This window comes from Leopardus geoffroyi, chromosome C1 (genome assembly GCF_018350155.1).
Source record: "Leopardus geoffroyi isolate Oge1 chromosome C1, O.geoffroyi_Oge1_pat1.0, whole genome shotgun sequence".
NCBI classification, from domain to species: Eukaryota; Metazoa; Chordata; class Mammalia; order Carnivora; family Felidae; genus Leopardus; species Leopardus geoffroyi.
In genome coordinates this window covers 29,148,010-29,269,916 of record NC_059328.1, presented here as the reverse complement: position 1 = coordinate 29,269,916, position 121,907 = coordinate 29,148,010, and the positions used below count along the sequence as shown (strand labels likewise).

General features: G+C 48.8%; 5 protein-coding genes and 1 long non-coding RNA gene across 14 annotated transcripts; 4 read left to right on the top strand and 2 right to left on the bottom strand.

Moving 5' to 3' along the window:
• The first annotated feature begins 670 nt into the window (after window positions 1–670).
• MTF1 (metal regulatory transcription factor 1) lies at window positions 671–46,834 on the top strand. Of its 3 annotated transcripts, none has more exons than XM_045476792.1 (11): window positions 671–780; window positions 2,427–2,885; window positions 21,119–21,357; window positions 22,120–22,251; window positions 24,721–24,794; window positions 25,262–25,398; window positions 29,030–29,107; window positions 35,977–36,073; window positions 36,796–37,379; window positions 39,734–39,794; window positions 41,064–46,834. In XM_045476792.1, the coding sequence occupies exons 2-11, from the start codon at window positions 2,478–2,480 to the stop codon at window positions 41,489–41,491; spliced, it is 2,238 nt and encodes a 745-aa protein (XP_045332748.1). In that variant the 5' UTR covers window positions 671–780; window positions 2,427–2,477; the 3' UTR covers window positions 41,492–46,834. The 3 variants fall into 3 exon arrangements, with proteins under 3 accessions (XP_045332748.1, XP_045332746.1, XP_045332747.1); XM_045476790.1 differs by having other exon boundaries at window positions 39,731–39,794; XM_045476791.1 differs by lacking the exon at window positions 671–780 and adding an exon at window positions 868–1,588 and having other exon boundaries at window positions 39,731–39,794.
• A 107-nt stretch (window positions 46,835–46,941) lies between these two features.
• Window positions 46,942–48,197, bottom strand: CC1H1orf122 (chromosome C1 C1orf122 homolog). 2 transcript variants are annotated; one of them, XM_045476799.1, is made up of 3 exons: window positions 48,087–48,197; window positions 47,660–47,861; window positions 46,942–47,416 (listed from the first exon to the last, which is right to left on the bottom strand). In XM_045476799.1, exons 2-3 carry the CDS (start codon window positions 47,705–47,707, stop codon window positions 47,321–47,323), a joined length of 144 nt encoding a protein of 47 aa, XP_045332755.1. In that variant the 5' UTR covers window positions 47,708–47,861; window positions 48,087–48,197; the 3' UTR covers window positions 46,942–47,320. The 2 variants fall into 2 exon arrangements, with proteins under 2 accessions (XP_045332755.1, XP_045332752.1); XM_045476796.1 differs by lacking the exon at window positions 48,087–48,197 and adding an exon at window positions 47,954–48,068.
• Window positions 48,198–48,212: 15 nt separating this feature from the next.
• YRDC (yrdC N6-threonylcarbamoyltransferase domain containing) lies at window positions 48,213–52,540 on the top strand. The gene is made up of 5 exons (XM_045476795.1): window positions 48,213–48,604; window positions 49,183–49,297; window positions 49,422–49,541; window positions 51,186–51,328; window positions 51,618–52,540. The coding sequence occupies exons 1-5, from the start codon at window positions 48,213–48,215 to the stop codon at window positions 51,688–51,690; spliced, it is 843 nt and encodes a 280-aa protein (XP_045332751.1). The 3' UTR covers window positions 51,691–52,540.
• On the bottom strand, window positions 52,339–58,911 carry MANEAL (mannosidase endo-alpha like). Of its 2 annotated transcripts, XM_045476793.1 has the most exons (4): window positions 58,245–58,911; window positions 56,885–56,994; window positions 55,935–56,011; window positions 52,339–54,787 (listed from the first exon to the last, which is right to left on the bottom strand). In XM_045476793.1, exons 1-4 carry the CDS (start codon window positions 58,792–58,794, stop codon window positions 54,151–54,153), a joined length of 1,374 nt encoding a protein of 457 aa, XP_045332749.1. In that variant the 5' UTR covers window positions 58,795–58,911; the 3' UTR covers window positions 52,339–54,150. The 2 variants fall into 2 exon arrangements, with proteins under 2 accessions (XP_045332749.1, XP_045332750.1); XM_045476794.1 differs by lacking the exons at window positions 55,935–56,011; window positions 58,245–58,911 and having other exon boundaries at window positions 56,885–56,955.
• On the top strand, window positions 54,705–57,585 carry LOC123597644. Its single transcript, XR_006712189.1, has 2 exons — window positions 54,705–56,040; window positions 56,800–57,585. It is a non-coding gene; the product is annotated as an uncharacterized LOC123597644 (long non-coding RNA).
• A 19,161-nt stretch (window positions 58,912–78,072) lies between the features above and the next one.
• Window positions 78,073–119,486, top strand: EPHA10 (EPH receptor A10). 5 transcript variants are annotated; one of them, XM_045476785.1, is made up of 17 exons: window positions 79,429–79,631; window positions 81,535–81,599; window positions 82,317–82,995; window positions 88,981–89,136; window positions 89,679–90,029; window positions 102,804–102,937; window positions 105,816–105,894; window positions 109,481–109,589; window positions 112,705–112,766; window positions 112,884–113,009; window positions 114,073–114,258; window positions 114,698–114,759; window positions 114,987–115,190; window positions 115,491–115,640; window positions 115,833–116,026; window positions 116,694–116,849; window positions 117,015–119,486. In XM_045476785.1, exons 1-17 carry the CDS (start codon window positions 79,526–79,528, stop codon window positions 117,127–117,129), a joined length of 2,934 nt encoding a protein of 977 aa, XP_045332741.1. In that variant the 5' UTR covers window positions 79,429–79,525; the 3' UTR covers window positions 117,130–119,486. The 5 variants fall into 5 exon arrangements, with proteins under 5 accessions (XP_045332744.1, XP_045332743.1, XP_045332741.1 ...); XM_045476783.1 differs by having other exon boundaries at window positions 79,430–79,631; window positions 105,723–105,894; XM_045476786.1 differs by lacking the exon at window positions 89,679–90,029 and having other exon boundaries at window positions 79,432–79,631; window positions 105,723–105,894.
• The last annotated feature ends 2,421 nt before the right edge of the window (window positions 119,487–121,907 follow it).

Here is a 121,907-nt window from a genome sequence, read left to right as displayed (position 1 = left end):
TGACCAAGATGCAGGCCAACAGGATGCCTGTGAACGGTCAAAGAGAGGGAATGGCCAGTAGGTGGCGCTGACTGGCCCGGGCGGGAGTCCAGTAGAAGCCGGCAGTCTGCAGGGCGAAAAGTTGGGACCGACGGCCTGGGCTGTCGTGAGGAAGGGAGTGGAGCGTCTTGTGCGCGCGCGAGGGGAAGAGGCGGCGCCGTCCTTTGGCTGCGCTTGGAGTACTCCCTGGTTCTGCCATTTGGATCCGATCTTCCTTTCCCGATCCCAGCTACTATACTAACTGGTGATGAGGGTAAGCTGGGAATGTCACAGCCTTGCAGGCTCCCCTTGCGGGTCCCAGCTAGAACTCGGATGGCCGACTGTGGTCCTTCCCGTAGTTGTGGCTGCGAGGGTGAGGGCGGTCAGCGTAAGCCGGGCTGAGGCTGCTTTCGAGTAGTAGTTGAGGGGTTCGACCCCTTTTCCTTGCGTGTGGTGCCACAGAACAGACGCCCCGACTCCCGGCCGGCTGTGGACACGGCCGACGCTTCTCAGCGCGGGGCAAACTTACTGTCCCGCGGCGCCTCCACCGCGCCCCGCCCCTCCTGCTCGCCAATTGGAGGCCCGAGCTCAGCCCCCACACTGCCTAAACCAACCAGAAGCGCCAGAGAGAGGCGGGGCCGGTATCTCCTCCTTCCTCCGGAAAGCGGAAGCGGAAGTGACGTTTGGGGAAGGTGGGGGCAATCATGGTGCCGCTGGGGAGGGGAGAAGCTGCCGCTGCCGCCGTTGCCGGGAGCCGCGGAGGTAAAAGGCGAAACTAGACGCGGCCTGGGCTCGGGGCTCCCCGGGGGGCGCGGGACTTAGGCTCCCTCCTGAAGCATTTCCCAGTAGAGACCCCACTCTGGTCACCATAGGGACCCCACCCCTCCTCCGTTTCCATGGGGATGGGTATCCAGCCCCCCTTGCCTGTTTCCATGGAGACCCGGACCCTGCCTCTCTTCGCCCGGCTTGGAGCCCCCCAGCCTGTCTTCGGATTTTTCCGTGTAGCCCTGGCTAGGGGCTGTCCCAGTCAGGTTCCTTTTCCCAGCCTTCTCTCAAGGGTGCTCCGTTTGTACTACTCGTGTGCCACCCTCAAGCCTCCTGGTCTTGTTTGTTCCGGACAGTTGGGTCTCCGCTTAGCTGCTGATGGTGCCGGGGAAGCCCTGAGGGGCCGCCGGTGCTCTTATCTCTCCTCCGATGCAGCGAAATGTGCATCTACCCGGGTTGCGTAAGCCAGAGCAAGGGGTCGGGCCGGTTCCTCCCGGATCCAATCCCTTGGCCTGTCTCTGGTAACTACCTCTCTGTCTAGCCGCCCCACTCCGTAAAGGTTCACTTTCTAACCCAGGACAGAGGAGAGAGATAAAGTGTAAAGCCAGACTGAAAACGAAAAGTGATGTGCTGATTATTTTTAAATTTCGTTCTGCCTGCCAAACCCAGATTTGTAGAACCGGTGTGTTTGCAGCTAAAGGAAGAAGAACTAATCCAGAACAGAAAAGATTTCAAATTTGGTATCCTTCCTGTGAGAACATATCTTTCGAAGAGAGGATGTCTTCCCAAGAGAGTATATCTGCAGGTCTTTCATTCATTTAACTGACATCTCCTGAACTCCTAGTGTCATCGTATTGTGCTAGGGAGAGTAGAAACAAAAATAAGACTCACCATTCTCTCGCCGCAGAGAGCACACTATACAAGCATGGGTCTAGTGGACACCACATTGTTTTAGGAGATAAATAGATATAATAGTCTTCTTTGGATATGCCTGACTAGGGATCAGACCGTCTACCCAGAAGCTGAAACATCTGTTCTAGGAAGGAGGGAATGAGTTCACACTTGCTTTCCCTACTATTACCAGACATTGTGCTTTAATGAACATTATCTCTTTTACTCTGTGTAACAACTCTGAGAGAACGGGGATTACCAGTCCCACCTTATCCATAAGAAAGATGGAGCACAGAAAAGTTACCCAGGTACTAAGTGGCAAAGCTGGAATTTGTGGGTAGGTGACCCTGCCTCCAAAGTTCCACTTCCACAATGGACTACACTGCCTCGTGGTCTAATCTGGGGCATATCTGAATGGGGTTTTCTTACTTTAGGATGTGTAATAACTCAGCCTTGAAGCAGTTTGTCCTCTTCTCCCCTTTAAGTTTGGCAGTAAGGCATGTTTGGAAGGTCTTAAGAACTACTTATTTCTTCAGTTGGGTGTGTGTGTGTGTGTGTGTGTGTGTGTAAGGCATTGCTTTTCCTTTAAAATGACTTGATGGTTTCAAAGTTAAACTTTAAAAAATATGATTCCCAAGGAAGATGATTTTCATTTACTTTGGCCTCTTCTTCAAGTGAGAGGAAAAATGTGCCCTGTGGTTGCCAAGGAGGTCCCAGGGTATGGCTCTAACTCTGGCTTTGTCCTCTTGCAGATAGGTCATTACCTTTCCATTTCTCACAATTGGGCTGAGCACGATTGAACCATGGGGGAACACAGTCCGGACGACAACATCATCTACTTTGAGGCAGAGGAAGATGAGCTGACCCCCGATGACAAGATGCTCAGGTTTGTGGATAAAAACGGACTGGTGCCTTCCTCATCTGGAACTGTTTATGATAGGACAACTGTTCTTATTGAGCAGGACCCTGGCACTTTGGAGGATGAAGATGATGATGGACAGTGTGGAGAACACTTGCCTTTTCTAGTAGGGGGTGAAGAGGGCTTTCACCTAATAGATCATGAAGCAATGTCCCAGGGTTATGTGCAACACATTATCTCACCAGATCAGATTCATTTAACAATAAACCCTGGTTCCACGCCCATGCCAAGAAATATCGAAGGTGCAACTCTCACTCTGCAGTCGGAATGTCCAGAAACGAAACGTAAAGAAGTAAGTAAAGCAGTGGGTGAGGGCCCAGGTTTGCTTTGGAGAAAAATCCTTACACAACTCGCATTGGCCGTTTTAGCTGGGGAATAAAGGAGTCCCTGGAATGAGGACCTACAATGGCTTTGCTTGTCCGCAACACATAAGGCTTCATATTTTGTTGTGACTGCTTTCTGGAACTTTTGGTTTGTATAGCCATATTGAAATTTGAGAAAGCTAATTTATAATTTTTCACCTTTTCTTGCCCACATCGTAAAATCAAATAGAAATTTCATTGAGGTAAGTCCATGTTTCTGAGGCTGAAATAACTAAATTTGGCTTATCTCTGGGGTGTGTATAAATGATTTGTTTGGGAGATGAGTATCTGCTGAAATATGCTTTATTTTTGGAGTGAATATTTGATGATTAACAAAGCCTCGCTTTCTCTTGTAAGAAATTCAGGCAAGAGACAGTAAACGAGAGCAGGTGATCTAAAATAAGTTTTCGTGCTCATACTTAGCTACTGTGAGTAAGGTAATGTATGTCACAATGGTTGGAAAACCGTAAAGCATTGTGCAAATTGTACTGGTAGTGATCATCAGCAGAATGATATGGGTTAAAGGTAACGATAGACATTATCTAGGAACTGATTACAGGTCAATTAGAAAAAAACAGATCACTGGTAATTGCAGCGTCAGGGACTAAATGTAAACTGTTACCAAACAGACATGGGATAAATCGCTTAGCAAAATATTTTTTCTCTTAGGCTGTAATTAAGGCCTTGAAATGGGAGAATTTTATTATTCATGCCATATGGCTTTCCCATGACTAGCCGTAGAATCTCAGAGCTGGAAGCAACCATAGAGAAACCAACTGTCTTGTCCTCCCTCCCACCTCACGCAGGCATTTCTCTACAGCATCTCTGACATTAGTTCATCTGGTGTCTGCTTGAACACTTGCAGAATGATGAGAGCTCAGTGTTTCCCTGCTCAGCCTAATCCATTTATTGGCCAGCTCTGATTGTTAGAAAGCTTCTACTTGTATAGAGCCAAAAAACCTGCCTTCCTGGAGCTGCCGCTCACTGGTTCTAATTCCGCCTTCCTGCGCAACAGCAGGTTCAACCTTCCTCTCCCAGGACAGATCATGGATTTCTTTGAACATCATGGATGTCTCTTTATCTTCTCTTGTACAGGCTAAACACCTCGATTTACTTAAATAGTCCTCTTTGACATTTTCCCCTGATTTCTCATCGGTCCGGTCACCTTGGATTGTGTGAATTCCAGTTATCCGACGTCTTCTTAAAAATTCATAACTGAGCACAATCTCACAAGTGTGAGGCAGCCAGCACTGAATTGTGTGTGACCCTTATCTTTTAATCTGGACACTGTACTGTAATTGCTGTATAGGCTGTATTTTATTAGCAATGACAAGCTGTCGGCTTGTACTTGGAAACCTCTAGAATAGTGATTCTTAACTGGGGGCAGTTTTGCTCCTCGGAAGACATTTAGCAATGTCTGGAGACATTTTGGTTGTTATACTGGGGAAGTGCTGCTGCAGTCCAGTGGGTAGAGGCCAAAGATCCTGTTAAGACATTCTGTAATATACAGGACAGCCCCCTGCAACAAAGAATTATATGGGCCAAAATGTTGATTGGCTGTTTTCCAATAAAACTTTCTTTGCAAAACAGCCAGTCGGCTAGATTTTACCCGCTGGCTGGAGTTTGCCAACCCCTGGATGAGAACATAGGGAGCTTAGGGAATAGTTGAAAAGAACGATGGACAGGTAGCAGAGATCCAGACATGGAAGGTGGTGATAACATGCTGAGGGCTTTGGACTGTATTGGGGAAATAGTGGGGAACCATTGAAGGTGTCTGAGCCAAGGATTCATATGGTTAGAGTAGCATTTTAGAAATATTGCTCTGGTAGCAGTGGTAGCTTGATTTCCCAGTTAGGAGGGGTTGTAATTTAGATTTGGGGTTTTGTTTGAGTCTGGTGAAGAAGGGTAATGGTCTTGTGTTTGAAGAATGAATTGCGTATGATTCAAAATTTTTTTTTTTTTCCAACGTTTATTTTATTTTTGGGACAGAGAGAGACAGAGCATGAACGGGGGAGGGGCAGAGAGAGAGGGAGACACAGAATCGGAAACAGGCTCCAGGCTCTGAGCCATCAGCCCAGAGCCTGACGCGGGGCTCGAACTCACGGACCGCGAGATCGTGACCTGGCTGAAGTCGGACGCTTAACCGACTGCGCCACCCAGGCGCCCCGAATTGCGTATGATTCAAAGGATTCATCCATTTTTCTAAGTATGTTGGGTTCTTCTCTGTCTTAGTTCAGGGACCCCACGGATGATTGATGGAGCTTCAGGACTAGGAAGCAAGTAGTTAGAGTGCACCATGATAGGTGCTTTAACAGAGGCCTGTTCAGCATGCTATGTCAGGCTGAGGAGAAAGCGTCAGACTCTGCTGCTCCCCTCACCTTCCGGGAATGGTGAGTCCCATCAGAGGAATCAAGAAGTCCGGAAGAGGAGAAAGTTTGGTGGGGAAACTGATGAGTTTGTTTGGAGTATAGTGAATGTTTAGTCTTTGAGGAAAAGTGAATCAAACAAGTTGAGAAGCCCTTTGGAAATGTAGATCTGAAGTCAAGGAAATGGCTCAGGATTCACAAATGGGCAGTAGGTCAAAGCATGGGCAGTTTACTCAAGACAGGAGTTTAAGAGTTGGCCAGAGAATGTGAAGGTTAAAAAGAGAAAGAGGAACCAGAGATCACATAGTCAAAGAGATGGGTGGAAAACGGTGTTGTGGAAGGCGAGGGAAGAGTGTCAAGAAACAGAACTATTCTGTGTGACCCTGCAGAGGGGTTGGGGGACCCAAGAGAAGCCACTGGTTCTGTATCTGTGCCATTGATCACACCACAAGAAGTTTTTCGGTAGAGCACTGGGGGCCGAGGCCAGCTTCCAGTGATGGAGAAGTGAGTGGGTGGTGAGGAAACCGGAGGAAGGAAGTGTCAAGTTGGTTTAGGGTTTTTTTACTATGGTAGTTGGAGGAAGAAGAGTGATGAAGTAGTAGCAGCTCAAGGGGTGGGGGTGGGGGGGGTGAATCATTTCTTTAGCACAGAAAACTTGAACATGGCTTAGAGCCTAAACTGCAGGCCATCCCCAGTTAATGATTACTATGTGAAAGCGCTTCGAGCACAAATGTTTGGGAAACATTAAGTTGAATCAAGACAGAGGTTTGTTTATTATGGAATTTCTCTGAATTGTTGATGTGCTCATAACTACGGAGGAAGGAAATGCAGAATTCTCCAAATGTTGTAAACTTGGGAAACCATTTTCAGGTCTTATTTCCAAGGTCAGTATTTTGTGGAACCCATTTTTGGAAATGCTGATCTAGACAGAAAAGGAGGAGATTGTAGGGCGGGAATGATTATGCAATCACTTATGTGAGCTGTCACTTTCCCACTACAGGTCTTCCTTGACTTGCGGTGCGGTTTTGTCCCGGTAAACCCATTCTAAGTTGAAAATAGTGCATCGAAAACACCTAACCTACGATCTCATAGCTTAGTCTAGCGTGTCTTAAACGTGTTCAGAGCCCTTACATTAACCTACAGTTGGGCAGAATCATCTCAAAGCCAATTTTATCATGACGTGTTGACCAGCTCATGTAATTGATTGAATACTGTACTGAAAGTGACAAACAGAATGGTTGTATGGGCACAGAATGGCTGGAAGTATATCGGTTGTTTACCCTTGTAATCTCAGGGCTGACTGGGAGCTGTGGCTCCCTGCTGCTGCCCAGAGTCACATGAAAGTACCCTACCTCATATCACTAGCCCGGGAAAAGATCCAAATTCACAATTTGAAGTACAGTTTCTCCTGGATGCATGTGGTTTTCTCACCATTGGAAAGTGGAACCATTATAAGGTGGGGACTATACTGGCAACCTGGTTGACTATTCATGTCTTCAGGTCTTGTTGAGTAGATAAGGTCAAGAGTACTGTGAGCACCTTGTTCAGTCTACTGTGGATTTAGCTCACTGTACTTTTATCCCACCATATCTTTCCATTCTGTCCATGAAGCCTACATGGAAGATTCTAGAAATTTTAAAAAAATCAGTTGATGTGAGGGAGAAGCATCAATGGCTTTTAGTCTTTGAAAATGTTGCTTATTGAGCAGGCCTTCAGGGGACTTGACTTCCTGAAACACCATTTTACTTTAGCTTTTTCTTTAACAATAATTGGGGTGGGGAGGACACTGAAATTCATTTAAATGGTCTGAGAGGCCAATGTTTATGACTATTTGATAACACTTTTCATGATTTCTGTATTCCCTCTTTTCCCTTTTTTTTTTTTTTTTTTTTTTTTTTTTTTTACACTTGGGCTTCTTTTTCCTTCATCTCCATGTACAGGTATTACTCTTGAGAAATCACATCATTTGATAACTAGTTAGTCTTCCTGGCCTCGCAAGCAGCTTATTTTCTGAGTCAGATTTTAGCCTGATTTTCCTGTTCACCCCTGATTGTTCCATTGTTTCCTGTAGTGTATAGTTGGCTTACCTGTTACTTCACTTTTTTCCTAAGTGCTTGTCTTGCGTAAAAATAAACCAGCCAGAACCTGGCTACAGATGCTGTCTTCTTCCATGGGGCCACTGGCCATTCTGACTCTAATTTCATGTATCTTCTTTCATACTTGCTGTCTTACTGCCAGCAAGTATGGTAGCTTTGAGAAACCTCCAATCAAAATATGTCATTCTACACAAGATGAGCATTCTAAAGAGTTGTTCCTTTCGTGCCTTTCTCTTTTGGGTTTCTGAGCAGCTGGGTTCATGCAGTCCGTGGTTTCCCAAACTTTCTTGCATCTGTGTCTTCCTGAGAACCTGCCAGGACCGTCTTGTCACCTGTTCAGCTACCTCTGTACGAACCACACTGGTGAACGTTAATGTACCTCCTGGGGCTAACTGACCTTGCCACTTTGCTGCTGAGTAATTGGCTAAGAAGTCAAGAAAGCCAGGAAATCCTATACCATATGTGTCCTTCATGGCGCACCAAAATATTCCGGTACATCGATTGGAAAAGAGTATTATCTTTTTTTTTCTACCAAGAAGCACAGTTTCAGAGATGCTTTGTGAATTAGGCTGCTTGCTATATTAGTCAGTGACACTGCAAGAGGAGTTTTGGCTTTTTTCTTAGTGTGGCAAATTTTAAATATAAGAATAAAGGGAGGGGCACCTGGGTGCCTCAGTAAGTTAAGTGTCCAACTGTTGATTTCGGCTCAGGCTACGATCTCACGGTTCCTGAGACGGAGGCCCATGTCGGGCTCTGTGCTGACAGCATGGAGCCTGCTTGGGATTCTCTCCCTCTCCTTCTGCTTTTCCCCTGCTCACATGTGTGCACTTTCTCTCTTTCTCTCTCAAAATAAATAAATTTAAAAAAAAAAAAGGGGGGGCACCTGGGTGGCTCAGTCAGTTGAGCGTCCGACTCTTGGTTTCGGCTCAGGTCATGTGAGTTCAAGCCCCACATCGGGCTCTGTGCAGCTGGCAGCGCAGAGGCTGCGTGGGATTCTCTCTCTCTCTCCCTCTCCCTCTCTCTCTGTCCCTCCCCCACTTGTGCTCTCTCTATCTCAAAATAAATAAATAAACTTAAAAAAAAAAAAAGAATAAGGGGGAAAATTTGATTCTAGTGTTTTGCAATATGTCCGTTACTTTGGGAGACCTAGTTCCAATCTCATTCCTCGTTATGAACCCCTAAGGCAGTGGAATGATCCACTCTGACAAATGTGGATGTTGCTGACTCTCCCAGAGGGGAACTACTTGCTTTTTAGCCTTTGCATACTGTGATTACATGTCTTCCCAGGCTCCCTTCTGAACTCCCACAGAATTGCCATTCAGAACTAGGACTTGAAATTCTGGCGTTAAGGATCCACTCACTCTTTCCACAAGCTTTTACTTATTATCTACTTTTGTCAGGTATCAGGAAGGTCAAAGAAATAATCCCTGCCCTGGAGGGCTTGGACTCCAGCAGCGAGACTGCTGGAAGCTGTGTGTGCGGGATTTGTAGAAGCCAGGGCAAGAAGCATTTTCCATTTACCACCAGGAGAAGCCATTTATGCGTGCTTCCCTGCACGCCTGCGTGTGTGTTACACACCTCCTCGCGGCCATCGGCATTTCTGTCACTGAAGCCCGCTGGCCTGGAAAAGGGACGGAGGTGGTTTTGTGTACATACTGGTTTTACAGCATGGTGCTGCAGAAATAACAGGTCTCAGATTCACATTTTATATAAGCTGTACCTATTGGATATTGCTAACATTTTGCTATTGTAGGACATTGGAAAAAGAACCCACATTTTAATGTTTTTCTCTTATTTAAATCAAGCCTGTTTCTTAAAATTGTTTCTTCTGTGAAGTGCAAAGGGATAATTTAGACCCAGAGTTCCATCTTTGTTCTGCTTTATTCTGTGTGGCCTTGGGCGAGCTGCTCTGTTTCCTCTTTTGTAAAATTGAAATAAAAATATCTCATTGCATTTTGTGAAGATTAAATGAGATTTATTCATACATAAATATACAACAGTATGTGCATAAAACATCTAGCACAGTGTGGTCGTTCAGTGAACGCTCATTTACTTTCTGTCCCTTGTAGGCCCGCGCAGTTTTTGAAGGAGGTGCGGAGGTAATCTCCAGTTTATGAAGAGGTTGAAATGGCCTCTGTTAGGAACTCTTTGGTTCCTAAAAACAAGGTTATGAGGGGCGCCTGGGTGGCTCAGTCGGTTGAGCATCCGACTTCGGCTCGGGTCATGATCTCGCAGTTTGTGAGTTCGAGCCCCGCGTCGGGCTCTGTGCTGACAGCTCAGAGCCTGGAGCCTGCTTCGGATTCTGTGTTCCCCTCTCTCTCCACTCCACCCCTGCTTGTGCTCTGTCTCTCTCTGTCTTTCAAAAATGAATAAACATAAAAAAGAAAATTAAAAAAAAAACCAAGAACCAAGGTTATGAATTGTGGTTGGGTTCCAGGACAGCCTACAGAAGTCCCAGTAACCCCTAATTCACTCAACTGTTGTATTAATATCACTGTGGAACGTGAACCACTGTTTATGATCAGGAGAACATGTTTTTAGCCCTACTGCGGAACTCTGTGAACACCAGCCCTCATCACTGGTAGTCTGTTCCCTTTGACTTCCTTAGCCACCCGGCCACTGAAAGTTACTTCCATGGTGAGCATTTGGAGCACCAGGCAAAGCTGAGGGCTCATTAAAAAAAAAAAAAAAAAAAAAAGGGGGGGGGGGCGCCTGGGTGGCTCAGCCGGTTAAGCGTCCGACTTCGGCTCAGGTCACAATCTCGCGGTCCGCGAGTTCGAGCCCCGCGTCGGGCTCTGGGCTGATGGCTCAGAGCCTGGAGCCTGCTTCCGATTCTGTGTTTCCCTCTCTCTCTGCCCCTCCCCCGTTCATGCTGTGTCTCTCTCTGTCTCAAAAATAAATAAACGTTAAAAAAAAAAAATTAAAAAAAAAAAACACCCTTTTGGGGTGCCTGGGTGGCTCAGTCGGTTCAGCGTCCGACTTCAGCTCAGGTCATGATCTCGCGGTCTGTGAGTTCGAGCCCCACGTCAGGCTCTGTGCTGACAGCTCAGAGCCTGGAGCCTGTGTCGGATTCTGTGTCTCACTCTCTCTGCCCTCCCCTGCTCATGCTCTGTCTCTCTCTCTCTCTCTCTCTCTCTCTCTCCCAAAAATAAATGAACATTAAAAAAAAAAATTCAAACACCCTTTTTTGGGTGCCTGGGTGGCTCAGTCACTTAACTTTCCAACTTTTGATTTTGGCTCACGTCATGATTTCATGATTCGTGGGTTTGAATCCCGCGTTGGACTCTGTGCTGGCAGCACAGAGCCTGCTTGGGATTCTCTCTTTCCCTCTCTCTCTGCCCCTCCCCTGCTCATGCCCTCTTTTCTCTCTTTCTCAAAATAAAGTAACATTTAAAAAATAAAAACAATAAAAATACTTTAAAAATAAAATAAAAAACACCCCTTTTATTGAGCTATAATTGACATCTAACATTATATTAATTTCAGATGTACAACATAATGATTCAGTATTTGTATACATTGTGAAGTGATCATCACAATAAATCAAGTTAACATCGGTCACCACACATAGTTGCAGTTTCTTTTCTTTTTTAAAAAAATTTTTTTAATGTTTATTTATTTTTGAGACAGAGACAGAGCATGAACAGGGGAGGGTCAGAGAGAGGGAGACACAGAATCTGGAACAGGCTCCAGGCTCAGCTGTCAGCACAGAGCCCGACGCGGGGCTCGAACTCACAAACTGCGAAATCATGACCTGAGCCGAAGTCGGCTGCTTAACCGACTGAGCCACCCAGGTGCCCCTGCAGTTTCTTTTCTTATGAGAACTTTTAAGCTCCCTCTTGGCAGCTTTCAAATATACAATATGGTACCATTAACTTTAGTCACCATACTGTATCCTGCATCCCCGTGACTTAATGTACTTTATGAACCAAGGGGTCTTCTAGCCAAGGAATAAGGGCTCTGATTACGCTGGTGGTGTTGGGAGGGTAAGATGCCTAGCAACCGCTGAGTGCCTGCTGTGTACTAGTCACTGTGTTAGGGGCTTCCACATAGTTTTGTATTTGATCTTTATCACAGTTTATAAGCTAGGTACTTTTAGCCTTCATTTTACAGATGGAAAGAAAAACGGCTTAAAAACATACAACTGGCAGGTGGTAGGAATGAAGTTTGAACTAAGGGCTTTCTGGATGCCAAAGCCTGTGCTTTTCTAACAAACGCACCACCTTTGTAAAGACATGGGGGAGACTCGGCCACCGAGGCCCGTTAGCCGTGGAAAGGGCTGAGCACCGAGGAGCAGCAGGGCAGCATTAGTTCTGCAAGGGTAGTAGGCTGAGGTGTGGGAACCGCTGTGTGAATTCAGCTCTGGTTAGTGGGCAGTGGGAGGCCCGATGAAGAAATGGGGGCAGTCAGAGCTCTTGCATTTCTACGTTGAGCACTGTGGTTACGCATTGTGGGGTAGAAGAAATGAGATCGGTGCCGGTCTGGGAACAGAGCTGGTATTGGGGAGAAGGGTGGGAAGTCCCTCGTGTTGAGGAGGACTGGCCAGGCCAGTCGTTGGTTTGTGAGAATGTTTAGGCACTAGGTGCTCAGGGCCAGAGACTCCCTTTCCTCATTGAACATGGGGCTGGTAAAGAGTGTAGAATCTAGTTCCCTTGGTCCCTCATTTCTTTTTCCTCTGGCAGAAACCCAGTCTTTTTTCTTTGCTGAAAAAAAATTAAAAAAAATTTTTTTTTGTTAACGTTTATTTATTTTTGAGACAGGGAGAGACAGAGCATGAACGGGGGAGGGGCAGAGAGAGAGGGAGACACAGAATCTGAAACAGGCTCCAGGCTCTGAGCTGTCAGCACAGAGCCCGACGCGGGGCTCAAACTCACGGACCGCGAGATCATGACCTGAGTCGAAGTTGGATGCTTAACCGACTGAGCCACCCAGGCGCCCCTGCTGAAAAAAAATTTTAAATGTTTATTTATCTTGAGAGAGAGCAAGAGAGCGCATGCGCTAGCACACATTTGAGTTGGGGAGAGGCCGAGAGAGGGAGGGAGGGAGGGAGAGAGAGAAAGAGAGAGAGAGAGAATCCCAAGCAGGCTCCATGCTCAGCACAGAGCCCAACATGGGGCTCACTTCCACGAACTGTGAGATCACGACCTGAGCCGGAAGTCAGAGGCTCACTTAAGAGTCAGAGGCTTAACTGACTGAGTCATCCAGGCGCCCCCTTTTCTGAAATTTAGGCTTTTGTCTTCTGGAGTCCAGTGTTTAATTTTCTCGTTGTTTGCTTATCTCATTTTCCTTTCCTTCTCTGACTTCTGTTGACTTAACCAGGCAATCATCTTTGTTAAACATTTCTCTATTCCAGAACTATTCAAAACACCTTGTAAACCAACATCAGTTCTCTGAAAGCTCATGCTTCTTGCTTTTGATAGTATTGGACCCCATCCTCAGTGAGCCTACCGTGTGCCCGCTCTGTGCTCATTACCTTAGGAATGAACAAGTGTCAGAGGCCTCACAGGAAAGTTAAAATGAGTCAGTTCTTCAGCTCTTTTAGAGAAACGCATTCTTTATTATCAGTGGAATTGTTAGTGACTTTATGTTCGTATTATAGATAATGCCAGTTAATTTCAAGAGGCGAATGAATTATGTGTCACCTCTCCCTCAAGTTCTTTTTTTTTTTTTAATTTTTTTTTTTAGCGTTTATTTATTTTTGAGACAGAGAGAGACAAAGCATGAACGGGGGAGGGTCAGAGAGAGGGAGACACAGAATCTGAAACAGGCTCCAGGCTCCGAGCTGTCAGCACAGAGCCCGACGCGGGGCTCAAACTCACGGACCGCGAGATCATGACCTGGGCCGAAGTCGGCCGCTTAACCGACTGAGCCACCCAGGCGCCCCTCCCTCAAGTTCTTTAAATTCAGCTTGAGAAGCCTTTCTCAGTGGTCCCCAAGTCTAAGTTAGATGCTTTTTCTCTGTATTCCTATTCTCACATCCATTATCAGCACAACTTCTCATGTCATTCTGATCTATTTGTTTGATTCTCTCTCTCTCTTTTTTTAATGTTTGTTTATTTATTTTGAGAGAGAGCGCGAGCAGGGAGGGGGCACATGGTAGGCTCACCGAGAGAGGGAGAGACTCCCAAGCAGGCTATGCACTATCAGTGCAGAGCCTGATGTGAGACTTGATCTTACGAACCATGAGATCACTACGAGAGCTGAAATCAAGAGTCAGCCACTTAACCGACTGAGCCACCCAGGTGCCCCTGTTTGAGTCTCCTCTTGACGTTGAGCTCCTTGAGAGCAGGGACTATATTTTCTATATTCCTAGCACCTTGGACAATATAAGCCCTGCAACATAATTTTTTGAAAGCATGCAGGCGTGATAAACCTTACTTGTATTTAAATGTACCACATGTTGCAATACCTCTTCTCTGTAACCCTGAGAACTTACGTGTTTTTTGCAACTTCCTGTTCTGATCCAGTTTGAGGAGGTTTAGCTTTCCCTTTTGTGAAACTTGGTGCCATTTTAAAACGATTCTGAAAGACACAGGATAATGACTTCCATTTACTGCCTGCCTTCTGATGGAGTGAGAGAGGGCTCGTTTCTTCAGCGTATTATTAGGGAGCAGGCATTTGCCTTGGCAGTCCACCTGGCTGTCCCACCTTGAGACACAAATGTCTTCCCCAGTCCGCGCCCTCTCCCAGCTTTCTCTCCCGTCTCTGTCTTCGCAGTCAAGTTCCTTGAAAGAGTAGTTACATTCATTGTCTTCTGTTGCTTGCCTTTCCCAGACTTCTCAAGAGTGTAACATTTTGGTTTCTCTTCTACTCCTCCAGTGAAGCTAATCTTGCCGGGGCACTTATGACCTGGCAAGTTGGCCATATCCAAGGAAGTTTTTTTTAAGTTTATTTATTTGTTTTGAGAGAGCGAGAGAGAGAGAACACATGAGCAGGGGAGGGACAGGAGAGAGAGAATCCCAAGCAGGCTCTGTGCAGTTTTGTGCAGAGCCCAACGTGGGGCTCAATCTCATGACCTGTGAGATCGTGACCTGAGCCGAAATCAAGAGTCGCTTAACCACCGACTGAGCCACCCAGGCGCCCCTCCAAGAAAGGCTTTAATGAAAGTCATCTCTGCTGCATTTGACCCAGTTGACCATCCTTCCTTTGTTACTCGTCACCTTTGTCACTACTTTCCTCTACATTAAGTCCTGCTGGTTTTGTTTGTTTGTTTACTCCCTCCTTCCTTCCTTCCTTCAACAAATGTGAATGTAGTGCCGCTCATCCACAAGGCTAGCCACAGAGGCTGTGACCAGAGACAGACATGGGCCCTGCTCTCATGGATCCTACAGTCCACCAGGAGAGTAGCCACTCATTCACTGAACTCAACAAATACTTATTTAGTGCCTTGTGTTTTCCAGCTACTGCCATGCCTACCAACTAAAGAGGTATTGCTATAAAACCATTCCTTGAGGAAGAAACTTTTAATGGAAGCTTGCATTGGCCAAGTAAAAAACCTGGATGGGAATAGGGGTTGGCAGGGCAAGGAGACGCAGAGCGGTAGTTAATTATTGATGGTGCTGCTACTTATAAAGTTCTCAACTGCTGTCGCATCTTAAGAATGAGAGCCTGCCCTTATCGCTCACCATTGTTGAAGCGCCCTGGTTGAGACGCGCTGCTCCTTCATTGCGGCAGCCATAGTCCTGCTTCTCACTTCCTGGTCGGTGACTGTTTTGAAATCTCTACCTGGCAGAACCAAAGAGGTTTTCAGTCTTGATGGGAAGTCAGGATATATGTGTGAGAGGATCATTAACAGCATGGGCTCGGTACCGAATGAGTGGTATAGTTAAATATTATTGGATCAGAGAAGGGCACTGTCACTCACACGTGGGGTGATCATGGCAGGCCTTGGAAGTAGTGAGGCTTGAATGGAAGGAAGAGAGAGATTTAGAAAAGGAGAGAAGGAACCAGACGTTTCCAACAGAGAGGAAGGAGAGGCAGAGGCAGGCGAGTGGGAATTCAGTGTGGTGATTAAGGAAGGAGTCCTGTTGCTGTAGGCCTAGATGGAACCTACTGTTGGACCGGTTCTGGAGTAATGTGGTCAAAGGCAGAAGGGGACCTACGGGGGGGGGGGGGGGGGGGGGAACGGGGGGAGGGGGAGGGGGACTTTGACTATCAGGCAAAGGGACCTTAACATCTGAGCATAGAGATGGCATGTGGAGAACACTGCTTTAGAACAAATCTGGCAATGAGTGGCTTCAGACCTACTAGGCACTGAGACATGATAATGCCCAGCCCAGTAATTCAGTTCCGCGGATGTTTACAGAGCACCTCCTGCACGTCAGGGGGAAGGTGAGGAACAAATAATATGTGGGAGAGCACTTGCTAAAGACTTGTGCAAGACTGTTGGGCGTTGGGCAGATGAGAGAAGGAATGAGAAGGAGACTGGAGGAGTCAGGGCTCCTCCCACCCCTGCACCCACAGGCTTTAGGGTTTGGCAAACAGTGGCCCGTGGGCCAAATCCATCCAGATGCCTGTTTTTGTAGAATGGTTTTTATATTTTTATTTCTTTTATTATTTATTTATATTTTTTATTCTTTATTTTTTAAATTTACATCCAAGTTAGCATATAGTGCAGCAATGATTTTAGGAGTTTATTTCTTAATGCCCCTTACCCATTTAGCCCATCCCCCTCCCATGACCCCTCCAGTAACCTTTGTTCTCCATATTTAAGAGTCTCTTCTGTTTTGTCCCCCTCCCTGTTTTTATATTATTTTTGCTTCCCTTCCTTTAAGTTCATCTGTTTTGTATCTTAAAGTCTTCATATGAGTGAAGTCATATGATATTTGTCTTTCTCTGTCCTCATATGAGTGAGAAGTCCCATGATATTTGTCTTTCTCTGACTAATTTCGCTTAGCATAATACCCTCTAGTTCCATCCATGTAGTTGCAAATGACAAGATTTCATTCTTTTTGATTGCCGAGTGATACTGCATTGTATATATATACACCACATCTTCTTTATCCATTCATCCATCGATGGACATTTGGGCTCTTTCCATACTTTGGCTTTGTTGATAGTGCTGCTGTAAACATGGGGGTGCATGTGCCCCTTCGAAACAGCACACCTGTATCCCTTGGATTAATACCTAGTAGTGCAATTGGTGGGTGTAGGGTAGTTCTATTTTTAATTTTTGGGGGGAACCTCCATCCTGTTTTCCAGAGCGGCTGCACCAGTTTGCATTCCCACCAGCAGTGCAAAAGAGGTCCTCTCCACATCCTTGCCAACGTCTGTTGTTGCCTGAGTTGTTAATGTTAATCATTCTGACAGGTGTGAGGTGGTATCTCATTGTGGTTTTGGTTTGTATTTCCCTGATGATGAGTGATGTTGAGCATTTTTCATGTGTTGGTTGGCCATCTGGATGTCTTCTTTGGAGAAGTGTCTACTTATGTCTTTTGCCCATTTCTTCACTGGATTATTTGTTTTTTGGATGTTGAGTTTGATAAGTTCTTTATAGACTTTGGATACTAAACCTTTATCTGATATGCAGATATCTTCTCCCATTCTGTCTCTTGCCTTTTAGTTTTGCTGATTGTTTCCTTCACTGTGCAGAAGCTTTTTATTTTGATGAGGTCCCAACAGTTCATTTTTTGCTTTTGTTTCCTTTGCCTCTGGAGACATGTTGAGTAAAAAGTTGCTGCAGCCAAGGTCAAAGAGGTTTTTGCCTGCTTTCTCCTCGAGGATTTTGATGGCTTCCTGTCTTATGTTTGGGTCTTTCATCCATTTTGAGTTTATTTTTGTGTGTGGTGTAAGAAAGTGGTCCAGGTTCATTTTTCTGCATGTTGCTGTCCTGTTTTCCCAGCCCCACTTGCTGAAGAGACTGTCTTTATTCCACTGGATATTCTTTTCTGCTTTGTCAAAGATGAGTTGGCAATATGTTTGTGGGTCCATTTCTGGGTTCTCTATTCTGTTCCATTGATCTGAGTGTCTGTTTTTTGTGCCATGGTTTTTATATTTTTAAATGATTTTTTTTTAATCAAAAGAATAGTATTACATAGTGAAATGATACGAAATTCAAATTCCACTGTCCATAAAAAAAGTTTTTCTGGAGCACAAGCTGGCTTGTCCATTTAGATATTGTCTATGGTTACTTTCACCTAACAGCGGCAGAGGTGAGGGGTTGTAATAGAGTCCGCATGGCCCACAAAGCCTAAAAACGGCCCTTTGTGGAAACCTTGTCCATCCTTGAGTCACACCCGCCCTTACCTCAGTCCCTCCGCTCTGAAACTGCCTGTCCCTCTTCCCACCTGAGGCTTTTCCCTCCACCAGGCTTTTAACTATCCTGTTCTTTGTATTCCTCTTAGACTCTCAGCTTCTCTTTTTTCCAAGACCTTTCTCCTTCCAAATATGCTCAGGACCTGCCCTACTTTTAAGAAAAAATCTTCAACTCAGAAGTCCACTCTGGCTCCTGCTGTCCATCTCTCATCTCTGCCTCCACTTCGTCTTTGGTTCATTCACCTTGACCCAGGCTTTGGGCCCTAGCAGTTCATTAAAACTTAGCCTTGTTAAGTAACTAGTGATTCCTAGCTGCTGGATCTAGGAGTTTCCTCAGACCTATCTTGTTTTCTCAAGACATTTCAGGTTTTGATCATTGTTCCTTGAGATCCTTTTTCTTTTTCTTTGTTTTTTTTTTTTTTTAATTTTAAAGGTTTATTCATTTTTGAGAGAGAGATAGAGAGAGTGCAAGAAGGGGAGGGGCAGAGAGAGAGGGAAACACAGAATCCGAAGCAGGCTCCAGGCTTGAGCTGTCAGCACAGAGCCCGATGTGGGGCTCGAACTCAGAAACGATGAGATGGTGACCTGGGCTGAAGTCGGATGCTTAACCAACTGAGCTACCCTGGCGCCCTTCTTTTTTTTTCTTAATTTTTCTTTTTTAATTTTTTAGAGAGAGAGAGCATGAGCAGGGCAGAGAAGCAGAGAGAGAGGGAGAGCAAGAATCTCAAGCAGGTTCCACACTCAGTGCAGAGCCCCACGCAGGGTTTGATTCCATGACCCTGTGATCATGACCTGAGCCGAACTCAAGAGTCAGACACTCAACCATCTGAGCCACCCAGGCACCCCCTCAAGATCCTTTTTCTCTTACCTTCTGTGCCATCATTCTCCTTTGTGTCTTCCTGTTTCCCCAGCCCATTCCCCTACTCACCCAGCAGTGGCTTCACTTCTTTTACAAGCACCTTAAATATTGGTGACTTTCTGAGCTCTAGCCTTTGTCCTCTTACAAGAGCTACTACTGTATACTCACTCTATGCCATTCACTATATTTAAATGAATTATGCAGATTATTCCTGATCCTTACAACAATCCTAAAAAGATAGGTTTTATTTCCTCCGTATTGTAAATAAGGAAAGTGAGGCTTAGTGTACTTAAGTAATTTTCTCAAGGTTACACAGTAAGTGGCAGAGCTGTGCTTGAACCTGGCCTGCTTTGGTATGCAGGTAAAGTCAGCTACATGTACCAGGGACTCCTGCCATAGGCATTCCTTTCAGTTTCCAGCCTGTATGTCTGACTGTCCACTAGACGTTTCTACCTGGAAGTCCTGGTAACACCTCAAAGCCAACTCATCATCTCTCCTCCATCCCCATCCAGCCCCAGGTTGGTGGTATGCCCATCTGTTGAGTCACCCAGGCCACACTCTTGACCGAGGCTTTATCTCTCCCTAACCCCTTCTGCTCCCCAGTTGCCACTGCGGCCAGTCATTCCTCCTGCTTTAATTTCTCTGAAATTCATCTCTCACATTGTCCACTCTCGCTTGCCTGTTCAGGTTTTTCTCATCTCTCTCCTGGACTATTGTCCCTCTTCTCCTAGCCTCTACCCCTTCTTCTGTTCTCTTACCCTTCCAGCCCATCCTCCACTAGGCTACCAGAAGGATCTCTCCTAAACTGCAGATCTCATTTGTTGCTCCCTTGGTTGAAACCTGTTGGTGAGTCCCCTTTGTCCTGTTCCTCTACTCCACAGTTTGACTAAGGAGGCCTCACCTTATTTTTCTAGATCTTTCTCCTTCCAGCCTCATACGTACTGCGAGTGTGTTTGTGGTTCACTGTACCAGCACTCCTATTTCCCTGCAGTTCCCAAGGTGTCACCTCTTTCTGGAATGCCCTTCTCTTCCTGGTTTATCTGAGAAACACCTTTTCAGTGTATCCCTAAAACAAACAGGCAAATGACAAACACTTCAGTTCAGAGAGAGTACCTCAGCTTCTGAGCCTTGACTGTTTACAGTCTTTCCAAGAGGGGTTAGGTTTCCCCTTTTTGTATTCCCCAGGCACCTTGGGCACGTATCTGTTGTCAGACTCAGCACAGTGTATAAACATTTGTGCACGTCTACCTCCTTAAAATCGGCACTCCTTCAAAGCAGAGATCTTTGTCTTGTTCGCTTGTTTGTCTGTGGCATCTGGCTTGTTGCCTGGGACCTGGTAGTTCAGTAACTGTGGAATGAATTACTAGCATGTTGTTGGAGATGTGGACTGAGGCTTGGAAGAAGGATCGGAGTCAACGGATGAAGACGTTCATGAAAGCTGAAGAGCAGACAATGCTAGCACCTTGGTGTGTGTGGCATCCGATCATTTACAACGTATTTTCACAAACGTCCAATCTCATTTCGCTCCTTGCCAAAGCACTGTGAGACAGGCAAGGCAGGCATTAATACTCGCATTTGAGGAATGAAAAACTGAGGCTCAGAGTAACGAAATGACTTGAAAGGTCCCGAACATAAGTGCCAGAAATTACTCCTCCCCCAGCCACGTCTCATGCTGCTTCCCCTGAACTGGGGCAGGTATGGGAGGGTCTGGGAGATGGGAGATAAGTGCCAGAATAAACCTATTTATCAAAGGAGTGCCCCGGAGAAGAAGATAAAGAGAGCCCCAAGGAATTGCTGTGTTGTGGAGGATAAGTTTTTAGGAGGGGAGGGCATCACTGATGAGATAGTTTTGCAAGTAAATGAAGGAACATGGAAAAGGATGGAAGGGTTTGACCACCAGGAAGTGCAAGAGAATGTCCTGCAGTGAAACCAGCTTGCTGAGTTGCCAAGTTCTTAAAAGGAACATGTGGGCACCGAGGGAGAAGGAGGCTCACGTGTGCCACCCTTTCTAGAAGCTTGGTGGTGAAAGTGAAACCGAGAGGCTGGCATTTTGAGAAATGTCATACCAGCAAATACTCCAAGAACTTCATGGTACAGTATTTTCATTTCATAGACTGGAAATCACGCTGGGGAAATAATGCTGGATGACTGAGTATATCAATATTAGGATATTTCAGACTCACTTTAACGTTGGCCGGTTCCAGTCAGGGTGGGGTGCCATAGGGCAGGGTGTTTAATCAAGCCTTAAGACAGAGCCAACGTGGTGTTTCAGTATAGGTAACTGTAACAGTAGAGGCCCACCTTTAGAGGCCAGATGTGTACTAGAGTGTGGAAACCCCCTCCTTCTATTCATTGAGAGTATTCATGTACCTACAAGTTCATCTCGTGCCCGTGACTTGTTATTTGTTGTTCAGAAGTGATCTGATCAACGGGAAGATTTCCCCGCTTTGTTGTTAGAGGCCATTTTCTGTGTTGACGGTATAAACCTCTGTGTGTCGTCCACATCTCCTGGGGAGGCAGACTCTGGGGGAGAGCAGGGCCCTGGGCAGCTCTTTTGTCCTGTTGATGAGGTGTCCTTTGTGCGCTAGGTAAAGCGGTACCAGTGCACATTCGAGGGCTGTCCCCGCACCTACAGCACAGCGGGCAACCTGCGCACCCACCAGAAGACTCACCGGGGAGAGTACACCTTTGTCTGTAACCAGGAGGGCTGCGGCAAGGCCTTCCTCACCTCCTACAGCCTCAGGATCCACGTGCGAGTGCACACGAAGGAGAAGCCATTTGAGTGCGACGTACAGGGCTGTGAGAAGGCGTTCAACACTCTGTACAGGTCAGCCTCCTCTCCACCCTTTGACCCTGACTTTGTGATGGCAGAGCCCTCTCCTTGTCCTGCACAGATATGCACTTCCAGGGCTTGAAAGAGCATGGCTGGGCTCACCTGTCTAAAATTTGCTGGGGGATCTTATTACTTAAAGATCGGCATATATTGGGTTGGTGAAACAGGATAGTACGTTTGTGTTTAGATTTGTATTTCCTAGAGTGGCATAGTAGCATGGGGATTTTAATACTTGGCCTAATATGTCCCCTTGGCTCAGGATCTTGGTACTAAGGCTTCTGTCACCTTCTTTCCTTCCTCACCTTGAAGCTAACTTTTTTCTACCACTCATTGGCCAGTTCTCTTTCACACTGTTTGTGTCAGGAGACTTGTATTAGTCTTCAACCTTGGGTCTAAAATAACAGACGTAGCAATAGCTAACACTTGTGAAGCATTCGTTGCGCTCAGCACTGTTCTGTGTGCTAATCCTCACAGCAGTTATAAGTAAGTGGAAGCATAGAGAGGTTTTAGAACTGGTTCAAGGCCCCCCATCTAGTAGGAAGTAGGACCGGGATTTGAGTCCCAGGCAGTCTGGTGGCAGAGGCACACTCCTACTGCTCTGCTGTGGACTTCTCTGAATTTCCCTCTGAGCAAAAAAGTTTGGATCCCAAATTCTTCTGCACTGGATCCAGAAACACATTGAGCTGACATGGGTCAGAGGCTCTGTAGCATATGATGCCAGTGACAACGGGAAGTGTTCTCCGGCGTATCTTGCAGGCTGAAAGCACATCAGCGGCTTCACACAGGGAAAACGTTTAACTGTGAATCTGAAGGCTGCAGCAAGTACTTCACCACACTCAGCGATCTGAGGAAGCACATTCGAACCCATACAGGGGAAAAGCCATTTCGGTAAGTCTTACTGTTTTCTGTTTGTCACCGACCGTGTTTCAGCTGGGTGTCTCGATGTCCCCTCACGTTTTTCAAAGCCGAAGGAAAACTCCCCACGCTAGTTCTTTGGGGGTGTTGGCTCTCCCCGGCATGGCTACGACCAGCTGCATGCCGGAGGGGGAGCAGTGGCTTCTAAGAGCATCCTTACTCCAGACTCGGACAATGGCCTTTCTGCCTCCTGCTTTTCCTTTGTTTTCAAGAAGCGTTTGTTGAAACTTGCTTACATGGGAGGCACTTTTATCAGTGCTAGAGAAATACTGAGATCCACTCTCTTCTCTTGAGAACTTAGTCTGTTGGGAAAGAACCCCAGGTAACTGGAAAGCTTACAAGACTGAGGTGCTCAGAGGACTTTGAGCACAGGGGAAGGGATAGCTACCTAAAAATCGAGGTAGGGAGAGGAGGAGGAGATGAGGGGTAAGGGTGCTTAGGCTAGCGGTGCAGGTATTTTATTCTGTTACCTTAGTTGTTTTGTAATATGTGTGTGTATACACAAACATATAGGAGCATCCGTTTTTGTCTGTATATTTCTATCTCTCTATATTTGTGCACATATGTGTATTTAATACATCCACGTGTAAATGTATGAGCTTGCAGGAAGGACTTGTATCATCTACTTTCTTCTCTGCTCATAGCACATAGCATGGTTCTACAAATAAATAAAAAGCTAGAGTATTTCTTTTAAAGATCATTTATTTATTTTGAGAGAGAGCATGCGTGGAAACAGGGGAGGGGTAGAGAGAGAGAGAATCCCCGGCAGGCTCTGTGTTCAGAGCAGAGCCTGATGCGGGGCTTGATCTCATGACCGAGAGATCACCGCCTGAGCGGATGTCAAGAGTCGGATGCTTAATCGACTGAGCCACCCAGGTGCCCCAAAGCAAGAGAATTTTTTATTTAGGTGGTAGGTAAGCTGTATACCCAATGTGGAGCTTGAGCTCATAACTCCGAGGTCAAGAGTTGCATGCTCTACCTACTAGGCGCCTGTAAAAGCAGAAGTATTTAGATTCTAGTTGGTTACTCACCAGGTTCTGTGAAGCTTGGGTTACTTCTTTCCCCTGTGGTGGGAGACTCTGATTTCTATTCAATCACATGTATTTTTGTGATGATTAAAACTGCTAATTTTTCTTGAATATTAGATGGGACTTTAGGCACAATGATTATATAGAATTAAAAAGTAAAATGCTCCAGAGAAACTTTGTTTTTAAGGAAATTAAATACTTTGGATTACAAGAAAATGCATTCATTTATTCATATAAATAGTTATTGGGGTGCCTGGGTGGCTCAGTTGGTTAAGCATTTGACTCTTAGTTTCGGCTCGGGTCATGGTCTCACAGTTCGTGAGATAGAGCCCTGCATGGGATTCCACTCTGATGGCGGGGAGCCTGCTTGGGATTCTCTCTCTGTCCCTCTCTCTCTGCTCTTCCCTGCTTGTGCACGCTCTCTCTCTCAAAATAAATAAACTTAAAAAAAAAAAAAAGTTATTGAGGCACCTGGGTGGCTCAGTCGGTTGAGTGTCTGACTTCAGCTCAGGTCACGATCTCACAGTCGGTGGGTTCAAGTCCTGCTTCGGGCTCTGTGCTGACAGTTCCAAGCCTGGAGCCCGCTTCGGATTCTGTGTCTCCCTCTCTCTCTGCTGCTCCCCCACTCACTCTCTGTCTCTCTCTCCTTCAAAAACAAATAAAGATTTTTAAAATTTTTTTTAAAAAGTTATTATTGAATGCCTGCTGTGTGCAAGAACTATGGCGGATGTAAAGAACTACGTGGACCCCACCCTCAAAGAGTGTATAATCTAAGAGAACCGATAACAAATGGATACACGTAGAGATAAAATAAGAATGGAAACAACAGATGCCATAAAAGAAGCACCTAGATAAATGCCTCAGAAGTTCTCAGGAGGGGAAGATGACTTCTAGCTTTGGTTATCAAGAAAGTAGAAGAGAAAGAAGTGGATCTTGACACTGAAGATGATAAATTAGTCATTACAGCCACTACACCTTATATTATACAGTCAATGTAGTCGGGACTGATCTTGTCTTAGTGCTTTATTGTAGGCTTCATGCCTGTACGAGAGCCTCTGTACGTGCTATCGATATTCCTGGTATTCCACTGGCAGTAGACTTTTCGTATCAGCTCTGATCGTCAATAGAATTCTGTTCAGTAAGTCATCAAAAGGCTTTTAGTTTCAGAGCTCTCAACATGTGACTTGTAGGACAGGAAATGTTTATCCTGGGCCGTCAGTCCCCTCCGTTCCCAGATTTGTCCCCTTTTCCAGTGATTTGTCTTCATTCCCATCTCAGAAACCAATTTCCTGTATCGGATCGCAGTGTTCTGAACGTTTGTTTTAGGTTGAGCTTGTATTTATAAGAGATGTTGAAGATAGAGATCTGTTTACCCAATGACTGCTGTTTCTCTTTGCTTAAACAACGTACTTAGGTGTGATCATGATGGCTGTGGGAAAGCATTTGCAGCAAGCCACCACCTTAAAACCCACGTCCGCACACATACTGGTGAGTGTAGACTAATTTTTACTTTTTATTTGAATCTTCATCAGACCAGTAAATATCTGCGTTTCTGTCGAGACCTGTAGAGCTCTGTAGAAGAAGCAAGCCTAATCAGCGTAGCCTTTGCCTATAATGTTTGAGTTTCTTTCAGAGGTAAAGGACCTAAGATTGGACTCCGAAATCCAGCCTTAAGAAATGAAACCAGTACAGAGATTCTCAAAAAAAGAACCTTGGTGGGGGGGGGGGGGGGGGGGGGGTACTAATCTTCTCTTTAAGGTTGCCAGGAGAAGGCCATTTTTGCTCTACATTAAGTTTTAGGGCTGAGATGGTCAACATGTATTCTGTCCAACTCGTGACGACTATGACCTGAACCCTCATGAGAATATTTACTTCCCTCTATTAGGGAAAAGTAGATGTCTCAAACCAGTGCAATGACTTTATGGTAATATTAACACTACTTGTCATTCTTGCAGGTGAAAGACCCTTTTTCTGCCCCAGTAATGGCTGTGAGAAAACATTCAGCACTCAATACAGTCTCAAAAGTCACATGAAAGGTCACGATAACAAAGGACACTCATACAATGCACTTCCAAATCACAATGGATCAGAGGTGCGCAGTGTTTTGTCTCTTGTTTCCATCTAGGCAACACGGAACAGCAGTGATTGTTTGTGTATCAAAATAAAAGGTCAAAATGTCTTCTTATGTATCTGTCAGTGAGAGGGAAGAAATCGGGGTCAAGATCTGTGTCTTGTGTTGGGATGGTGTCAGCCAGAGATTTCCCCAGGGTGCCCTGTGCCTCAGCTTTTGATTCAGCTCTGCCTCCTTCCCATCAGGTTTGGTCCAAGAGGTGTCTTAAAACCAGAGGTCTCAGAATGGCTTCCAGAGGGTCAGCCGGATGCTCTAAAAGGGTGTTATTTTCTCATTCATGTCTGTGAAATGGCACGTCTCTACTTAAGCTGGAGACACAAGTTACGCTTTTGCTTCACACACCTATTTAATCTGTCATTGGAGAACCAGGCAGAGTCTGGATGGTGTTTTGCCCCTTTGAATCGTCCATGGGCCAGAAGGTTTGAAAGCCACTGACGGTGGGTGCTGAGCCACAGAACATGCCTCTGCAGAGTTTTAGACAGTCTGTCCATTCTTTGCCAGGCCTCCACCATATTTCCCTCTCCTCTGTAGCTCCATTGCAGAGAGGTGCCGGGAGAAATTTATCGTTTTTACTTCTAATGTGCTATTGGGCACTTACGATGTCTTTTAAACCTAGGAAGTGAGCGTTATTATTATCTTACTATTTCATAGATAAAGAAACTGAAGGACACTGACCCCCTTTTGAATAATGAGATTTTTTACTTAAAGTAGGTAATACAATTTTGATTTGGGGGAGAGACAGCATACTTTAATTCTGTGGTTTTCAATTTTTAAACAGCAAAGGATCCCTTCACATGGACTCTGCTCCTTTATTTTATTAGTAATAGTAACTAACATTTATTGAGTGTTTACCATGTGCCAAATACTGTGCCAAGTGTTTTTATATGTTTTTATATTATCTCACAAGAGCTCTGTGAGGTCAATACTGTTACTATCCCTACATTACTGATAAAGAAACTTGAGGCAAGGAGGAATGAAATAATGAAATGGTAATTATAGGTTTATAATTATAGTCTGATTCCAGAGCCTGGTTCTTGACCCCTCTCTTGTAAGAGGCAAAATGACTTTATTGTGAGGGCTGCAGCCTCTGGAGCTCAGCTGCCTGAATTCAGATCCTAGCTCCACTGCTGATCCATTAGGCAAATGGCATCTTTGTGCCTCAGTTTCTTCATCTGTGAAACCAGATAAAAATATTGAGATCTGAGAGTCTTTGTCTACTAAGCTGCATGCATTAAGTTGCGATCAGCATTTGTGTGATAATCCAGGGACGCTTTAATTGGTGACAGCCCCTAAGCACTGAGGCATCCCAGTGGATGGTGCTCAGGTCTCGTCTTCTCTGGATCACAGCTCACTCCCCAGTGAAGGGAAACTCCTCTCGTCTCAGGCTCTCAATGCCATCTAGATTGCCTTTGAGTCCTAAATATAGATCTCCAGCCTGGATCTCTTCTTCCTCGACTCTAGACTTGTACAGACAATTCTCACTTAGGATGGTTTGACTTTACATGTACAAAAAGCAATATGCATTCAGTAGAAACCATACTTTGAATTTTGATTTGGATCTTTTCCTGGTCTTATTGTGGGCCATATCATCCTCTCTTGTCATGCTGGGCAGTGGAACCAAGCCACACCCCCCACACCCCCATCAGCCCCGTGATCACAAAGGTAAATAACTGATAACACTTACAGCTATTCCAGACCCATACGACCGGTCTGTGTTTTTCCCTGTCACTACAGTATTCAATCAATTACATGAGCTACTCAGCACTTTATTACGAAATCAGCTTTGTGGTAGATCATTTTGCCCACTCTAGGCTAATGTAAGCGTTCTGAGTGCATTTCAGGTAGGCTCGGCTAAGCTGTGATGTTTGGAAGTTTAGGTGTTCAATGCATTTTTGACTATCAGGACATAGCTGCACCGTTAGTTGAGGGAGATCTATCTATTCAGCCTCCCTCTTCAACGCAGATCTCCTCTGTCTTCTCAAATCTGGTATGTCCAAACCTGCTCCTCCTGCGGTTTTCCCCACCTTGGTAAATGGCACCTCTGGTTTTTTTAGTGGCAAGGGCAAAAATCTTGGAGTCGTTCTTGATACCTCTCCCCCCGCCCCCCACCATACCCCACCTCTACCAGCAGAGTCTGTCAAGTCTACCATGAGAATATATGTAGAATCTGATCACTTCTGATGACTGCATTCAGGCCACTGTCATCTTTTGTCTGGATCACTGCAGTAACCGCTAAGCAGACTTCCTCACACCTTTCCTCCTCTCCCAACTCCCACTCTGCCCTGCCACAGACTCGTCTACATATTTCACCCAGAGCAATCTTTCTAAACCATAAGGCAAATAATGTCTGTCCTCTGCTCATGAGCCTCCAGTAGCTTCTTGTATCACTTACAGCAAAAGTCAAAATCTTTACAGTGACCCGCAGGGCCTTATACACTCCAGTCTGGTCCCTTCTCTGGCCTGATGTACTTCTCTTCCTCTCACTGTAGCCGTACTGTCCTCCTCGTGGTGCTTGAACAAGGGAAGCCCATTCCTGCCTCTGGGCCTTTGTACTTGGTATATGCTCTGCTTGGAACTCCACGGATATGTGCATGGCCCGCACGCTCTTTCCTTCTCAAATGCCAGGATCTCCTCATGCCAGTTTATCTGAGAGGCCTCCCCTGATCTAATAAAACAGCAACTCCTACCCCAGCATTCTCTATTCCCTTTACCCTCCACAGCACTCAGCAGCATCTTCTATTCTATACATTTCTTTGCATTTTTTGTCACTCTCCACCCCCCTGCCCCAACTAGACTATAAGCTGTATGGTGACAGGTATCTTGTTTTGTTCATTATTGTATCCCTGGGCCTGGGACAGTGCCTAATGCATAATAGGTGCTCAGTGAATATTTGTCAAATGCTTGCATGAATGGGAACATCTGATCCATGAGGTAAGCAGGGTTACTGCTTAAGGTGTGTGAGTTGCAGCTGGCGTTCTAGGAATCCAGAGTTGAGAGTTAGCCTAGGCTGTCGTATTTGAAAAGTAAATCCTCAGTACGTACTGCTCTGAGTAAGGATCCCTGAGATACTGGGGATGCAGTGGTACAGTGGAAGCTGGACTTCCCATCAGAAGAACTGGGTTTGTGTTCTTCTAATTAGCTGTGTGATTTTGGACTGTTCACTTCCAGACTTAGCATTAATTTTCTCACATTTAAAACGGGAATATAAAATAAAACTTCACGAGTGTATATGAATAGCAGATGAGGTCATGTGAAATTGCTTTGTAAATGATAAGATCAGTTCTACAAATAACTGATTTTGTATTATCACAGCTTTTGTTAACTCTGGAGCTTGAGTCATGAGATAATTCTTAAGCTCTTTATTAGCCATCTTTAAGAAATATAATAGGTTCTTCTAAGAATATCAGGATTTAAAAAACTGAAATAATTCACATAGCTCTTGCTTTGGATGGTTTATGCCTCTCCAGGTAACAAATCTAGACATTTGGGACCGTAGGGACATTAGAGTTGAGTGTTGTATTCCATGCTATGCTACTACAAATCCTGGGTTTTTTTGGCTTTTTACTCAGTTAGAATGTTTTCTCTTTCACAGGATACAAATCAGTCGCTTTGTCTGAGTGACTTGAGCCTTCTGTCCACAGATTCTGAACTTCGAGAAAATTCTACTACAGTAAGTGCACCTGTGATACGGGTGTGAGACAAATAAGTTCAAGAATTGAGCACTCCCTTTGGTGGGAACATCGAAGGAGGCCAGTCTTTGAAGTCTTCAGATGTAGTTGTGTTCAGTTACTGACCACTTCGGGCTCCTTTGTTTGGGGTTTTATTTCCTGATAGAGCCCCAGTGGGAGGGGTTTGCTGTCTCTGATGCCTAATGCCTTTTGACCCACATCGCTCCATTGATAACCTCTGGCCCCAGAAAATTTCTTCCTTTTATTCATTTAGCAAATAATTTATTGAGTGCCTATTCCATCAGGCAGTGTGCTGGTGCTGAGCTTGTAGTGGTAAGAGAGTAGGTGTGGTCTGTCCTTATGGAGCTTAAAATTAGTCTACTGGAAGGGGGAGCCGGAATTCCAGTTTCTAGACTTTCTCAAGCCCTGCCGGTCTGACCTGAGTCCGTCTTTTTCTCACCTTGAGCTCACCGCATTGGGTTCCTGCAGGGGACTCTGTCTAGAAGCCCTCCTCTGAAAGACAACCCTGCCGTCTCTTGACCTGATTGCTCCAGTTCCCTCTGTTCGGCATTTCCCTGCCATTCCCATGGCTCTGTGATGTCCCTTGCAGGCCACTGCATTAAGCCTGAGCTGATGCTCCTTTGGGAGGGTCTGTGCTTTACTCTGTCACCAACACTGGTTGTTACGTGTGCATTGTTTGTTGTTTTCCTGTGGTAAATAGACATTGCTCACGTTAGATTTTCTAGGAGTATATGCATAATAAGAAGGAATCAATGTGATAGGAAGTATCTGAACAGAGACTGGAAGGCTCAGCAATGCCATGAAATGTGTGCTGTTTCTCACAGTATGGTCAGTGGAGTCATTTGCAGTGCTTGTGACAATGTAGTTTCTTGGGCCTCACCCCAGGCCTACTTCATCAGTTCCTCTGGGAATGGTATCTGACTCTGCATTTTTATATAAACACCCCAAGGCTTGGGTTCTCCTGCTAATGGTAGAGCTGCTGTTAACAGACTAAGCCTCCCGTAGAAAACAAATATATATATATGCTGGGCAAATTATCAAAAACAACTATTTGAAGGCACCCAAGAGCATTCCAAACAGGCAGAGGTAACGCTTGGAAGAAGGAGCCACTTGGACAGCAGCAAAGGCACTGAGTAGGTTTTCAAGTTTTACACCTTATCAGCCTTGGGGCAAGACCCAGTTGACACCAAACAAGAGGGCTAAAACTCAGTAAACATTCAGTCTCACTGTCTTGAATAAGCAGAGGACAGAGTTCACAGCTCTCACAGCAGCACCTGGAAAGTGACTGGGGACGACCTAGAAAGGAAAGAGTCAGAAAGTGGGAGCCCCACGCACCATGTATAAACTCTGTTCGCATCTCTAGTTGACCCCTGAACCGTACATGCGTGAGACAGACCCTAAGCAGCCCAGCGAAGGCTGGGCTTAGATTGCAGGTGCAGTCGCCTGCAAGGAAGACAGCAGTTTGCAGTTAGAGCACAGCCAAATCAACAGAATATTCAAGAAAACAAACACACTCTTCCAGGAAGTGGAACAGAATCCAGAGTCTCTATAACATATCATTTGGATTGTCCAGGCTAATCCAAAATGGGTGAACATAAGAAGAAAAAGGAAAACATTACCCCTACTTAAGGGAGGAAGGTACTCTGTGGAGACCAATGCCAAAATGAGCCAGACGTTAGAATTAGTAGATAAAGATTTTTTTTTTAAGTTTATTTATTTAAGTGATCTCTACACCCGAGTGGGGCTTATGCTCACAACCCCAAGATCAGGAGCCTCATAGTCTACCAACTGAGCCAGCCAAGTGCCCCAGTATACAAGAATTTTTAAGTAGCTCAAATATGGTGAAGGACGTAAAGGAATATGCTTGTAATAATTGAATAAAGAGGAAATCTCAGCAGAGAAATAGAAACTTACAGAATGTACCAAGTGGAAATTCTGGAACTGAAAATGTATCTGGAATAAAAAATTTACTGGTTGGGCTTAATAGCAAATTGGAAATGACAGAAGAAAGACTCAGTTAAATTGGAGATGGATCAATAGAAATTAACCAATCTGAAGAACAAAGAAAAGCATTAAATAAGTACTTCATATGATTTTTATGCATATTCACATTTCAGGGCTGATACTCTAAATGCAATTTCTATACTGGATGGCCTCGATGCCCTCTGAGTTATGGAACCTACGATTTCTGGGTATAATCTCTCTTTAATCTCAGATTGTATTAAATGGTTTGGGAGTCCACTCCCTGGCCAGGGCCATGACAAATGACTAAAGAGCTTTCTGGAGCCCTGGGGTCACCGGGTGAGGTATTCTGGTGTGAGGGAACATAAGTACTTGTAAAAGAAAAAAAAAAAAAAGGCGGGGGGGTGGGGGGCAGCCTTTTCTACCACAGTTTACATCAGCAAGAGAGAGACTCTGTCCTTGGGGGGGTCAAGTTATATATGGTGCCCTCACCACCCACCATTTATCCAGAATTAGAAATATTCTCATGTTTAGTCTTTCATTCTAAGGCCACAATTCCTTGAAGTAATAGAATTGATTTTGCTTTAAAAAAAATTATGCACTGTTAATATCAAATATACATTTTAACGAAATCATCCTTTTATGGGTTTCTGGGCAGCCACATGCATATGTGCATCCTGGAAGTGAGCTGTGCTTTGCTCAGATCTTTTGGTACAGGAGGGGTGAAGCCGCTAGGCAGTGGCCCTCAGGGCCTCCTGGCACCTGAGCTTCAGGTTCCATCCTGATCCCATACAGCTCCCAGTGTCCTTTGTCTCTCTGTGCCAGACCCCAGAGGCTTAGCCTGTTCTGGTCTCCTCAACTTTGGGGAACTGCTCGAACTTACTCTGCCCCCAGGGTTTGTGCCCTGAAGACTAGCAGTGGCTCAGTCACAGGTCCTTTCAGCACTTTGCTTTTTCCCTTGTTTTTTTTTTTTTTTTCCCTTTTGTTTTGTTTTTGTTGGTTTTGTTTTGTTTTGTTTTAATTTAAAAGACTTGTTTTTGAAGTATAATGTACGTACAGAAAAGTGCATCTAATCACAAATGATTAGCTTAATGAATGATCACAATTCATCCCATCCACGTAACCAACACGCAAATCAAGAAACAGAACATTCCCAGTTCCCCCGGAAGCTCCCCACCCTCCATGCCGCTAACAACTATGACCTCTCCCTAAAGATAACCACTGTCCCAGGGTGCCTGGGTGGCTCAGTCAGTTAAGCCTCCGACTTCAGCTCAGGTTATGATCTCACAGTCCGTGAGTTCGATTCTGTGCTGACAGCTCAGAGCCTGGAGCCTGCTTCAGATTCTGTGTCTGCCCCTCCACTGCTCATGCTGTTTCCCTCTGTCTCAAAAATAAATAAAAACATTTAAAAAAATTAAAAGCTTTAAAAAAAAAAAAAAAAAAAAGATAACCACTGTCCCAACTAATAACCTGAGATGGATTTTTACCTGTTGTTGTGCTGTGTATACTTGGAATCATGCCAGTCATACTGGTTTGTGCTGGCTTCCTTCTTGCAACATTATGTTGAAGAAGCGAGTCTGCATTTGTTGCAGATCACTTGTTCTCACTGGTGAACAGTATTGCACTAAGTGAATGTACCACAATTGTTTTTTTCTACTTCCCTTGGGTATTTGGATAGTTTCTAGTTTGGAGCCATCATAATACTGCTGCTGTGAACATTCTTGTGCCTCATCTTTTGGAGCCATACGGGCTTATTCCTTTTTAACAATGTTACTGCTGATAATTTGAAAACAGGTAAAACCAAACAACCACCATGAGGAAGTTGCAAAGCTTATAGGAGTTGTCAGCCCACTACTTTTCAAACTGGGTTGCGCCTCTTTATTGGGTTATAAAATAGGGGTTTAGGATCAGCATTTTAAGGGCATCAACACAATAGACAGTATCAGAAGACATTGCACGTAGTAAGGATAAGCCTCGTTTCTTAGACTTTTGTTTCAGTTATATATATGGATAAGTATGGAACGTGAAGGATGTACTTGCGTATGTATAAGATGTATTTCTTACTTTGCCTCATGGCATCATGATAAAGAGTTCGAAGGCCGCTGTCTTGGCCTGTGAGTCTTTTGGTTGTTGTTGTTTCCGAATTTTTATTTTTATTTAACAAATAAATAAATTCTAGTTAACATGTATAGTGTAATAATTGGTTTCAGAAGTAGAATTTAATGATCTGTCACTTACATGTAACACCCAGTGCTCATCCCAACAAATGCCCTCCTTAATGTTCGTCATCCATTCAGCCCCTCCCCTGCCTACCTTCTTCCATCAACCCTCAGTTCTCTGTCTTTAAGAGTGTCTTATGGTTTGCTTCCCTGGCTGTCTTTTTTTCGCCTTCCCATTTGTTCATCTGTTTGTTTGTTTTTTTTTTTCCTTAAATTCTACACATGAGTGAAATCATATGGGATTTGTATTTGTCTTTCTCTAATTTCGCTTAGCATAATACACTCTAGCTCCATCCACGTTGTTGCAAATGGCAAGATTTCGTTCTTTTTGATGGCTGAGTAATATTCCATTGTAGATATACATATATACATACTACATCTTTTTTTTTTTTTTTTTTTTTTTTTAAGAGAGTGAGAAAGAGAAAATCCCAAGCAGACCCCATGCTCAGCATGGAGCCTGACATGGGGCTTGATCCCACAACCCTGGGATCATGACCTTAATTAAGCCAAAATCAAGAGTCGGGTGCTCAACTGACGGAGCCATCCAGGCGCCCCTATACCACATCTTCTTTATCCATTCATCAGTTGATGGACCTTTGGGCTCTTTTCAGTTTGGCTGTTGTTGATAGTGCTGCTATAAATATATATCAGGGTACATATACCCCTTCAAATCTGTATTTTTGTATCCTTTGGGTAAACACCTAGTAGTGCAATTGCTGGGTCATAGAGTAGTTCTATTTTTAACTTTTTGAGGAACCTCCATGCTATTTTCCAACTGGCCCATGATTCTTAACTCTCTCTGGACTGGAAGCAGGAGGCTTTGTGTGGGTTTTTGCCTTCAGCGTCTGTCATGCAGGCGTTCGGAATTACTCCTCTTCCAGTTGATGGAATCATGCTAGAATAATTGGCCCCTCTGAATCAAATGGGCAGTTTCATTTCTGAGGACCTCTAGACTGCTGGACAGTTCCACTCACGACACGTGCCGGGACCCAGAGTGATCCTTCCACCCACCCCCCCCCCCCGCCCCAGAAGCAGAGTTGTTGCCAAATGACCTTTAAACACAAGTTGGCACTGACACAGAATATGGCCCAAAGATGGGTTTTGTTTGGTCTATACAGTGTTTTGTTTTCAGTTACTTGCTTTTAGCTACAAATCAGTGGATTTCACATAAAAATCCGCATTTCAGACCATTTTTGAGCCCTGGAAATCCCCGGTCTGAATATCACAGGGCAGCATTCCTCTGAAGCCCTTTAGGTGACTGGCGTGCATACTCTCCAGTTCGCCAAAGTCCCCGCCACCCTTGGTTCACTTCTGTCACCTGCCCACACTCCTGGAGGCGGTTGCCTCTGTCACTTCTGCCCTCCAAAATGTGGGGTGGAGGTAGACTGGAGACGAAAGAATTGCTGCCCCTCTACCCTCCTTAACCAAAGAGAAGCCTGAGGGTGGCCATTTTTATTTGGTGCCTATCAGGAGTCAGACCCTCAGGGCATTATATGCCCCCCCACCCCAGTTTATCTTTCCTAAAATGCCTGACATTTTCTTAATTCTTAATTACAAAGAAACTTGCAGTGACAAACAGTAGTGAATATAAGGTGATCACTATTGCCTCTCATGAAAAGTTTCTTTATACTGTTTGATTCGTTACCGTGTGTACATACTAGAATATCATAGATGTTATGTAATGACCTTGAAGGATATTCACAATATATTATTATTACATGAGAAAAGCAGATTGCAGGTAATGGATAGAATACAATCCCATTTTTAGGAAAGATTTGGTCTTCTTTTAGAGCAGGGGGCCAGAAACCTTTTTTTGGCAGGGGCGGGGGGGGAGCCAGATAGTAAATATTTTTGGCTTTGCAGACCATAGAGTCTCTGACATAGCTCAACTCTGCCATCAGACCATGAAAGCAGCATAGACAATAAATGAACAAGCATGCATCTGTAAAACTTTATTCACAAAAACAGGCATTCAGCCTACAAGTCATAGTTTTCTGACTCCTGGTTTTTTTTTTTATTTAATTAAAAAAATTTTTATTAATGTTTATTTACTTTTCAGAGAGAGAGAGAGAGACAGCATGTGAGCAGGGGAGGGGCAGAGAGAGAGGGAGACACAGAATCCAAAGCAGGCTCCAGGCTCTAAGCTGTCAGCACAGAGCCCGGCATGGGACCCAAACTCACAAACCACATCATGATGTGAGCCAAAGTCAGACACTTAACCGACTGAGCCACCCAGGCGACCCTGTTTTTCTTTTTAAATTTGAGAGAGAGAGAGCATGAGCTGGGGAGAGGGGTAGGGAGTGGGGGTGTGAGAGGGAGAGACAGAGAGAGAGAGAGAATCCTAAGCAAGGCTTCATGTTCAGTGTGGAGCCCAATGCAGGGCTCGATCCTATGACCCAGGGATCATGACCTGAGCCTATATCAACAGTCAGATGTTCAACCAACTGAGCCACCCAGGCGCCCCACTGGCTTCTGTTTTTGGGTATTTGAGGACACAAATCTTTAGTGTCTGAGGTTTAGGGAAATCTTTGTCACCTTGGAAAGGAGAAGTTAGAAACAAGAAGCATATCAAAAAAGATCATTCTAGTTCTGTTGCTGTGTGTTCTCACAGTGAAGAGTTGCCTCAGGGTGACAAGTCTCCCATCTTTGTCTCTGTCCATCAATCACAGGGCCAGGACCTCAGCACAATTTCACCAGCAATCATCTTTGAATCAATGTTCCAGAATTCAGATGATCCGGCAATTCAGGAAGATCCTCAGCAGACAGGTTTGTTTCACAGACTCTCTTCCTGAGTAGCTCTCAGCACGGGGCAAGGGAGTCCCCACTCGTTGACACACCCATGCAGGCACGGGGAAGTTGTAGTTCAGTTTCTTTGAACAAAGTGTGCACTTGGCGAGGGGTCAGGGAAGCGTGGGCCTTTTGTTCAATCCATCTTTTCCTCTCCTTCCCTCAGCAAGAGTCCACTTGAGGGCCTACTGTCCCTAGACCTTCAGAAGAAGGGGTCTCCTTCTCTAAAAGCTCTTGTTGGCTTTCAAAACTGAGGAGAGCTCGGAGCTCTTTCTTTTTCTGATGCGGTACTGTGCTCGTGAGTGGGCAGGATCCACAAACAGCATCAGATGCATAGATCATTCTGTGTTTGAATGAAAATCTGTCCCTGAAGCTTTCACAGTAGTCAGAAAGTGTGTTCACTGGTTTTGCCAAAAAAGGATGTCCAGTCTCTTCCAGAAAAGCCTGAGGATACTTTTTTTTTTTTTTAAATGATAAAACCTATACTAGCTCTTCACATTTAGAAAGTGAGACTGATCACGAAGCCCGGTGCTTTGAGCAGAGTGGTCACTAAATGAAAACAGAAAGCCAGCCTTCTAGCAACGAAGGTACTGGCTCTGACGGACTTCAGCTGCCTTTGGTGTCGCCATAATGACTGTGTTTTTGTGGCTCATGTAAGGCTTGGGATATGTATATATCTTTCTATTTCTTTTTCTTGCCAGCTGCCTTGATTGAAAGTTTTAATGGTGATGCAGAGTCAGTCAGTGATGTTCCGCCACCCACAGGAAATTCAGCATCTTTATCTCTTCCGCTTGTACTGCAGCCCGGCATCTCCGAGCCACCCCAGCCTCTACTACCAGCCTCAGCACCGTCTGCTCCTCCGCCTGCTCCCTCCCTAGGAACTGGTTCCCAGCAAGCTGCATTTGGCAACCCCTCTGCTCTCTTACAACCTCCAGAAGTGCCTGTTCCCCACAGCACACAGTTTGCTGCTAATCATCAAGAGTTTCTTCCGCACCCCCAGGCCCCACAGCCCATCGTCCCAGGACTTTCTGTTGTTGCTGGGGCTTCGGCGGCGGCATCAGCCGTGGCAGCACCGCCCCAACCGCAAAGTACTACTGAGCCCCTGCCAGCCGTGGTCCAGACTCTGCCCCTGGGCGCCAACTCTGTCCTGACTAATAATCCCACTATAACCATCACCCCGACTCCCAGCACGGCCATCCTGCAGTCCAGCCTGGTCATGGGAGAACAGAACTTACAATGGATATTAAATGGTGCCACCAGTTCCCCGCAAAACCAAGAACAAATTGTAAGTATTCTGACTGAAAGCACCCCCGGGGGTGAAGCGTATTTACACGGGTGACGTGTTCAGAGCCTTTTACTTCGGGTGACGTGTTCAGAGCCTTTTACTTCAAAAGGAAGATGGTTATCGTATCTGCCCTGAAACATGTAATTCGGCCTCTTGTCACTTCCCCGTGATTGAGGGGTATAAATCCAGGGAGTGCTGTGATGGATACCTGCAGGAGGGAAGCAGAGAAACAGCCTTCGTGTACTGCCGGGTGGATGGCCGCAGGCACGTGAACAAATGTTCCATCTGCAGTGTAATGCCACCCTCTAGGACAGGACAGCAGTCAACAGACTGCAGAGGCCCGAGAACGATGTAGGAAAGCGGTTCTTCTCCAAGGCAGAGTCAGACTGACGTGAGGGAATGGTGGGCCGCCGTCTGGTAGAAAACACAGCAGTGGCCAAGTCAGCGAGAGAGTCTGTGCACCCAGGACCTGCTCTAGAGCCAGTTTCTGCAAAAGTGTTTGGTCTCGATGATGAAGGAAATGACGTGGTCATTCACTTAAATGCATTTCAGGGGCCCAGTATTTACCAGATACCATGCATGATACTCTTGGGGGTACAGAAAAGTGGAAACCATGATCTCTTTTTCATAAAAACTTACATTCTGCTTAAAGATGCTAAAATGCCCCAAAGAAGGGTAACATTGCCGGTAGGTAAAGTGCCGAATCGCAATGAAAATGGTAGTAACAGCTGTGATATATGGAACCCTTACTACGTGTAACGGCTTACTGTGCTAACTAAGCACTTTTTGAAATTAAGGATCTAACATGTGCCAGTCATTACCGTCTGTACATTATTTTTAGATTACTTTTTTTTTTTTTTTAAGATTTTACTGAACAGGTGGGGCAGAGAATTTCCATACACTCCCTGGCTACCCGTCCCTCCCTGCCAGTTTGCCCTAATAGTAACATCTTGCATTAGTTTGGTACATTTGTTATAACTGATGAATCAGTATTGATATATTATTACTAATTAAAGTCCATAGTTCACATCAGGGCTCACAGTTTGTGTGCAGCATTCTGTGGGTTTTGACAAAGGCATGATGTCATGTGTCTCCCATCATAATATTCAGAGAAGATTCAGCACCTAAAAATCCCTATGCTTTACTAATTTATCCCTTCTCCCTCTCCCCCTTTCCCCTAGCAACCATTGATTTTTTTTTTTAATTTTTATAACATTTATTCATTTTTTAAGAGACAGAGAGCACAAGCAGTGGAGGAGCAGAGAGAGAGGGAGACACAGAATCCAAATCAGGCTCTAGGCTCTGAGCTGTCAGCACAGAGCCCGAGGCGGGGCTCGAACTCATAGACCGCAAGATCGTGACCTGAGCCGAAGTCAGACGCTCAACCAAATGAGCCACCCAGGCGCCCCTCCATTGCTGTTTTATAGTGTCAGCTCCCGTAGCTCAGCCAGAAGCTTTCACATTCCTCCTAGACTCATCCTAGAGGCACCCCCCCCACCTTTTTTTTTCCTTTAAAGGGATAAAAGATAAAGCCTTTTTACGATAAGACTTGAAGAAAGCAGAAATCCTGTAGCCAATGTAACAGGAAGTGTAACTAAGGTGGTAGGGTGAATTGTGGGCATGACTTTATAGTCGTCCTCGTAATAATGTAAATAGCCAATGTTTGCTGAAGGCTCACCGCATACCGCAGGCCCTGCGTACATCATCTCCTTTCACCCTTGCAGGGGTCCTTTGGGGGGGTCCTTTGGTTATCATCCCTGTTTTTACAGATGAGGAAACTGAGACTCAGACGTGAAGCCACTTTTCTGACCTCAACAACTGAGAAGGGACGGGGCTTGGACTTGTGTACAGGGCTTATGGCATGCTGCAGGGGGCCTTCACAGGGGCTGTTCTGCCTGTGAGAGGAAGTCTTAGCCAGTCCTTAGCATGCAGCTTGACCCTTGAGGAGACCAAAGAACTTCCCAGACTCACAGAAGTACTGGGGTGTGTTAGGAGCAGAGGGCTTGTAGGGAAGCTAGCCCTGGGGATCCCTTCGAGAAGACCACAGCTTGAGCAAAGCAACCTTGGTCCCTTTGAGCAGACGGAACCTACTGGATTGGGCAGCTGGGAGACAGCCAAATAGTAGGGGACAAAGCTGGCTGCATTGTCAGCACTGAATGTCAAACAGTACACTGACCTCATGTCAGAGCGCAAACAAAACATCACTCAGTGCAAAAATCCTTGAACACTGAGGGTTTTCTGTCCTCTTGGATGACCAGTATAATCGGGCAGGCTTTCAGGTCCTTGGAGATCTGCCATACTTGAGTGGCCGTAAATGTGATTTTTTTTTTTTTTTTTTTTTTTTTTTCCAGCAGCAAGCATCTAAAGTTGAGAAGGTGTTTTTTACCACTGCAGTACCAGTAGCCAGTAGCACAGGTATGTAATTGTGTGTGTTAACTTTAAAAGAAAGTCAACTCTCTGGGTCCCTTGAGGCACAGCTCGTTGCTTTGCCCCAGTTTTGAAAACCTCAAATTTGTCAGATTGTATTGTTTGTTTATTAGAGTATTTCACCTTCTCACAGCTATTGGAAGGTAGTGGGTTTATGGCATAAATACCACAGTTAACATTCCTTAAGGGGTCACTGTTCTTTCCTTTCAGATATAGCTTTTAAATGTAACCAGAAGAAAGTCTGACTCACAGTGAATGCCAAAGAGGGCAGCTGTTAATTCACTGGGCTCTTTTCTAGTTACAGTAACGAAGAAGTAGCTTCTGGGTCAGAGACTCATACAGAGCGAAAAGTTCCTTTTTCTCAAGCTATTTTATAGATTAAGAAACGGGGGCCCCAAACGACTAAATGACCCTTCCAAAGTCATAAGTGAGTCTGTGGCAGAGCCAAAGCACTAGTTCTCAGGCCTCCTGACTCGCACTCTGTTCTCCTGGCCCCTGGTCTCTAGCTTTTTTTGAGACACACAGAGCCTGTCTCATCTCAGTGTGCATGTGCACAGCACACATACCTGCACCAAAGAGCAGGAGCATGGGCACGCACGCAAGGCTGACGGTGTACAGGGGTACTCCCCCCACCTACTGTGTGTCTGAGACTGGGGGTGCAAGCACGAGCAGGAGGCCCCGGTGGAGCTTGGTCTCGGGCAGGCGGGACTCAAGCCCCAAGTCCCGCACAGTGTGGAGAGCAGTGCGTAGGGAGGCAGCAGCTCTGTGCACGTAGATAGGAAGCTCATGTGCCAGCCGGCTTCGGGCCAGCCCCGAGAGGAAGCCTGCTGGAATCACAGCCTGGCAGCCTGGCTGTGCGCTGGGTCTTCAGAAATAAGAGTAAGTTCTCTGGAAAAACAGCGCGGTCTGGGGAGTTCAGGCAGAAGGAAGAGCGCAAAGACCCGGAGGTTTGAAGAACATGTCAGAAAAAAGGGAGGCATCTGCTGTAGCTGGCGTGGAGGGTATAGGGGGGTTCGAACAGCCAGAAATGAGGCTGGAAAGACAGGGTCATCTAGACGGTGTGTGTGGCCAAGGAAAAGGGACTTTGCCTTGCAGGGGATGGGGAGTGTCAGGCAGAACAAAGTCTGGAGCATGGCATCCTCCCTTGCCGCCACTCCTGCTTCCGTGGCACTCAGTGCTCACCCACTCCGTATCCCCGTCCGTCATGCCCCTGCCCTGCGGCTACTGGAGGAGCAGTCTCTCTTGCCTCTCTCGCAGGGAGCTCTGTACAGCAGATCGGCCTCAGTGTTCCCGTGATCATCATCAAGCAAGAGGAGGCGTGTCAGTGTCAGTGCGCGTGCCGGGACTCTGCCAAGGAGCGGGCGGCGGGCAGGAGGAAGGGCTGTTTTTCCCCATCCCCGGCAGAGCCGAGCCCCCAGCCTCCTGACGGGCCCAGCCTGAAGCTACCGTCGCAGACTTTTCCCTCACGTCCCGGTCCCTTGTCGTCCTCCTCCGCTGTACCCTCTTCCTGTGAGCAAGGCAGACAAGCAGAGACTCCTTCAGACCCTCAGACAGAAACGTTAAGTGCCATGGATATGTCAGAGTTTTTGTCCCTCCAGAGCCTGGACACCCCGTCCAATCTGATTCCCATCGAAGCACTACTGCAGGGGGAGGAGGAGATGGGGCTGACCAGCTTCTCCAAGTGAAAGGGCCGCATGCACTCACCTCTAGGAAAAGACGGGGAGCGGAAGCGTAAGGTGCGGTGCCTGCCATCGTGGGGGGTCAGCAGTTCGAAGGATGAAGAAATCTACTGTTTGAAATCCTCACCTTTCAGACGTATTTTCTTTAGTCATATCCCAGGAGCATCCATTTTAAGGAACTGATCTTTGGAAAAAAAACAAAAACAAAAACAAAAAAAAACAAAACAAAAAAAAAGCTAAGTTATAAATGAACTGTTTGGCTGCACTGTATGTCACTTTTGCTTATTGTCATGTGAACTTGGAAATTAAGGTTACTCGTATGCATAAACATTCGAAATGAAAGGGTGTGGCTTCCATCCGTGTGAGGCTGCCCATCACTGGCACTGGGGACTTTGTGGTCTGGGCAGTAGTGTTCAGCGTGGCGGGCGTTGCTCCTCCCCGTGCGTCTTTTGAGTCTGAGGCTGAAGCTCGAGAGGAAGGCGAGACCCTCGCTCCGTCAGAGGGGGGAGTGGCAAAGGCAGAGCAGACAGCTGCGAGCTGGACAGGGGTCGGGCCAGGTGGTCCTGTTGTTTGATCTTGGTGTCCGCGGAGCTCAGGGTGATGGCAGGTGGCGTCCTGCAGCCAGCTATAGCACAATGGGTAGTAAAAGCCTGGCTTGAGGCTGTGTCAGTGATGTCCCGTCTGCCGCGGCCCCAGGCGAGCTGGTGACCGCTGTCTGTCCCTGCCGTTTGCGGAGCTGGCTCCGGCAACAGTGTCACGGCGTTTTTGCCTTCCCTGTTCTTCCTATCTCTTGGTTGGTTGCCAGGCCCTGCAGATCGCAGCGGACTTTCCTTGGGGAACATCCCTGTTTTGTCCTCGAGTGGACGTGTGGCTTGTGGCCAGTTGCCGGCTGGTGGTCTGCCTTCCTTTAATGGTATTCTCTTCCTCAGAGCAGAAGAGCTGCATTTTGCTTATCAGAAGGAAGTCATTGTTGGTGTTTTTTGAGGCGGCATGTAATTGGCAGGCCAGGTGTCCTGGTTCCAGGTTCTAGCCAGGCTTTTGCTTGCCCCTCCCATCTCCACCTCTCACCCTCTGGATTTTGCATACAGTCTAGTACAGTGCAAAGAAGGATGTGACTTGCTCAGCTTAGTCACGTGATTTCTAAACAAATACACAAAAGCAAACAAAAACCACAAAACGATGATCTTCTACTCAGGGTAAAACAAAACAAAACAAAACAAAACAAAAAAAAAAAATCCCCCTTCCACCAAAAAGCCTGAAATGTTGCAATAAGTTCTCTCATTTGGAATGTTTCATTAAGTTGTGTTATGGGGAAAAAAATTTTTTTGATTTGTGTATAGAATTATATCCATCTGTCTGCCTTTGGCTCCAAGTCATTGCCTCTTAAAATAAAACCTAAAATACAATTCACACTAAAATGGAAAGTTTCTCTCAACCGGCTATATTAATGTAGTCATGAGTGCTCACCGAGCCTCACTGAGCTCAGAAATGAGGCCTGGCCCACGGTCTGGACTAGGCCTCAGCCTCCAAGAGCCCCTTCCCTGCTTGAGCGGGGAACAGGGGTCCACAAACAGGACTGCTCTTCTGAGTCGACAATGTCAGGCAGAAAGCAGCCATAATTTTGCCTTCCTTTACCATTACCTAATGTAAAGAGATCTGCATGTGTCACTCTTCTGTTCTCTGAGCTATTTATTACTCAGGGCCAGCCAAGACAGTATCCGGAGCTGATCATTTATCTGGGAGCCAGAGGCCCTGCCTTTGACAGAATTTCAGGGACACAGTTGGACAAGAGGGCAGAGGTAGTCAGTGTTGTTACTGCCACGAGGAGAAAAGGGCTTTACCCGCAGGCAGCTGGTGGCTTCTCATTCTAGGAGTCTAGGCAGGAGAATCAGTTTCTTTTTGACCTTCTGCACTCCCCTCCCCAAAAAGCTGGTGGGTTCTCAGCAGAAGTTGATAAGGCAGGAGGCATCTTCTGTTTACCACAGTGGGTTAATCTTCCTGGGAAACCAGTTGCTGAGCATGGTTTGTCCTTGGCCATCTCTGGGTCTCACACCCAGGGGAAGCTCTGAGGCAGGAGCCGCGCTGTTTTCTCTACAGCTTCTGACAGAACGACATGATGGGGTCCCAAAGGTAGCTCATATCGGAGGGCACGAATGACCTCCCCAACATATCCATCCGAGGGGCACCTGAGATTCAGTTCCCTGGGAGCTGAAGTGGGAAACAGGAACCCAGAGAAAGCCATTGGAAGTGTCCGTGGTTTCGTTACTGCTTCTCTCGAGTTAATCAGGGCTGTACTCCTGTTGGGCATACCTAGGTCAGTGGCTTTTCTGCTCTCCAAAGATTGGGGGGTGATGAAGCAGCATCTTAACAACAGTATTTAGGCTGACAGATTTTTCTAGTTGAAGTATCTGCCTTTTGAGGGTGACTCAAAATGACAAGCGGGACTGTCCGAGCCAAGTAGCTTTTGAAAAATCAGGAATGTGCTTAAAATGCCAGTGAGTGGTTGTGAAGAGCAGGTTCGCCCACAGGCCAGGCCGTCTTTCCTTTCTCTTCCCGCGCTCTTCCCCCCACCCCATCCCCTCCCGCAAGCCTGGCCTCTTGTGCCAGGGATCTGGGAGGAGAGCGGGCCGCCGGCAAAAGTGGAGCCAGAACGGGCCTTCACGAAGAGTGCGTTTTCCAAACCCAGGCACGAACCTGTGGCGAGGTTAGGGAAGGGCTACAGACTTCGGGCAGGTGAAACCAAGCTTTCTTTCTTCCCCTGGTAAGCTTGGCCATTGCCACCGTGTAGATGGATTCTTCCAGCTCCCACTAGCACATCTCCAGTTCCACTGCCCTTTGCAGGGTGTGGTCAGCACCAAGGACTGGAGTTCATGGACCTAGGAGGGGGTGGGAACCCGGCTGGCACCCCCAAACTGCCTTAGCAGGGGGGTGGGACATTGAGGGAGGATGGCCCTGCCTCTCCTGGCAGGGTCTGGCAGCCTTGTGGGGCATCACCAGTTTGGTGACACGAGTTAGTGTCATTTATTCAATTCCACCCCTTCCCCCTTAGAAGGAGATCATGGTACAAAGCCCAGGAGGGGCCTTAAGGTGTGAAGACGTCTCTGGGTAGAAGCCAGGGACTTGTCTCCCCCACCTCTGGGAAAGTCAATAGATTGGAGTTTTACCTTCAGGGTCAAGGCAGTGGATTGATGGGGATAATGGAGGGTGGGTGGGTTTTCCTGAGAGACTTTGTATAATGCTGAATGTGTCCAGAGGGATGAGTTTGCAGAACCTCATATTGGTATATTAAAGAAATAATAAAATAAAAAAGCACTTTAGGTTATTTTATCTTTAACCCAATTGCTGCAATTTCTTTTGTGTATATATATATATACATATATATACTTTCCACAAAGTTTTATTTTTTGCTCAGAATAAAAAGTTAAATTGAGGTGTGAAAAGAAAAGCACTTACCTTGGTGCAATATGTGTAGCTTGACGGTCGTTGTCCCATGTGGCCCTGGCCTGGCCGCGTTTTTCCGCTCGATCAGCCCTGTACTGTGCGGCTGTCTATAGGGAAACACTATTATGCACTCTCAGCAACTGCTCTATCTATGCAAGCCTTCCCTGTGTGCCCGAGGGCGCCCCCTCAGGCTCTCTGAAGAACTGCGGGTCCTGTTTTCCTTTGCTGACTTGAGGCCCCGTTTTCATCACTTCTCGGTCCCTTGCCATCTTGCCCCGCCTTCACCATTACAAAGTGATGCCTGAAAGGAAGGAACAGGTTGTTCCTAGGTAGAACCTGGCACCTTCTAGACTTTTATATCTGTAATCATGTTTCGTTGTCTTCAATCTTAGAGACTTCTCCGGAGTCACTGAAACCGTTGGTTTGTGGAACTGCAACAGTATTGCTAGCGTTTACATTTTCCAATCTGAACTATGTTGGGGAGGTGGTGGTGGTAGTGGGGGAGCGGGCAACACGAGCCATTTCCCTACTGCTCCCCTCACCGCCCGCCCATGTTGGCTCTCTAAGAAAAAAGGTCTCCAGCCTTCATTAAATCCAGTAAACAAAGCTGTTACTGATCTGCTTTATCGACTTCTCTTCCTTTCCCCACATTCCCCTCCTGTTCCCCCGAGCCCCCATTTTATCTTCAATTCTCAGGCTACTGTAGAATAGAGAAGTTTTGAAATACACTTCAGCCAAAGCAGAAGGATTTCCACAGATCAGTATGCAAATGGTTCTGTGACACAGATGGGAAATTGTCCATTCCCTAATACCGGGTGGCGGGGCGGGAGGCGACAAAGCTGAATCTTGCATATTTCTGGTTGGAAGTCAGTTTAGCCTGTTTCCTCTTCCATATTTTGGGGGGGACAGGGAGAGGGTCCCATGTTTCCTCTCATGCCCTTTGGGGAAGCTGATGATCACTGGGCATTTCTCACTGTTACTCCTGTTCCAGAGGTTCTCCTCAGTCTGCACTGAAAAATGCAAATTAAACTGGATCTTATGTCAGTGTGTACATAGTACAAGCTTTTTTACTGGAAGCAAAGTTTAAAACCACACACTGCCCTTTTGGTGGTGTGCCTGCTGGGCCAAAAATTGGGTGATAATGTAGTGTCACTTTCTCAGCTCAATGCAGTTTCTACTCTTTTTCTTATGGGAAAATTTTTCATAAAACCTTTTTTCACCAAAACCCAGGGGTGTTTTTTGCAATATCCTCGTTATCCTCATAGTGGTGCCAAGTCAGAGGCCTCTCTTGCCCTTCTCCCATGTCCTTATGCCTCCCCAGGGCGCTGTTTGATTCAACAGTCTACATCCTTTGCTGTGTTTTTGGAGAATGTGGGGGTGGGGGGTCGGAGTTCAAGGTGGCTGTTCCCTTTCCCTGTGAACTCCTCCTAGTCCCTTTTGGGGAAGGTGGCTGGAAATAGGTTTTTGCTGAATCTCCGGCTCCCATCTCCTGGCCAGGAAAGGCAAGACCCACAGAGAGCCTTCTTTTCTGACACACACCAGTCATTGGCCGGAGGTCTTGGTGACAGTTTTTAAAATCTCAAATGGTTTTATTTGGATTGTGTAAAAGCCTATCAAATTTATTTAAGGGTGAAACATGGGAACAACGGACTTCCACTGAGCGATATGAAAACGTTACAGGTTCAGTACTTCCAAAGGAAGAAACCTCCAAACCCAAAAAAGAGTAAATATGAATTTGTATTTTTGAAGAATGTGAAATAATGGTGTTTGCTTAATTGCTCATTTTGTATAAACTTAATATTGTACTTTAAGATATCTGCTAAGAAGTGAAAATTTAACTTTTTGGAATTGAGAAAGCAATATTAAATACTAATGAAATCCTAATTAAATGCTTATTTAAATCTGGTAGCATCTGTGGCCTTTCTTCCCAACATTACCCATGGTTGACAATTTTCAACCACTTCCCCCCTCCCCAGCTGAGTCTCAGGGGACAGAAAGGAAAGGTCGGTCACCAGGAGAGTCTGCAGGTTTCCTTTTAATCAAGGCTCTGCTAAAAGTGTTTGGTGGGGCTAGGAGCCCCCAAAGCATGAAATGGACATGTAACACCACCTGGATCCCCCAAAGCAGGTCAGACCACTCTGGAGAGCACTGCTGGTCTGCCCAAATCCGGGTCATCAGACTGGGTATTCCTTGGCTACATTTCAAAGCTCAGCACTGCCTTCAGCCAGGATGAAGTGGGAGTGAAACCCAGCTGCTAGCAGAGCGGCCACCCCAGGCCGAGAGCCAAGTACCAGCCACTGCTGGTGAAGACTGGCCCCTTTATTGAAGGGGGTTGTTCAGAGTCCAGCCACCAGCCCCGGGAGGGAGAGAAGTCAGGGCGCCCATCAGGGATGGTCAGGGCTCCGCAGCTCCATCGCCAGCATCCTTTGGAAAGCCACCTCGGGCGGAGACAGCTGGCTGGGGAGGCGCTCCGGCTTTGGCTGAGACGTTCTGGTTGGAACAGAAAGGAAAAGTGAGGCTGGGAGGAAAGGCCTTGGATTAGGCCCCGCAAGGATATGGCCACTTGGCATTCGGCTAGCACTTAACTTTTTCAAAGCCTCTCGCCCAGATGAAAGGAGGCTGGGGGTAAGGCGGTGGGGACACTCTTCCACCCTCCAGGGGAAGCTAGGGCTTAGCAAGTCCAGCCACGGGGCAGTCCCCACCTCCCAGGCCCAGCCCGGGGTGGGCACTGACCCCGCCACCAGCCGGCTCCGGGCGCCGACGGCCCAGCTGCCGCAGCATCTCCTCGCAGGCGGCGATGGTGTCCAGGAGCTGCCGCTGCCGCTGCTCCACCGCGTCCAGCAGCTGCTGGGCGCGCTCATCCCGGGGTGGCTGCGGGGGTGGCCTCCCGCCGAGCCCCAGCCCCGCCTTCCCACGGTCCACGCCGGCAGCCTCCCTGCCCGGGAGAGAGCGACAGACACACGGTCAGGGCCGGCGCTCGCGCGGGGTCCGAGCCCCTTCCCCCCGCCCCGACGGGCCCCCTCTCACCCCCGTGACCAGTCTGAGCCCGGGCCCCATTCCATCTCCGCCTGCGCGGCCCGACCACCGCCCCCCTTTCGGCCGCCCCCCTCCCCAGCGCTGCGCTAGGGCTCCGCAAGGCTGCGCCCCGCCCCGTCCCCACCGGTCTCCTTCAATCCTCCTGGGGGTCGCGGTCCCTTTAAGGTGCCCGGCGTGGAGGTGGGGCCGAGCTTCCCCGTCCGGAAGCTGACCGGGCGCGTCACTTCCTCCCGGAAGTGGGCCCGGGCGGATGTCTCCGGCGCGTCCGTGCAGGGGGCTGAGGGCCGCGGTGGCTGCCAGCGTGGGGTTGAGCGAGGGGCCGGGGGGCTCCGCCCGGAGGGGCCGCCTCCTGCGCCCACCGAGCCCCGCTCCGGCGGCGCCGGGGGCCCGGCTGTTGCGGCTCCCGGGGAGCGGGGCCGTGCGGGCCGCAAGCCCGGAGCGCGCCGGCTGGACCGAGGCGCTGCGGGCCGCCGTGGCCGAGCTGCGCGCCGGCGCCGTGGTGGCCGTCCCCACCGACACGCTGTACGGCCTGGCCTGCTCGGCGAGCTGCTCGGCGGCACTGGGAGCTGTGTATCGCCTGAAGGGCCGCAGTGAGGCCAAGCCGCTGGCCGTCTGCCTGGGCCGCGTGGCCGACGTCTACAGGTGAGGCCGCCCCGACCCGGCCCCGCTGAGGGCGGCACCGCGGGAGGGGCTTCCGGTGACAGGCTTGGGAGACTGAGGCGCAGAGAGCGGGAGGGGCTTGTCCAGGCTCACCCAGGAATCCGGAACTGGAAATGTGTATCGAGCACTTAACGTCTTCCAGTGTCTGAACGAGATGCTGGGGCGCCGCGATGAACGAGGCAGTCAGGGTCCTTATTCTCCTGGCGCTTTTGTGATAATGGCGGGGGGCGGGGGAGGGACGCCCATGGTTTAAAAAAAAAAAGGAAACAAACACGATAGCTTAATTTAGTAGGGGCGGGGGATGCCTTGAAGAAAATGAAACATGGAGCGTGATAACGGTGCAGCTGTTGTAGCCTCAGAGACCAGAGGCATGTGGGCCCCAAACCGGGAGTGCTCCTCTGGAGCCCAGTGTCTCAAACTCTCAGGGAGGTGAAGAGGGAATACAGACGGATCTCATCGTAGTCCCAAGAGTCCCCTTTTCTAGATCTGTCCATAGTCTGGAATAGGACCAGCAGCGACCCTTCATTCTTGGATGGATCTGTGTCCCCTCTGTTTTCCAGGTATTGCCATGTGAGAGTACCCGAGGGGCTCCTGAAAGACTTACTACCAGGACCAGTGACCCTGGTGTTGGAACGCTCTGAGGAGCTTAATAAGGATCTGAACCCCTTTACTCCTGTGAGTCAGATTTGCTTTTCTTGTGTCCCCAGACTCCTGCCATCTGGCTTTCACTAGGATCCAGGCCAGACCCACTCCCCACCCGTCTCCCCCTTTTTGATGATCCTCTCCCCTTGCTTTATAGCTCGTAGGCATCCGGATTCCTGACCATGCCTTCATACAGGATTTGGCTCAGGTGTTTGGGGGGCCACTTGCTCTCACCAGTGCCAACCTCAGCTCCCAGGCCAGTTCTCTGAACGTGGAGGTAAGAGCTACCCAGTCCTCCCCGCAGAAACATCACCAGCCCAAACACAGATTCCTCTGAATCTGTGGGGTTGATGGTTCACTGGAATGACCTGCAAGAGACACCCATTTGTTCTAATGGTGGGAAGTCGGCCTGGTTGGCAGGGGTGGGGTGGGGGTGGGGGGATCAAATTAAAGGATCTTGAAAAGGTTTCATTAAAAAGTCTGAGAGGTGAGGGGGAGAATTGCTGTTTTCTTCCTATTGTGTTTTTAGTAATAAGAAATATTACGGTAAGTGATTTTTTTTTCTCCCCCATTTTTTTGATGATAGCAGTTTGAAAATGTCGTTAGGCAATAAGCCTTTACATTAGTGCTGTAAAGAAAGTTAAGGCTCGGGGCACCTGGGTGGCGCAGTCGGTTAAGCGTCCGACTTCAGCCAGGTCATGATCTCGCGGCCCGTGAGTTCGAGCCCCGCGTCGGGCTCTGGGCTGGTGGCTCAGAGCCTGGAGCCTGTTTCCGATTCTGTGTCTCCCTCTCTCTCTGCCCCTCCCCCGTTCATGCTCTGTCTCTCTCTGTCCCAAAAATAAATAAACGTTGAAAAAAAAAAAAAAGAAAGTTAAGGCTCTGAAAGGTTGTGTCACTTGTCCCAGGGACTCCTGACCCTGTTCTTTTACCTCGGCCGATAGCCATGTCAAAGAAAGGATTATCCTAATCCTGCCTTGACTGCATGGCTTTAGAACAAATGAGAACACACAGAAATGCCACCACACGTTTTTTTTCCTACAGAACTTAAATGTAAAACATAGCAAAGTACTGGGGTTTCCCAAGCCCAGACCTAAAGAGAGTGCGGTCAAGGGCCTTAGAGAGTGAGGGTGAGAGCTCAGCATCCTTTCTTATTCTGGGACTGCAGGCTTTACCTGGTCCCCGTGGCTGTGCCCGAGGCAATGGGGGTGGGGGTATTCTTGGCTTCTCCGCAAACATTTGACCCAACCAACACAGTAGCTGGTAGATAAGACCCTCCGTCCCAAATGCCCAGGCCTAGCCACCACTGCAGCATTTTCGTGAGTGGTAGTGCTGGGGAGAATGGGTGATGCTCTAACCCAGTTAACAGTTCAATCCACAGATTTTGGAGGGGCATCCTTCCCGTGGCCCCTTAAGGATTGAGTGCTGGTGGCACGCACGTGAGAATCCACCTGTCTTCCTCTCCGAACCCTTACCCTGCTGATCCTGAGATCCAGAATCAGAGTGTCCTGGATAAAACCACTTGAATGTGGTGACATAGAAATTTGGGCAGAAGCTCAGGGTAGACCCCCATGTCTTTGGACACCCACCTGGGTAGGACCCCAGTCATCGTATGTATACATCCCCAACAGAAGCTCTGTGTGGCATCTCCTCTTGGCACAGAAAGAGTTTCTCTGAGTTTTAAGTGTTACTTGAGGCACCGACCTAGGAGGGCTTCACACCTCACAGGATGCCGTATCCCAGGCACTAAGGCAGTGTCCTTGGCACAGGTGACCTTCACTGCGTGAGGTTCCTTTCCCTGCTTAGAGGAAGATGCCTCCTGTTTTAGAAGTGTGCGGTCTTTGCCTTCTTATGAATGCTGGTCGCAGTGTGACGTCATGGCAGACGCCAGAGGTAGCGTCCGTGGTCTTCCTCTCCTTCTCAGGAGTTCCAGGAGCTCTGGCCTCAGCTGTCCCTGATCATTGATGGGGGACCAATCGGGGATGGCCAGAGCTCTGAGTATCGCCTGGGCTCAACTGTGGTTGACTTATCTGTACCTGGAAAGTTTGGCATCATCCGCCCAGGCTGGTGAGTCTTTGCTGTGGCATGGGGATAGAATTGGAGGGGGGTTGGAAGGTGCAAAAAAAAAAAAAAGTCCTCGGCAGAATAAAGGTTGCCACTCCTGTCTTGTCCCGAGGGGAATGAGCAGGTTTGAAGAACTGGCAGATGGAGGTGGGGACTAAGTTTGCCGGTGTTTGCTGGCTTTTTCAGATTTCAAAGGATTCATCAATGATCTATTGAAGAGCTGATCACCATGCTCTGGTGGGCTCAGGGTTTTGAGGAGTCAGACTCTAACTGCCCTCCATTTCCTCCTCAGTGCCCTGGAGAGAACTACAGCCATCCTCCAGCAGAAGTACGGGCTGCTCCCCTCACACGGATCCTGCTCGTGAATCTCGGGAAGAGGGAGGGCCCGAGGACTGGTGCTGGACACTGTGTGTCTGTTCGCTGGTGACCGGCAAGGCCTCATTCACAGAGGCCACGGGGGCCACAGCATCACTAGTCTGACACTTTCAGGCAGTGTGTCCCTCTGAACCCTGTAGACGAGGCCCCAGAAGCTGCTGATTTTGTCTCACACTGGTGGGGGAGGTCATATTTATGAACTGTACTTCATATCAGCCAAAAGCTGACTAGACACTTTATTTGAGCACATTCCTAGGATGGCCTTGTCCTAATAAGTTTCTTCTTAAAAGATATGTTTGAAACATTGAAAGAACAGACTTGGAATCTAGTCAGAGCCTCCCCTCTGGTGGGTGGTGGCTTTTAAGGTCCAGATCAGCCAGTGCACCAGCTGGTGCTGTTGGAACGTCTCAAGTGACCAAAGGCATGTGTTTCTGCACCTGAAGCTGGAACCAGATTAGGATAAAGGTTGTTGAGCCATGGGCCACACACTGTTTCCTCTGAACCAGTGAGGCCAGTGGTATGGTGTGCTGTGATGCCAGGAAGAGTCATCATTTTGGGCAACTTGTGGGAAGTGAGCTCAGTTGGTAAGGGGTGGGGGCGGGGAGGTCCAAATTAGAGAATACTGGGAAGCAAATCTCTACTATTTCTGTCAGCCAGTGGCTTTTTTCGTATTTATTCATAAAATAAATTATAACGAATTATATCTATAACACTTTTATTTGAATCCAGTGTCTACTCAGCAGCCTGCATCTTTATTCATGTGAATACCAAGTGTTAAACAGTTATTCTTGGGTATTTGAACCTTGTTTTTCATTAATAGAAAATGTCTTGTAAATAGTTTATTTTTCTTCTTTTGAATTATTTCCGTAGGGGAGGATTACTGGGTCAGAGCGTATGAACATTTTTCTGGTTCTTGATACAGATTCACCTTCAAAAGAACTGATCAAGCTGCCTTGCCATCAGCAACGAATGAGACTTGCTGCTTCAGGCCCCTGGCCTTGCTGTACTTTTAGAACTTTCCAGATTGTGTGTGTGGGAATGAAGCCTCCTAGTTTCTCCCTTCTGTAACTTACTACAGGTCACCATCCAACCCTTTTCACCTGTCCTGATCTGCTCCATCCATCGATGCCATTCAGTATCCATGACCTAACTGGAGCCGGGGGTCCTGTGGTAATCCATAGGCCTGCTTCTTCCCTTCCTGCACCTTGCACCCCATTCCCAGTACTGGGATTCAGTCTTGAGCCCATAAAGTAACGCACATATTTCCAAGTAGCTCCTAAGTCTTGCCAAGGAGGTGTCCCAGGATCTACTTTGAGGGCCCCTACAATTATAGCACATTAGTTTATTTGTAAATAAGCACTAGTTTGTTACATATCCCCTCTAAAAATCGTGTTTGAACGTCTCATTTCTTAAGCAAACTCACTCTTCGTTGTGCCAATGCTGGCCAGCCGATCCCACGTGTCAGGTTGTCACGGAATTTGAGGGCGGGCTCAGAATTCAGGAGTCTTGAAGAGAGCAAAAAGAATGCTTACTTGAGAATACCACGTCGTATTTAATTGATACAAATCACAGTAGCACTGAAAATGGCTCGACTGAGTGGGCCTCATTCAGTTTAGGCAGCTAAAGGGAGGCGGGGGGGTCCTAGTCCTCTCCCTGGAGCTAAATGGTCATCTGGGGAAATGGAGGCTCTGGAGCACAGAGTATTTTCTTAGAGGAAAAAGAACAACTCCCAGCGCTGGGTAAAACTGCAAAAAGAACCTGTGCTCAGGCACTAGCTACAAGGCCACACCAAAGAAGGAAAGCTGGATCCTGTAAGCTTCTGGAAAAAAAAGGACCTTGCCAGGTCAAGTTCCTCCCTAGCGCCTAGCACATAGTAAGGTGCTCAATTAGTGTGTGTTGAATGAATGAATGAATGCTCAGGGGTATTTCCTGATCATTGGGTTCAGGAGTCTACCGGGAAGGGCTTCAATCTAGAATTTCCCTTTTGGGAAGCTTCAAATCCGGTTCCCTGACTTAGAGAAGACAGGTGCTGTGGGAGGAAGGCTGAAGAGGAAGCAGGGCATGTGCTAGCCCTGAGCCCTGGCCCCTCCGAAGAGCAGTCACCTGGTGGCTCTGCTGCACACCAACCTGCTGAGTTCCAAGCGAGGAGGGACTATTTTAAAGTGTCGGGACAGGATATGGAGCTGCCCTGGGCTAAATCCAGTCACCCGCCAGCCTCTGTGGTTCCCTCTGGAACCCTGCCTTGTTTCCTGTCACCGCAGAGCACCCCGGCACCACCTGCCCAAGGAACAAGCTCTGTTCCACGTGGGCCCAGGCTTGACAGCCCACCCAGAGGTGGCCCGCCGCTGACTTGGAGACCGGCGAGTGCCCATGACCTCAGCTGAGCCCCACGCAGCGACACCTTCCGGTGAGGCCAGGACGTTGGCACCTCGTGGCCGTCGACAGGCTCCTCACATCAGCCACTGCTCCTTCTCTTTGATGAAGTGCTCTGCCCAGCGGCGAGTCAGCTCCAGGTACAGGTTGGGCTGGTGAGGCAGGTAGTCCAAATACAGACGTGTTGGCGTCTTCTTGGGAATGGCCTTCTCGATCTGGGTGCCCTCATGCCACTCATTGAAGGAGGTGATGGAGACAATCTCGGGCCTCACTGTCAGGGCTGCCTGCAGGGCTGTCTCATAGTACTTGCCATTGACCCTGTTCCGAGTATTGTGGTTATTCCAGGGCCGGATGCTGGTGTCAATGTAGCCAGGCCCCACGCTGGGGATGAACATGAGGTTGTTGGCATCACAAAAGTTCTTCACGGCTTTCCAGTTCTGATGGGAGGAGCCGAAGGAGAAACCATTGGAGGCAAAGTAGGTATACATGCCATCAAATCCGGCAGCCAGGATGTCGTGGGTGTGGCCCTCCTCCACCAGCAGGGCTATGAAGACCCCATCATAGGGGGTGTTGCGGATGGAGTGGGGCCCACTGGGTGTCAGGAGGTGAGCCCAGGCCTCAGGGGACGTCAGGTATGAGTCGTAGATATAAAAGAGTGGGAGGCTCTTGCCCATGCTGTTCTTATAGCGGTAAAATGCACCATGGGAGCCATACCTGAGGAGCAAGAGGGAGAAGAATTTGACTTGGCCGCCTAAGAGGGGCAGCCAGTACAGCTGTAGGACAAGCCATGGGTTAGATCTTTCCTGATGCCCAAGTGCAATTTTGGATCCAGCCAGGCCCCACAGTTGGCGTCATCATGCCTCTAAGCAAGAACCCAGTCCTCCACCCCCCACCCGTCTCCAGCCTCAGAGATCCTGTATTCAAGCCTCACTTCCTTGCCCTCCACCATGCCACACACCCCCCCCCCCGCCCCCCCCCCGTCTTTCATCTATACTGCAGCAACAGCCTCCTAACCGGTCTCCAGGCTCCCACTGCTGGCTCCCTACAATCCACTCTCTTTAATCACATTTGATTGCTCTTAGTACTGAGACCTGCAAGGCCCCCTCCTACTTGATCTGGCCCTGCCCACCTCCGTCCCTGCTGTAACCCCATCTCTACACACCAGCTACACTGGCCTTTTATTCTGCCATCAGGCTTGTCCCATCATGGGCCTTTGGATCTGAGAGCCCTCTGCCTGGAATCTTCTGCCTGCTCCAGATCTCTGAAGAGCTGACTCTTCCTTCAGGTGTTAGTTAGCTCACATGTCATTTCCTCAGAGAGGTTCCCTTGACCACTCTTTCTAAAGTATAGCACCCATCCTCAGGCATGCGCTCTAACACAATATGCTGCTTTATTCTTTCTCAATTGCTTTCTCAGAGTATGGGTCACAATTTGATCTTTCATGTGTAACCGCTGTGCGCTTCACTGCCTCAACACACTGGAATGTAAATTTTGCTAGTCCTGCCCATTGTCATACAACCGGGGCTTAGGACAGTGCCTGGACACCTGAAGGCACTCAACTGTTTTCTGAATAAGTGGATGATACATGCAAACGCTGTACAAGCTACTTTCACATATATTAACTCACATAACTCTCACAAGACTCAAAGGTTCAGAGGCTTGCATCGGATCACAGATTAGAGGCTGCTGCATCAAAACTCAAACCCAAGTTGCTGACCCCAAGGCCCAGTACTGTCTACTGTGAAGTAGCTGCTGAGGACACAAGCATTCTGCCCTTGTGTGCCTTGACCTACCTTTCTAAACCTTCAGTCCCACCCCCATTTTGATCCCCACCAGAATCCAGGCCCCACAGCAGCCTTACGTGTCAATGATGTACTTGATGTTGTCATGCAGAGTGACGTCATCCCGGCCCTTATAGGGTTGGATGTGGAAGGCCACCTGCCACAGACAGAGGAGATACCGGTCAGGTGAGTATCTGCCCAGGGGCTATAACCTATAAGGCTCATGCTCCCCTAAGGCTTGAAGGAGAGGGCCCAACAACTGTAGGCATAATAGAGATAAAAGCAGCCACTGCCCTCAGGGCCAAGAAAACGGGCAAGAAGCTTGCCCACCTCCCACAGCAGGACATCTGGGAACCATTTGGATGGGCTGTGACTGAATGGCTAATAGGTTTAAAGCTCACATGCCAGTTCCACGTGATTGGCATTAGCTGCTTGAAACCCTGGGAAGAAGGATGCTGAATGAAGCTGCATTGATGGACAGAGATGCTATGATCTGTTAAACATGTCAGTGATGGGCTCAGGAACAGGAGTGGGGCTCCTCTCTGCTGTTTATCTTCCTTCGCCACCGGAGAGGGGAATGACTTATTTGGTTCATTTGGAGAAATTAACTGGACATGCTTCACTCAGCTCATTCATTCCTCTTGAAAGCGCGCCTGCCTGCCAAGAACATGGGTTGTACTCTACGCCTTGAGGCCCAGCATTGCCTCCCACTAGGGGTCTGAGGCTGGAGTTGAGTTTCTGGGTGCATTTGGGTCCTTGCCTGCCCTCTATCCAGAGTCAGGCTCTCCAACCTAACTTCTATCTGATATTTATTGAGTCCCCCATTTCTCCTATATTTAGTTTTCCCCATTTTCCCCCATAATTCAAGAAAATAAGAGTGACAGGGGCTATTTCGTAGAGCCCCACCCCCAACACCACACTTGGCTGTGTATTTGCCATACTTAGGCTAATGCCAAGAACTAACCCTGCGGGCAGAGAAGGGGAAATCTGAATGGGCCAAAGAGCACCTGACCTCTTCTTGGAGACTCACCTGGATGTTGTACTGATGGGCGGTGTCGAGAATGGCGGGCACCAGGTCATCTGAGGGTTCCCCGTTATCATCAGCCATGCCAGGTGGGTACCAGGACAGGACCAGGACGCCTGAGACACAACACAGAAGCTACTTCAGAGACACAGAGTACCCATGCGACGCAGATGTGTTTCCTCACAAGCCATCTCCAACTGCAAAATGGTTTCTGCCTGAAACCTTGAGCGGGGGCTCTGGCAGGCCAGGTTTACTTCCTGCAGATCAGATCCCAGAGCCTAGCGTCCTGGAGCTGTCCACGCCCGCGGTGCTGAAGCGAGGCGGCAGCGGGAACCTTTGCGCACCAGGCCGAGAAGGAGCCTGACAAAAGCCTGAGTAGGACTCGGCTTTCGTTTGCATCCCCAAGGAGTAGAACAAAGGGAAATGGGTGCATAACACCACACCCATCTGGAAGCCACAGTCCTGTCTCTGGAGGAAAGGGGCACATCTAAGGTCCCGCGGGGAGAAGAGTCCCAAGCCGAGGTCATCTTATCCTTCCCACAGGAAATAACGTTTGTCTCGACCATCTGCCTCTCTAGACTGTAAGATCCTGAGGGATGGCCTCTGTGTTATTTATCTGTGAATGCCTCCCATCATTGTCTCTGGCATTCAATTTCTCCCCATTCACTAGCCATCTCTAGATAAATTGAAATGTGTTGTAAAATCCAGCAGAATTCAGTGACAAAATCTGAAAGAAATGAGCCTCCCCACCAGAACCTGCTTACAAAAGAGGCTCCCAGGAACCTCTTTTCAAGCAGAGTACTTGATGAAAAGCTGCTGCCCGCCCCCCCCACCCCCCCCTGCAAACAGAGCAGGGTCCATCATACAACATGGGCAAACTTTCTGCAGCCAGCAAAAACAGGAAGGGCTGCTGCCAGATACACCAGATACAGGTGTGAAAGCTGAGGCCATCCCAAGCGTGACTCCACTGAACCCCACTCCTGCAGGGCCAGGATACCCAGGCCTCACTTACCCAAGACTAGAAGCCCAAGAGACAGGAAGACTCTTGCTCCCTCTCCTTGCTGTCCCTCCTTGGGACAGCTCGGAGCAAATGCCTTCTTCCACTGGCCCTCCCAGCAGCTCTGCCCTACGAAAGGGCCCTGTTGTAAGGGGTCAGAAGGCAGAGTGGGGGGAGACCTAATACTAGAAGGTAGGGGCGGTGCCGCGTGGTAAGCGCTGAATGAAAGTAGAAGGGAGGGAGTAAGAACCCAGGCAGAAGGGTGAGTGGGACCAGAGGCTCGGTGACAGGACCAGTGGGAGTTGTGGCGTGGAAACGAGGAAGGGCGAGGCTGGGGGACAGGGCCGCCCGAGGGTGAGGGGAACTCACCGATAGCGGCTTCCTTAAGCTGGGTCATGTGCTCCCGCAGCACGTCGGGGTCCCGAGAACTGTAGGGCCCCAGCTCCGGGTAGAAACTGGAGCCCAAGTCGTCGGGAGGACTATGGCGGCCGCGGGGGTAGCTGGCCGAGATCTTGGGGTCCCAGTGCGGCACCATGACGTGGTCCCAGTGAATGTAGTGGCCTTCGCGCCGCGGGCTCCCGTACCAGGAGTAGTAGAAGGCGTGCAGGTCCGAGTAGACGCGCAGACTCTGCCCGGGGGCGGGCTCGGCCTCCGCGGGGGCCGGGCCCGGGGGGCTGCCCGGGCCGGCAGTGCGGGGCGGCGGAGGCGGAGGCGGCGGCGCGGCGGGGGCGGCCGGGGCCCGGGCGGCGGGCGCGGGGACTCCCTCCGGGCGTCGCTCAAAGGGCGCCAGCTCCAGGCCTGGGCCCAGCGCCGGCAGTCCGTCCGGAGCCTTGAGCGTGCGCAGACCCATGAGCGTGCCGAAGGCGAAAAGCAGCACCAGGAACAGCGCGATGCAGGCGCGGCGCCGCCGCCGGGCCATGGCGGCCCCTGCGCTCCCCGTGGCCCGCCCGGCTACCTCCCCGCGCGCCGCGCCATGGCTGCCCGCCCGGCTCCCGCGCGTCGTGCAGCCCGCGCGCGTCCCAGGGAGACGGCGACGCCGAGCACCGAGCGCGGCGTGGGCGGCTCCCGGCCTCTCCCCCGCAGTGCGGGCGGGCCCGGCACACTGAGAATGCAGGCGGCGCAGACCAAGTGGTCAGGAGTCGAGGGGGAACTGGACGCGAAGAGTGGCAGAACTGCTAGTGCCCTGGGCCAAAGGAGCAGGGGCCTAATCGGGTGGCGTGGCTCACGAAGCACTCGTCTCCCTTCGGCCCGGGCCAGCAGCGTAGAGGCACCTGGAGGAGGAAAGGGAATGCCCTCCTTCCCGAGCCCAGGAGAAGGTCCGGGCGGCGGCGCCCGAGGGCGTGGGAGCAGAGAGCAGGGTAGGGAAGAATGCGAATGTCGGAGTTTGACCCTCTCGCCGTGGATCTCCTTCCCTACTGGTCCCTCTTTACTGACTTCACCGACCCTCTTCCTGCTGTTCTCAGTGACCTCCCTTCTTTGCACTCAGACCCCCTTTCGCACCCCGGGGAGCCTCCGAAACTTGGGGAGGGAAAACCCCAGGAGTCAGACGCTACAGACACTGGCTAGAACGTGGGAGGACAAGGGAGACCGTGACTTGCACAAAGTCACACGGACCGGGCCTAACCCCAAGAGCTCTTGTCACTGGCCAGACTGCTGGTGCCAGGCCTGTTGTCCAGGGCTGTTTGTCTTTGGACAAACTCCTAGGATCGGTGAGAACTAAATGAGATAGTTACCGAAAGGCACTTTAAACAGGGCCTGGCAAAATTAGCACTCGGTACATGTTGGCCATTCTTTCCGGACTCTGGGCGCCAGAGGGCAGACCCTGGGTCTTAATACCCTTCTAGACTCCAAAGGGGGGCTGCAAGAACAGGGTCTGACAGTTCCCAGGGCTGTTTGCTGAGTGAATACCAACCAGTCTCTGGTGTGATATTCTATAGGCAATGACACCTTCCTCACCCAACACTGAGTTCTTACTCTGCATTATTCATGAGTTTACTTATTCAGAAAATAGTTTTGTTTATTGTCTGCCTCCTTCACTGGTCCATGATGACAGCAACCTTGCTCTAGCTGCTGTGTCTGAAATAAGGTTTGGCATAATAGTAGGCACCTGATTCTTATTTAAGTAAAAAAAAAAAAAAAAAAAAAATTGTAGGAAACCCAGGAAGAGGAGGAGCAAAGTTGGGGAATGTGGGTAGGTCTGGAGCCAAGGAAAGCGAGTTTGAGAGAATTCATAGTAGTAAGTGTGAAGTAAGTAGGATGCCTTCAGCTCCAAGCAACAGACACCTGATTCACACTGGCTTATGCAATATGGAAATGTATCATCTCATAATGCAGGACATCCAATGGTAGGGCAGAGTGAGTAGATTCCCTGGTTCAAACAACATCATTAGGAACCTGAAATATTTCCGTCTCACTGCTCTGCTGTGCTCGCCATTGACTTCATACCAAAATCTACCCAAACTGGCTCCCCTTGTATCACAAAATGACTGCTTGGGGGCAGCTGAGGCAGCATGCTCCCTTTCCCCAACCAACAGGCAACAGTAAGACCCATTTCTCTTTCCTAGAAGGGCTAAGCAAGCTTCTCCTTAAAGCTCATCAGTCTAATCTGGTATAGGCCTGGCCGTTCATCCCAAACAAATTGTTGCCAAAGGGGATGGAATTACCATGACTAGATTAGATTAAATGTTTGCAGTGGATTGAAATTTGGGGAGAAGACCTTGCTCTACCATGGTATTAAATGGTTCTGGAAATGAGTAAGAATGGGAAGAGGAACTTTCAGGAACACCAGCATTTTGGGGTTGGGTGGAGGAATGGGAAGCCAGGAAAGCTTCATGAAAGAGGAAGCAAGAAGTGGGAGTGACTGGTGATGGTTTTAGAAAACTGGCGGGTGTTTTCCCCAGCTCTCCATCCCTCCACTATTTCCAGAAATGCCCTGCAATGTAATGGTGGCCTCCACTGGCCATGTCTGGAGTCCCAGACACTACCACCCAGCCATAATGGTTTGATCTGGGGCTGGGAGCCTGACCCACAAGGAACCAATGATAGTGTCCATTCCCCACTGTACTGATCATGGACACCCACCCAAGGGTCATCAGTTATAACCCTTCTCTGGGATTTTTTTCTCGCTGGTACTGAGGGTAGACTCAATCTTTCTCTCTAAAAGTAGTACCGTTAATTGGGGTGCCCGGGTGGCTCAGTCAGTTGAGCAAGAGGGTTTGGTTCAGGTCATGATCTCGTGGTTGGTGGAAACATTTGTGGGAGCGAGCCTGCGTCAGGCCCTACACTGACAGCATGGAGTCTGCTTCAGATCCTCTGTCTCTCTCTCTCTCAAAAAAAAAAAAAATATATATATATATATATATATATGTATATATAGTACCATTGGGGAAGGAACAGGGACAGCGAGGAACTTAGTGGTATTGAATCTCTAGTTTCAGTTTTCCTTGAGGCCTGGTTTCAGTGTGAAACACTGGAATAATCTTTTAATAAATTACCTTTTAATTCTAAGCAAGATGATGAGTTCACGGAGCACTTTATTGTTTGCCTATCAATCTCAAGCAGAGATTGACCAAGGGACTCGGGAGCAAGGAGGGCACTGGGGAGGGAATCCTAGGAAGTGAGAGTGGGGAAGGAGAATGAGACAAAAAAGAAAAGCCAAACTAATGGTACATTATGGAGGTTGCTGCCATTGATAATGGGGCTTTGATTCTGCCTTCTAAGAAGTGTACAAATGCCTCCCAGAATTAAAAGGTTAAAGCTAAAGCAATTATCTACTGGCCCCCATCATCCCCTGGTTGAGTGTTTTCCTTAGGGCTGTTAACTTCCTTACCCTTCTGGCCTCCTTTGTGCCAGGTAGGCTCCCATGATATTGGAGAAGGTCCTGAGGCAGGACAGAGAGACACGTCATATGTTTGAAGTGGGATGCTGCCAGTTAGAGGTAAATCTGGGCTTACCCAGAGCTGTCCACCCTAACTGTACTGTCCATAAAAAATTACTACAGACTTAGCAGCTTAAAACAGCGCGAAAGCGCATAATCTCACAGTATTATCTCGCAGTTACTGTAACTCAAAAGTCCAGGCACAATGTGGCTCAGCTGTTTTTCTGCTTGTCTCACAAGACCAAAATCAAGTGTTGGCAGGACTCTGTTCCTTTGTGGAGGCTTTAGGAATGGATCCACCTCCCAGATCATTGACGAATTCAGTTCTATGTAATTGTAGAACTGAGGTTCCCACCTCCTCACTGGCTGTCAGGTGGGGGTCCTTCTCACCTTCAAGAGGCTGCCTGCATTTCTTCGTTTGTGACTTTCTTCCTCCGTTTTCAAAGCCAGCAACATGAGGCCCAGCCCTCACACACTGAGTCTCTCTGACTTCTTTTCTACTCTTAAGAGCTCAAGTGATACATTAGGCCCAGTTGGGGATAATTTCCCTGTTTTAAGGCCAACTAATTAATAACCTTAATCCCAGCTGCAAAGTTCCTTCACAGCAGTAACTACATTAGTATTTGAAGGAATAGTCCAAGGTCAAGAAACTCAGGGGCAGGGACAGCTTCAGAATTCTTCCTCCCTCAGAAACTGTTGCTGGAATCAAAGTGAGCCAAGGGGGTGTGACGTGTGGTTTCAAAGTTGTCTGCTAGGGGTGCCTGGGTGGCTTCATTGATTTTGGCTCAGGTCATGATTCCAGAGTTGTGGGAAGGAGTCCCACTCTCAGCACAGAGCCTGTGATTCTCTCCCTCTCTTTCTCTCTGCCCATCTTGTGCTCTCTCTCAAAATAAATAAGTAGACTTTTTTTAAAAAAAGGCAAAGTTGTCTGCTACACCCACTCTATCAGTTAGAATGTGTTTGTCTGTAAATAAGAAGGAGGATAGCTAACTAAAGTTCTCAAACTTTAGCGTCATATCTAACTTTGGGGGATTTTATTAAAATGCAGTGATGTATTCAGTAATGATTCAGTGGGTAGGAGTGAGGCCTGAGGTTCTGCATTTCTAGTAAGATCTCAGGTGGTGCTGAATCTGGTGGTTTCAGACCACATTTTAGCACTTAAAGTATAGTGAAATTATTACACCAGGTTTTGAGGAGTCTTTATTTAGATAGGCTGGTTTTAGAGATGGTTAATCCAGTGCTTCAAAGACATGGAGGCATCATATCATCTTAAATTTTTTTTTTAACATTTATCCATTTTTGAGAGACAGAAAGAGACAGAGCATGAATGAGGCAGGGGCAGAGAGAGAAAGAGAGGGAGGAGACAGAATCCGAAGCAGGCTCCAGGCTCCGAACTGTTAGCACAGAGCCTGACGTAGGGCTCAGACTCACGTACCGCGAGATCATGACCCGAGCTGAAGTCGGATGCTTAACCAACTGAGCCATCCAGGCGCCCCGGGCATCATATCATCTTGTCTGTGGTTTCTTTGGCCCTCTCCTCATGGTTGAAAAAGAATGGAAGCAATTTCAAGCATCACTTTCCCACTTGCCAATGTCCAGATGCAAGAGGGAAATGGCTCTCTTATAACCCTTTTAAAGAGTGAGATAAATTCTTCCAGAAGCTCTCAGCTGACTTCCCATCATTCCTCATTGGCTAGAATTGTGTCATATGCTCATGCCTAAGCCAATCCTTTGCCAAGGCCATTCAGAAAAAAAAACAGCCAAGAATGTCTTCCATATCTGCCTAGAGTCTCTTCTCCCTTTCTTCCCCCACAGAACTGTTGAGAGACAGCCATTTCTGCTATGGCAGTAGATAGCAGGTTTACTCTGTGGAAGGGTAGAACAAGAAAGCCTCCAGATTCGGGGGTACCAGGCAACAGCAGAGGTGGAGATGAGGTGCCATGTTGCAATCCAGGGGAATAGTAAAAATATGCATAATAAGTGATAAGAAGTTCAGCCCCTTGAAAAGCTTTCTATCAAGCTTTTGTACCAAGTCTGAATGACTGTGTTCTGGAGAAAAAGAAAGACCCTTAAGAAAAATTTTACACTTAGTGAAAAGCCAGCTCACTGTCTGATCAACCCAGAGTGAAATATATAAGTTAGCAAATCTGCTTCTTGCTTCAGATCTTTCAAATCTTTCAATCAGTTTTGTGCGCCTCACTCTCCACATGAATAACCAGCCAATGATTCCCAGATATTTAGTAAAAGTCTCTTATGTGAAAGGCAGAGATAAAAATAAGCAAAGAAGAAAGAAAAAGGAGAAGGAAAGAGTGAGAGAACAAGAGCAACTAGATTAGAGGAAACAAATATTCAGCTCACCAAACAAAACAAATGTTGTCATCCAATACCCCAGAGAGTTTGCATTCATGAAACAAGAACAGGATGCTATATAAAAGGGAGGAAGTGTTGATTAGAGTGCAAGAAAAAATTCTTAGAAATTAAAAAAACAAGAGTTGAGGGACACATGGGTGGCTCAGTCAGTTGAGTGTCCGACTCTTGATTTCAGCTCAGGTCATGATCTCACGGTTATGGGATCAAGCTCCATGATGGGCACCAAGCTGAACATGGATCCTGCTTAAGCTTCTCTCTCTCCCTCCGTCTGCTCCCCTCCCCCCTTTCTGAATTAAAAAAAAAAAAGAGCTGAAATTTAAATTTAAAAAACCTTTTAAACATTTTATTTTACTTTTTGAGAGATCACAAGCAGGGAAGGGGCAGAGAAGAGAGAGAGACACGGAATCCAAAGCAGACTCCAGGCTCTGAGCTGTCAGCACAGAGCCTGATGCAGGGCTCGAACCCATGAACACAAGATCATTACCTGAGCTGAAGTCAGTGCTCAACCAACTGAGCCACCCAGGCGCCCCTGAAATTTAAATTTTTAATATAAAATTTGGAAGGTCAAGCCAAAGAATCTCCCAGGAAGTAGGGAAAAAATACCCTCAAATCCTGAAGATGGAATTTGAAAGAAACATGAGAAAACTAGAGAATTGGTCCTGGAGTTCAATGTCTCACCACTGCAAATTCCACACAAAAAATTATAGATAACACTGAAAGGAGAAATTATCAAAGAACTTACTTGGGGCGCCTGGGTGGTTCAGTGGGTTAAGTGTCCTGATTCTTGAATTTGGTTGAGATCATGATCTCCAGGTTTGTGAGATCGAGCCCAGTGTCGGGCTCTGTGCTGACAGCATGGAGCCTGCTTGGGATTCTCTCTCTCTCTCTCTCTCTCTCTCTCTCTCAAGTAAATAAATAAACATTTAAAAAAAAAGAACTCACACAAGAAAATTTCACAAAACATGACTTTATGGTTTGTGATAGTCCTCCAAGTGAGCATTGAAAGGAAGGAAATACACAAAGGACTCATCATTATGAAAGTTTGGGATAGTGAAAACAAAGAGAAAATACAAGTTTTTAGGGAAGAAAAAAAGATGTTACATGCCAAGGATGTGGAATGAGAGTAACACTGGAAGTAACACTGGAAGCCAGAAGACAGGGAGACTTACTTCCAAAACTCTGAGGGAAAATAATTTTGAACCTAGAATTCTATAACCAGTTTAACAAGTGTGAAGAGAGAAGAAAGACATTTTTAGGTACCCGAGGTCTCAGGGTTTTTTTCTCCTGTGTCCTCTTTTTCAGGAAGCCACCAAAGGATATAATGAAGGGCTAAATTTAAAAAGGTAAAGAGAAACTTGGGATCTGGTAAAAAGGAAATCTAACACAGAGGAAAAGCTCTGGGGAGCGCCAGGATGACCTGGGCAAGTCCAAAGAGCAGTGTGCCCCAATAGGAGTGGAAACATACCCCAGCACAAGTATGTTCAGGAACGATGGATATTGATAGACATCCTGATATATAACCCATTCCCAACTTTCCTCTTCTGTGGCTGTATTTTAGGTTAAATCACTAGCAGATACATTACATCCTAGAATATTTTTCACTATTGAGCCAAATGTGAACTATAATTACACTTCCTTTCTTGTACAACTTTTATTTCTCCTGGAGCTCATTCCCCTTTTCCCTGTTTGATTTGTTTGTGATATCTTCATTAGTTGTTTTTCCTAAACTGTCAACACAACTACAGCAATTCTGTGAATACTGTCTTCCGCACAGTTCACGTATTAGGTTGTCTATCAATCAATGAATAAAAGTGGTCAGATGATGATAAGTGCTGTGGAGAAAAGCCAGCCAGGGTTAGGGGAGGAATGCCAGGGTGGAGAAGTTTTGTAATTTTTAGTAGGTTGGTCAGGGAAGACCTGAAGGTTGGCAAGGATGACCTGAAGGGAGAGAAAGGAAACCATGCAGACATTTGGAGGAAGAGAGTTCCAGGCAGAGGGAACAGCAAGTTCAAAGTCCTGACACACACACACCTGCTAAAGTGGCCATTTTGTTCCATTGACCATGGCGTTTGGACCAGAAGCAGACATATGACCCAAGCTAGACAATTCGATTCCTCCCCAAGAATGAACCAAAATTAGCTGTTGGGAGGTAAACTGAAAGGTCATGCAGACTCAGGGACACAGTAGAAGCTGGAGTGGACATGACAGGCCATGTGGATCATGACAAGCCAGAGTGTTGGGGAGACCAGAGTTTAAGGGCAGATGCCATGAGGAGGCTGAAGTGAGTAGTCTGTCTACAAAAAGGAAAGCGCAGCCACTATGCTATGAAAAATAAAATAAAATAAAATAAACCAGAGATTATTTTACCCCAGGAGGAAAGAGGAAAAGAGAACAAGAAAAGACTTTTTTTTTTTTTTTTTTTTTTTTTTTTTTAGGAGAAATCAGCTGCCTCTGTATCTGGCAGCTCTCAGACCCGCTTCATTTGCCACCAGCTTGTCCAATTCATTCTTGGGAGATATGTGCATCCACCTGATAACTTCTCTCTCCTTCACTTCAGTATAGTTAAATATTTTTGTCTGTGGCGGATGGACCCTTACATGGTCCCCAGGATTCCTGTTCCCTCATGTGCGTGCCCTTCTAAAACCCCCTCCCCCTGAGTGTGGGTGGGACCTGTGACTTGCTTCTAACCAGTAGAATGTAGCACAAGTGAGAAATTCTGTAGATGAAGTTAAGGTCCCAGATCAGTTGAATCTGAGTAGATTAAAAGTGAGATGATTCTGACTTAATCATGAAAAATCCTTAAAAGAAGGACTGGGTACCCTTGAAGGGACAGATTCTTGTTGGCTTGATGAAGTGAGCAGCCACTTTGGGAAGTTCATATGACAAGGAACTATGGACAGCCTCCAGCCAAGAGCCAGGAAAAAAGCCAGCCTCCTCAGTCCTACAACCACAAGGAAATTAATTCTGTCAACAATGTGAATGAGCTTGGAAGCAAGTTATTCCCTAGTTGAGTCGTTGATGAGAATGCAGCTAGCCAGCACCTTGATCACAGGCTATGGGACCCGGAGCAAAGGGCCCATCCAAGCTGTGCCCAGAACTGACCCATGGAATATGTGATGTATTATTATGTGTATTCTTTTAAGCTGCCAAGTTTGTGCTAATTTGTTAGTACAGCAAGTAACATACTGTCTGTTCAACCAACTTTGACTGAATAAGTAGGCTTTAAAATTTTTTAAAAACTTTGTAATGTTTATTTAATTTTGAGAGAGAGAGAGAGCGAGGAGGAGGAGGGGCAGAGAGAGAGAGAGGGAGACAGAGTCTGAAGCAGGCTCCAGGCTCTGAGCTGTCAGCACAGAGACCAACATGGAGCTCGAACTCACAAACTGTGAGATCATGACCTGACCCGAAGTCAGACGCTTAACCAACTGAGTCCTTCACCCCAATAGGCTTGAAATTTTTAATCAGGATGCCTAGGTTCTAGTCTAAGATTTGCAGTTTTCCTCCTTGACCCAGGCAAATGTCTTTCCCTCACTGGGCCTCAGTTGCTTCATCTGTATAATGGGCAGGTGGACTAGTGGAGCTCTGATGTTCCTTTAAGTTGCAATATTCTGGATGTTGTCCCTGACCAGTGTCCTATTGTAGAGTGATGTATGTAGGCTCCATTTCTCTTCTCAGAGGGCTCCAAAACTGTCTTCATCTGAGGGTGTAAATCCTAACTCATTGTTTGGTTTTCCACTTTTGCCACAGTCGAAGTATGTAGCCTCCCCCTACTGGCCTTATTAATATAGATACAAATATTTGGGGGTAAGGAGTGAGAGACTGCATTTGAACAGTTGTCTGTGGTCTATAGTCGAAGGCACATTATGTAAAAGGATACAGCTCTTCCTTTCTTTTTTTAAATATTTATTTATTTTTGAAAGAGAGAGAGCGAGATCAGGGGAGGGGCAGAGAGAGGGGGACAGAGGATCTGAAGCAGGCTCTGCACTGACAGTAGCAAGCTGGATATGGGGCTTGAACTCACGAACTATGAGATCATGACCTGAGCTGAAGTAGGATGCTTAACCGACTGAACCACCCAGGTGCCCCTACAGCTGTTTCTTTTAACCCTGTATCACCATAGGACCTCTTCTAGGAGTTTTGAATAAGTTAAGGAAGGTGCTATTTGGGAGAGAAGAGAAAGAAGAGAGCCAAGGAGAGAAATGAAGACAGAAACAGACACACAAAAAGAGAGAAATGGATAAATGGTATTTTAAAGACAAAACAACGGAGAGATTATTGGGAAGGTAGAAAAAAAAAACTTTGTTTTTTAAGTAGGCTCATGCCCAGTGTGGAGCTCAACGCAGGGCTTGAGCTCACGACCCTGAGATCAAGACCTGAGCTGAGATCAAGAGTTGGACGCTTAACTGACTGAGCCACCAGGTGCCCTGAAAAATAATTTTTTACACAATTTTCAAATAGTGTCATACACCAATAGAGGACGTACAGTTGACTCCTTAATAACACAGTTTGAACTGTGCAGGTCCACTTATATAGATTTTTTTTTTGTCCAATAAATACATTGGAAAACTTTTCGGAGATTTGTGACCATTTGAAAAAAACTCACAGACAACTGTGTAGCATAGACATTCCAAAAAGCTAAGGAAAGGTTGGATGTGTCATCTATGCATAAAATATACATAGATATTAGTGTATTTTATCATCTACTACCATAAGATATACACACATCTATTACAAACGTTAAAACTTATCAAAACTTGCTCACACAAACACTTACAGACCATAGGTGACACCAGGGAAATCAGACAAAGATAAAGGTGCAGTATAAATCATAACTGCATAAAATTTAGTGCATGCTGTACTACCACAATAATTTTGGAGCTACCTCCCGTTGCTATTGTGGTGAGCTCAAGCATTGCTAGTATCTGCTCAAAACAGTGTGTGATCAGAGAATGGTAGTTGCCAGAGGAGAAAGAGGTGTGGGGATGAGTGAAAATGGGGGAAGGGGAGTGGGAGATACAGGCTTCCTGTTATGGAAGGAATAAGTCATAGGGATGAAAGGTACAGCATGGGGACTATGGCCAATGGTACCGTCATAGCGTTGTATGGTGAAAGAGGGTAACTACAGCGTAAGTATAGAGTTGTTGAATTGCTCTGTTGTACACCTGAAATGAAAGCAACACTGTGTATCAACTAGGCTTCAGTTTTTAAAAAGCAGCATGTGATTGATGGTCATCATCTCTGAGTGAGCAGTTGGTCTTTCCAGCAAATTGGGTATTGGAGTAAAAAGTGATCTCTCGTGGTTCTTGTGTATTTTTTGTGTTTAGTGCAATACCGTAAACTTTGAATGTCACCATGGGACCCATATGAAATGCCACTAGTGGTGCTGGAAGTGCTCCCAGTTCCAGTTGAATTGCTTGATATGTACCATAGATTGAGGTCTGCGGCTATGGTTGCCCTCCAATTCAAGATAAATGAGTCCACTGTAAATACTATTGTTAAAAAAAAAAAAAAAAAAAAAAAGGAAAGGAAATTTGTGAAGCAATCATTGCAGCTATGCCAGCAAGCACAAAAATCTTGCATTTTTTTTTTTTTGCGAAATACCTTTTTATCTCATATTGAAAATGCAGCGTTTATGTGGGTGCAGAATTGCTATGAAAAAGTTATACCTATCGACTCTAATATGATTTGAGAAAAGGGAAGTCATTCTATCACAACTTGAAGCAAAAGGCAGATGAAGGATTGAAAGTTGGAGAATTTAATGCCAGCAAAGGATGGTTTGATAGTTTTAGGAGGAGGTTTGGCTTTAAAAACGTCAGGATAACAGGAGAAGCCATTTCTGCCAGCCATGAGGTGGCAGACAAGTTCCCAGGTGCCATTAAGAAAACCACTGAGAAGAAAGGATATCTGTCTGAACAGGTGTTCAATGTAGATGAAAGTGCCTGGTTCTTGGGGGGAAAATATTCCATGAAGAACATTTATTAGTAATAAAGAGAAGCAAGCACCAAGACTGAAGGCAGAAAGGGATAGGCCAACACTACTGCTTTGTGCAAATGCAGTCAGGTGTGTGTTCAGGACTGCCTGAGCCCCTAAACACTGGTTGCTAGTCTTTTGGTTGTACAATAAGAAGGTCTGGACAATGAGAACACTTTTTTTGGATTGGTTTCATCTAAGCATTGTTCCTAAAAAGTCAGGAAGTATCTTGCCATTAGGGATGGGCTTTTAATGTTCTTTTTTTTTTTTTTTTTTTTTTTTGAGAGAGAGAACAAGTGGTAGAGGGAGAGAGAGAATCTTAGGCAGGTTCCATGCCCCAAGGCAGAGCCTGACACAGAGCTCGATCCCATGACCCTAAGGTCATGACCTGAGCCAAAATCAAGAGTCAGATGCTCAACCGACTCAGCCACCCAGGCATCCCTAAAGTTCTTTTGATATTGGACAATGCCCCTGGTCATCCAGAAGCCCGCGAGTTCAATAACAAAGGCGTCCAAGTGGTCTACTTGCCCCCAAACACAACATCTCTAATTCAGCCTCCAGATCAGGGAGTCATAAGGACCTTTAAGTCTCATTACACATGGTACCCCACAGGAAGGTTTGTCAATGCTATGGCAGAACCCCAATGGAGAGAACGTCATGAAAGTCTGGAAGAATTACTGAAGATGCATCACTTTTATAGAAAAGCTGTGAAAGCCATCAAGCCCGAAACAGTAAATTCCTGCTGGAGAAAACTGTGTCCAGATGTTATGCATAACTTCACCAGATTTACGAAGAGAGCCAATCAAGGAACTCATGAAAGAGATTGTGATTGCAAAAAAATAAAGGGGTAGAGGGGGGTGAAGGCCTTAAAGATATGGATCTTGGAGAAATTTAAGAGCTAACAGACACCACACCAGAGGAATTAACAGAAGATGACTTCGTGGGGATGAGTACTTCCGAACCCGTGCCAGACAATGAGGAGGACCTAGAGGAAGCAGGCCCGAAAACAAATGGCCATTAGACAATCTGGCAGAAGGGTTCAATTATTCAAGATGGCTTTTGACTTTCTTTTTAATGTTTATTTTTAAAAGAGAGAGAGAGAGAGAGAGAGAGAGAGAGGAAGCAGGGGAGGGGCAGAGAGAGAGGGAGACACACAGAATCCAAAGCAGGCTTCAGGCTCGAAGCTGTCAACACAGAGCCCGATGCAGGGCTCGAACTCACCAACCTCGAGATCATGACATGAGCTGAAATCGGACACTTAACCGACTGAACCACTCAGGTGTCCCAATGCTTTTTTTTTTTTTTAATTTTTATTTATTTTTGAGAGAGAGAGAGAGCGTGGGCAGGGGAGGTTCAGAGAGAAGGAGACACAGAATCCGAAGCAGGCTCCAGGCTCTTGCTGTCAGCACAGAGCCCGATGAGGGCCTTGAACTCTGGAACAGTGAGATCATGACCTGAGCTGAAGTTGGATGCTTAACCGACTGAGCCACCCAGGTGCCTCCTGAGTCAGTGATCTTTTTTTATTTTAATGTTTATTTTTGAGAGAGACAGAGACAGAGTGTGAGTGGGGGAGGGGCAGAGAGAGACACAGAATCCAAAGCAGGCTTCAGGCTCCGAGCTGTCAGCATAGAGCCCAACACAGGGCTCCAATTCAACCACCTGTGAAATCATGACCTGAGCCGAAGTCAAATGCTCAACTGACTGAGCCACCCAGATGCCCCACGAGTCAACGCATAAGCAGAGTCCCAATAAGCAGAAGCGACTTGTGTTACTTTTGAGCTGAGATAGGGATTTGCATGGCTCATACAACACCCTCTTCCCCCATCCCATGTTTCCGATTCTATAGGGTCAATAAGCCTCTGTCAATTTCTTCCCTTTGAGGACTGTGAATGGAGCAGAGTCCCTACTAAGTCACACTGAACATATAATGAAAGCTAAAAAAAAAAACTTGTTGAATTAAGTCATTGAAATATGGGGAGATTTATGTGTCACGGCAGCAGCAGTTGATTACACCGAGTGATACTCCTATGCTGTGTTCATAACACTGAGTGCACTACCTTCCATGTTCATTCTTTTGCCCAAAATGTCTTCCTTGGATTCCCAGGAATTTTAGTTTTTATACTGCAGATGTGGAGTTGTGGTGTGATGTGCTTTTATATACTTTAAGACTATGTTATTAGGTGTATACAAATTTAGAATTGTTATATCTTCTTAGTTTATTGACATTTTCCCCATTATACAGCGTCTAATAATGCTTCTTGCCTTGAAGTCTAATTTGTATAATATTAGTTTTGCTTTACTGATTTTCTTTTAGTTACTGTTTGTGTACCATGTTTTTTACAACTGTTTTCTTTAACATATCCAAATTCTTATATATAAGATTTTTTTTAAAGCAGTAATGAGTTTCTTTCTAAAAACCAATTTGACAATTTTGGTCTTTAAAAGAGGTATTTAGTTCACTTAGGTTTAATTGCTATTTATATATTTGAGTTTCAAGATATTGTAGTATTTATTTTACATTTCTCTCACATGTTCTATGTTCCTTTTTCCTCTAACCTTTTAAACCTTTTTTGATGGATTTTTTAAAGTTTATTTATTTTGCGAGGGGATCCCAGTCCTAGTGAAGGGCTTGAACTCATGAACCATGAAATCATGACCTGAGCTGAAATCAAGAGTTGGACACTTAATCAACTGAGTCACCCAGGCATCTCTTGACTCCTTCTATTATTCCATTATTTTACTGCATGAATTATATATATATATATATATATATATATATATATATATACACGCATATATATATATATATATATATATATATATATATGTATATATTTTTTTAACTATTCTTCCATGATTACTATGGTGATTACACCATGCATTCTTGACTTGTTAAAGTTTAGTATATATTAATTCTTTTACCATTTTCTGGACAATGAAAGGAACTTAAAATACTTTAACTCTATTCACCTGCTGCTACCCTGTGTACCATTTCTGTGGTGCAGTTTTTTACATATGCTTAGAATTCCACAAAATATTATTGCTTTATACAGTCATTGTTCATTTACTTTTACCCATATATTTACCCTTTCTGTTGCTCTTTATTTCTTCCTGTATGTTGTGCTTCCTTGGTTTATTTTCATTCTGTTTGAAAAATTTCCTTTAGTATTTCTTTTAGTGAGGGCCTATGGATGAATTTTTTTCTCAGGTTTTGAGTGTCTGAAAACATGTATTTTTCTTTCATTTAAAATTTATTTATTTATTTATTTATTTATTTTGAGAGAGAGAGAGAGAGAGAGAGAGAGAGACAGAAAGAGAGTAAACAGGGGAGGGGCAGAGAGAGAGAGAGAGGGAGGATCCCAAGCAGGCTCTGCCCTGTCAGCATAGAGCCCACTGTGGGGCTCAGAACTCATGAACCGTGAGATCATGACCTGAGCTGAAACCAAGAGTCAGATGCTTAACCAACTGAGCCATCCAGGTGCCTCTCTTTTATTTTTGAAGGATATTTTCACTGGGTATAAAATTTTAGATTAACCATATTTTCTTTCAACACCTTAAAGATGCTATTCCATCATTTCCTTGATTTTATCATTTATGTTAGGGAGTCAGTTGCTAGTCTTAATAATGTTCTTCCTTTGAAGGTAACGTACATATTTTCTCTTTCTAATTGCTTTTAGGGTTTTTTCTTTTGTCATTATCTTTGGTCTTCAGCAGTTTTATTATGAGGTGTTTAGATATTCCTTTCTTTGCATTAATCCTGCTTGAGATTGATGACACTTACTGAGTATATGTCTTAATGTCTTTCATAAGTTTTAGAAAAATTTCAACTGCCTTGTCTTCAAATATTGCTTCTGTCCCATCCTCTCTCTTTCCTCTTTCTAATTCCATGTATTTAGGCTTATTAACTATGTCTCATATGTCTCTTACTCTCTTATCTATATTGTCTATTCTCTTCTCTCTCTACATACTTCAGTATGGATATTTTATACTAACCTATCTTTCAGCTTATTACTCCTAGAATTAGTTGTGTCTAACCTTATGTTAAATCCACCCATTTTGTTACATACAGTTATTGTATATTTTTAGTTCTAGGATTTCAATTGCACTTCTTTTTAGAATCCAAGTTTGGTGATTAGCTAAAACTCCAGAACAATCCCAATGCAAAATGTTGCTGTTCTATGCAGATCTAGCTCATTCAGTTACACTGATAAAATAATGTGAATAAAATTAATAAAATACCATTTTTGTTTAAGCCAATTTTAGTTAGGTTTCCAGTTACTACAACTGAAAAATCTTACCGAAGTGTTGATATCTCTGTCTTCATCATGTTAAAATGGTTGCAGCCACTTCAGGTGTCAATTGCAGATATGACATGCAGAGAAGAAGTGGGATGTTGCCTGTTAGGCAATTCCTTCTATTAGGAGAGAAAACCTTTTCCAGAATCTCTAATTCAGAAGGCCAGGGTTGTGTTACATACCCATGCCTAAGCTAACCCTGACACATGGAATGGGATGACAATGATTAACCAATAACAATCTTTATTCATCCCTGAACTTGGAGAGAAGGTCATCTTCTCTGAGCAAAGGACTGTAGTAGATGAACATCTGAACAAAACTGGGGATTTCTTAGCAATGAAAAATATAAAAGAGAAAAGGTATTGAGTAGTCAACAATATTTACCTCACTAACAGGTATATTTTCTGTAAAGGTGTGTGTGTGTGTGTGTGTGTGTGTGTGTGTGTGTGTGTGTGTATGCATAGAAAATATCAGGAAGGGTACATATCAATCTATTAACATGTTTAAAATTTGAAATGGGACTATATGAGGGTAGTACTAATGGATATCTTTACTTTTTACTTACAAAATTTTTTATCAGTTTATATTACTTTGGTCATTTAAATTTAAAAGGTCTGCTTCAATCTCAAAATGAGCTCTTCAGAAATAAAATTAGGATTTTAAAAACAGTCAGAGAAGCATATGTTGATAAATCCCATTCCAAACCCTGGCCCTTCGTACAGTCACTGAGGTGCCAGTGGCAGGTTTATCCCTATTGGGAATTTGGAGGCACAAGGTACCAGAGCCTGATGCCGTCAAATATTTAAACCATCCAAATGCCTCCCCTTACACTCTCAAAGCAGGCTTTGCGTCATAAATTGGCTTCCTATGCACATTTTCCTACAAAGGAAGAATTTGCTGGACATGGTAACGTGAGAATTCTGGCTTCCTTGGCAGTTCCATTTCTCATTGTATATTAATTCATTGGTTCTTTGAATCAGATAGCAATATTGGAGCTGAGTTAGTACGATCTACTTTCCAACCCTCCAACACATAGGTTCTTTCTTAGTGCTGTTAAAGTCAAGTTTATGATCCTGGACCATGATTAATTCACCAAGGTAAGTGTCACCTCTGAGGGCACTTGGCAGCTGGCCAGCCAGCCAGCCCTGATGACACTCCTGTCTCTTCAAGCACATTTCTTTCAGGCTCTCGTACTTTCTAGTCACATTCATCTCAACAAACTGTCTCCTTCTTTATCCCTCACTATGTCTTTTCCTCTATGACTGTCTCTCTAATTTTATCTCTCTCTCTTCCTATCTTACCGCCTAACTTTTCTTTATCCTTTCCTTTTTTCTTTCTGTTTTTCACCTTAATTAACCATGAAGTTGAATAATAAAACATACCAGAACTATGTCCCAAGTACTATGTGCTGGGATATATATATATATATATATATATATATATATATATATATATATATATATATATATATATATATATATATAATATATATAAATATATATAAAATTTATATATATATATAAATTATATTCTGACCTCACAATAACTCTGAAGTATTTTCACTCTTATTTTACAGAGGAGGAAGCAGAGTATCATAAAGTCTGAATATTTGTATTAATGAAAGGTTTTTGCTGCTTAATTTTCAAAGTCAATGAATTCAATATTTTATATTTCCTTTATCTTAGAAAAATACAATGTAAACACTTGTATATAACTTCCATCTTATTTTTGCCTGTGAATTTATTGTCCTAGAAAATAATTCACCTTGGGGATGTTTATTTTTCTTAAGCTGGGGAGTAGGAGATAGACCGGAAGAGGGAAGAGACAAATTGGAAATGTCCCTTTGAGCAGTAGGGCTTGCCACTCTTCTTTGCTCCTTCCTTGTCCTCTTTTCTGAGGACAGGGATTGGTCTTGATTCTCTGAAGCAATCTTAGTCTTCTCCATGGAGGAGATGACCTTCTCTGTCTAGCCAGGATGAATGTACTTTCCGGATCTGTGCAAAAGGAAGAGATCAAATTTTCAGCCCCTAGATGTATAACTTTCAGTAACTTGGAAATGGAAGTTGCAGTAAAGTTGGATTGGCTTCCTGGAAGATCACTTCTAATAAATAATTAGATGTTGAATTAAGCTGCTCAGCTCCAACAGGTGTTCTTCCCATCATGCTGCAGAGAGTAAGGTAGAAGTAGAGAGAAGCATCCCTTCTATCCCACCTCATATGGGGTTGGGGAGGTGCAGAGGAGAAAACAGGAGTTTCCAGATGGGTGCCAGTTTCCTCCACTCTTACTCCATGAAGTAAGGCTGCTTACCTTCTGGAGGCACAAATAACTAGGTCTGGGTTATAGGCTGGAGGAACAAGGCAGAGAGCCCTGGGCTGATGATTAGAGCAGGGCAGCAGAAGGGCCCCAGGTCCAGATGAAAATGGAGGGTCCTTTGGTAGGTTCAGCACCACGGACAGAAAATTTTCTACAGGCTGAAGCTGGCAGGTGGGCTCACAGTTCAGCACTATGCCAGAACCCCACCCCCACCCCACTCCTGTACTGGCTATTCCAGGGAAGAATCTAACCTGGCCCTTGGTTGACTGGACCCCAGCATTTTAAGTTCACAGTAAAACAGCTTAGTTTCCTTCTAAGGCCCTTTTGAATATCTTCACTTAGGTGTCTATTCAGCAGTCACCTGGTTGAGTGGAGTCCACTTTGGAGGAACTCTTAAGATCTTGCTGATTTGCATATATCCTTATATACTGAGGCATCTCCGTCCTGGTTTTATTATAAATGAATTGTTCCGAGGAAGAAAGAAAAGGACTGAAGGATTGTTTCAAATCTTCTTTTCCTCTTCTTTCCCCCATTGCTAGGGTCTCAATCTGGCAATTTCCCCAAGGAGGCGACAGATGCATGTGGTGGGAGAGGATGAGAACCAGACTCCGGACAGCCAGGGTTTGTTGGGGCATCCTGTATGGCTTTCCCCAGATAATTTCCTCCATATGCTTGGCTCCTGAATGATCCTTCCAGGCTCCTAAGGAGTCTGCATTTTGTGTTAGCATACAGGGCCAGAACCTCTGGGCTGAAGTCACTGGAGCGCAGGTAAGAAGCTGTGACTGGCGCCTTAGAGACTGCATAAGGGATGGGACCCGGTTTTGAAGAGAAGGGTGAGGGGTAGTGGAGTGAGGACTCATTCTGAAATGAAAGGAGTCCTGGGTCTCTAAGCAGCTTCTAAAAATACCAACTCCCAACGCTGGGGGTGGAGGGGGAGGGGAAAATTGAGCGTGAGAAGAATGAAGATGGAAGGAGGTAGGGGTGTAAGAGCGCTTCTTCAGGGAGATCTGATTTCAAAGACCCTACCTGCATCTAAGAACAGCTGGATGCCACACCTCCTTCTGCTTTCTCAGCGGGCTTCGGTGTCCTGTGGTGTCCGAGCCTCAGCCCCTCCTGATGACCTTTCTTTTTACCGGCAAAGGATCCCAACTCTTCCCAGCCACTCCTCCTTCTTGCTGTCCAGCAAGTATGTCTGTGAGCAAGGGTGCATAAACACACACATACTAGATGCGCATGCGTGCGCACACTCTCTCACACACACACACACACACACACACACACACACACACACACACGACACAGGAAGGGAGCTTCCAGGCTAGCTCAGAGGCTTGTAAGTGGCCAGTTGTCTACGATGCCAGCAATTTTCATTATTCATTATCCATTACCCCAAGGAGGTATGGATTGTAGCAGAGACAGAGATTCACCCAGATATTTTCAGCACAGAGCATGGCACTCAGGGAGTGTTGGTTGAAAGGTAAGGAGCATATACATACACACAAAATGTACACTCAGGCCAGGCAGGTCATGGGGATACACGACTCATTAATTTTCAAGGGTTCTTCAGGCTGCTTTAGCCACCATAAAGGAGCGGTGTTGGGTCCCCCAAGAAAAGAGCTTTGAAAAGCCACAGGGTGGGTGGAGCTTTCTCTGCTCAAGTTCAGCCCAGATGGTGGCGCTCAATAGCCGCCTCCCTCGTCCTGGAGGGCTCCAGCCCTTCCCACCACCAACGCCTTAAACCCTCAGCTTGCACATAAATGACCTTCACTAGATAGAGGTCGTGTTCCACGTTTCCTTGCAGCTTCCCCAGCGCTGGCTGAACTCCGCGAGGATTGCTCCGCCTCTTTCGCAGACCCCTGGGAGTCCCTGCCGCTGAGCTCCTTCCCAGTCCCCTGGGATGGGCGGAGAGGGATTATCAAGGCGGGGGGGGGGGGGGGGGGGCGGGGGACTCCAGGCTCTGAGCAGACTGGGGAAAAGGGTAGTTGTGCAGAGTGCTGCCTGTGTCCTGGCAGCAAGAGCAGGAACCTGAGGAACCGATCGTTCATGCAAAATTTACCACCGCCCCATCCTGGCGTCCACATGGTTTCCCAACCTCGGAAGCGCTGCTGGTAGGGTGGGACTCCGTCTCCCACTTTGCTCTCCTTTCTAGAGTAGCTCCCAGGGTCAGCCTTAGCCCCTTCCTCCTGCCGGTGTGTGTGTGTGTGTGTGTGTGTGTGTTGTGTGAGGAGGGCGGGGAGAGAAGAGAGCAGGATTGAGCCATAAGACACCAGGAGCCTCAGACACAGGAAGAAGCCAAGGGCTTGTAGATAGAGGAGCTCCCTAGAGCTTGGGGTCGGGACATCAGGCTTCAAAACCCCTTGAAAGTCCTGGGAACAAGGGAGCTTCCAGCCTAGCTCAGAGGCTGCAAGTGTCGCGGCCTCCCCGAGGTTCGCCCCTCTTTAAGCCACGCCCACATTGTCTACTTCTCGGGAATGAGAGGCTAAGGTTTTGCGCTCTGGACCTTCGTCGCCGGCTCATCCTCCTCCCCAGGAGCCAGACCAGCGTTCAGCGCTACCCACCCCCACGTTTGGAGATTGGCGGGACCGCTTCCTTCCCCCCTCCATTTCGCCGTTCCGCCCCTGGCCTATGAAACTCCACCCCTCCACCTTCTGCTGGCGGGGATTGGTGGACTTCCCGCGACGGTGCCTAGTGATTGGTCCCCATGGATGACGGTAACCAGCGAGATCCCGCCCCCAGAAGGAGCTAGGGTCTGGGGGCACTGCTCAGCGGTGCTGGGGCTGGCGCGGCTTGAGCCGCCGCCGCACTGACAGCTCGGTCTGCGGACCATGGAGACCGGTGCGGGCCCACATCCGTTGCGCCTGTTCGTCTGCCTAATGCCGCTCTGTCTGGCGTTGCTTTTGGGACCAGGGAGGCCCGGGATCGCCGAGGAAGGTGAGGAAACTGGTGGCTGTTCTTGGAGCTTGGAATGCCAAAAGATAGGAGGCTGGAGAACTGGGGGTCTGAGGGAAGGAATCGTATAGAGAGACTGGAGTCTGTATTGGGGTTTGAGGCAAGCGGGCAGCGGGAAGCAAAGAACTAAAGAGGCAGAGAAAAAGGTAGCTAAGCAAAGGTAGCTAAGGAGATCGGGCTGGAGACCTGGAAGGCTGGGGAGGAAAGAGACCAGGAATCGTGAGAGCCAGAGGCGGCGGTTCAGGTGCCGGTGAGACGGACAGGCTGAGCGATTGGAGGTGGGAGGTGTGGGGGCAGGGAGATGAAGAGAGCAGAGGAGACAGGGAGGTGTGGAGGTGAGATCGAAGTACGGGACGACGGGATGGAGCCCGAACCGCGAGGCAGGAGGTGGAGCGCTGGTAGGGGAGGGATGGCTGGGTCCGGGAGTAGCCCGACGTGCTGGCGAGGGAGCTGTCCGCAGTGCTGAATTTGGAGCGCAGACTACCCGAAGCGGTCCGCGCTGTTGGGCTTGGAGCTGCCTGCGGTACCAGGGCTCGCGCCTTGCCTCTGGATTTGGGGGAGCCGTGCACTCAACTGAATCCAGAGGCGTCATATCCAGGTGTAGAATCCTGAGGAGCTGGAATCTAAAGCGCTGACCGGGGGGTTGGGGCGCTGGATCTCTGACGCCAATATGCAATTCCGATGTGCTGTCAGTTACAACAAAATCAGGAAGCTGTCGGTGGTCCTGCTTACTGTCGCTGATGCCTCTGGAGCCAACCCTCTTAGAGACCCTCACCTTGGAGCCCCACCCCCTTGCTTAAGCTCTAGATTTGTAATCTTCCAAGACTTCAAGATGGCCTGGGCTCCTGTCTCTGAGCTGCTGCTGTGCTATCCAGACCAATGCTTCTTTGGGACCGATACTGAGAGCAGGAGAGAAGAAATTTTCATTTCTCCTGCTGCTGGCAGAGTCCACTCATTTTTCCCAGAGCCCCTAAGAGTCAAACTAAAAAGGTTCTAGTCTCTTCCATCCCTGGTGGCTTCAGACCTCAGATGAGCCCCTGAGTATGAATGAATTCAGGATGTATGCAGAAATCCTCTAATATGCTCACTTTCTGTCTCTTCTTGACATGCAGTTATAATTTAGGGAGCCTAGAAGGTGGAAGGGGGGGCTCACCGACACCACCACTCCTTTCTTAGAGCCAATCTTAAGAGTACTTCCATGAACTCTGGCAGGCTGAATAATGACTCCCCAAATATGTCCACATCCTAATTCATCCCCAGAACCAATCAATCTTATTCTAAATGCAAAAGACTTTGCAGATGTGGTTAGGGATCCTGAGAGGGGGAGATTATCCTGGATTATTTGGATGGCCCCAATGTAATCACAAGGGTCCTTACAAGAGGGAAGCAGAAGGAGTCAGTGAGAGAAGACAACTTGATCACAGGACTGGAGTGAAGCACTTTGAAGATGGAGGAGGATGCCACAAGCCAAGGAATCCAGGTGGCCACTAGAAGCTGAAAAACTCAAGGAAATGGATTCTCCCCTCTGAACCTACAGATGGAACCAGTCCTGCTGACAGTCCAACTTTAGACCAATGAAATTGATTTTCAACTTCTGACCTCCAGAACTATAAGAGAATAAATAAGTAATTGATACTTGAAGCCACAGAGTTTGTGATGATTTGTTACAGCAACCACAGGAAACTGCTACAGGCTCCTTGCCTAAATGTTGTGGCTACCTCTTTCTGGACTCAAGCTACTCACACCCCACGCCTTCATGGGAAGGTACGGGGTGGGAAAAATTTGTCTCTGCTCCCTCAGCAAGTTTACAACGAACTCACAAAAGGGTCCCTCCCACCTTCCTGACCTTCTGACTTTCTGACATCTCTGTTCTTCCTCTCCCTAGTCATCCTCCTGGATTCCAAAGCCTCCCAGGCTGAGTTGGGCTGGACTGCACTGCCAAGTAATGGGGTAAGTGTAACCTTTCTCTCCCTCTCCCAGGAATCTTCTGGTGGTCTGAGACTCAATTCCTTTAGCTCTTTGTGGTTACAGCAGATCAAAATGCTCCTCAGAGCACGTGATCTCCAGCGGCACTGGCTTCAAGCCAGAGTGGCCTATTAGAAAACGTTGAGTCTTCAGTCAGTCCAAGAAGAAAAGAAAAAAAAAAGAGAGATAGTGAGGGGAAAACCGACTGTGTCTAGCAACAGAAATGTGTCATCTAGATGAGCCAATGCTGGACAGTGTCTTGCGCATAGCAGGTCCTCCAAGCAGTGTTGCTGATTGATGGATTGATAGAAGGAGCAAGATTTAAAATCCTGAAAGTGGCTTAGAAACTTGGTGGGGGTGGGCAGATGTGGCTGTATGACCGCAGCCTGGTTCCCCTGTGGGCACCTGGTGGAGAGCCGGGAGACTTCAGACACCATTCCCAGCTCTGGTGTTAATTCAATGTTCATATCCAGTCAAATCACTCTTTCTGGAGCCTCAGTTTCCCCACCTATAAAATTAAGGGTTGGACTCTTTGTCTCCAACGTTTCTCCCAGCTCTGCATCTTATAATTTCAGGGGGATGGGGTGTGTGTGGAATGCGAGATGATGGGGAAGGGGTTTTTCAGCTTTAGACACCACCAGGGCTTCACCTCCTGGGGGCGCCTTGCCTCTGAGCTTCCCACATCTTTGTTCTCCTCCCCAGTGGGAGGAGATCAGCGGCGTGGACGAGCATGACCGTCCGATCCGCACATACCAGGTGTGCAACGTGCTGGAGCCCAACCAGGACAACTGGTTGCAAACTGGCTGGATCAGCCGTGGCCGCGGGCAGCGCATCTTCGTGGAGCTGCAGTTCACACTGCGCGACTGCAGCAGCATCCCGGGCGCCGCGGGCACCTGCAAGGAGACTTTCAACGTCTACTACCTGGAAACAGAGGCTGACCTGGGCCGCGGGCGTCCCCGCCCAGGTGGCAGCCGGCCCCGCAAGATCGATACAATCGCTGCAGATGAGAGCTTCACGCAGGGCGACCTGGGAGAGCGCAAGATGAAGCTGAACACAGAGGTGCGCGAGATCGGTCCGCTCAGCCGGCGGGGTTTCCACCTGGCCTTTCAGGACGTGGGCGCATGCGTTGCGCTGGTCTCTGTGCGCGTCTACTACAAGCAGTGCCGCGCGACGGTGCGGGGCCTGGCGGCGTTCCCAGCCACCGCAGCTGAGAGTGCCTTCTCCACGCTGGTGGAGGTGACGGGAACGTGCGTGGCGCACTCAGAAGGGGAGCCCGGCAGCCCCCCGCGCATGCACTGTGGCGCTGATGGTGAATGGCTGGTGCCCGTGGGCCGCTGCAGCTGCAGTGCGGGATTCCAGGAACGTGGTGACATCTGTGAAGGTATTCAGCGGACGAGGGGGCGTGGCGTGGGGGCGTAGCGCGCAGGTGGCAATTGGGAGAGAGTGTGCCGTAGATCAAAGAGGCAGGAGGAGGAGTGGAGCAGCTGTGGCCTGTGGAGCCCAGAGCCCTGACCTTCTGTGGAGCTTTCCAGTGGGTCCAGCCAGGACCACTGAACGAAGTTACGAGGAGGTGAATTTGACTCCATATAAGGGGGCATTAGGGGCTTATATTTCAGGCACTATGATAAGCACCTCGCAAAGGATGTCTCATTTATTCTTGGCAATAAAGTAAATCACCAGTATCCCTATTTCACAGATGAGGAAACGGAGGCTCAGAGAGATTAGCACCTCGCTTGCAAAGTTAGTAAATGGGGAACAAGGGTTCGAACCAGATTTGCCCAACTGCCAAGTTCTTTCTGTTACGCCATGCTGCCTCCCGTATGCATAAAGAAAAATGATACAGCAGCCCAACTCTACTAGCTATGGACTAGGGGGATTGGTTACATTATAGTGAGCTCCCTGTCACTGATAATATGCAAGTCAGAGTCTGGCAGGGGGATTCTTGAGCTGGATAGAAAGACTGAGAGGTTGTGCTAGATGACTAGTAAGATCCCACCCAACTCTTCGAACTGTGAGTCAAAGTGCCCCCTGAGGGAGACCCTTCATGTGGGGGCTCTGTTGGGTTCTCAGGTCTGTGTGGGCACCGGGCCAGACCTCTCCTTTTCTCCCCTATCTGTGGCTCTGAGGACTGAGGGTAAAGATGGGGTATGGATGTGTGCCCTTAGTGTAGACAGATCAAGAGAGGCTTCTGCTAAGCCACGTCCTTTTCTGGGTGCCAGGACAACAGAAATGAGTCAGAGATAGTCTCAACTCTTCAGAAGCTCTATAGATGGAAAACATAAAAATTGAAAAATCACAAGGTGATATGTGATCCAATGGAGGGATTAATATAGAGGTGGGAAGACAGAGGAGGAAATGACTCAACTTAATGTCACTCCTTTGTTCAACTGTCCATTCGATATGAGTTGAGAACTTGCCAAGCGCATTTAGGGAGGGTTTATTATATATATTTAGATGAATGTCACCATCTCTTTCCTGGTGGGAACTTATGGATTAGTAAGGGACTTGGAGGCACGAACCTTCCTGAACTCTCCAAGTAGGGTTAGGATCCACTTCTGTTCTCCAGCACCCATTGCAACCTCTACTTCTTGCTTAAAAAAAATTAAGTACAGTTGACTGCAATCTCTATTTCTGCACTTACCCCATGCTATGTAGTGATCTACTTGTGTGTGTTTCCACCACTGGACTAGTGACTGACCTCAGGCAATGGTTGTATCACATTTTAGCAGCGCCAGTATCCATAACAGGATATGGTAAGTGCCCAATGGAAAGGTACTGAGTGAAGGAGTGGTTACCATAGGGTGTGATACATATCAACAGAGAATTGAGGAGGCCTGGAGAAGGGAGAACCCAAATCTAAGTGTGGAGAGAGACAGTGAGAAGGCCTTTCTTCCAGGCAAATAAAAGCATTCTGATTTAAGAGACTGTCTGCAGAAGCATGGAGGCAGGAGGGAATGTAGCATGACTGGGGCTGGGGGCAGAGGGCATTTGGGGGTGTGAGGGCTGATGGGGCTGGAGAGGGGCAGGGACAAATCATGAAGGGCCTTGAACTTTAGGATAAAGTGCTGAGACTATATGCTGTTGACCAATGGGGAGGCTTTGAAGCAGGGGTCTGACATGTTCAGATTTGTATTTTCAAAAGATCACGCAAGCCATAATTATAAAGAAAGAATTGAGGAAGGAAGGATTAAGGGGTAGAAAATAAGAAAGATGGGACAACAGTCCAGGAGAAAGAACGCATGGTCTGAAGTGAGACGGTAGCAGAGGTCATTGAGAGATGAGGATGGATGTGACAGCCTCCACAGCACTTGGTGACCATGTGACACAGGAGAAAAGAAGAGTCCTTTTTGATTCATTTACTTCTAGGGGATTGGATGGACAGAGGATCATTTGCTGGGGTAGAGATCACAGGACATCGATGGACACCGAATCTGTGGTGTCTGGGGTGCATCAAGTGGAGGTAGCTAGAAAGTGAGTCTGGAGCTCAGCAACAGAGAGAGAGAGAGAGAGAGAGAGAGAGAGAGAGAGAGAGAGATACTACTTGAAGCTGTGGGTACGGTTGGGACAGACCAAGGCGAGGTAAGAAGCAAGAGGGCCAATGATGAAGTCTCATAGAACAGCGGTATTTAAGGGTTTAAGGGGGAGTAGGAGAATCAAAGCCCATAAAAAAGGACCTTGAGGGAGAATCAGAGGCTGGGGAAGATCTAGGAGAGTGTTATTTCTGGCAGCCAAGGGAGGCAGAGGGATCCAGGAGGGAACGGCTTATAGTGTTGGTGAGCAGTCAGGTAAGGTGAGGTTTGGACAATGTCCACCCGGTGGCCCTGGCCAAAGCAGTTTCTGTTGAGTAACAGAGAGAGAGACCAGGCTGCCAGGAGGCTGGGGGATGAAGGAAGTTGAGGAGCTAGAGTAGGGAACACACACAAAGTCTCTGGGAGGCTGGATTGGAAAGGGGAGGAGAGGGAGGTGGTATCTTGAGGAAGACATTGGGTTGAGAGGAGATTTTGACTGTAGATGGGAGCCTTGTTTATTTATATGCTGAGGAAAGGAGCCAGTGGGGCACCAAGCAGGGGGTGGTGGGAGTGGTCTGCCCCAGGGGGGATGTATTTTATTACTGACATGGCTTAGAATTGCTGACACTTGTTGCTAATCAAGATCGGGCCATGTTTTCGTCAGTTTCATTGTTTTTTTTAATACTACGTACATCGTGCCCTTCCTGCCTGCACCCCAAATGGACCACTTTTACCACTCCATTCCTCTGTTCTGTCACCGGGAGGAAGCAGTAGAGAAGGAGCAATGTAAGAAGTAGGAACCATATGAGTGATGGAAGATAGTCTGGGAGGAGGAGAATGGGGCAGGACCCAGAGTGAAGGAGGAGGGGCTGGAGGCCTCCAACCGGAGGTGTAGAAGGAACGGGGAGAAGAAAGATGGGTGTGGAGGGAGGTTCGCCAGTTTGACGGCCGGACATTGAGGGACTTACCAACTGACAGCCTCTCTTCTCCTTGTGACGTGGGAGGAAGGCATCTGCACCAGTGGACAGTAGGATCCTGGTCTGTTTCATTCGCTCTGTCTCTAGATCCTAGCCCCAGAGCACCTGACTCACAGTAGATGCTAAAAAAAAAATCATCCAATGAATGGATCAGGGTCTGGAGGAGGGGGTTTGGATACACATTCTGGGCAATCTCTCTCTCTCTCTCTCTCTCTCTCTCTCTCTCTCTCTCTCACACACACACACACTCAGGAACCCAGTCCCCCTTCTGACTTAAGCTGAGACCAGACAAAAAGCCACTTGTAATGGTATCAGCTCTGCCTTGGGGAATGGGGAGCTGGGGAGGGTGCCAGGGAGAGATTCATAAGCGAGGTGTTTTTTTTTTTTTTTCCTGTTTCTTCTCTTTCTTATTTATTTATTTTTTCATTTATTTTTATTTTTTAAGGGAGTTATTATTTTGAACTTGGGTCTGGAGAAACATAGGAGTTTGCCAAGGGAAAAGGGCTGTGAGACATTACAGGACAAGAGCCAGAGGTGTGAAACGAAGAGTTCAGTGTGGCAAGGGTGGGGTGGTTGGCACTGGGGAGGTGCTGGCGGGTTTTAAGAAGGGAAGTGAAATGCTCAGGTTTGTGTTCAGAAAGTGAAGGCCTTCCAGTGCCTTCTACAGCTGAGTACAGAGCCTTCTCTAAAGGTAGACCGATGTGGAGGGGATAGAACCAAGATGTTCTCTCTCCCTTTTGTTTCTCTCTTTTATTTACCCTCTCCCGGTCACTAGGGTTTTGGGGGGTGGAGGAGATCAGGGTGTACAACCTGAGTCTTCCAATCTCTGTGGGAGTGCCCTGGAGCAGGGGGACCCAAGCAAATATTCTCTAAGGCTCCCCTGGGCACACAGAGGCCCTGTGGTGGGGTGGCAGGAGAGGGGGGTTACAGACGGGGAGGCTTATATGGACTCAATATAAGGAAGCCCTTTCTCATCAGAGGCAGCTTCAGAAGAAGGTGGGCTCCCCATTTCTGAGCAGAGACTGTGGCTACTTCTAGGAAAGGTGCCGGAGGACCAGGCCAGCGGGAGTTGAACTAGGTGATCTCTGACATTTGCCTCTGACCTTGATGAAGACAGGGAGGGGCCCGCAGTCAAGAGGCTCTCATGAGTCTGAGCCTCCACACAAACCTCCTCTAAACAGAGTCTGTCAAAGTAGAGATAACCACCTCGGTCTCCGTTGGGACACACATCTCTGGGACAGTGGATGTCCCAAACATGCAGAGAAAGGGAGCCCCTGGTACTTTTCCCTACTGCTGGGAGATCCTGCCGACAGATCTCCACTCTGACTTCACAACAGAGGTGGGCAGGCCAAGGTTATCATCCCCACTTGACTGATGGTTTCTTGAGGCCAGAGAGGCATAGAAAGGGGCAGAGCTAACCCAGGCCATCCGAGTCCCAGCGGGGGTTGCCATTGGTTACCAGCCCACCATGTTAGTGAGTGGCATGCTCTGCTCTGAAGACAGATTATTTCCAAAGCCTCTGAAGCTTCACAGGCCCTGCCCAAAGCTGTGTTGCCCAGGACTCAGCAAGGTGGAACCTCCAAAGCCTAAGCCTTCCAGATAACGAGAAACCTGCAGCTTACTCCCCTCTTCTCCCAGACAGGCTGAAAATCCTTCCTGAGGGCTAGTCTGCATCCCCTCTGTTATACTGTGTGTGTCTTCTTGGGGTTGGAGAGCAGCCAGCCTTCCAGAACCAGCTAAACTAGCAAGAAGGCCTGGTGGGTGCAGGGAGGGAGGTGAGAACCACCCAGAAGCTGAGAGGAGGGCCAGGAGCCACTGCCTCCCTGCCACCTGGCCCAGCTGGTGAGACATTTTTTCGAGTGGGCGTTCAGCCGTTTCCACTTCAGGCCTGTGATGGAGGAACAGTAATTACTACCACTGTTGTGTACGTGTTGTCTGTGCCGGGCTAAGCGGCTTACACTTCACCTCAGTTAATCCTCCAACAACCTTTTTGAGGTGGGTATTCTACCCCAGGCTCAGAGAGGTCAACCAATTTGCCCAAGGCCAACAGCAAGTAAGTGGTAAACAACCCAGGCGCAAACCCAGGTTGTTCGGATATAAAGAGCCTGTGCTCTTAACAACCTGCATTCTGGGTGAGCCCGGAGAAGTGACAGAAGTAACTGGGGAGGGTGTCCAGACCAAAAGTAGAGAAACTTCACCTTCCTTCAGTCTACTCTCACCCTCCACCCCCAGCCCCCACACCTGGCTGGCTCCACTTTCAAACTGGAACCAAGTGCATCAGTTGAGGATTTGTGATGCCACCAACCCCCCGATGGCAGTGGTGGGAGGACGGGCTCTGACAACAGTGAGTGTGTGTGTCACTGTAAGTGTATGGGTGTCTGTCCTTGGGTAGCTGTGAAATACCCCTTGGAGGCACCTCTCTTCTGGGCTCACATCAAGACTGGAGAGTTTGGCTTATTTTCTTCCAGTGGGCATTAATTAGGGCAGCATGGTGCGGGCTCTGAAAGCTGTCTGCTTGGGCTGGAATCCCACCATTTACTAGCTGTGGGCCATTGGGCGAGTTACTGAACCTCTCTGAGCCTTAGTTCCCTCATTTAAGAAGATGACGATAAAGGACGCACCTCTCAGACTGTTGGGAGGATTAAACGAATTACTAAAGGTAAAACGCTAGTGTTCTGCACACATTAAGCGCTCGCTAAGGGTTAGGTAGCCCTGGGTTACGTCGGGAGCTGCCATCCCACGCGGCTGTTACTGGACTAGCTGAGACTCCCTTCCGGGCACAGTTCCCGGACTTAAAGTCTCCCTAATGGGGCAGGCAGGAAGGTGGGGGGAGAGACACGCTGTGGAGGAGACCCCTCCTCACGTGGCTCCGCCCCGCAGCCTGTCCCCCAGGGTTTTACAAGTTGTCCTCGCGCCGGCCGCTCTGCTCCCCGTGCCCAGAGCACAGCCGGGCCCTGGAAAACGCCTCCACGTTCTGCGTGTGCCAGGACAGCTACGCGCGCTCGCCCACCGACCCGCCTTCGGCCTCCTGCACCCGTGAGTGCCCCTCGGGAAGGCGTTCGCAGAGAGGGAGGGGGGAGTCAATAAAGGCGTGGGGGAGGGGTTGCTGAGGGCAGGGGGCTCCGCACTGGTGAGCGTGGGAAGGGCGTGGGGGCCACGACCCAGACGGCGGGGTGGAGGGAGGGGAGCCGGGGGTGGGGATGGGGCCCGGGCCTTGGGTGGGAAGAACCAGGGCAAGAGTCCAGAGGACGGAGGGATGAGGCCGGCTTCTCGTGGAGTGGACCACCCCCCCACGCCCTCACCTCACCCTGCGCCCCGGCCAGAGGGGGGCTCCCGCCCCTCACACTCAGCGCTGCGCCCCGCAACCCCATCCTCGTCCGCCCGCTCGCTAACCTCCTCCCACCTCCCTGGCCCTCCCCCCACTCACTGGCCCCCACGCCCCCTTCCGTCTCTCCCCCATCAATGGCCTCACTTACCCCCCCAGTCCCTCCCCTCCACCTCCACGCCCCTTCTGCCCCCCCCTCATTAACCTTCCCCCTCCCCCCCCCCCCCCCGCCCCGGCTCGCCCCGCCCCCCAGGGCCGCCGTCGGCGCCGCGGGACCTGCAGTACAGCCTGAGCCGCTCGCCGCTGGCGCTGAGGCTGCGCTGGCTGCCGCCCGCCGACTCGGGCGGCCGCTCGGACGTCACGTACTCGCTGCTGTGCCTGCGCTGCGGCCGCGAGGGCCCGGCGGGCGCGTGCGAGCCGTGCGGGCCGCGCGTGGCCTTCGTGCCGCGCCAGGCCGGGCTGCGGGAGCGCGCCGCCACGCTGCTCCACCTGCGGCCCGGGGCGCGCTACACCGTGCGCGTGGCGGCGCTCAACGGCGTGTCGGGCCCGGCTGCCGCCGCGGGAGCCACCTACGCGCAGGTCACCGTGTCCACCGGGCCCGGGGGTAAGGCCGCCCGCGCCCCTCTCCGCTTAGAGCGGGCTCCCCGCGTCTCCCCCGGAGGCGAGGCCCCCACCGACGTCCCTGACGGTGGGGACCCCCCGCAGACGGCCAGCCCTGCCCGAGGACCCCGGGGGAGGGACTGAGGACGCGGGTGACGCGGTGCCGCCGGGCCAGAGCGGTTGCGGGCGTTTCCGGGAGTCCGCGGGAGGCAGTGGGCGCCCCTGCTCCCGACCTCGCAGAGAGCCTGGCACCGCACCCAGCTCGCGGCTGCCCTGCCTCTCATCTCCCGCGGGAAAGAGCGGAGAGCCCCGCCACCTTTTGCTGTCCCTTTTTAAACATTTCAGCAGGAAGGGCAGAGTCGTCTCTCCTCCTTTACTGTCTCAGAAAGAGGGGTTCTGTCGTGCTGTTCCCCCGCCCCCCGCCCCCAGCCTCCATCCCTGCAGCATCGGTCACCCTGTTTCCTGGTCCCCGAGAAGAGCAAGGAAGCACTTAGGGTCAGACCGTAGGGACGATAGAAGTCACTAGTCAACACGGAGCGGTCACATATCTATCTGAGTCTGGACTAGAGAGGAGTAAATGATGACCTCCACTCCTTTTAGGCTACACCATCCCCACTCTCGAAAATTACTTTTACTTGTCTTTCACCCAGCTGGGGTGCACCTTCAGGTAATCCTTCAAGTACCCTTTGCAAGAAAGTGAGTGTGGTTTCTGAGCCTTTTCATACCTGAGATTTGATTGGTTTGTGACTCGACTTCCCCGTCTTCTAGCAGTTGTATTGCAGAGAAGTCTGAGGCCAGGGTGATTTTTATTCTTGTGTAAGTAGCGTGTGTGTGTGTGTGTGTGTGTGTGTGTGTGTGTGAGTGTGTGTGTGATTCTTTCACCTACTAGTGAAAATAAAACTTGACCAATATTGAACTCTTTTCTTTTTAATTTTTTTTTCAACGTTTATTTATTTTTTGGGGGGACAGAGAGAGACAGAGCATGAACGGGGGAGGGGCAGAGAGAGAGGGAGACACAGAATGTGAAACAGGCTCCAGGCTCCGAGCCATCAGCCCAGAGCCTGACGCGGGGCTCAAACTCACGGACCTCGAGATTGTGACCTGGCTGAAGTCGGACGCTCAACCGACTGCGCCACCCAGGGGCCCCTGAACTCTTTTCATTGAGTTTGGCTGGTACATAGTAAAACTTGTGATCTGCACACATTTTTTTGGTATTCCTGGAGAAAACTTTTTTTCAGTTATTGCTTTGACTAGAATTTCTGATAGCTTCCAATATCTCTCTTAAGAATCTCTCTAAGCCTTAGGTTGTACATCCATTTTCTGATTCTCAAATCTTGTCACTCGCTTTATCATTTTTAGCTCTTAATCCATTTTCTCTGCCTTTTGGGAGAGATTTCCAACTTGTCTGTTTTTTTGGAATAACAGTTTTGCTCTGTTTTTTACTATCTCGATTATGACTTAACATTTGCTATTGCATTTACATGTAAAAAATCAATATTGAGAAAGAAAACGCCCCCATAATCCTATTACCCAGAGATATACAACTATTAATATCTTGGAGTGTATCCTTCCACATTTTTTTCTTATCTCTCTATCCATATCTAGAACTATCTACTATAAAATCCCTTTTGTATAATATATGTGATATGAGATTTTTATCTGGTATTTCATATTAACATCCTATTTTGATATAGATGGATTTAAAAATCGTGTTGAGATACTGTTTCCTTTTATTAATAAAAATACTAAGCTTCCGCTGATTGAATGCTGCTCTGTGTTTGGTGCTGGATCTTGCAATATGATTTTCTACATTCATTCGTTTAAATGGAATGGTAATCATCTTTCAGTTTTTAAAATATTTAAGTAATCTCTACACCCAATGTGGGGCTCGAACTCACAACCCCAAGATCAAGAGTCACTGGCTCTTCCGACTGAACCAGCCAGGCGCCCCTAATCATCTTTCAAATGAGGAAGCTGGGGCCTAAGAGGACAAGTGAATTGTCCAAAGTCACCCAGCTTGTAAGTAGATACCCATCTTTGAACTCAGGTCTGTCAACCACCAGAGCTCCCCATGCTTTTACCCCTTGGCCATAGAATGTTTTCACTTTAAAAAAAAATTGTTTTTAATGTTTATCTATTTTTGAGAGGCCAAAACCGAGTGTGAGTGGGGGAGGGGCAGAGAGAGGGAGACACAGAATCTGAAGCAGGCACCAGGTTCCGAGCTGTCAGCGCAGAGCCTGAAGTGGGGTCTGAACTCAGGAACCACAAAATCATGACCTGAGCTGAAGTTGGACGCTTAACCCACTGAGCCACCTAGGTGCCCCAGAATGCTTTCGTCTTTTATTGAGCTTAAAAAAAAAATCAGGAATGTTAATTTTATAAAATGCTTCTTCAGCATCTTTCAAGATGACCAAATGTTTTTTCTCCTTTGAGCTGTTGGCATGATGAATTCTATTCATGGATTTTTCAGTGTGAGCTCTTTTTGCACTCCTAGATTATACCCTACTGTATGTGAGTGTATTATTCTTCTAATATTTTGCTGAATTAATTTGCTTATATTTTAATATTTTTCCGTGTACATTTATAAGAGAGATTAGTGCTTTTTTTATTGTGTCCTTTGTCAAGTTTTAGCATTTGTTAAGTTTTGCCGGCTTTGGAAACGGCATCAGAAAAAAACTCTTCTTTTTCTCTGCTCTGGAACAATTTAAATAGCATTAATTATCATTCTTTGAAGGCATGCAAAACTGCTTTTGGGGGTCTGCACTTTCTTTGGGGGAAATTTTAATGATATTCCCAATCTTTTCCATACTTCTTGAATGAGTTTTGTTAATTTGTGTTTTCGTAGCAAATATTTTGATATTTTTCTAATTCAGTAGCCTAGAGACATACGTTTTAAAGCTTTCCTCAGTATCTGTGTAACTGTGCTTTTTCTTTCTTGATGTTATGTGCTTGTGATTTCTTTTTAATTAATTATCCTTGCTGGAAGTTTATTTTACTGGTTATGACAATCAGTTCTTGAATTAATCAATTCCAGTGTTCTGTACTTTTGTCATTTATTTTATGATTTTATCTTTATTAATACCACCCTCTTGCTTTCCTGAAGCCTTTTTTTAGATGAGTTCAGAGCTTAGTTTTCATATTTTAAGCCTATGAATTTTCCTCTGAGTATAACTTTGGTCACATCCAGTATGTTTTTATACATCATACATCTCATTAGTATTGTCACTTTTTTTGGAGATACTTACATGCCCTAAAATTTCACATACCTTTTGAAGTATACAATTCGGTGCTTTTTCATATATTCACATGGTTGTGCAGCCCACATTTTCATCACCCCCAAAAGAAACCCATTGATAGTTACTCTCTCCATTCCTCCTGCCCTCTCTAACACCCTCTAACCACTAATCTATTTTCTGTCTCTATAGATTTGATTATTCTGGGCATATCAGATACATGGAATTCTACAACATGTGAATTTTTGTGTCTGCCTTTTTTGTCTGTTTAGCATAATGTTTTCAAGGTTTGTCCATGTATCAGTATATTATTCCTTTATATGGCTGAGTAATATTCCATTGTATACCACAATTTTGTTTATCCATGCATCAGTTTATGGACTTGGGGCTGTGTCTGCTTTTTGGCTATCATGACTAATGCTGCTATGCATATCCATGTACATGTTTTTTTTTTTTTTTTTTCAACGTTTATTTATTTTTGGGACAGAGAGAGACAGAGCATGAATGGGGGAGGGGCAGAGAGAGAGGGAGACACAGAATCGGAAACAGGCTCCAGGCTCTGAGCCATCAGCCCAGAGCCCGATGCGGGGCTCGAACTCACGGACCGCGAGATCGTGACCTGGCTGAAGTCGGACGCTTAACCGACTGCGCCACCCAGGCGCCCCCATGTACATGTTTTTGTAGAAACATGTTTTCACTTTTTTTGAGTGTATGTGTAGGAGTGAAATTGCTAGGTCATATGATGTTATAGACTGAATTGTGTCTTCCCCAAATTCATAATGCTGAAGCCCCAACTCCCAATGTGACTGTGTTTGGAGATGGGGCCTTTAAAGAAGTAAGTACGTTTAACGAGATGTTAAGGACGGGGCCCTGGTCCCATAGGACTGGTGTTCTTACAGAAGAGGAAGACACCAGAGCTGCTCTGTGCACACAAAAGAAAGTCCAGGAGAGGACACAGCAAGAAATGGTGTCTGTAGGTCAGGAGGAGAAACCCTACCAGAGTACTATGGACACAAACCTGTAAGCATCTTGGGGCGCCTGGGTGGCTCAGTCAGTTAAGCGTTCGACTTCGGCTCAAGTTATGATCTCACAGTTTGTGGGTTTGAGCCCAGCATCGGGCTCTGTGCTGACAGCTCAGAGCCTGAAGCCTGCTTCAGATTATGTGTCTCCCTCTCTCTGCCCCTTCCCTGCTCACACTCTGTGTGTCTCTCTCTCTCAAAAGTAAATAAACATTAAAATTTTTTTAAAAAATAGTTAAAAACAAATCTGTAAGCATCTTGATCTGGGATTTCCAGCCTCTAGAACTGAGACGTACGGTTGGCTTTTTATCTTCTTCTGGAACGAATTAACTTTTTGTGGATCTGCCAAACTGTTTTCCAAAGCAGCAGCGCCATTTTACCTTCCCGCCAGCGGTGTGCAAGGGTTCCAGTCTCTCCACATCCTCACCAACACTTGTTACTGGTTTTGTTGATTACAACCACCCTAGTGGATGTGAAGCAGTATCTCCCTGTGGTTTGGATTTGCATTTCTTTAATGGCTAGAGATGCTGAACATCTCTTCATATGCTGGGTTTTCTTTTTGCCATTGAGTTATGAGCTACTTAAAAAAATTATATATATATATATATATATATATATATATATATATATATATATATATATATTCTGGGTATTAGACCTTTGTATTCGTTTTCTAGGACTTTTGTAACAAAGTACTGAAAATTAGATGACTTAAAACAAATTTCTTGTCTCACACTTCTGGAAGGTACAAGTCAGAAATCAACGGGTCAGCAGGGCTATGCTCTCTCTGCTCCGGAAGAGGATCCCTCCTTGCTTCTAGCCTCCTGTTTGCTGGCAGTCCTTGGTCTTCCTTGGCTTGTAGATGCCTGTTCCAGGCACATGGCTCTTCTCCCTGTGTGTCTTCGTATTGTCTCCCCTCTGTGAGTGTCTGTCTCTGTGTCCAAATTTCCATAAGGACATCGTTCATATTGGATTAGGGCCAACTTGAACGACCCCATTTTAACTTGAATCTCACTGTGAAGACCCTATTTCCAAAAGAAGTCACATTGTAGAGTTACTGGGGGCTAGGACCTCAACATATCTTTGTGGGGGGGGGCACAGTGCAACACATAACAACCCCCATCAAATATATGATTTACAAATATTTTCTCCTACTCTGTGGGTTGTCGGTGACTTTTTGAAAAAAAAAATCAAGGTATAATTGACATATAACCTAATGTCTGTTTCTGGTACAACGTAATGAGTCGTATTTGTATATATCGTGAAACGAGCACCACAGCAAGTCTAGTAAACTTCCATCACCACACGTGGTTACACATTTTTTTTTCTTGTGATGAGACATTTTGAGGCCTACTCTCGTAGCAAACTTCAAATATACAGCATAGTATCGGTAACTATAGTCACCATGCTGTACGTTACACTCCCAGGACTTCCTTATTTTATAACTGGAAGTTTGTGTCTTTTGACCCCCTTCCCCTGTTTTGCCCAGCTCCCCGTCATGCCTCCGGCAGACAACTTTCGCTTTGAGTCGTGCCTTTTGAAGCTCCAGGTTTTAAATTTTGATGAAGTCTTTGGTTGCCTGTGCCTGTGGTTTCGTATCTAAGAAACCACTGCCTGGTTCAAGGTCATGGAGATTTAGACCTGTGTTTTCTTCTAGTATTGTAGTTTTGCCTAGATTTATTTTAGAGAACGTGTTTTCATTTCTGGACGATTTGCTTTTCTTCTGTTTCTGATTTTACTGCTCCATGCTTAGAGAAAGAGGTTTGCACAGCTTTTCGTTTTTTAAGTAGTTCTTGAGTTTTCTTTGTGGTCGAAGATATGGTAAACATTTTAACTATTTCCTGGCTACCCTACGGCATTGTGTATAATTTTTGTTCCGTAGTTTTTCTCTCGCTTTTTCCATATATAAATGAAACACATTATTCAATTCTATTTCTTCTTATTGTCTACTTGGTGTTTCCATTCTGCTTGTGATTTTGTTAAAAATCCTTGTATTTGCAGTGCATTTTCTTTTTTTTTTTTTAATGTTTATTTTTGAGAGAGACAGACTGTGAGCAGGGTAGGGGCAGAGAGAAAGGGAGACACAGAATTGGAAGCAGGCTCCAGGCTCTGCGCTGTCAGTAAAGAGACCCACGGGGGGCTCGAACCCGTGAACGGTGAGATCATGACCTGAGCCGAAGTCAGACGCTTAACCCACTGAGCCACCCAGGTGCCCCTGCAGTGCATTTTCTTTTAAATATTTCAGTTTTCTGGGGCGCCTGGGTGGCTCAGTCGGTTGAGCGTCCGACTTCGGCTCGGGTCACGATCTCACGGTCTGTGAGTTTGAGCCCCGCGTTGGGCTCTGGGCTGATGGCTCAGAGCCTGGAGCCTGCTTCCGATTCTGTGTCTCCCTCTCTCTCTGCCCCTCCCCCGTTCATGCTCTGTCTCTCTCTGTCTCAAAAATAAATAAATGTTAAAAAAAATTTAAATATTTCAGTTTTCCTAATGCACACGTAGTTTCCCCACAGGCCTCCTCGCTTACCTCCTCCGCTTTTACCTCGCCTCATCTTTTTTCTTTTTCTTCTCTGCCTGTTGTTCCTTCATGGTCTTCTGCTCCCCATTTTGCGGAGGCTGTGTTTTCTTTCATCTTCTCGAGGATGCCAGACAGTCGCCTTTCTTGTTTCTCTGTCACACTAAATCCCTCTTAAGAAGCTGCGCCTCCTGAATCTTCAGAAATAATACTACCATTCATTTATTCTGAAATGTTTTTCTCATATGCCTGATGTTTTTGGCATTTTCTCTTTCCTTGTTCTTGAACAAGGAGATGGCTAGTGTTTGCCAAAAAACCCATGTGTGAATTGCTCTCTGGGTTGGTTTGTAAGGCTTTTCAGCTGCAAGTAACAGTAAATCTCAATCCAGCTGATGTTTCGCTGAAAATGGTTTCTCAGCGTACCTAAGAGTGGAGTCAGAGCATGGTTATTTCAGCAGCTCATCGGGGTCCTCAAGGACCCAGGTTCTTTGTGTCTTTCTACTGTGCCATGCCGTCCTTGTCACATAGGCTGGCTCCCTCATGGTGGCAGGTTGGATGCAGTAGCTCCAGACATCACATCCTTACCATCCAGAGCAGAAGAAAGGGACTGTTTCTTTCGTGCAGGTATCATTTTAAGGACAAGAAACCTTTTCCAGAGTCCGTCCTCCCCTTAGCTGCTTTCTCCTTACATCAGCCAGAACTGGATGATAAGCCCGACCGCAGTCATTGGCACAGGAAATGAGTCCACACAGCTGTCTTAGAACAATCGGAATTACAGGGGGAGACAGTAGACCCTGAATCAGAAGTTGGGCTCCACAGGCCAGGAAGGGGGGACATGGCTGTTGAATAGTTTTCCACTCGTGTCTGCTGTGGTCTCGGTCCCCCGTGGGCGCTGGCTGGATTTCATCACAGATCCACCTACAGCAGGAGAGGGCACTGGGCTCGGTTTTGAGCTCCGGTCTCAGGATTTGTTAGGCTTTCATCTAACGTATCTCTGTGGGTCTGAAATGGAGCCGTCTCCTACCTCTGTATGGCCGTCTAATGCTTTCAACAAATGTAGCTCCAAAACACGACATTCCTGGCCTCTTCCTATCTCTGCTGTCCACCTGTATCTGCAAGGGTCTGTGCCATCCTGGGACGTTTTCTCTCTCCTCTCCCCTTGAACCCACGTCTCTTCTGACAGCTGTCATCTCCCAGTGGATTTAGGCCGAGAGGCACTCCTGGGGGATACGGAAGGACACTTTTCCTCCAAAGCAACTATGCAGGAGAGTGATGGCTGTGCATTGTCCTGTTGACAAAGACCTTGCCTTTTTGTAAGGGTCAGACAGTGGGAGGAGGGATTAAAACATCTTTCAGGTTATTTTTAGGATGGGAGACGGTGTCACTCTGTGGGCAGCATAGCCTGGGGCTTCACGACAATTGCACTTTTCAGTCCAGTTCCACCGGCTTTCTCGTAGGTGGAGTGGCATATCTCCCCCATTCTGGCATTCAGCTGTCTAGACTAGCTTACGTTGATGTTCTGAGTTTTCAACTCTTTCTGTACCTTTCTGTTTTCATCAGAATTGGGAAGAGACTGCAGGTGGGGGCTGCTAGGTGGTTACCATTTAAAACCGGAAGCCATGTTCATGCACTTTTCAAAGAGTGAGCTGCATGGGCCCTGTCCCATAGCCACCTGGTATCTACTTCCCCTCAATCCCCCAAAGTCGCCAGGAGCCTCCACATTGTTAAAGCCAGAGGGCGCTTTGAATCCTAGTCTTACCCTGTCCTTTCTCAGCAAATGATACTGCCAACCGCTGGCTCTTCTAGTTAGTAAACTTGTGTGGAGCACTTGCTCTGTGTCAGATATTGTGCTAAGCTCCTCATATACATCACTTTATAAAATTCTTACAGCGAGCCTAAGGAGGTCAGAATTGTTTCCATTCTACACATGAGGAAACCGAGTCTCTTGCTCATGGACTGGAAGCTAATAACCAGAAGACTCAGGAGGGAACCTTCTTTTTTTTTTTTTTTTTTTTTTTAATTTTTTTTTTCAACATTTATTTATTTTTGGGACAGAGAGAGACAGAGTATGAATGGGGGAGGGGCAGAGAGAGAGGGAGACACAGAATCGGAAACAGGCTCCAGGCTCTGAGCCATCAGCCCAGAGCCCGACGCGGGGCTCGAACTCACGGACCGCGAGATCGTGACCTGGCTGAAGTCGGACGCTTAACCGACTGCGCCACCCAGGCGCCCCGAAGGAGGGAACCTTCTTAAATGTTCTCTTCCCTGGGCTTCTGTGATCTCATTTGCTCCTGGCTTTCCTGCTCTCTCTCTGGCTCGTCGTGTTCAAGCCCCTCTTCCTCAACCTGCCTCTTAAATTAAATGTATGTTTCCTAAAAGCTTTTCTTTTCTTTTTCTCCTCCTGGGAAGCTTCATCCAGTCCCCTTCTGATGGCTGTTGGGTCTCCATCTCATTTCCAGATACCTTTTGTGAGTCCTGAAACCACCTATATAGCTGCCTTTCCAGCATCTTCTCTCGGAAGTGTGTGTGTGTCGTGAGAACACTTAAGATGTCTCTTAGCAATTTCCACGTATACAATACAATATTGTTATTTTTTTTTTCAACGTTTATTTATTTTTGGGACAGAGAGAGACAGAGCATGAACGGGGGAGGGGCAGAGAGAGAGGGAGACACAGAAAGGGAAACAGGCTCCAGGCTCTGAGCCATCAGCCCAGAGCCTGACGCGGGGCTCAAACTCACAGACCGCGAGATCGTGACCTGGCTGAAGTCGGACGCTTAACCGACTGCGCCACCCAGGCGCCCCTACAATATTGTTATTTTTAAAGATTTTTTTAAAAAATGTTTTTATTTATTTTTGAGACAGAGAGAGACAGAGCATGAGCAGGGGAGGAATAGAGAGAGAGGGAGACACAGAATCTGAAGCAGGCCCCAGGCTCCGAGCTGTCAGCACAGAGCCCGATGCGGGGCTTGAACCACGAACTGTGAGATCATGACCTGAGCTGAAGTCGGATGCTTAACCGACTAAGCCACCCAGGCGCCCCTAAGATTTATTTTTTAATTTTTATTATTTAATTATTTTGAGAGAGAGAGCGTGGGCGGAGAAGGGACAGAGAGAGAGGAAGAGAGAGAATCCCAAGCAGGCTCTGCACTGTCAGCACAGAGCCCAATGTGGGGCTCGAACCCACAAACTGTGAAATCATGATCTGAGCCGAGATCAGGAGTCAGAAGCTTAATGGACTGAGCCACCCAGGTGCCCCTACAATACAGTACTGTTGACTATAGTCACCATGCTTTACATTAGATCTCTAGAACTTATTCGTCTTCTCACTGAAAGTTTGTACCCTTTGACCAACGTCTCCCATTTCCCCAGCTCCTAGCCCTTGGCAACCACCAATCTACTCTGTTTCTATGAATGTAGGCTTTTTAGATTCCACATATAAGTGAGATCATGCAGTATTTGTCTTTGTCTTTCTTCTTTCACATAACATAATGCCCTCAAGGTTCACCCATGTTTTTGCTGATGGCACAATTTCTTTTTTTATGGGCTGAATAACATCCCTTTGTATATATCATTTTCTTTTCTTTATTCATTCATCCATCAACAGACACTTAAGTTATTTCCATATCTTGGCTATTGTGAATAATGTTGCAATGAACATGAGAATGCAGATGTCTCTTCGAGATAGTGATTTAATTTTCTTGGGATGTATACTCAGCAGTGGGATTGTTGGATCACAGGGTAGTTCTATTCTTAATTTTTTGGAAAACCTCCATGCTTTTTTCCATAATGGCTGCACCAATTTATATTCCCACCAACAATGCACAGGATTCCAGTTTCTCCACATCCGACACTTGTTATTTTCTGTTTTGTTTTGGTTTTTTTTTTATTTATTATTTATTTTTTTTTCAACGTTTATTTATTTTTGGGACAGAGAGAGACAGAGCATGAACGGGGGAGGGGCAGAGAGAGAGGGAGACACAGAATCGGAAACAGGCTCCAGGCTCTGAGCCATCAGCCCAGAGCCCGACGCGGGGCTCGAACTCACGGACCGCGAGATCGTGACCTGGCTGAAGTCGGACGCTTAACCGACTGCGCCACCCAGGCGCCCCTGTTTTGTTTTGTTTTTGACAGTAGCCATCCTCACAGATCTAGATGATATCTCATTGTGGTTTTGACTTGTGTTTTCCTGATGATTAGTGATTTTAGACATCTTTTCATGTGCTTATCGGTTATTGGTCTGTCTTCTTTGGAGAAATGTCTATCCAAATTCCCTCCCCATTTTAAATTGGGTTATTTGTAGGTTTGTTGTTGTTGAATTGCAGGAGTTCTTTATATATTCTGGATATTAACGCCTTATCAGATATATGATTAACAAATATTTTTTTCTCCATTTCATAGGTTGCCTTTCATTTTGGTGATTGTTCCCTTTACTGTGCGGATGTTTTTAAGTTTGGTGGGATGCCATTTGTCTATGTTTGCTTTCATTTCCTGTGCTTTTGGTGTCACATCTGAGAAATCATTGCCAAATCTAATGACATGAAGCTTCCCTGTATATTTCCTCCTGGGAGTTTATGGTTTCAGGTCTTACATTTAGGTCTGTAATTAATTTCATGTTAAATTTTGTATGTGGTATCAGGTAAGGATCCAACCTCATTCTTTCGTTCGCATGTGGACAATTAGTTTTCCCAGCACTGTTGGGTGCAAAGACTGTCCCTTCCCCGTTGGGTGGGCTTGGAACCCCTATCGAAAATCATTTCATCGTATCAGTGAGCGTTTATTTCTGGGCTCTCTATTCTGTTCAGTTGGCCCACATTTCTGTCTTTTTACTAGTACCAAACTGTTTGGATTATGGTGGCTTTGCGGTGTTTTGAAGTCAGAGTGTGAGGCCTCCAGCCTTGTTTGTTCTTAAGATCATGTTGCTATTCATGGTCCTTTGATTTTCCATATGAATTTTAGGATTTCTTTTCTATTTCTGCAAAAAACAATTTTGTTGCACATTGAATTGGATTTGTAAGTGGCTTTGGATAGCCTGGACATTTTAACAATATTAAGTTTTCCACTCCATAAACACGATGTCTTTCCATTTATTTGTATCTTCTTTAATTTCTTTCAGCGATGTTTTCTGATTTTCGGTGTACAAGTCTTTCACTCCTTTGGTTAACTTTATTCCTAAATATTTTATTCTTTTTTGCTGCAATTGTAAATGGGATTGCTTTCTTAATTTCCTGTTCAGATTGTTCGTGGTTAATAGGTAGAAATGGGACTGATTTTGCATGTTAACAGTGTATCCTGCAACTTTGCTGTATTCGTTTAGTAATTTTAACAGGGTCTTGTGGAAGTTTTAGGATTTTCTACATAGAGGGTTATGTCACCTGTGGACTGAAATAATTTTACTTCTTTCTTTCCAATCTGAATGCCTTTTCTTTCTTTCTCTTGCCTCAGCTCTCTGGTTAGGACTTCAGTACTATGTTAATTAGAAGCGTTAAGAGTGGACATCCTTGCCTTGATCCTGATCTTCAAGGAAAAGCTTTCAGTTTTCCACCATTGAGTATGCTCGCTGGGGCTTTCTCACATATGGTCTTTATTATATTGAGGTAGTTTCCTGCGATTCCTAGTGTGTGCCGAGCGGATTGACTCAACCAGACCGTTAGAAGAGTTAAGTAGGTGGTCTTCCTGCTCCTATGCTTTTTAATGCCTCCAAACCACAGAAAATGTAGAAAGAACCTGGGGTGTTAGAACCAGCCACCACTAGTGCAGCTGGAATGCAGGGGGTGGGCAAGAAGCAGGTGGCTTGGCGCTTCGCTCGCTCGCTCGCAGAGACAGGGAAGCTGAGACCTGTGAGGTGAGAGCAGGCTCCCCTCTGGTCCTAAGACAACTCAGGCCCCGCCCCTCAGGAGCTTCTGGCCCCGCCCCGCCCATCTGGCCCCACCCCCACCCTGCATGCCCCGCCCTTCCAGCCCCACCGCCCTGCCCCACGGTGGGTTCCCATCGAGAACCGAGTGTTCCTTACTTTCAGCGCCCTGGGAGGAGGATGAGATCCGGAGGGACCGAGTGGAGCCCCAGAGTGTGTCCCTGTCGTGGCGGGAGCCTATCCCTGCCGGAGCTCCCGGGGCTAACGGCACGGAGTACGAGATCCGATACTACGAGAAGGTGAGGTGAGGTCTGGGCGGGACCTGAGGCTGCATTCCGGGCTGTGGTCCTTTTCTTCACAACCTCCTCGAGGCAAAAGCCCTTCTTACTTTCCTTGTGAACACATCCGCCGGCCTCCTAAGTGGCTTTTGGCAGGCCTGAGTTTCTTCCAATCCGCCCCTCGACTCGGTGCATGGACCCCACTGCTCGTCGGCTGTCCCCTTCCCTGCCCCTCACTGGTCATCAGCTCCATTGTCACCACTTTTGCCTAGTGTTTGCAGTTCACTAAGAGCTTTCTCTAGGGACTCATTCCCATCTTGTGTGGCCGGACCATATGCAATTTGCAGCCCTTTTTAAGAAAAAGAAGGCTGAAGTACCATACTCTTTCAAAATTTACAAATTGACCTACATTGGTAGGTCAGGTGGTCTGCTGGGGCTTGACCATGTGCTGGTCAATGTTTAACGCCCCACTCTCCGGAACAATGAGTGTATGAGTTACCCTGACAATTTTACTATAGAAAAGATGTGTCATATGTCGTTTACAAGGAATAAGGAAAGATACACAGCTTCTCCATATTGTAAACCCCGCATAGCCAATTGATTCTTTTTTTTTTTTTTAATTTTTTTTTTCAACGTTTATTTATTTTTGGGACAGAAAGAGACAGAGCATGAACGGGGGAGGGGCAGAGAGAGAGGGAGACACAGAATCGGAAACAGGCTCCAGGCTCTGAGCCATCAGCCCAGAGCCCGACGCGGGGCTCGAACTCACGGACCGCGAGATCGTGACCTGGCTGAAGTCGGACGCTTAACCGACTGCGCCACCCAGGCGCCCCTAGCCAATTGATTCTTACAGGATGCTTTTGCTGATTTTTGCTAACTTCTTGTATCTGTTGTCAATCAATAGTCGCAGTTCAACCTCGATTTGCCAAGTGGAGATATATCCCGATCCACTGTCTCCTTCCTCCTTGAATGTATTGTCTTTAAATATGATACGTGATCTGCTGTTAAACTGCTTCTCACCTTGGTGCAAATCTTATTCCTTCAAGCGAAACCTTGCTTTCATCTTCAGCACTTAATGTGTCAGAGCTTCATTCACTCCTGAGTGACTCAGGGGACTTCTTGGCTGAGTCAGATAATAGTTTTTGAATACTAGAAGTCTACTGAGGGCTGTGAGTTTGGGGTTGGGGGGGGGTTGGTGAACACAAAGGAGGAGGAACTCCTGAGTCACGGCTGGGCCATCTAGGGGATGGGGTGCCGTGGACTGAAAAGGGGGAGCAGAATCGAGGTAAGAGGATGAGTTTGATTTGGCCCATGCAGTGTTCAGGGGCCTCTGGGACATCCAGGTGTCCCAGCTCAAGGGAGAGGCCTGGCGCTGGACAGAGAGTTGGGGCCCTTTCTGCACGGGGCTAGGAGCTGAATGAAGCCAGGGGCCAGAAGACATGGCCTAGGAGGACAGGGAGGGTGAGAAGAGGGGACAGGACAGGGCTCTGAGGAACCCTGACATTTGGGAGATGGCAGAGAAGGACACTGCGAAGGAGCTGGGCTGTGCAGTAGAGTCCCAAAGCTGAGCTGGCAGATGCTCCAGGCCCTTAGGGGGTGTGCATTTGCTGGGAACAAAAAGCCTTGAAAAGAGGGTCCTGTGCAAGAGGGGCTCTGTTTGAAAGGCTTCAAGGGCGTCGCCTGGAACCCAGTGACCACAAATCTGGGAGGCACAGTGCTCCTTATCTACACTCTGCTCTCTGGGTGCCGGTCCCGCGTCCTCTGCAGAGGGGCTTTGCTCAGGGCATATCACAGCTGCCTGGGTTGACAGTCTTGCCTCTTTCTTCCACCCGGGCCCTAGCCTGCCTGGCTCAGAAGGGCCACAGCCCTTGCCTCACTGTCTTTCAGTGGCTCATTCAAATACCTGGAAGGGAGATTCTGATTGGCCCGGTTTGGGTCAGCGTCTGCCCCATTCCTGAATACCATGGTCAAAGAACTGGGCCACATGATATCGGGAGGCTGTGGTTGTGGCAGGGGCTGTAATAAGGTGGCAGGGGGTGGGGACAGAGGCAAAATGATGACAGCATCTCCAATAGACCCCATTCTCAGACATGTTGAGGGGCAGCATGATATAGAGATAAAGCACGGGACCTCAAGGAATCAAGAAGGTGTCGTCCTGCCCCTTCCTTGATGTGACTGTCACCTATAAAAGATGGAAACACTGTTGTGAGGACTTAGGTAGTCAGGCCTCTAAAGAGTCTGCATAGCAGCTGGCAGCAAGCTGACCCTCACTCCATGACAGCTGTTGCTGTCCCCACTGTCTAGTGGGGGCCTCAGGCAAGTCTGTCTACCCCTCTGCCCCCGATTCCTTATCTGTGAATTCATGCCTTGCAGGACATTGTGAAAACCAGAGGACAAAGAGGAGGAAAATCTTTGTGAGCCGGCAAGGGCCGGGCAGGTGTCAGGGTTCAGTTTCTTCTTCTTTCCTCTGTGACATCAGGCCCTGCTCACCCTCTGGACTTGCAGACCCTGATGTCCATCCCCAAGAAGGAGGATCTAGCATCTTCTCTAAAGTTTCTCTTACTGTTCTTCGCCACAAGTACCACTGAGCCCAGGTGGGGACTTGCGTGGAGAGAGGGGTTGGAGAAGCTGTGGAAGAAACGGATGGAGCCCTCCCCAGACTGTCGGAGTCAGCTTCTTCTGCCTGGTCCCTGCTCACCTGAGGGCCCTTCTCCCTTCTCCACCTCCCCACTCCTTTCCCCTGTCATTCTCCAAGGAGCGTGGGTCTGGCCCTGGGTCCAGGCCTCACTTCTTGGTCCTTCCTCAGGGTCAGAGTGAGCAGACTTACTCCACGGTGAAGACAGGGGCACCCGCGGTCACTGTCACCAACCTGAAGCCGGCTACCCGCTACGTCTTTCAAATCCGGGCGGCTTCCCCGGGGCCCTCCTGGGAGACTCAGAGCTTCAATCCCTCCATCGAAGTGCAGACCCCAGGGGAGGGTAAGTGATGTGTGTATGTGGAAAGGGCTCCGGGCAGAGAAAACTCAGGCATGGGGCTGGGGCAGGGGGACAGACTGGGGAGGGGGTGGTCCTCTGTGCAATTAAGGGAGCCTGCAGAACAGCTCAATTACAACCTAAATAGTTACCGAACTTGGAATCCGCTGACTGGGGCCTATTCAGTGACATGAATAAGTTGGGGGTGGGGAGGCCTGTCCTGGGGGAGCCCATAGGGGAGGGGCTCACGAGCAACTCTAACCCATGTCTCCAGCTGGAGTCTCCCAGCCTCTCAAGACCTCTCAGGTCTTGTAGAAACATGCTGTGCCCTCTCCAAGATTCTTGACTATTTTTTGGGGAGGAGTTTCAGTCTCACGGTCACTTCTTCCTCGGATGGCTAAATGCTTTCCCATTCTGCTGCTTTCCCTCTGCCATGATACAGACTCACACACGGGACGTCATTCCTTTCCCCACCAGGCCCTGGAGCGAGAGGCAGGCTTCTGTGAAGGCTGGGGCCCCAAAGGGGCTGCCCTGCAGCAATAAACAAAACACAACAGGAATTGTACCCATTCAGTGGGGGAATTGTGCGGTACATGACTAATTCCTCCAATAAAGCTGTCATCAAGACAAAACAAGACAAAACAAAACAAAAGCTGTACATCAGACATCAGATCCCCCGATTCTAAAACCGTGCCGGCTTCTCCGTGGTATTGTGCTGCCCACTTCCTCCCTTCACCTCCCTCCCCTGGCTCCTCTTCTCCCCACCCCCCCCCCCACCCCCAAACTCCCTTTCATGGTGAGCGATGAGCAGCTTAGCTCTGGCTTTGGTGGTTTTGCCTGCTGCTAGCCCCGCCCTCAGGATCTCACCTCTGTCTACCCCGAGCAGTTCATGAAAGTATTTTCCTGGACAAAGGCGGTTCCCCCTAAGAGGTATTCTGACACCAGCTGTCAAGATAATAATTCTTTCCAACCTGCTACACGAGTCTAATCCAAGATAGGAAGAGCTCTGAGCCCAAAGGGAGGTGGAGATAAAATGTAGAGGGAGTCAGGCTTCTGGGAAAAGAGAGGATACTTCTTGCTTGAATGCCTGTCTGTGCCAGACCTCGGCCAGGTGCTGGCGAGAGGAGATTAGAGCTCTGTCTTGAAGGCTAGGGAGCATTTGAATGCCAAGACGCGCAGGGGAGGCATTTCGGGTAGAATCCACCTGAACAAAGGCTCACGGGCTGGGCTGGAGTGGGCGTGGTGGGGGCAGGAGCTGGGGGCTGGCTGGTCGCTGAAACGGGCTGAGGGTTTCCATTCATTTGGTGCTTCTCAGTGAGTAGACCCTGCTCGGACCCCCAGCCTCCTTTGCTGTGGTCCTGGTTCTGCGGGAATGGGCCTCCCAGTCTGCAGAGCCCTTCTTCCAGTGAGCTGTGATCCCAGCTCAGGAGCACAATGAGGGACGGTGCTTCAGCACTGTATCAGTTATCCATTGCCGCATGACAAATTACCCCCAAGCGAGTAGCCGCGAACGGCAGACATTTATTCTCTCGCGGTTTTTGTGGGCCAGGCATCTGGGTGCGGCTTAGCTAGGTGCCACTGGCTCAGGGTCCCTCGTGGCTGCGGTCGTCTCAAGGCCTAATGGGGAGAGAATCTGCCTCCCAACTCAGGTTCTCACTGGCTGTTCACTGGGAGCACGTGGTTCTCTGCCTCTTGGGCTTCTCCCTAGGGCTCTGCATAACACAGCACCTAGATTCTTCCTGAGACAGTGACAGAGAGAGAGGGTGCCCGAGACAATCTGCAGTCTCTTGTCACCTCATCTTGGAGGTGACATCCCATCACTTTGGCTGCGTTGTTTGTTAGAAACAAGTCACTATGTCAAACCCATACTCAAGGGGACTAAGTAATACCAGGAGGTAGAGAATCCAGCGGGGACATCTCAGAGGCCACCTTCCACAACTGCCCTGTCTCCATTTCCATGTCCACACGGATACCTCATTCCACATAGTTCTTGGCATGTCCGCCCACCTCTGGCCTGACCAGACCCCAGGCCATGTCCCCACCTCTGGGAACATGGGCTCTAAAATCCCCCCTCTGACCATGGCCTTGTTGGCCCCTAACTCTCCCTCCCTTTTCTGTCCCTTGTCACTTGACTGTGACATCTTCCCGACAGCCCTGGGGCTCTGACCTCATATCCCAGGCTGTCACCCCCCTTCTGGCCCCATGTCACCCCAGGCGCTACAGATCCTCCCTGGGGAAACGCTCCCCAGCTGTGCTGGCCCTCACTGCCCGGACGCTGTGCTGCACTTGTGTTCCTCCTCCCGGAGCCCAGAGCCAGCGCAAGTCCTGTGTCCCACGTCTCATCTCATCTCAGTGGAGTCTTCAGGGCTGCATAGCGTCTCCCCCATTCTCGATAGTTTCCCCAAACCTGCACCTCTCTCGCACACCTCCTGTCCATCCCTGCTCCCGGCCGCAGATACTTCCAGCCCTTCCCCCTCAGGCAGAAACCCTGTCCATTGCTCCCTGGCTCCCTGTCACCCTCAGGATGAAGTTCCCACTTCTTAGCCTGGCATCCCAGGCCCTCCGGGTGCCCTCTCCTCCCCAGTTCCCGTTTTCCTCCCGCTGTCCAGCGTCACGTCTTGGTGCTCTCAGCCTTCTGTGGTCCGTATCCCAGCCCCACAGGATGGCTTGCCGTTTTCCAGACCCAGCACGTGCGTCTGAGCACCACCCAGACCTTCTCCGATCTCCCAGGCCCAGAGCAGATGTCACGTCTCTTCTGCGAAGCCTTCCTCGCTGGCTTTTAGGAAGAAACGAGCATGCCTCTGCTCAGCAGTCTGTTTCTGTTGTCATTCTGCAGTTAGGATTTTTGTTTCTGTCTCTCCCACTGGTCTGGACACTCCTCCAGGGCAGGGATTCTGGCTCATTCATCACCGTCTCCCCAGTACTGGCGCCAGCCTGTCACACATGTTGGATGGATGGATAGATGGAGTTGAGAGCCTGGGGTCCTTTAGGCCACTCTCTTGGGGACATGGTTCAAAGTGGAGGCTTTTGGAATCAGGTTCAGACCTCCGGCTCACCATGTATTAGTCGTGGAACCTTGGGCCCATCACACAACTTTTCTCAATGTCAGTTTCCTCAGCTATAAAATGGAGACACCACCGCCTTACCTGCTTGTTGTGACAATGAAACAGGACCATTTAGTTAAGGCACGTGACACGGTGCCCTGAATGGAGTAAGTGTGTATTAAACGTTAACTCACGTTGTAATTGTCGGTGGATGGTCTGGATGGGGCTGGGGAGCTCAGGTGAGAGGCCGTGCCCCCTGCAGAGCTATGTTAAGTCAGTGCCCATCGGAAAGGCAGAAGGAGAGGTGCAGCCCTGCCTGTCTGGACCCCTGGTCCTCTCTCTCCGAACTGGACTGCCGTGGAGGTGCCCGGCCCTGAGAGAGGAGGAAGCTCCAGGTGCCAGTGTGGTTGGTGGGGCTGCCTTGGTCCCTCTGCTGTGGGAGCCGGGGCCAAGTGCAGAGGTGCTGTGGGGGGTGGGCAGGCGTCTGCACTGGGGCCTCCCCAGGAGCCTGGTCCTCTGCCTGCCTCAGCCTCGCGGTTTACCCCCAGCTGCCTCAGGGTCCAGGGACCACAGCCCTGCGGTCGTCGTCACGGTGGTGACCGTCTCAGCCCTCCTCGTCGTGGGCTCTGTGATGAGCGTGCTGGCCATGTGGAGGAGGTAGGTGGCCGCTCCCAGCCTGGCTGGCCCCTGGTGGGTCGTGTCCCCGTGCGCACTAACATGTGCTCACGGCCCCTGTGTCTGTACCTGCATTTGCACACGCAAGCATACTGCTGTGTAGATCCAGGCTTGGCTCGCACGGGCCCCGGCCCCTCCCCCGCTCGCTGCTCCCGCGGCAGCCAGCATTGCAGCTAGCTCAGCCGCTCTGGGATGAAGGGGATTTAGCTCCTTAACTCATTAAATGTCAGAAGGCATCACTGAGGATGGAATCAAGCGCCAGCTGCTCCAGTGTGATTAGGGTTCTCCTGAGGCGCTCAGAGGCCCCCCAGCCCCTGCCCGCCGGGGATCCGGAGGCCCTCGAACACAGGCGAAGGGAAGAAAGGCAGAAATTGCATGTGGGAGGGGGGAGGACAGGGAGGGGAACTCATAAACCAGAACCTCCCCCCCCCCCCCCCCCACCCAACGCTCAGCAGAAGGAAGCTTGCAGGAGAGTGGGCAGAGAAGGGGGGTGGGAGGAGGGGAAAGGATGTGGAGCTTGAGTTTGGTTCAGAGAAGATTCCAGTCCTTTTGCATGCAGCAGAAACCTCACAGCGTGTATTTGCCCCTTCTCCCCACGGCCACACTGCTGCACGCAGAGGTGCCAGGCTGGGGCTGAGGTCGGCAGACTTGAGGGCTGGAAAGTCTGCGTGTGATGGGCTGGAGCGGGGGTAGCAGAGGAGAGTGATGGCTGGTCAGGGAGCCGCATCCCAGCACATCTCAGCATCCCGGAACTGCCTGTGGGTTGAAGGGACAGCGAGCGTTCACCCGGCACTGTCTGTGTGGCCTTGAATGAGGCACTGCAAGCGACTGAGGAGGGGAGGGCCTTGACCCGTGGGTCTGGGAGCCAGCTCTGCCTGGGCCAGGACAGTCAGGGAGGCAGGACAGGAGTAGTGAGCCCCTTTCCAGTGCTCAGACGCCCATATTGGACCAGTTGGAAAAGCTGGAATGCCCAGGAGCCAAGAGCCTCTTGTCCTGGCTGGGAGCTTAAGGGCTCAGGGAGACGGGAGGAGGAGCAGGGAGAGAGGGGCATAAGGAGCACCCCTCCAGGCAGGGACTGTGCAGGACAGGAGTAGCTGCCCAGGAGCACCTTGGAGACAGATGCACTAGGGTGGGCAGAGTAAGCCACGGTCGGTCTCAAAACCCGCTCAAAATCCAATGGCACTGAAGTGGAGGTGGGGAGAGCCTGCCGGTCTCATGCCGATGGGCATGGCACCTGTCCGGCGCGTCCAGCCACCTCTGCAGGCTGGTGTCTGATGTCTCTACGTCCCTCTCCCAGATGCTGCCATGGACCTGGCCATCGCCCCAGATACGGAGTCCAGCTCTTGCACGTGTGCCCCGCAGGTGCCCTGTCCTTGCAGCTTGCCCCCTCGGCCGCATTGGTTGCACTTGCTCCTTCACTGCATCATTGCCGCCCCCCCCAGCTCCTCACCCCCAAATCTGCACACCTACCTGTCTCTTCACCCGCCCGCCCCCTCCCTTTGCTCTAGAGGAGGTGCCTTCCTCCTGCTCCTTCCCACTGTGATCCGAACCCCACCCCTTCTCGCCATCGCAGGAACCCATACTATTTCTAGTGCCCCCCCCCCCCGCCCCACATAACAGCTGACATTTATTGACTGCTTAGCAAGCTCTGTGCAACAGTGCTGTATCAGGTAGGGTTGTCTTGATCCCGATTTTATTAAAGAGAAATCCCAGCCTCCCTGTCCCGCAGCTACCAAGTGGAGGGGCTGGGAAGCCAGTCTGTGCATGAGGTTCCAGAGCCTGGACTACTGACCACCATCATGACCATTTTATCCTAAATGGCAGCCTTTTCCCCCTTTCCCATCCGTACAGAAGGGTGATCTTCTCTCTCCAGTCTCCCTAACCGCCCCTCCTTGGAGCCTTCACGCCGTCTCTCTCCTCTGCTCCACTTTCTCTTTCCTTCGTTCCTGTGACAGTGTCACCCCTGACTTCCTTTCTGTTACCCTTTGGCTTCTCTGGTGGTTCTTTTGTGATGTCCTCCACGGTTCCTTTCCTCTCTACTCGATCTCTCAGTGTTGGGGTCCTCAGACTCGTTCACAGTCCCCCTTCCCAGGCTCTGTCGTCTTCCTGGACAATGCCCCCAGCTCCCAAACTTGTATCTCCAGAGAAGACCCCTCCTCCAAACCCCCCACACTCCTTTCTAACTCCTTACTCCCCGCCCCTCCCTGCCTACTCTGTAGGCTCAGCAGACCCTACCGGCTCAGCACAAGCCCTTTGCCACCCCGTCCTGGTAAACGGCACCACCATGAACAGGTGGGCAAACCAGAACACCAAGAGTCATTCCTCCCTTCTCTCTCCCCCTTTCTGCCTTCTAGCAGTCTCTGAGCCCTGTGCCCCTGTCACCTAAACGTCACTTGTGTCCTCTTGCTTTTTGTTCTCTGTGTCCACACTCACCCTGTAGACTGAGCCACGGCCAACTCCTGCGGGGCCACAGCTGCAGCCAGGATGATATTTCTAAAATACAGATTGAGTCATGACACCTCGGCACCCCAGGGGCTCTCCTCTGGGCCAGCAAGGCCCTGCCTCAGGGGCCCCAAACACCAGTCTGTGGTGCTTTTGATGGTGATGCCATACTTTGGTCCATGACTGCCTCTGCAGGAAGCCGCCCTTGATCGTCTAGGGGGTCAGGTCCCTCCGCCGTGTGTTCTCACAACGTCGTGCCCTTCTCCCCTGCTGGTACCTGTGAGCGGGCTTGTGACTGATGCTCAGTGCTTGTTTCCCTGGCTAGACCAAGGCCCCCCTGAGTGCAAGGGCCACCTGAATTGCTCACCGGTAGGCAGGCAGGCAGCTTGGGTTCAAAGTCGGGGGTATGGATTTGGGTGCCTCTGGAATTGCAAGAACGTGCATTGCGTCTCAGAGCAAAAATAATTAGGAATAATTAGGATGAGGGGTTAGGTCTGGGGCTAGGGTTATAGGTTGACTGCTTTCAAAGCAGGACAAGCAAGATCTGGGGCACAGATCTTGTGGTTTGAAAGGGATAAGGAGCTGCCACCCTGGGCGCTGGTGAGATGGGAAGGGGATGCTGCCCAGCTCAGAGAAGGACTCTGCACCTCCGCAGGCCCTGCCCCTATGGCAAAGGAGGTCAGGATGCCCACGACGAGGAGGAGCTGTACTTCCACTGTGAGTTGTTGCCTGGCCCCTCCTTAGCCCTCTTCCTTGCTGTGCTTGCGTAACTGCTCCCGCCCCGGCCACGGGCCCCCTTCCTCGGGCCCATCTCTGTCTCTCTCTGCATTGCAGTCAAAGTCCCGACACGCCGCACGTTCTTAGACCCCCAGAGCTGTGGGGACCCGCTGCAGGCTGTTCATCTGTTTGCCAAGGAGCTGGATGCAAAAACCGTCACACTGGAGAGAAGCCTTGGAGCAGGCAAGCTGGGCTTCCAGAGACCCTTGTACAGCCCAAGAACCGCCCCCTTCCACTCCATCCCACCTCCATCCTGCAAGCCCGCCTCTGCCCCAAGGCCCTCCCCCATTTCCGGAAGCCCTGCCTTCACCCCAGTCCCCACCTGGCCAGGAGGCCCCAGCTCCACACCAAACGGGACCTCCGCCCACCGGGTTCCAGGGAAGGGGATGGCAGAGGAGTCTGTGACCCTGCCTTCCTACCCTCCCTGTCCCCAAGGTCACTGAGACCTCCCCGCTCTTGCCCTTTTCCAGCCGGCCTCTGCAGACTGCCGCTGGCAGAGGTTTAGGCCCCGGGCCTTCATGGGGCAGTGGGGAGGGGCCTTTGCAAACTTGGGACCAGACAACCAAACCTCAGTTTTTGCCCTGGCTCTACCTCTGCCCAGTTGTGTGGCCAGGGGCGCGTGCCCTTTCTGCTCCAAACCTGTTTCTTGTCTGTAAAATGGGTGCAATAGCTGCCTCATGCAGAGCCGAGGTGGGGACTCTGCAGCCCTCAGCACCCCGGCCTGGCTCATAGCAGGTGTTTTGCTCTCTGCTCTTCAGTCTCCTGGCCTCCTTCCTTCCCATCTGCAAACCCTCAGCCCCGGGGCTCAGAGAAGGCAGCCACTTTTACCAGGAGCCAGACACTGTCCCCGACACTGTTGCCAGACCCACTGGATAGAAGCCAGAAAGGGGTAGTGTGGCAGAGGAGATGTCATCGTCACCCTTCCTGGGTCACCCTGGGCTTTAGTAGCCTTTGATACGCTTGCATGTGCAGTATCCTCTCTGTGAGTCTTTGAAATCTCCTGCTGAGGAGGGCCGGGAGGAACCCCCAGTTCACAGGGAAGAAAATTGAGGCCCAGAGAGGAAAGAGAGGAAGCCCACGTCACATTGCTGGTACTCGGTTTACATGATTTGAACTCGGGAGCTCTGAGTCCCAGGTCAAGAAGAGCCTGTGATCCAAAAGTTGCTTTCGCCTCAGCTCACCCTGCCTGGGTTGGCTGGGGGCGGGTGACCTCCGGGGGACTGTCTGAGGTGCTGTTCCCTCACAGGGCGGTTCGGGGAGCTGTCCTTCGGCTGTCTGCAGCTCCCTGGCCGCCAGGAGCTCCCCGTGGCCGTGCACACGCTGAGGGACGGCTGCTCCGACTCTCAGAGGCTCAGCTTCCTGGCCGAGGCCCTCACCCTGGGCCAGTTCGACCATGGCCACGTCGTGCGGCTGGAGGGTGTCGTCACCCGAGGTAAGGCCCTGTGCTCCGCAAGTATGGGGGTGGACACGGGGTGGAGGTGGGGTGCCCTTCCTTCAGCCATGGAAGGCTTAGGCCCTTCCTAGGCCGCCCAGGATGGAGAGAAGGCCTCAGCTTGCTTTCACTGACTCGGGGGCCCTTCCGACCCTGAAAGGCCTTTCTGACCTGCAGTGACTCTGTGGGGTGGATCGCCTGGACCTTGGGTGATCTTTCTTAGCAAACTTATTGCAGCTCCTGACCGTGGTCTTCCTACGGAGGTCTCCTCTTCTGTTCTTTGGCATAGAGGATCCTGGGCCCCACAGGAGGGTGGCATGACTGGAGAAACTTGTTTCTGGCCGTCTTGGCCCCGGGCTGGGGCCCAGGTGGGGGAGCACGTGTGCAGGCAGAGGGGAGCAGGCAGCTCAGTGGGTGTGTTCCCCTTCCCTGGGCACAGGAAGCACCTTGATGATCGTCACCGAGTACATGAGCCACGGGGCCCTCGACGGCTTCCTGAGGGTGAGTGGCCTGGGTCGCTGGGGTGGGGGAGGGTACTGATAGCCATGTTATTCTTCGTCCCTCACTTTTCTCTTTGGTGGGACTTGCACTTGGCATCATTCCCTAAAAAAGGTGCCCACTGGCCAGGCTGGCCTGGTGGGTCACAGGGCAAACCCAGAGAGGGCCAGGTGACTTCCCTGAGGTCACACAGCACCAGGGAACTGAGTGTGTAGCACTTCCTCCCACAGCGGCATGAAGGCCAGCTGGTGGCCGGGCAGCTGATGGGGCTGCTGCCCGGGCTGGCGTCAGCCATGAAGTACCTGTCGGAAATGGGCTACGTTCACCGGGGCCTGGCGGCCCGCCGTGTGCTGGTCAGCAGTGGCCTTATCTGCAAGATCTCTGGCTTTGGGCGGGGGCCCCGGGACCGAGCAGAGGCCGTCTATACCACCATGGTGAGGATTCCCGTCTCCCAGACAGACCTGCCCATCAGACTGCACCAGAGTTCCCCTCACCCACTTCTCCCCTCTTCCTGGCTGTGTCGGGGCCGCTGCCTGCAATCCCGTCCCTGCCCCCCGTTGGTCCCGAGTAAAGGCCAGCGTGGGCCTCATTTTCTGGTCAGCTTATGTGCCTTCCCCAGACGTGCAGCTGAGAGGATGGCAGGCGGGGCTGGATCTGGGGCTGTGTGGGGCGGGGAGCCCCGGGTGTACTTGGGCCGGTCCCTTCCTGCCCCTGACGTGCTTGTCCGTCCACAGAGCGGCCGGAGCCCGGCACTGTGGGCCGCCCCTGAGACGCTTCAGTTTGGACACTTCAGCTCTGCCAGTGATGTGTGGAGCTTTGGTGTCGTCATGTGGGAGGTGATGGCCTTTGGGGAGCGGCCCTACTGGGACATGTCTGGCCAAGACGTGAGTGACCTCAGGCCCCAACTTCCTGACCCCTGCCCAGTGACCCTTGACCTCCTAGCCTGAGACCCCACTTCACTGTCTGCTTGCTTCCGGTCTTGCCTGGCCACTGCCTGAGTCTTCCTCGGGATGGGACGTGCGCATGCGTTGGAGGGACTTAAATCTTCCTGTCTGCCCCTCACCTCCGTGGCCCAGGTGATCAAGGCAGTGGAGGATGGCTTTCGGCTGCCACCCCCCAGGAACTGCCCCTCCCCCCTCCATCGACTGATGCTTGACTGCTGGCAGAAGGACCCAGGCGAGCGACCCAGGTTCTCCCAGATCCACAGCATCCTGAGCAAGATGGCACAGGACCCAGAACCCCCAAAGTGTGCCGCGACCACTTCTCCCAGGTACAGCCGATGCCTCGTTTGTCACAGGCACATTCCCGCCTATCCCCAACCACGCCAGATCCGGCCGGCCGACCTCTCACTCTCCGTGAGTGGCCTCCCCGCATGGCCCACATCCACCTGCCCCACCTGTCCTGCTCCCCCCCAACCCCGTCCTCCCCCACCTGTCCAGCTACGCCTGCTCACCCAGTTGCCCCAGATAGAGCTAATACTCTGCCTGCCTCAGACTCATGTACATTTTCATCCATCTCAGTCACTCTGCTTGTGCTGGGTTTTGCCTCACACATCCCAGTACAGTGGTCACTGACTGGGTGAATGTGTGTGGTAGTTCCAATAAATAGAATAAGTGAAATGAGTATTAGTTGCCCCAGATATAATATAGGTCACCTCCCAGACTGTCCGAGGTGTGTCCTATCCCCCAGACTGTTCCAGATCCTCCCAGTACCTTTGGCTGGTTCAGGTGCAATCCACTCTCTACCTACCTGACTGGTGTCTTGAAACCCTCACCTGCTCTGGGGGTGCCTCATGCTCCATGCAGCCATGTCCACCCTGGGGCTGGGTCACCTTCCCCATCTCCTGTCCTCTCTCAGGTGGCCTCTCCTCAGGAGAGTGACCAGGTCTGGGCACCAGATCCCTGCTGTCAACTGACCACAGCCCCTCTGCTCCCCAGGCCTCCCACCCCCCTGGCAGACCGTGCCTTCTCCACCTTTCCCTCCTTTGGCTCCGTGGGCGCATGGCTGGAGGCCCTGGACCTGGGCCGCTACAAGGACAGCTTTGCTGCAGGTGGCTTTGGGAGCCTGGAGGCCGTGGCTGCCATGGGTGCCCAGTGAGTCCGAGAAACCCCAGGGGCCCTGCCCCTATCTACCCGGGACCCCCCCCCCCCGCCCTCACCCCCTGCCTGTCCTAATTCCAGACCCTTCCCCTGTCCACACAGAGGGAGGGAGAGTGGAAGAGGGCCGAGCCTGCTGGGTCTGACCGGCCCTTCTTTCAGGGACCTGGTGAGCCTGGGCATCTCTTCGGCCGAACACCGGGAGGCCCTCCTCAGCGGGATCAGTGCGCTGCGGGCGCGAGTGCTCCAGATGCAAGGCCAGGGGGTGCAGGTGTGAGCGGCCCCAGCCCTGCCAAGGACCCTGGCCAGCTGCGCTCCACGGGTGTGGCAGTGAGCATGCTCTCCCTGCACTCGGGCCCAGAGCTTGTTCGGGACCGCGGTCCCCCCATTCCTCCGCCTACCCTTCCCATTTCCCCAGTCTGGACACCTTGGCTGCTGACTCCGTCCCCCGGGGCCAAAGGATTTAAATCCCTGGGGAGAACCCCTGAGATTTGGTCCCAGAGACCAAGGTGGTCAGGGCGGGGAGGGGAAATGTAGCTTTAAATCACCTGGTTCATGTTTTTCTGTCTTCCACACGCACTGGGGCCTGGGGCCTACCCCAGTGGGTGCCCCTTTGCCCCACAGACCCATTGGCCGGTTGGCGGCACGGGCCCCTAGTGGGCTTCTGTGAGACCTGGCGAGGACCCCAACTGCCCGGCAGCCCATCCTGAAGGGCCTGCACTTGGGCTCGGCCCTGTCTGCACACTGGTCCTGAGGCTCAGGCAGCAGAGGTGGTGCTGAACTCAGGGGCTGGACCCCAAGGGCCCTAGACTCAGGAGCTGATTTCTGCTTCCCCTGCCCTTGGGCTGACAGTTCAGGGTGAGGGTGAGGGTCCTGACTAGGCCATCAAGGTCCTGGTGCTCCCCTGAGGCCCATCGTGGCCTCCCCTTTGCATTCCTTTTATACATTCACTGGTCGGACATCTGCAGAGAGCATGAGGGGAGACAGCTTCTCTTCAGAGGACCCGTGAACTTTGCTTTCCAGCCTCAGAGGTGGACTTTCTCTCTCTGACAGGCTCTGAGCCACACTGTGCAGATAGGAAAAACCGAGGCCTGTTGAGGAGTCAGGGCCAGGGCTGGAGTTAGAACCCATGCCCCCAGCTCCCAGTCTAGGGATGAGGTTGGCTCTGGAGAGAGGGTCCTTGGTCCTATTTTGTGACACCAACACTCTCCCCCCAAGGTAGCCCAGGGGTGTTCTGAGGTGACCCCTTCTTGCAAATTCTGTCTCCTGGCCACCACTCAGCCTCCCGTGGGAGAGCGCCTTCTCCCTCTGGCAGGAGTGGCCACACTGAGCTAACTCCTGAGTTCCTTATCCAGAAGGGCTTGCCAGAGGCAGTGGTGATCGTGAGGCCGGGGCTTTCACAGGATGGCAGGAAGGCAGCTGGATCTGGACAGGGTCCCAGGGGCTGAGTTTGGTCCAGGACATCCCTGGCATATGCCTACTCTGGGTTTGGCTGTATGTGGGGTGAGATGGGTGGGAAGGAGGAGGGTGTGAATGAGACACAGAGCTGGCCTTGGCCCTTGGAGGGCTCAGCTTAAGTGGGGAGATGAGCTCGGGCATCGAGAAGTACTACAGGTGCACCTTCCAAAAATACCCCAGGCCCCACGGGAGACCTCGGGGTCTGTGGGCCGTTGGGCCAGAGGGCAGATGGACACTCATGATTTGTGTACACGGAGGTGTGTCTGGAAGGGCTTCTTGGCTGAGAGCAGATGCATAAGGCCTGGAAGGTGGGTGTGGGGGCTGTCTTTCCTTAGCGTGGGTGGAGTTTTGCACAGGCCAAGGCGGAGGGCCTAGGACAAGAGGCATCCAAGCAGAGGGGCCAGCATGAGGAGGAGGCTGGAGGCTGGAAGATGCAGCGCATTTTTGGGGAGCACCCATGGTGGAGGACGGTGCCTCACAGCAGTGCCTTTGGCCTCACCCTGCCAGAAGCTGCTCTTCTCTCCTTGGAGCCCCTCCCTCCGCTCCCGACCTCCTAAGCACTGCCCCAGTCAGTGACTTTGAGGGTATAGCGGTGGTGGGGTGGCGGGTGGGGGGGGGGAACCTTGAGACTTGAGATCCTGCTTCTACCTTTGACAGGGCTGGAGGGTCTGGCCCCTTGCCAGGTGCCCTCCAGGCTCGCCCCTCCCCCCACCCAAGCTTGGAAAAGGACCAGTGTCCCTTCTTGGGTGGAGGGTGCCTCATCCCCATCTCTAGCTACATCAATCATGCTCTGAAGGTCCCAGGCCCCTCCCCATCCCCTAGCTGTTCTGCAGAAGGGCCCTCTGGCTGTGGTGACAGGACTTCGGTGTCCAGGGTAGACCTCCCCTCCACCGAGGAGCGAGGTCCCGTAATCCTGAGGGCTCCCAGGCCTCTGCCCTGTGCAGATGCAGGCCGATGGCTCTCTGGGAGCCCTTACAGATCTATTTTTGTATGGAATTTATTCACTGGACAGAGGGAAGTGGCCTGCAACCCTCCGGCTCCCCCATCTGAGCCCATCCAGGGAGGGCAGGGGCTGGCTGGGGATGCAGTTCCTTTGACTAATTCTGGAGATGTTTTTATATTTCCTGGGTTCTATATGCAGGACAAAATAATAAAAACTTGTCTGTGATAATGGTACCTCTTTCAGTGACAGTTGCTTAACTGTTAAGAGCTTATGTGGGGAGGGTTTCCACCCTCCCCCAACTCCCCGTGGGGTGTCTCCAGTGTGTGTCTGAGGTCTGTCTGTGAGATTAATTGAATGACTCCTGCCATGGAAGGCTTCCCAGTCTAGAGAGGGCAGCCTGGTCTCAGAAGTAGCAAACCAAAGAAGGCTTCCACCCCCCACCCCCCCCACCCACCAGGCAACACTCAGGTGATGGTGCCATTTTCTGAGCTAGACAGTCACGGGGAGGGGAGCAGGTCGGGTAAGGTGTGTGCGGGGAAGGCGCGAAACGACACACTAGATTTTAGATGTGTTCGAGGTCTTGCGGGAGGTGCGGGTGGAGATGCCCCTCCTGGAGATCGTGCGTGCTGGCTCTGGAACTTGGCACAGACGCGGGCTAGAGACGGAGCTTTGAGGGCCGGGGTGGGGCGAAGTTGATGCCTCCGTGAGGAGGCTCCTTGAGGAGCACTGGGAGGAGAGGGAGCTCTGGAGCAAGTGTGACACTGCCCAAGTCTGGTGAGGAAGAGCAGGAGACAGAGCCTGAGGGGAGAAATGGCGAGAAGCCAGGAAGGAGTCAGCCATCGAGGCGAAGGAGCAGTGAGTGTGGGTGTGAAACACGGAGAAGTCTCGCGAGCAGAAGGTGGGGGAGTGGCTGGGGTGGGGGGATGTTCCCCGGGGGCTGCGTAACCTACCCCAGGAGGGGGCTTGCAGGACAGAGCTCCTCGCCCACAGTTCTGGCGTCTAGAAGTCCGAGGTCAAGGTGTCGGCAGGCTTGGTTGGCTCTTCCCGAGGACTTAGGGAAGGATCTGTTCCAGGCCTCTCTGCTTGACTAGCAGACGGCCGGCTTCTCCCTGTGTCATCACATCGCCTTCCACGTCCAGATTTCCCCCCTTTCAGAAGTACTGGGCTGGCCCACCGTAATGACCCCATTTTAAGTTGATGACCTCTGGAAAGGCCCTGTCTCCTAATAGTCACTTTCTCAGGTACCAGGGGTTAGGACTTCCACATGTGAATTTTGAGGGGACATAACTCAACCCTTACTTGAGGATCGAGGAGTGAGGTTTGGGAATCTCTTGCGGTGTGCTGCAAAGGGAGAAGAGTGGGATAAGACAGTGATTAGGGCGGAGTGGGGATGCAGGCTGAGTGCTGGAGTGCCCCTTGAGCGCGTGTGTGCACGCGCGCACACACACATACACACACACACACGTGAGCCCCTGCCCTTTCCAGTTTGCTAGTGCTTCTGCACTCCCTGGGCCAGGATGTCCATGGTCACAGCATGGAGAAGGTGTCTTCTTTATTTGCTTCGTCAGGCCACGGGAAGTGCTCAGAGCCGAGGCTGGGGTGGCGGGGATGGCAATACGTGACACCCCTTTCCTCCCTTCTGTGCTCAAAACCAGTTGAGCACTAGTCACTGGGACAGACGGACAGCAAGATACCAGCTTCTTGATAAGGCTGACTGGAGACTGTTGCTCACCATGTTCCTTCGAATCAAAGATGCCATTGAGTGTGAGATGTACCACTAAGCAACATCACAGCCAATTCAACTGTATCATGCCATCTGCTTGGAAGATGCATCCCAACTTCAGAGATGTTAAAATGTGTAAAATGTACGTCTTCGATAAATGAGTGGTGGTGTATCGGGGCCAAGGGCCTTTCCCTGAGTTAGACCCTCCTAGTCCCGGGCTGAGCCAGGCAGCCACAGCCTCCTCTGCACGGGCACCTTTGCCCGACCCAACTTCCTGCAGGACGGGGAGCAGACCAGCGTGCCCCCGGCTCGTGAGACCGCAGACCTGTGGGACAAGCCAGGTGGCACCGATTCAAGCCGGTTATCCCACTGGGTAAGTCACTTCTCCCCGAGGGGGAGGAGTTCGTGGGTAGGATGGGGACGGCGGGAGTGCTGCTCTGCTGGCGGTCCGCCTCAGTAAGAGGCGTGGAGACAAGGAATGGAGGACCCCCACCAACACTGAGCACAGCGCCTGGCACACAGCAAGTGCCCGCAAAATGTCATTCTTAGGAAGGTGTAAGGCAACGGGTAGATGTACAGTATATGGGCAGTAAGGAGCATCTCTGGGCAGTAAGGCTGCTGCTGTGGTTTCACAAGCTGTTTGGTCATTCAGTGAACCCAGCACCTACCCTGTCGCAGACATGAGGATGTGAAGACCTCGCTGCCTAATGGCGGGGGGGGGGGGGGGGGGGGGGGGGGGCGGAGGTTGGAGGTCGGTTAAGTGAAAAGCACGAAAGACAGCATTAGGGATAAATCCTAGGTGTTGTGGGAGTCTAGGGACCTTCCACCTGACCCAGGCCCCAGGGAGGTGCAGGAGGGCCCAGGGGAAACCGTGTAGCATGTTCACCGTCCATATTAACCTAGTATTAACCGTGTTAACCACGACTGGGTT

Coding starts and splice junctions, on each gene's coding strand:
- MTF1 (XM_045476790.1), top strand. CDS start 2,478: ATGGGGGAACACAGTCCGGACGACAACATCATCTACTTTGAGGCAGAG. Junction 21,358..22,119: donor GCGTTCAACACTCTGTACAG/GTCAGCCTCCTC, acceptor CGTATCTTGCAG/GCTGAAAGCACATCAGCGGC. Junction 37,380..39,730: donor CGCAAAACCAAGAACAAATT/GTAAGTATTCTG, acceptor TTTTTTTTCCAG/CAGCAAGCATCTAAAGTTGA.
- CC1H1orf122 (XM_045476796.1), bottom strand. CDS start 47,988: ATGGAATGGGGCCCGGGCTCAGACTGGTCACGGGG. Junction 47,862..47,953: donor GGCTCAGACTGGTCACGGGG/GTGAGAGGGGGC, acceptor TCTCCCGGGCAG/GGAGGCTGCCGGCGTGGACC. Junction 47,417..47,659: donor CGGAGCCGGCTGGTGGCGGG/GTCAGTGCCCAC, acceptor TGTTCCAACCAG/AACGTCTCAGCCAAAGCCGG.
- YRDC (XM_045476795.1), top strand. CDS start 48,213: ATGTCTCCGGCGCGTCCGTGCAGGGGGCTGAGGGCCGCGGTGGCTGCC. Junction 48,605..49,182: donor CGCGTGGCCGACGTCTACAG/GTGAGGCCGCCC, acceptor TCTGTTTTCCAG/GTATTGCCATGTGAGAGTAC. Junction 51,329..51,617: donor GGCATCATCCGCCCAGGCTG/GTGAGTCTTTGC, acceptor TTTCCTCCTCAG/TGCCCTGGAGAGAACTACAG.
- MANEAL (XM_045476793.1), bottom strand. CDS start 58,794: ATGGCCCGGCGGCGGCGCCGCGCCTGCATCGCGCTGTTCCTGGTGCTG. Junction 56,995..58,244: donor GCTTAAGGAAGCCGCTATCG/GTGAGTTCCCCT, acceptor GTTGTGTCTCAG/GCGTCCTGGTCCTGTCCTGG. Junction 54,788..55,934: donor ATCAAGTACATCATTGACAC/GTAAGGCTGCTG, acceptor CTTGCTCCTCAG/GTATGGCTCCCATGGTGCAT.
- EPHA10 (XM_045476783.1), top strand. CDS start 79,526: ATGGAGACCGGTGCGGGCCCACATCCGTTGCGCCTGTTCGTCTGCCTA. Junction 105,895..109,480: donor AGTGCAGACCCCAGGGGAGG/GTAAGTGATGTG, acceptor GTTTACCCCCAG/CTGCCTCAGGGTCCAGGGAC. Junction 116,850..117,014: donor GTGGCTGCCATGGGTGCCCA/GTGAGTCCGAGA, acceptor CCCTTCTTTCAG/GGACCTGGTGAGCCTGGGCA.